General features: G+C 39.3%; 3 protein-coding genes and 1 non-coding gene across 4 annotated transcripts; 3 read left to right on the forward strand and 1 right to left on the reverse strand.

Annotated features, from left to right (window-relative positions):
• Positions 1–22,611: 22,611 nt before the first annotated feature.
• Positions 22,612–38,575, reverse strand: LOC146327431 (A disintegrin and metalloproteinase with thrombospondin motifs 15-like). Its single transcript, XM_084716835.1, has 8 exons — positions 37,441–38,575; positions 34,076–34,208; positions 30,253–30,420; positions 27,885–28,168; positions 27,621–27,798; positions 26,414–26,589; positions 25,178–25,353; positions 22,612–24,794 (listed from the first exon to the last, which is right to left on the reverse strand). Exons 1-8 carry the CDS (start codon positions 38,392–38,394, stop codon positions 24,017–24,019), a joined length of 2,847 nt encoding a protein of 948 aa, XP_084572961.1. The 5' UTR covers positions 38,395–38,575; the 3' UTR covers positions 22,612–24,016.
• Positions 38,576–39,544: 969 nt separating this feature from the next.
• Positions 39,545–65,866, forward strand: LOC146327432 (A disintegrin and metalloproteinase with thrombospondin motifs 8-like). The gene is made up of 9 exons (XM_084716836.1): positions 39,545–41,662; positions 44,531–44,770; positions 51,304–51,436; positions 52,389–52,556; positions 53,404–53,696; positions 56,655–56,841; positions 59,099–59,271; positions 61,183–61,358; positions 63,260–65,866. Exons 1-9 carry the CDS (start codon positions 40,943–40,945, stop codon positions 63,996–63,998), a joined length of 2,829 nt encoding a protein of 942 aa, XP_084572962.1. The 5' UTR covers positions 39,545–40,942; the 3' UTR covers positions 63,999–65,866.
• Positions 65,867–68,379: 2,513 nt separating this feature from the next.
• Positions 68,380–93,255, forward strand: zbtb44 (zinc finger and BTB domain containing 44). The gene is made up of 6 exons (XM_084716837.1): positions 68,380–68,689; positions 74,444–75,547; positions 76,380–76,464; positions 78,129–78,280; positions 83,033–83,333; positions 89,139–93,255. Exons 2-6 carry the CDS (start codon positions 74,482–74,484, stop codon positions 89,548–89,550), a joined length of 2,016 nt encoding a protein of 671 aa, XP_084572963.1. The 5' UTR covers positions 68,380–68,689; positions 74,444–74,481; the 3' UTR covers positions 89,551–93,255.
• A 45,947-nt stretch (positions 93,256–139,202) lies between these two features.
• On the forward strand, positions 139,203–139,294 carry trnar-ucu (transfer RNA arginine (anticodon UCU)). The gene is given in 2 exon segments: positions 139,203–139,239; positions 139,259–139,294. It is a non-coding gene; the product is annotated as a tRNA-Arg (tRNA).
• The last annotated feature ends 4,885 nt before the right edge of the window (positions 139,295–144,179 follow it).

A 144,179-nucleotide genomic window follows, 5' to 3' on the forward strand; every position in this document is an offset into this window, starting at 1 on the left:
ACCTTAACTCTTGACTACTGCAAGCATTAGCTAATCCTTTTTCTGGCAGCCATTCATCATCACTGTCACCAGCATCATCCTCACTTGAGTCAGATGGTATTTGCTCCACTATCATGTCTGTCACACATTACACTTGAGCTCTACAAAATATTAAGACACTAACTGTCACTCACATAAACATTACTGATTTTATTCTAATAGAATAAATCAATTGATTTACAGCCAGAAAAGTTAGTGCAGATGGAATATTTTCAAAAATAACAAAGTGGCAGTAATAGTATGAAATGTGGTTGAAATGTGTCCAGTGATGCATGATGTCAAATTTAGTTGACAAATGATCAATCGTAATTTCCTCCCAACAAAAAATCAATGCTTGGAAATTTTTACATCTATATGACTTATTAGTTGTTACTTCATGCCAAAACATTTTTTACCTGCAAGGGTCTCCTGATATTCCAAGATATTCCTGAGCTGCCTGACATTCCTGACACCACCAAAAAGATATTCTAGCTCAGGTTAAAGACTCTTGGCCATCTTGGATTTGAGAAAATTTTGTTGCACTTACAAGGACTGGCCAGTGGCTGGCAGTATTATGAGATGACACATTAGCTAATGTGCAACTATATAATCAAAACCCATGCATTCACTAGAAAATGGCTTTTTATTAGCTGTCCACTGTAGTGATCATTATGCATGAAAGGGTTAACAGACTTCAGAACGTACAGAGCTCAGCTGCCAGGCTTTAGGAAACATGATCGTATCTCTCCCATTTTTCTTTACATCGGCTCCCAGTATGTTTTAGAATAGTTTTTAAGATTTTACTGATGACTTTTAAGGCTCTTAATGGCCTCGTTCCCTCGTATATCACTGACCTGTTAGAACCTTACAGACCAGGACATACCTTGAGATCCTCGGGCAGAGGTCTTTTATCTGTTCCACAGACCAGGCTGACAGCTAAAGGGGACAGGGTGTTTTCAGTCAGGGCCCTGAGGCTCTGGAACGTAATGCTTGAGGAAATCAGGTCAGCCAAGTCAGTGATCTTTTATAAATCCCTTCTTAAAACATACTTTTATCAGAGAGCCTTTCCTGATTTTAGTTTTATCTGTTTTGAACTGTTTCTATTTCTTAAAATGTTTTTGTTCTCCTATTCTTGCCAATATGCACTGAACCATTTTATGTTTTATCTGACTTTCAAATGTGTTTAATTTTGCTGGCATTGTGAAGCACTTTGTAATGTGAATTTTGAAAAGTGCTCTATAAATAAAGATTATTATTATTATTGTTATTGATATTTCCTTTTTCTGCTGCCTTACACTCCACTACATTTCAGAGAGGAATTTACAGTGTAGCGTTCATTTAATAACTTTTGTTAGCGAAGGGTCAGTTTACCCCCCAGGGATCAATGAAGTATTTCTCATCAATTATCAGATCAGTTATCAGATGATAGCTGATTGGTTCCAAGTTTTCAGTGTGCTCCATCTCTTTTGTTCTCCAAATAGACTGTCTACCTGCATACAACCAAAACCTGCTCAAATATGATACTAGTCAGAATACAAATGGAAACCAGGACACTTTCAGTACAAAAATCTAGATCCTTGTTCACAGATTCTGCATTCATATGCAGATATCTGTTTATAGAGATGAGAAGATTCCTGATCATTCTGACGCGCTCCTGACTGCATCCTGTAATAGAACATAATTAAATCCACACACTGCTGAAATCGCACATGTGGCTGTGGTCTGACTGTATATTACAGTATCTCATCTCCAGTTGAAGGTCATCAATCCTTCACTTTAAAACAAGATTGGTACGGGGACACGACTCCGCCAATAAATTCTTGCGGATGAAGTCTTCACTCGTAACCCCACATTCACAACCCTTATCCTGCAGATTTATTGATTTAAACCGCAGCCTCTCTTCCTCCAGAGGAGCGACTCCTGTCTGACCTGAGCCAAGATTTAGATATGACGACACAGGCGCCAGTGAAATGGCGGTTTGTGTTGACTTTGAAGCCCCAGCTGCAGTCCCCTGCTGTATCACGTGAGGTTCTAATAAACAAAGAGATAAATCACAGCAAATATTCAGGTAGAACACCAAACTCATTGAATCTCCTGAAACGTATGGCTGTCCTAAAGCGAAGCGACCTGGTGTCAGTCACCATTAGCTGTGAGACCTCTGACCCCATTTACATTTACCTCTGTGCAGATACAAATAAACTTAACTGTGAACCTACGCATCAAAGGGTGTTATGGGTAACTGCTAGCTGCAGAGGAGCCACTGCACATATCCAGATGTCAACAACGTTATCGTGTGGCTGTCAGTCAAGCTCATTGGTTGATCCAAATATACTGAAATTAGCCTTTTCAGTGTAAAAATGGCTCCAGTGGGTGCTGTCACAGCTTACAAGTTAAGACACTGACTATGAACCATAACATTCCCAGTTTGAATCTAACTGGGGACCTTTAGTTGCGTTTCCACTGCAGGAACTTTCCCCAAGGACTAGGAACCGTTGGAGGATGTTAATGTGTTTCCACCACAGGGAACAGGGTCTGAATTAAGTTCCAGGGACATTATTTTATTCTCCTAAAAGTCCCTGCTCGCGACGTATTACTTACTAAAAGTACAGGACCTCTGGGGGTGGGGCTTGCACCACTTAACATATCTGATTGAGTACACACAGCATTTTATTTCAGCCACCATTTTTAGATATCTGCAGTCATAAACAAGTTTGTTTTTGTTAACCATACTTTGACAAATCAACATGGAGTTACAGAAGAATCCTTATGGCATATGGACCAACAATGACGTCCAGAAGTTACTGAGCTTTTATGCTAAGGACATGTGATGACACCTGTCTGTCATGTTATATGGCGCCATCGTCCGCTCAGGAGAGACATGTAAAAACAGCTTTTTCAGTTTTTCAACTCGGTAGACTAATTGGCCTAATCTTCATGGAAACACAGTCAACAACAGGTTGAAGAAACCTGTTAGTTCCATGAAAGGTAGTTGCTGGGTCTACATGTTTCAGGTACTTTGGGTGGAAACATCTTTTTAGTTGGTCACAGTGCATCGATGTGTTTATGTTAGTTTATCAGTCCCTCCAGGATTTTGTGTGCTGTGTGCAGAAAAGAACAACTAAGAATAACAAATAATGAAACATTGAGTCGATTCATTGAGACACACATGCATGACAATTGCATGGGGGAGTGCTATGATTGGTGGAACTTGCAGGAAGCTACGATGATGTAGTAAGATATATATGCATTAACATGTTAACATTTTTATTGTTATTGGCTACTCCCAGTCTTGTTTTTTTTTTTTAGCTGATACCAAATAGCTTTATGTGCACTTCCATCATCCTCTTGCCTGAAATGGATCTTGCACTGTTTTGCATGGAGCCTTGCAAAACCCAGATGGATACAATCAGATTTGTGCACTGACAAATTTCAGCTGTAGCGAAACTTAAGTCAGGAGGACTATACTTCTGCATGTTTGGGCCTTTTGCCTCTCACTCCTCTCAAACATGCTCACTCACAGTTTCCTTGATTTCATTGTCCGGGTCTATCAATTGTCTATCAGTTCCATCAGCTGTTGAATTCTATCCAATAACAGCCACACACTTTCATTGTTAACATATCGTCTTTTGAAACTTGTTTGTCTCTCTGCTTGCGGTCGTTCATGCTGCTGTAATGTGCAGACCTCCACTGTCCCAGTTTCATCACCTTCATCATTTCCTCATCTTCATGAGTTCAGCAATCCCAGCAGAGTCATCAGCACCAACCACCACCAGTGTCTGAGCTCCATGGTGGGATTTATCAGGCTGATGCTCAGGGAAGACGCCCCTCGATTACAAAATCTCCCAGTCTAAGTGCCAAAGGCTTTCTGTCAAGACTACTTATCACATATTTGTATGATAAGCATTTTTTTTACTTCATTCACTTGTTTCTCCTGATTGAAATTGAGTGTGTAAACAAACATACATTGAATTGCATCTGAATTTTAACTTGTATTTGCATTCCTCTACCAAAAAGATCATATAGATGGATTTCCTTCCTAACAGGCTGCTGTGCATCACTCAGTGTTTGTTCAAATGCTGCTTCTTTCCATTTTTGGGCATAATTTTTCCTCCTTTCACTGCAGGCTTTTCTGTCTCTCTCTTACCTTTTCTTCTCTCCTTAATGTGGTTCATTCCACAGCTAAACTTACATAGCATTTACGTTGACATTATTTACTTTGCCAAACACATCAAAAGCACATACAGTATGTTACTGGGACTGAACCTGATACTTAGCAGGTACAGTACAGGACAGTTTCTGCAAATTCACACGTACAACCCCCAGTGTACTTCAATTTATCAGAATAACACATCATAATGAGAGGACCGACCCTCTAAAAGCACCAAGAGTCAAACAATTCCCATTCCCAGCATGGAAAAATCAGTCTCCCACCGCCTGTAATGGAATAACTTCAAGGCAGGGGGAGTAATTTACAGGAGCTATAGGTCTCTGAAAAAACACAGAATCATTAGTCACTCTTGGGATCCTCTGAAGGACCTGAGAAGCAACTGGTTGGCCTAAAATGGTGTTTGTGGAAAGGTTGTGGTCAAGATCGACTTATCACTCTAAGAATACATTTGAAGATTACAGTTTGCACAATGTGAGAGAGCAAAAGACTAGACAGAGTGAACACCAAAGAGAAAATGTATCCCTGAAAGTTTTTAGGTGGAAAAAAAAGGGATGCACCAACTGGTCTTTCCTGAGTCTGCTCCAGTCTGCTAAGTCGGTCGTTGTTAAGACCAGTCTTTAGAATAGACTTTAATTCAGTTGCACCAGTGAGACTTTAGCCTAGGCTTAACTACACTCGGTCTCAGTGATCCATGTGAATGCCAACATGACAAGAGTACATTGTTAACAATCTTGCACTGTCTTGGCAATTTCAAAACAGTAACAGTTTTACAGCCAGCATAAGAAAATAATGACTGCTATACATAATAACAAGAAGAGGGAGTCAACTTGGAGAGAAATAACAGAGGCCATATATGATTGGTCAGATTTAGGCAGCCTTTGTTCAGAAAATTATGTCTGGAAAAACTGGTAAGACCTCATGAGCAGATTTTGACTTGGCCCCTGCTCCCGACAAGGTGTAAGATGTAGATCTAGTCTTAACAAGAAGAAGGCTACATGGTGTAACTATTAGGCTGGACTTACAACACCAAGTTATGACTGACTAAGACCAGGTGTAAGCAAATGACCCCAGAATGAAATGCAATCAGGCAGAAGAAGTCTAGGAAATCAGGAAAGACATTGGACTAGATTTGACATCAGTGCTGCAGCCATGCTTGGTCATAACACCCTCAGAAATTAGCACATTTGTTTTGTATTAACTCTGAAGTTGACACCTTCTGACATCAGGACGTCACTGTCTTGAGAAATCAAGAATCACCTTCAGAAAAATCTATACAAAGCCATGGTGGCACTCTGATTAGAACTTACACCTCACAACAAGAACCTCATGGATTCAAATTCTGGTTTGGACAGGGTGGAGTTTGCATTTCCTTCTACTACTTATCCCACCACCAAAAGTATTTTCTAGCTCAGTTTAAAGACTTAACTTGACTTTGACTCGGTTTTCAGGGCTTTTGACTTGACTTAGATTTGAGTCAGATGACTTGAAAGGACTTGACTTTTTAACCCTCCTATCATCCTCAAATATCACTAATACATTTTACCCTTGGGGTCAATCTGACCCCAGGGATATTTGCCTCCAGAAAATGATTTACAGAAAATTGTTGACCAAGTTTTTGTGTCAGGCACTTTGTTTATTTGTTGAATACATAAATAACCCCTTGATAATGAAACCTTGATCTGTCCTCTAGCGCCACCATCAGGCCAAACTTTTAAATTAGAATTAATTTATCTTGAAAAGTTTTCATCCAAATCTTCTCAAATTTACTGACAACATTAATGACCACAAGAATGTGAACCCTGTTGGTTTTCATGATGATGTGACCTTTCCTGCAGCGCCACCATCAGGTCAAACTTTCAGTTTTAGAGTTAGTGTATCATGAAAATCTTTCATCCAAATCTTTTCTAATTTGGGGTGCACATTCATGACTCTCACAGAATGAACCATATTGATTGATGTTGGTGACCCCCCTTTCCTCTCATAAACATATTTATTTACTTATTTTTATCTCCTTTTTTCGTAACATATTTGTGGTTAGTCACTATAAAGTCTCACTCACCCCTCCTCTTTTGTTGTCCTTTTTTTTGTTTATGATTTTGTTGTTTTTTGTTTTTTTGTTGTTTGTTTGTGTTTTTTGTTTTGTTTGGTGTGTGTGAGGGGATTTACATGTTTGAACATTCATCCATTTATGAAACAGAAAATCCTAATGAGAACATCAGTCAGATAGTCAGAACATGGAACAGTTCTTTATGCTCACAGTCAAGCTTCTAGTCTGCTCTACTTTACACAGGATGTACAGAGAGTGTGTTCATGCTCCTTGCAGACATATTTCTTACATAGTGAACAGGTCATGCTGGTCTTACAATCATTTCTGGTGGGACAAACCTGACACCTGCCAATATTGTTCCCCCTCTTCCATGTCATGTATCAACTCAAAAGTACCAACTCTACACCTGCAGGTGTGGGGATGTTAGGTCACACATGGGTCACACACAGACACACAACTTTTACACAGCTAAAACAGCTGTGAGGAACACCAATGTGTGTAATATGTGTTCAGCACATTGAAAAAATATCATCATGATAATTTTATGCTTAATCAATTGTACCCATCAAATTAGGAAAAGTCATGAAATATGAAGCAAAAAAAAGTAAACTATTATTTTTTGAATGATAAACATTGAATGGGGTCAAATTGACCCCAAGGATAATAGGAGGGTTAAAAAAATCAATATTTGCATTTTTCTCTGAGAAAGTTAACATTTCTTCTCATTAAAATCCAAAACTATGCAGGCATGTTACTAGCCAACATGGCGGCGTTTGATTTAAATGTGGAAACAGGGGTAAATTATCAGAATTTCTTATGACTTGACTTGCTTGATTCTCACCATGCTAACTTGGGACTTGCTTGAAACTTGAAGGTTATCAACATGCAGCATGGCGGTGATGTGCATGCAGCACATCTGACGTCAAGTTGCATGTCATTTAACACTGAGTCAGAAACCACAGAATCAACTCTGTACGTGTGCCCACCAACCGCCGTACAACAAGTAGAATAAAAGTCGGCTCTGTGGGTTCTTTAAGTTTCTCCACCTCGACAATCAGTTTGTCCTCATCCATTTCTAAACCAAATTAACTCAACTACATGACAATAACAATTGGGGTGTGCTGTGAGTAGGGCGCATTTCGGCTGCTGCAGAACAGTTTTCTAGTTGTTGTATGGATTTTGGGTACAAGTAGAATCTGAATCACAAGTAAACTGAACAGACTCTGTCATGTCCTGTTGTATTTTACACTGCATACTTTAGTGAATGGTAGTTATTTTCAGTTATAGCTTGTATTCAGTGTATTTCCACCACAAAGAGTCTCTGTTAAACAAACGGCGATCTTGATGTATTTCCCGGAGCCTTGGCTTAGCAAATGAACTTCACAGCCAGTTGTTTACAGCCCTCCACACGCATTTAATTCTGCAACGCTGGTCATCTTGACTTTGCGGTTCAGTCAATGTAAAGAAAGGCCAACTTAAAGCCTAAGCGGTTCCCATGGACTGGGAAACATTAACCCTTCATGCTCATTAGCCACGTGAGCCGGGTCTGAATGGGTGGACAGGCCTCTGGGTTGAAGAAGAGGAGGGGGAAAGTAAATCAAAATCCACTCAGCTCTTGGCAGAGGCCGGTGTCAACTGCTGTGTTGTTGTGTAAAGCAGATAATGTGATTTCCGGACAAGAGTTCTCTTCACACCTCTCTGCGGCAGCGGCCCACTGTGAGGTAAAACTCTTTAAGATGAACTCCAAGAGGGCGATTTTCTAAATACAGTGGACCAAAGCTCACGCTCAATAGAGCTCTGATCCATTCAGGATGCTGCAGGCAAAGTCTAGGTCCATTAAACTGGCTCAGGACTCAAAGAGTGAGAGTGACAGAGGAAGACACTGCAGGTCTATTAGTCTACTGGAAACTTGTTGGACCCGTGATGGTGTTTCCTATGAACTTTTATGACTTAAGTGTCATTTATAGGTGCCGTAGATGAAATTCAACTTGGTTGCTAAAAGTTACATGTTGGGCAACTTAAGTAATTACCAGGTAAAACTTCCAGGTATCCAGGTATTTTTTAGTAGTATGTTGGTACTATGACACTGTAAAGTTTAGAAAACTCATAATTTAAAGGCATCTGCCTCCACTATGTTTTTGAGTTCTGAGTCAAACTTGAAATAAACTAAATAGAGTTTTGCCGACCTATAATCTTTCATTGAGATAATTTACTTATCTTTTCAAAATAAACTAGAAACCTGCCAAAAATTTGTATTTAAAAAATAGTTCACCGTAAGTTGTGAACCCAGTTATTTGGCTGCTTGAAAATGAATTGGTTGTGAGTTGAAAGTATTAAATTATAAAGCATTATTCACTTTTACATCAATCATTTCATTCAACAATTTTTGAAATCCATTTTTTATTTTTAGTTTCTAGTTTATCAAAGAAACAAAAGCAAATTATCTCAACATAACATTTGTTTAAAAGAAAAACTCGACAAACTCAAAGATCTATTGGAGAAAGTTGCCTTTAATTTTCAACTTTTACATTTTTTTCTTTCTTTTTATTAGAGTATGTTACCATGGTAGCACCAATCCTAGCTGTTAAGCTAATAGCAAGAAACACAAGCTTGTTCTATTGAAAAATGTGGCATGTAGCTAACGTTAGCTAGCCTTCAGGCCCTCCTTAAAAAAAAAAACACTTTTCCCCTCAAGGCCCTTTTAGGTCACTGGATCATATTTAAAAATATTAAACATGAAAATCATGTATCATGTATCATCATGTGTAGCAAAATGTGAATTCATTTTCTTAAGTTTAACCCTCTAAATGCCAGTTTATTTATATAATTCCACTTTTTTTAAAAAAACACAAAAAAATAATTGTAATTTTTTTATATCAGTCTACACACTCTCTCTCTCACACACACACACTGATTTGTCAATACACATACACACCAGACTCTGACATCCATAGAACACACTCAAAATAGTTTGAGTTGAAATAATTTATTCCACTGGCCTGCAGTCACTGTTATATCCTATCAGTTCAAATAAGGTATTTATCTCCCACAATGCCACTCTGCAAACATGGGGAAATGGTGGATCTGGTGGTGATTTTTGTTGTGTGTATCTTTTTAGCCTCTGAATGACAGGGTTACAGAGGAACTAACAGGATCTCACATTTCCGCGTTGCAATGGCTTTAGAATGAAAATAAATGCTTTTAATAATAGTCAGTGGGGACAAAAAGGGTCCCAGGGGAGGACAGTGAGTTTTTTGTCTAGACAGTGGAAAATTTAGTTTTTTTCAGTGTTGATGCTGAAATTACAAAATTCATTAAAAAATGAACTTCTTTGTCAGATATCACCATTTCAGCATAATAAGAGCCAAAATGAGAGCGAAACATACAATTGAAAAGCCCTAAAAGATTCGCAGCAGGACGTTTCAGTTAACCAACATACAGTTTTATAACAGTTATGTATTTTTATTCTGCTCATACAATCTTCTTTACCACATGTTACGAAATGTTCAGGGCTTCAGGTTTTTTTGGTTGGTACAAGCATGTACTTTGACTCTTATCACCATTGTAAGTTAACTAGATTATAGCCATTTGTAGTTCTCTGCAATGAACTACCTCATTATGCTAATATCTCAAGTCCCCAACACACAACTCTTGACAAAAAAGCTTAATTTCATCAGATAAGCTGACATTTTAATCACAAAAGTTCATCGGAAACAACATTGCTGGGTTTTATATAGGGGTTTCCGGTAGACTTTACTTCTATAAAGATGGTGTGAGGAGATGAAAAGGGTGGAGGAGCTGTGTAGGCCAGTGGAACAGAGTAGTAATGGCTGACTTAAGCAAGTTGATTTAATTTCCAGACACATTTGAATCAAAGATTTTTATTGATGTAGTGTCATACCAGAAGTCATTCCTCATGCTCAAGTAGTCCAGATCACGCCGAAAGTCTCAGACTCTAATTGTTTTTATTATTAGGAGTATTTCAGCCTGCTTGGTCACTGTGTAAATCATTCCGCCACGCCACACCCATCATTATAAACACATGTTAAACTGCCAAGCTTTGTCAAAATTCTTGGAACGGCCTTCAAGTCTAGCAGTGATTGCAGAGTTTACAGAAATATCAATGTGTCAGGCCAAATTACAAGCAGAGTTGCTGAACAACGTGTACTGTTTTCCATTTATTGTAATAGTGCAACAGTTTAAATATATCATCTTGTGTTTGAATATTTTACTCACGCTATGTCACACATTGGAATAGGCTGATAAAGGCCAAGAATATCAGATTGTTGTTTCACAGGTTTAAAGGTGCTGTTGCAGTTCTGGAGAAAGATAGCTGATTGTTGAGTTTCATTCACTTTGAGTTGGTGGCTGGAACCGAGGAACCAACCTTAATCACTTACAGCTCCTTTAAAAAAATGTATTTTTGTGTCTTTGAAATAATGTAATGGCACATATAAGTAGAGTATTAGGGCTTAAAGGCTAATTCAATCAATTTAAAACTGACTGGGATTATTAAAACATTGTGTTGCACTGCAGCCTGAGGGCAACAAAGGATTAACTCAATTTTCTATATTTTTTTTTTACATTTTCAGTATACATCTCTACAACATAATAGACATCTTTGATATAACATTGAAACCCTAATTTCTTCACATTCTGTTGATAATTTCAGATATATTTGAATATTTAAACAAGATATTTTAGATATTATTCCTTTGACCTGGTAATTCATCTTTAAATTAAGGAAAATCCGTAATAAATTTACTGCAATTTATCAGAAAGGCCAAACTTTTGTCGGCTTCCTAAAGGGGGCACGCCAGAAAAAGTTTGGGAACCACTGCTTTAAAGGAACATGTTGAAACACGTTGAAGTTGAATTACTGTACTCACTTCTCTGACAACAATGCTGCATTAACTGTTTTAGTTTGGCCGTTTTACATTAATTAGAGTTCAAATTAATGCCGAATGCCCACTGAAGGACTAAGTGTCTGTTTATGAGACATTAGACATCATTAATAATCTTTGAGAAGGAGTAGATGTTTATAAAAGTTAAATTGGGCAATTTGTGAATGGAGTTTGGCACTAAACTCCAACTCCAGAGAGCATCTTTTTGTAGCAGTGAGCTTTTATTTTTAGGATAACAGGCTTAGCTTCACAGCTGATCAACTTACTGTGTAGAGCTCATCATCATTTGTTACTGCCAAATTATAAAGTTGAGCTCCTGCAGTGCTCCTGCAGCCTTCCTGCAGGGGGAAAACACCTTTCCTCAACCACAGATCTTAAATTAAATAGGAATATAACCTCTTTAATGTACAGTCTATTGTACCAACTAGCTATTTGGACTCATTTTTGGGCGCACAATTGTTAGATATTGCTCCTTTAAGTAACCTGAATTGAGTTGCCTAAATGTAAGATGGCAGATCAGAAAACGCTCATATGAGTTGTTCTTGTAACAGTAATATGGGTTGCTTTGGATGACACTGACAAGCACTGCATTTTGTCAGATATGAAGACATGTTAAGAGAGACTACACACCCATCAGAGTCCTCTCCAGCTTGGGTGACTGATCTCCATCCATCCCCTCCCTGCTGGGTCAAACAGTTCACCCAGCATGCCATAATGTAACTTCATCTCACCAATATCCACCGGAGATGCTCCAACAAATCACTGAAGCCATCACATGAGGTTCTTTTACTGGACAACCAGGAGTTACAAGATGTGATTTCATTAAATTGCACACAGCCGTGCTCATATTTACCAACCCAGCCTGTGTTCAGTGTCTTATACCAGGAGACACCAAACAAAACAAAAGATTGAAGATGGATGAGTCATTTCTGCTTGAGAGACAGTGTGTGTTTTGATTAAAACTTTCTGTGGTTGGAGCAGCAGACACACTGACACCATGATTTCATTTATGTAAATCTACAGAATCTCAATAGTATGGGTTGGTTTCTCTTTGTGACTCAGACTGACAAGTGTGTTTTGGATAATTATCCAGCCTTGTGCTGCTTTGAAAGAAGGCCTTTGGATGAGTAGGAAATAGTGTTTGTGTTTTTAACAAACTGCCGTCACAGGCTGCACTGACACACAGACTAAACTGTCTCCATCGTCTATAACAGCGCCAACATAAAGCACATCTGGTCCTTCAGGTGAGATGTGGTGGAATTCAGAGCATGTGGGTATTTGCTTTAGTTGAACAATTAAAGTGCCGGACACGTGGCTTCCATGAAGACACTCTTCACCAAGAAAACATTGGGTCCAGACCACTTCATGTCTACTTTAATCTTCTACAGACCTACATGCTGATAAATATTTACAAAGAGTTGGTGAACTTAAGTCAAGTGAGAGCATCCTAATTAAAGGATAAGGCTGGTGATGCTGTTTCACAACACTTTGTCTTACTCAGGCTTTGGTTGCACAAATTATACTTGTCAGTATTTGGCGTGTCATGACAGTTGTTATACATATTGTTGGCAATATGAAAACTACAGAATATCACCAGTCTTATCTTTAAAAGAACAATATTTAGCAATTGCATGTGCAAAATTCCTCCCAGGCTTGAGGAACCTCAGGCAGGCTGCAGGAACACTGCAGGAGGCCGAGACATGCACAACATCATAATTTGACAATAACAAACCAAAAACAGTCCCTGTGTAAGCTGATCAACTGTTTATAACTGTCAGTTCAATGCTGATGTAAAGTTAAGCCAGTTAAATACACAGTCACCCTGCCTGCCAAACTCCATTAACATATTGCTCAATTTAACCATTATAAACATCTACTCCTTCTACAAGATTATTAATGATTTCTTATGACTCATAAACAGACACTTAATCATTCGGTGAACATTCGGCATGAATTTGAACTCTAATTAATGTGAAATGGGCAAACAAGAACTTATTCTGGCCCAGAATATAAATTTAAAAGGGGGACACTTTAGCTGAAGTGTTGCTGCCAGAGTATTTCAATTTAACATATTGCTTTGATCTCTGATGACATATCATGGTCATGTTATGATTTATTACAGTAAATATATTACAGATTTCTCATTAAACTCTGCCTGCCAGAATAAAAATACATGGCATTAAAACTACAAGCAGCAAAATATTGTTCAAGGGACATGACATTTTTTTGTAAAGGCAGACAGTATTTTGCAAACTCAGAGTTTGCAAAGGTTCACATCTTGAAAATATCCACTGAGAAATGACACAAACTAGTAATTTTCCGATTTGTTTATTTTTCTGGCTATTGCATGTTGACCCACGCTCAGAACCCACACACATAAAAACCAGGTGTGTGTTATTCTGAGCACAGGGCTGTGACAAGCGCTTGCTCAATTCTACTATCATGCTAGCTACTGCTCAGTGCACATGCTCATCAACTTTGGAGACTTTGGAGGCAGGGATTCAATTTACCCAGAGGTAATCCTTTCACAACTGTGTTCAGGGATTATTCTGTCATTGCTGTAGATCTTTTAGGCGATTCTCATCTATTGCTCCCTCTTAGGGTTTCCACCTTTCACAAATGAAAATAAGGGACGCCCACCACAGCTCCTTGGGGTGGGGCGCCCGCAGCAGTGCTATGTTTTATTTTGTGCCAGTGTTTTTAGTAAAGGGGTGATCAAGAAAGCAATTAGTCATACTCTGTGGTGGACAAAGTACTCAACCACAGTAACTGAGTCAAAGTATAGATACTCCTGGTCAAATATTACTCAACTACAAGTGAAAGTTGCTCAGTCAAAATTTTACTTGAGTTAAAGTACTAGAGTTCTTGCTTTTAAAAATACTTAGGTATTCAGAAGTACATGTTTTTAAAAATACTTAAGTATTCAAAAGTACAAATTACAAAGTACTGATGATGCTCTGACCTGCTTGTAGAACCACTCTGATACACAAAGTCTATAGAAACACCTATAAAAACTTCAACATAGAAATACAATCAAAAACAAAAAGGACAGCTGTTGTCATTTTCTGATGTAACTGTATTAAAATCACATCATTAAATTAGATTGAAGTCGACTGTAAGAAGTTCTCAAAGTCTGTTAAATAACTGAGATTTCTTTCTGTCTTCAGAGGCAGTATATATACATGAATTATGTGGTATTTTTCATCCTGAAAAAACAATCCCACTTTAAAAGCTACCTGGAATAATGAATAATTATAATAACATCTTGAGATTTAAATGTGTCAATCAATTAACCTATTTAATGAGATACTGTATGATCTACCACATGGCAGTAGCAGTAGCACCTAAAGGAGATCTATTTGTGTGGAGTGTGCAACAATGAACTTTTAAAATATGAACTAAATAAACTGAGAACTTAATGTAACTTTTAAAGTGCATAACTGTTCTTGCTGTAGGGACTCTCTTTGTGAAGCCTGGAGACATTTTTACTTAAAGAGGAAAAACCAGAAAAAAAAAACAAAAAACAAAACTACTTGTAAACTTGTTTATCTGCGTTTTTGCTTTTGAGGACATGGTGGAGTATCGTTGTACAGTGGACATTTTTAAAAGGTGCGGGTGTTGTGAGCAGCCCCGGTGTGTGGTGTCTGTCTCTAGGCAACGGCGACAGCAACACACATAGGCAGCCAGGCACAGACACCGGAGCGGGGGGGTCTTGCGTAGATGTGTGTGTGACAGACGTGTATTGAACATTTATGAAAATATGGAACAAATCAACATTTAATTGTCAAATAAAGGATGATTCCGTATTTTATGGGATGGGTGGCAACCCTACTCCCTCTAAATAAGGAAGACACAGCAAACAGCATATATCTTGAGAGTCATATAGTGTTTTTCCTGAATTGCCCAGGACGAAAAAGCTCAATATGTTAGCCTAATGTAAGCCTTGCTATACAGTATGCCCATGCTTCATAAACACAAGCAGAATCAGCCGCTGCACAGATTGAAATAAACAGCAAAGTCTTGTACAAGTTAGACTATTACTGTTGCTCTGTTGCAAGTATGCTTTTCTTTTCATGGATATTGTTTCGTGTACTCAAATTATGCGCATGCAACTGTTTTTAAGTGCAGGTTTTGAGAATAATAAAGCGCCATAACAAGAAAAAGTGGCGCTATAGAGGCTCAAATCCTTGTTCACGTCAAAAGACAGTCTGCAAGTTATTTTTAAGCAGAAATGATATTTGTCTGCATATTTGTCAACATGTGGTGCCATTCTGAGCCACAGTCACCCAGCCGAGTGATGTGATGGAGTACCTGTGGTGAAAACTATTAATCTCATATGGTCAACACTTATTAATCACCAAGATTCATAATAGAATAAGATAAACCATGTCATGTTTCCTTGAGAGACAGATCTCTGTGTTGTGTTGAAATGAGCCAACCTGAGCTGTTGGCAGACCTTGCCTTTAAAAGCTCATCTGCACACATGAAATAATTTGTCGTGAAGCTTCAACTTTTTGAGAAGCAAATCAATGATAGTATCACTGCATGCTTCCCATCTGCACTAAATTATCTCCAGTTTCCCCAAACGTCAACATTTTTGTGAAAAGGGGGAAATACGTGACTGTGCTGTCTTCACTGATCTGGGAGTTTAGCCAGTACTTTTAAGGTTTCGCTGCCATTGCAAACTTGTTGTCAAAGCCTTTTTCTGCTGATGTGGAAGGGGTACAGGAGGACACGCAGTTGGGGCTTATTGAAATATACTGTGATGATACTCTACTAACCTGACCTGCCAGATGGTTTGTTACTCAGAGCTACTTGGGAAGTCATCCTTAGAAACAGTTTGGAAAAGGGCAGGCACTTTCAAAAAACACAGGTGATTGGATGAACCATCTGTCAAGTTGCTTCCATGGACGCTTCTTGCTGTTGTCACACCTAAAACCATGCCTGTAACTGCCAGTAGTCCCTCCTAGGTCACTAATTGGCTGCCCTACTTTTGGACCTCACACAGACGGATAACTTGAAACCTGGCAAGATGGATTCTTGTGAATCCAACTATCTTGCGAGGCAAATACTCCTGAAATACTACTGAAAGGATGCTCAGTTTTATTGACTCCTCATTTGCAGTATGTGAGTTAACATCTTCTGTGTTGAAACTGAACAAGAGCAGACTGTCATCCAAGATGGCTGACAGCCACCTCCTTGATTTATTTTGGATCTCCAGTACAAGACTTACACCTAATCTGACAGCAGTCCATCAGTCCAAGGTCAACATCACTGTTCCCATTAGCAGTGATATTTACTGCTGACTGATTAAATCATCTTACTGCAGATTCTAGTGTACAGCACAGAGATTCACAGATTAAAAGACTCATGGCCCAGGGCTATATACTTTTTTTCTCCAAGCGTGAATTGCCCCTGGACCCTCCAGAAGGGGGTTAACTGGTTATAGAACTGTCACTATTTTCATCCTGCTTGAGTTTCAGGCCTGATCTGTCCACCAGGCCATAACCAGCAAATTTCAAGGAGTGTTAAAACAATGCATTTTTGTAGTATCCAGTGACTAGGATTGTGTTGATACCCATAATAGTATGAGAAATACCTCTGACACAGCCGAAAACCAACCAACCAGCCAACCCACCAACCAATCAATCTATCCATCTCTGTACATGCTGCGGCCAGTAGCTCTTCAAACTAAGCAACTTTCCTCTTTTATTTTGTTATTTTTTCATTTTATGCCTTAATCATTTTTTGCCTATGATAGAAATACACTCGTAGGCTTTGGCAAAGGAAGCATGGGATGATTGAGATGATCAGCAATGGCATCTTCGACCACTGAGCCAGATCAGCCGAACGCACCGCAGTGGACCACTCCTGCAGGAGGAGATGAGAGCGGGGATAAGAGCCATGCAAACCCAGCCTGGATTTAAGGCTGGCCCTGGCTAATGCCCGATCAGGAAAATGAAAAAGATGAAATGGGACTCAGACTGATCTGCTCCACTACAGCATGCTGGATCAAGGTGTTGCTCTCGAAAAGCGGATCAGTTGGATGCAACACGCAAGACTCTGGCAGGACAGGAGAGGAGGATACACCTGTATACACCTGTATAGATATATACATAACTGTATATATTGTTTTATTTTTGTTTTTATTCTATCATATTCCAACTTTAAATATCTGTATTTTTGTGGGGCTATAACTTCATTTTTGTTGAGTAACCCTTCATTGGTATAATAATACCTTGAAAATCCTGGACCAGGTATCAGGTACCCATGTCTCTGCATTGATCCGATATCATGTAATTTATATGTCCCAAAACAGTACCTTGCTACTTCTCAGATGTAGGACAGATACTTCTTAAAATGAGACTGGAACATCTGTACTGGCAACATCTGGCACAGTTCTTAACCATTAGCGTAAAGTAAGATGCAAACGAGGTAGGAAGTAACAAAGTACAAATAGTTAAGTAGAGTTTTCAGGTTTCTGTGCTTTACTTGAGTGTCTGTTTCCTGAGTAACTTGAGTAACTTTTTCCTTTTACTCTCTACATTTTAACACAAATAGATGTACTTCCTGTTTCTTACATTTTAACACAGGTGTGTTACTTTAGCTTAAATGCATTTGAGGGGAATTATTAAAATAATTATTAGATATAAAATATTAATTATTTTATCCTTGTGCACCACCTTCCTAACAAGAGTGAAAAGACAAAACAAATACTCAACAAGACAAAAAAAAAGATGTCAAAGTAACAAGACTGAAAACAATGTAAAATACATAACAAGACAAAAAAGACCTAAAAGATGTCAAAATTTAACAAGACAAGAAAATCTAACAACTCAAAAACTCTGAAATGAGACCAAAAAATAACATAAAAGACATAACAAGGCAAAAAAGACGTAAAAGATGTAACAAGAAAAAAAGACAAAAGACGCAACTAGAGAAAAAAGATGCAAAAGATGTAACAGACAAAACAGTGTAACAAGACAAAAAGACAAAACAACATATAAGATGTAACAAGACAAAAAAGACGTAAAAGGCCTTTCAAGACAAAACTGAAACAGCAGGTAGAAATGTCCTTCAGAAGGCTGTTTACTTTTGTACTTTGAGTACATTTCAGAGAATGTACTTTTTTACTTTTACTAAAGATGTTGAATCAGTACTTCTACTTTTACCAGAGTCTCTTTTTACACAAGTATCTGTACTTCTACTTGATTACAGAAGGTGTGTACTTTGGCCAACTCTGCCATCCACATCTTCTGTCTAAAAATATTGATATTAGTACGGACCTTTAAACCCTCATCTAGGTCAAATCCTTGGAGCAAGGGTGTCCAAGTCTGAGAGACGTCTGTCTAACAATGGACAAGGCTTACTGGGCAGGCGCTGGCCAAGCTGGGTGTGTTATTACAGTACAGCCGGGACAACGGAGCTTGAATCAGCAGAATACCAAAGTGGATGAATGAATGTGTTTTCATCTGCGGTCATGCTTCAGTTGGAGAAGAGCTGAGGTATCAAGACTGTCTCATCTCATGTGATGGAAGACTGCGTGGCACAGCAGAAATCTGCGGTAACAGATACTGCTGGAGCAAAGGGAGACGTTCAAGAGACAATAGATGTCCATCCAGTCACTCATCTATTGGTGGGATAGACTTACCGTATATAAGTAGCCTAATATTTCTCCACTGTCTTAACATAAACCGATCATCACTCATGATTCAGCATATGCTGATATTCTTATATATATATATACTTTATTTTATACAGCTAGATGAATGTATACATAGTATACAATACAAAAGACAACAATAAAAAATAACATTATCTGTACATGATGTGGAAAAAAAAACCAAAAACAAAACTAACTGTACAATACCATCTTTTAGACGGTATAATTGGTCCCTCTGAACCAAAACAGACTGGAAAGAGTGAAATTAATTTTTCTGTTGAGGGACTTGTTGGCATTGTGTCCATCCAGCCTGTTCTCATTCCCAGGTCGTCAGATACCAACATTTTGTCACGCCCCTCGGCGTATCACAGAAACACACAAGGCAGGCTACCTGTGTGTCCCTTTAGTGTCTACATGAGACACACTGGACTTTCAAGTAAACCGATTAACGTAAGTTGATGTAGGAAAAAGTACAGGTGGGAGTAAAGAACTGCTTCTCTTAAGTATCGTGATTCTTTTTTGTGCAATTTCAGAATCGATTTTTTTTTTTTTTTTTTTTTTCTGTACTGGACAAGTAAATAACAAGCACTTGGTCTGTGAGCTTGATGCTAACATTTACTGAAAATTCCCATTGAAGCTAATGTAAATTCGCATTGCGATCGCAGTAATATCAGCTAAAGAAATGGATCCATTTTACTTCACGTGCTCAACATTAAACAACATGTGTCCATAATTTAAGCCCAGTTACAACAACCTCCAACTCAAACTCAAAATTCACAGTTTCAGATTTCAATTTTATATGTGAATTATGTTCATTTCAAGATTTTTTGTGCTGTCTGCAGTTTTCAGGGGCTTCATTCATTTTGGCCTAACATCTTGTTTTATTTATTATTTTCTCATGGCAGCAGCTTGATGAGCAGGGCAGCTAAACTTTACTTCAAAAATATTTTATTTGCCAGTTTTATATGCAGTATGGCAACGATGCTGCTGAAATAAAAATTAAAAGACTGACTGACATGTGATGTGGATTGTTTTTGGAAATAGAACTCATGATATACAATACATTGTAATATTGAAATGCAATGCTTGCAAAATCGCAATACTTAAGAAATGCAGTATATATATATGGAATTGGCAAGTATCGTGATAGTATCGAATCAGGAGATATGTGTATCATCCTAGCCCTAGTAAAAAGAGCAAGAAAGTCTGTGTATGGAGAGGAAGACCAGGGTTCATGTTTGTTACGTGTACATTATCTTAAGTTTTAAGTTACATAAAGTTAAAGGCATCATGTTTCATCACAAGACTTGTATATTGTGAGTTACTTCACTTAAGTCACGTGACTTGCATAACGTAACATAACGTAGTGTAACGTAACATAGTGTAACATACCATAATGTAACGTAACATAATGTAATGTAACATAACATAACAAAACGAAATGTAACGTAACAATGACACTTCATGTTGCATCATGTCACGTCATTTCACGTCATGTCACATCATGTAATGTAATTACTTGTAGTTTGTGGCTAAACCTGACCAAACTGTGACTGTTTCACAAGATTAACCATGTGTTACAAAGGGTTTCTGGTTCTTTAGTGTCCCACACAGACACTAAAGGGCACCTTGTGCATCAGTATGAGATGCCGAGGGCTGTGACAAAGCATTACACATATATCCAAATGCAGTAACAGCTATCCAATAAAAACAGTCCCTTCAAAACAAGAAAATGGAATGCCCGGATGGAAGGTCGAGCAGTAGATGTTTGGTCATTAATTGTGTTTTAAGGTGGATTTTCCCTTTTATTTCACCAGGCAGGCTTCACTCTGCAGTTTACTCGAATAAGAATGAGCACATAATCAAAGGATATACATTTTGAAAGATGGGACATGGAAAAATGTCACTCACAATAGAGAGGTGAAGAGATGCCACTTCTGGTGGACAACCATGGGACCTTCAGAAAAAATATGAACTATAGTCACTGTTGAGAGGCTTTTTTTTACCCTGTTTGAATTGTGCCATGAATAATGGATGTTTGCCAAATTAAAAGATAATTTTACAAGTCAAGATAGTCAGTGTTTGTACGTAATGAGAAAGACTATACGTGCAAGAGTGACATCAAGACTTTCTCCCTCGAAAAGCTAACGTTAGCCACTGTAGCTATGATGCCTGTGTGTTTTCATACCAGGATGTAGTCACACAAGAACGGATCTTACTCATTCTTCCTCTTCCCAGCTGATCAAAGGACCAGGAATCACTGCATTAAACACTTCAGGTTGAGATAACATTACAAAGGACAGTGAGACATGAGATGTAGTTCACTGAGCGACTGCACACTAAATTAAACTATGACAAATCTACCACAAATTGCAACTTTCTTGTATTGTAAAAGTATCATTTAGATTGACAAACATATGTGTAATTCATAGCACAGTTAAAATGGGATAAAAGTCTCTTATCATAGACTGCAGTTCATACGTTCCCATGAAAAAACTTCCTAGCGCCCAAGATGACGTCTTCAGATTGTTTTAAGGCAAACAATCCAAAACCTAAAATGATTAAATTTAAACAGCAGGATCCTCATATTAGAGAAGCCAGGACCCGAGATGTTTTTAAATGAAACAATATATTTTTACATTTACAACAGCAATGTCTCTTTCCAGAAATCATGACCCGGCTAGTCAAGATAATCTACAGACCTTGTTGTGAGCGGTTTCATGCAGGAACCACTTTCTCTCTGCAGTTGAAACCACAAGAACTACTTAATTTCTATTGGAAAGAATCCTAACCCCACATGAAACTACTCGCAACAAGGTCTGTGGATTATCTTGAGTAACCAGGCCATAATTTTTGGAAAGAGACACTGGTTTTGGATTTTTCAAATGTAATTTTGTGGTTCTTTGAGCACCACAAACCAAGTGCCATTTAGTCCCATTATATTGGAGAGAAGGCAGACATCTCTATGGCTGATATCTCCAAAAATCTGCAACTTGCACCAAAAACTCTAGATGGATAAACAGCACTACTGGCCAGGGGAAAAATATGTACTTTTGATTTTGTGGCCATGCTCCTGTCCAGTTCAAGCAGAGAGGCTCTCCAACAATACTAAGGCTTTTTTGAAGGTTATAACTCTTTGGCAACATTGAACAAACAGCTGAGCATTGGTCGGTTTGGTTCACACAGAACGGACACAGATGCATCATGGTTGCACCATACAAACAGCCTACATTCACTATATAGAATATGCTAACATCTTAGCTCTAGCTAAACTAATTTTCTTCTTATAAAAAAAAATATTTTTTTGGCCATTGGTACAATTCAGGAATTCTTTGATATTAATCGAATTCATAAAGGTTGTATCAAGTGCGTAGGATATATTGACTGTTTTCCATTTCAGAAGTTTATAAAGCTCTTTGTTAAGATGATCTGACTCTCACTGACAGTGTGGTTGGCTGCTACATCAGACAACATAGTGATAGAGAGGTGTCACGCCCCTTCTGTTGGACCACCATGGGACCTAACTTTAGAAAAAATATGAACTGTAGAACAGTGGCAAGAGACAATCATTTTATGATCGTGCTTGAATTGTGCCATGAATCACACATATAATATCTGTCAAATTAATAGATCATTTTACAAGTCAAGAAGTTTGTCATAAAACTTTTGAAGTATAGGACTGTGAAGGTATGTAATTAGAGAGACCCAGAAGTCGCATGAGTGACGTCATGGCTTTCTCCCACCAAACACTAACGTTAGCTGCAGAGGCTTCTGTGTTTTCATACACAACAAGGGGTCTTATCTTGGACTTTACCTTGCGAGGCAGCTGGTTTCGCGAGATCACAAGATCATGCGAGAATCCACCTACCCAGACCTCAAATTATCCATTTATATCCGCACCAAAAGTGGTGCAGCCATTCAGAGTCCTCAGGGGGACTACTGGCAGCTACGGGCATGGTTTTGTGACGACAGTGAGACGCGTCCACAGAAATGATTCATCTCAAGCAAACAACTGCTGCTCCCGAAGAGGTTAGTAGTTCATAGATGTTGCAATGGAACTGGTTATATCAGAACTGGTGAGTATTTCTTCATTCAAAGAAGAGCAAAAAACAACACTGAAGGCTTTTCTTCATGCTCTTCTCCTGACTGGCTAAAAAGCCTGCCCTTTTCCAAACAGTTTCTAAGGATGACTTCCCAGATGGTTCTGTGCAACCATCTGGTGTGTCAGGAAGGTGTTAGAAAGGACCAGGAGTAGCTGGGTAAAACTCCTCAGGTAAGGTACCGTCACAAGGGGCAGTGATATTTGTGTTGATGACATATATTGTGCGAGACGAGAAACGTAGTTCACTGAGCTGTTTCACATAAAACTTAAATAAACTACAACAAGCCTACCACAACCTGCGACTTTCTTGTCTTGGAAAATCATGTTTTAAATTGGCAAATATCATATGTATAATTCGTGGCACAATTCAATCAAAAAATTATTTGTTTCTCATCATGGACCCCGGTACATATTTTTTTTCCAAAATTAGGTCCCATAGGGCACAAAGGAAGGGGTGTGACTTCACCTCTTGATAATCCTGAATCGAGACAAATTAAAAAAAGAGAGAGATTTAAATTGCATGGACCTGCATGGATGATACAGTACTGTGTTTCACATTTTGATTAGTTCTTCAGTGAAAGGTGAAAAATGTCAATTCACAGGTGAGATATCTGCTACTGTGAGTGTTGAGGTTGTATCTCACAGTGCTTCATCTAATCCTTCTTGGGCTTTCACTTCACTCATCCTGTACACGTAACTATACCAAGAAACTGCAGATGTGTGCAGATGTGTGTGATCACTGTCTCTGCGTCTTTCCCCTCTGTTGCTCTCTGTGTATGTTCAGGCGTTGTGTCATCTTTCCTGGTAGAGGTAGACTAACCACAAGTCAAACCTGCCACAGATGGTTTGACAGTTTACAAGAAGACAGCTTTCCGTCTTTTCTCCTATCTAAACAGATTTCCGTCTTTTCAAGCAATAGAGGGAGACTTTTTTCCGTCTCCAATGGTTTTCTTCGGTGTAGCAGATGCCCTGTCAGACACAGTGAGGCAGCATTTGAGACTATTTCCACCCAATACAGCCGTGGAATCATTATCATGCTGATTTGGGCTAAGGTTCATGTCAAATCTTCACTTTGACTGCAGAAAATAAGTCCTCAGGCCTTGTCTGTTCTGCTTTAACATGGCTTCAGGTTGCAGAGATCCAGTTCCTGAGGCTTCCTCCTTCCAGAGCAGTGCTCTCTTGGTAGGTTCAGACCATTCTCAGTCATGCAGCGCACCAGCCGCCTTTTGAAACCCCTTCCACAGGACTTGGAGCATTGAGACCAGGTCCCTACATCCCACAGGGGACAAGGATCCCCGCAGGCTCTCACTGCTTCAGGCCTATCAGCACTGTCACAGTCCACTGCAGGACGCCCCTCCATGCTCTGGCACTGCACCAGCCTCTTCTGCAGACCATTCCCACAAGTCACCGCACACGACTCCCAGCTCCCAGTCACCCAATGACTGAGCGGCCTTTTACCCATCATCTGCTTCTTCGCTTCGACCCTGTTACTGTCTGCCAAGACGCTATTCTGCGCTGCGTGGCTTCTCTCCTCTTTCCGCAGAGTCTTCTCCTCCTTGCTCTCCTTGGTGATGTAGAAGGAGTAGCGCACCCTGGGTGGAGTCATCTTCCCCACAGAGAGCACCTCCACGGTCAGGGGCTCCTGCAGGGGTCTGGTGGCCTGAAGAATCTCCACAGATGTGGAGGTGCCACTGTAGCGCAGCAAGCTGCCCTTCACCAGCAGGTCACGCTCCACAGCTGACACCACGTAGTTGCCGTTCAGCAGGTACTTGCCGTCCTGATTCTTCACCGCCAAGTAGTTTTCATCGCTGACCATTCCACGGTAGCCACGCTGACGGATGTCAATATTGGAGGCTCCAGCAGGCAGCGTCACCACAAAGTTGTAGCCATGACTGAAAAGAAAGTGTGGAGATATAGAGCATTAATGATGCTGGATAGCCAAGAGTTATTCCAAAAGCAACAGCAATGTCTCTCATGTTTTTCAGAAGCAGGTGGTACAGTGGCTACAGAGATACAAAGCTGAGAGAACTGTGATTGGTCAGCATGGGCTGCTTGTGTTTTCTCCTCCCAGCTTCTGAGGCCAGTAGACATTTTTAGAGTGAAGACGATATAAAGCAGGGGGAAAAAGCTCAGTTATCTTTTCAGTAACACACATCCATCTAACGACATCTACACTGCAAAGCTTCTGCTGTTATCTAAAGTTGACCTTGACCTGTCCCGGCACTTTACATGTAACTCTAAAGGCTTGTGCAGTGTACACTGACATATTACTCACACAGGTTTGGTGAACATTCCTGAGACCTTCTTGCAGCCCTGGTTGTCCCCGCCACACACTCCACACTTGTCAAACTTCTTGTTAGAGTCCAGCTTGCCATCACAGCCTGCCTTGATGCACTTTCCTTGAACACACACAGCTGAGGTGTCAGGAGAGCAGGGAGTCCCATCCACAACCTGCAGGGTTTGAGACACCACAATATGCGGTTAATTAGCTGGATAACATCTATGCAAAAACAACAGAGCTAGGCAAATATTGTTGCATAAATGGTGTATCATCTTTACATATTTCATTCTTCTGACTTAACAAACACAATGAACCAAAGAGCTACATGAATAGAAAGTTAAACGTAGCACCAGGGGGAGTATACAGTGTCCTTTAGTGTAAACGAGATGTTGGCTTGCATTGCTGTTACACACTTGTTTCCTTGGTAGTTGCATAAATAGTTGCTGACAAGCCACAGCTGTGAGGTGATACAGTCCCTGCATGATTCGCTTTCTCCCCACTCCATCTATCCTGCAGCCACAGCCACTCTCTCTGCTGCCACTAACACATCACCTCTCACTACTTTGCTGTTGACGGAACTGGCCAGTGCATTGTGGATAAGGGTCATATCATACTGGGCGGTTACACACCAACCCCAAAAACCTTTGTGAACAGACAGCTGCCCAGCATTTCTACCTAAATGTTTCAGCTATACCTCCCATGAGGTTTTGACTCATGGTGAGGTGTTCAATGACAAGGCACTCAGATTGCATCAGCAAGTACAATAGTTGAGACCCATTTAGCACAAAATATAAACAGAATTCCCTAACATCATGTCATTTAGCTTTTTAGACAGACCTAAGTGTGTTTTTATTCACAGCAGCATAATGAAAGCTGACAGGATTGCTTTATGTACCGTCTACAGGCTCCAACCACATTTGCACTGCGGCTAGCAATTATAAGGCTCACATCAGCCTCCAGATGGTTGGGTAATTACATTTCACTGGTAATGTGAAAGCAGTCAATATGTCATTTGCCTCAAACTTTTCAGAACTCATTGGAGTTTCTCTACTTTATTAACACAGCATACCCACAGGGTTGTCTGATAAATATAATTTGGGTCGTTGAACTCCATTGTACTCCATTTTTTCAGTGATTAGAAAACGTGAACAGTCGATTCAAACAGGGACAATCAGATTGTGTGTATGCTGTGAGGAATGATTAAGTGAACATGGCAATTCAGCTGCATACCTTTGGAGCGAGGACATAGAAGTATCCAGTCCCGTTGGCGCGGCAGATAAGCTTGCATTTGTCCTTGGGAGAGATGCCCGAATATTTGGGAACCCAGACCACAGAGGAACCCAGTCTGTTGGTGTTCAGGTTTAATCCATTGAATGCCTCGCACTGCTCCTCACGGAAACTCTTACCTGGAGATGGAAAAGCAGTCAGAATAGATTGACAAATACTCAAACATGGCTGACCTTACAGAATGTGGTTGCAGTTGTGCAACCTGTCATCCTTAGTTACCGTTGCTATGCCAGTTTTAAGCTTACATTGTTGAAGCTCTGGCCGTCACCATCTTGGCAGTACCTGACTTGGCTAACTCCTGGCTTATGTGCCAGGCAAGCAACTCTCATGGACTGAATGTGTGCAATTTTTGCACATGCTATCTAGTTCATTATAATATACAATATCTATGGTTGCCATTTGGGGTTAGGTTACTCCTTTGGGTTGCAAGCTAGTTAGCCAGAACAAGGGCTTCGTTTAGGGCAGATAAGGTTCTTGGTTTTGAAAAGGCTGCAAAAGACACCACCATTCAAACTCTACAAATATCAAATATTGTTCTTACTGTAACCCCATGTACACTGCTTCAACAGTGGCAGCTAAAGCTTGTATTATGGTATACTGTCTCCCTGTCAGCTGTCCTGCATGGCTGTCAGGCTAGGAGGTGGGCTTACCTGGTCACACAGTGGGTGTTGGTTTGAAAGGGGCGTGCCAAAGTAATTTAGTGAGACGATGAGGAGCAGGCGTGGGACGCCGAAGTGAAGAGACATGTTTGAGTTTCCCCCTTGCCATGCAAAGTTTTGTTTTGAATTACCATCAACACTTAATGTCTACAAAATGAACTGTCAATGGAGCACAGGAACAAAGTGGTGTCACACTGAGGAGAATGAGCTGACCGAAAGATGAACTTTAGATTCAGAGCTGGAGCAGAGAAGAAACTGGTGGGCCCACACATTTTAACCTCAGCTCAGCTTTCTTGTTGTTTCATATGGACAACCAAGCCCTGGATGTCCCAGATGAGCATTAGTGACACTCAACAGGCCTGCTGTGCCTAGTTACAGAAGCTAATGTATAACTGGACAAATGTTGTTTGGGGCTGATATTTAGGGAATGATCAGTTACAGTGTGCTTACACGTCTTCCTGTGGAATGTACTCAAACAGAGATTAGTGTACCTGTGTCAGGACAAGGGTTGAGGTTGCAGGAACGATATTTGATGCGAAGGCCATAGCAGTATTTGCCTCCATTCTCTGGGACAGGGTTGTTACACTCTCTCTTGGCCAGCTGAACTCCTCCCCCACAACTTCTGGAACAATCTCCATACGCACCCCACTTTCCCCACCGGCCATCCACCTGGACAAAAGAAAAATACGCACAATGCAAAACAATCTGCAATGACAATGACCAAGCAGGACAGGACAGTCCTTTCTTTCTCTCACCTTGATGTGTATGGTGCTGTTCTTGTCAGTGCAAGCTCCTCTGTAGCAAACCTTGCCGTTGCCACAGCTCGTACCATCCGCCCAAGGGAAGTGCCGGGTTTGGCAGACCAGCTGGCCGCGGGCCTTCCCGGTGCACCACAGCTTGGAGCAGGGCTGCATGTATGGGCAGGGCTTGGAGCCGGGGCCGAAGGCGAGCTCACACTGACGGTGCAGGCTGTAGCTGGAACCAGGCAGGTTGTCTGAGAGAGACAGCTGCTTTTGAGGCTGGTCCAGAAGACAGTCTCCTACAGGAAGAAACCAACAACACCACAAACAGTCAGGCTGAAGCTGCAACTCTATGGAGAAAACGGGATTCCCATAGGATGGGAATTTCACTGCTGATCACAGGACTGTGATGGGGCAGGAAAAAAGCCCATAGGAGCAATCAGGAGTGGGAATCATAAGAACAATAGGTCAGTTTTTTTTAGGCACTTGACTGTGGACTGATGACAAGGGGATGGGATGGAAGCCAGTGTTCTGGGATTGGGACGGAGCATGATTTTATCTTACCCTGTCATGGGATTGGGACCAGACAGGAGTATTTTTATGGGAGTGAGATCTGGCAGGAGTGAAAATCCACCCCCATGTCATGCTCCATGGAAGAGGAGCCGTGCCCACTGGAAATATACAGGGCTCATTCTAAGGTGACGGAAACACAATTCTTACTTTCAGGTAATTATACACTAACAAAAACATTCAGTGTCTTTCATATTCTGCCAATAAAATACCCTAAATCTTACACAATGGACCATTGAAGAGATGTTCAAAAACACATATTGAGGCAGAAAAAACTGCACAATCTGATCAAAGACATATTATTTGGATAATACATGAGTTTATAACTGCCGGTACTCTTTAATCCATCACTTTGGCTTCAGCCTAAGCAGGCGTAGCTCTATATGACACAGTGCAGACACCAGATAATGTTTAGATCAAGCAAATGACTCATGTAGGAAAGACGGTAGTGTTGGCTTTGGAGTGTTAAACTTAGAAAATGCTCAGTTGCTTGTTACAGTAAATGGGCTGGTTGAGAGGAGGTAATAAATCGGTGTGTTTAATTCTGTCTGTTACACAGAATCCACTTAGACTCACTTGCTGGAGTTTACACACAGACAGAAAAAGACTTGGTATTAAGGAGCTAGCGAGGAGAAAAGGCCGAATGATATATTAATACACTTATGAATGTTATATTGAATGTGGATACTGGAAGCATATAAATCACATACTATGTATAAGGAAAAAACACTTAAGATATGTTATCTTTCCTCCATGCATAATAATTATTGCACTAAACTTTCAAGTACATTTTTCCCTTTTTGACATTTAATGTTTTAGATAACATCTCTTCCATCATTTGTGTTGCATATCCATATGTGATACAATAAAATCTACCCAGATATTACATCAACAACGCCCTTTTTGAGTTCTGACCAGCAGATAACATAAGCCACACTGTTAGTTTGTCATTCTCAAGCTCTTCTCAAAGCTTTGCTCGAAGCTATGATGACTCCAAGAAGCTGGGAGTTCCATCACTCTGAGTTTGTTATTAAAACCATGCATCTCCGCTTCCTCCCACTGTACAAAGATATAGCCAAAATATACCGGATACAAGCGCTGCCATCTTGCATGTAGAGTTGGGTACCAAACTAAAAGGGTACTGATCACATTACATTGGTTCTAATGTATGTAGTGAGGTTTTGGAGGAATTTAATAAAAGTTATTAAGTGTATTTTTTGGCAAAATAGAAGTTCACACTATAGATGTGTGATGTCACAGTGAAGTTGACCTTTGACCTTTTGGATATAAAGTCATCACCTCGTCACTTCATTGGTTCGTTGTTGAGATATCGTGTTGACGAGAACTGGATGGTCACAATGTCACAGTGACCTTGACCTTTGACCGTCAAAATCTGATCCCTTCATCCTTTAGTCCAAATGTATTTTTGAACCAAATCTGAAGAAATTCTATGAAGGTGTTCTTGAGATATTGGATGGAATAGGATGGATGGACGGATGGCCACAGCTGTTGGAGGCGTGGAGGCATTAAAATAATCTATTTAATCAAAATGTATATGTTTATAGGTATGTTGGGTTTATATCTGTCAGGGTAAAACATAAACTGAAATACTGCAGAATAATAATACTATAATATTTTATATGTATGAACATGTGATTATATCCAAGTTGAAGCTGAAATTAGACATTTATTCATGACAAAATAAAGCCATAGTGTGTTCTCTGTGGGTACAATTAGATTACTACCAGCTGAGAGCATGAAGCCTGGACTGAATTTGTGAGTCCAGGAACATATACAGGAAGTGTTTACTAACCATGACCTCTGTCCAGGAACTCAGTAATGATGGCTGCACTGCACACAGACCAGGGCCGGCTCCTGTCGATCTGAATCAGTGTGGGAGACATCATGTGGTTGTCCTTTAGTTTCCCAAATACCTCCTCACATGCTTTCACATTGTCGTGGGGCATGTTGAAGACGTGGCCTGGGGGAACACAAGAGGGTGGGGTGGGAAGAGAGACAGAAGGTCACGTCTTTGTTAGAGTCCATGAGTGCAGTCATACAACAAGAAGTTACAGTGAAGTTTTTGTGGTAAGTCAATGAATTATGAAAAGATTCCAGAGGTGGGAAGTAACAAAGCTAACACTATGGAAAGGAAGTAACATAACATAACATAAAAGACACAAGATTTAAACAATGTAAAAGATGTAACCAAAAACAACATAAGAGATGTAACAAGATGATAACACTTAAAGAAGTAACAAGACGAAAACAACGTAAAAGATGTAACAAGGCAAAAATTATGTAAAAGTCATAAGATATAACAAGATGAAAACAATGTAAAAGATGTAACAAGACAAAAACAAAACAAAACAAAAAAGATGTAAAAGATGTAACCAAAAACAATATAAAAAACATAACAAGATGAAAATAACGTAAAGAAGGAACAAAATGAAAACAAAGTAAAAGATGTAACACTAGGAAAACAATTTAAAAGACATTAAAAGAGAAAAATGATGGAAAATAAATCACAAGATGAAAATACATAAGATGAAAATTATGTAAAAGATGTAACAAGATGAAAATGATGAGTGATTCTATCGCAGAGAAATGGTGAGGTTCAGTTAGCTTTCCCCAGAAACAGCCAGTAGAAATACCCATCAGAAGGCAACTTTTTACTTTTATATTTTGAGTACATTTCAGAGCCTGTACTTTTTCACTTTTACTTGAGTAAATTAGTTGAATCAGTACTTCTATTTTTACCAGAGTCTTTTTTACACTTCTGCTTTTCAAGAATGTGTGCACCTCTGAAAGATCCATACAAAGAGAAAGCAGACATCACAGGCACATGTATGTATAAGGCAAAGCAAACTGAACTTGGACTGATTTGAAGCTGATGTCATAGCAGACAGGAATGCAGTTCTGCCTGGGAATATTCAGCGTGGCATACATCCATGTTCTAAAGCAGACCTAACGGGGGAATTTAGTTCCCAAGGAAATCATTTCATTCTCTAAATATGAATGTGTAGTACTTTCCAAAAGAAAAAAAAAAATCCTGTGTTTCACATATTCAATCTTGAGACCCAATTAGTTAACATACATGAGCACAGTGTAAACCAATGCCTCTCTTGGGGCCTCAGGAGTTACTTGTGCATCTGGACTCAGGCATGAGTCTTGTTGTATGTTAAAGCCTTCTCAACCACTGATTATTTAAAACGTGAAAAAAACTGTCACTTGTATTATTAATAGGATTAGTCTTAACTGGAGAGATTTGTGTCAAACTCCAGTTAATGCACTTTAATACCAATCAAGAAGGATTAGCAGTTTCATTTCCATTCTCACACTTGACAGATTAAAACAGGTCATCTAAAGCTGCGGTGAGGAGATTTTTTTTTTTCATCCATTTCATACTAGAGGAACAGAGAAAAAAAGTTGCTATAGCTGTAGATTCACCATATTTGTTCAAACCTGGCAACCTCATTGTGACGCCAAGTCTCTGAGAAGCTGCACACAGTTACGATGTGTAGCCGTTGTTTGCCAAGAAATACTTGAGTCATGTAACTTCCCTTGAAACCACAAATAGTTGTTTACATTTTTCTTTCTGTGCAAGTTAAGTAAAACAGATACAATGCTCAAATTAGTCAGCTGTAGAGGTGTTGGCAGGCTGTAAAGCAGACGAGCTGTTTTTCCCCCCTCCTCTTGTCTTTATGCTTAAATAGGCTCAGCATGTTCTTGAAGACTCATAGTTGGATTGTTGCCCTGAAATTTGATATAGACATGCATGATCCTCAGAGGATATGCTAATTACTTTTTGTCTAGTGCCACTATGAGGTTAATATTTTTGTTTTTTAGTGAAATGTGTAGGTTTATGACCAAATATCTGCAAAACTAATGTCATTCCAAGGAGTTTTATGGAATCAATCATAAGACCATATGTAATACCATCCTGTTTTCACTTACATGTGTGTCACATATGCATATAACTGTCCACTTTAAATATGCGTATGCATTTTAGAATTGAACACTTTAATAGAAATTTATGCCTAGGGCCTTTGATTATTGCTCTATTATTTGTGCACTTTATTTTGAGCTGGGTTGTTTGTTGGACCCATCCATGCGTGGCATTTGCAATTATTTCTTTTTCCTTTTATCCTGTGTTTTAGCTTGTGCTGTTTTGTATTGTCTTGCAATGTCTTGTCTCTTGTCTTATATGACATCAGTGTGATTTATGATCTTGTGTTTTACGTGCACTTGTTTGTGTTTGTTGCAAACTGGAGAATGTTAGCATGCTAACATGCTAAAATCAGATGGTATGTTAAATATCATACCTGCTTAACATCAGCAAACATGTCAGTTATCGTCATTCTGAACATGTTAGCATGCTGGGATTAGCATTTAGCTCAAAGTACCGTTGTGCCAAAGTACATGTGCAGCTTATAAACTGCTAGCTGCAGATTTTCAGTCCTGTTATTTAAAATTACAGGCTTTTTTTTTTAAACTTTGGATAAAACAGGTTAGCTGCTTTCACCCTCTTCCAGTCTTTATACTAAGCTAGGCTAACCATGTCTTGTACTTAATGCACACATGGTATCTATCTTCTCATCTCACTCTCTCAGAAAAAAAGCTGTTTATTGTCTGTTTATTAATGTGGCAGATCATACACGAGTGCACACTCAAATACAACAGAAATATTACTATAAGGCTGGATAACATGGGCAACATCAAATATCACTTTTTTTTTTTACCAAATATTTATATATCATTGTGACTATTGTAGGGATGACTACTGCTGCTTTCATAAAATGTTAATACAATGAGATTCTTGAATTGTCTGTAATGTGGATACAATGACTAAGTGGGTACAGGGCAAATAATAGAACAGCTTGAACAGTCTTGTAAGTTCAGAAGATTATGTTGCTTTACTGTAATGCAGCCATTAAAACCAGGAAAAGATTATATCTAGTCTCATATCACAATATCAATATGAGCCTGAAATACAAAGTGTATCCTAAAGAGCAGTGATCAGGGAGAAAACTGGACGTACCTGTGCCGTTTCCTTCACTTCATTCATCCTTTTTCTTTGCTCCTTTTTTCACAAAAGCATTACAGACTAGCTCGATTATTAAAGATAAGTGTGCATTTGTTAGTATAGTGTTGCCATAGGAAATAATTCATGGTGACTCAGCTACTGATCTTTCAATTTGTTGTCCCCTGCTTGCCATTTGCAGCAGCTAGCATGTAAAGTTATGTCGTGCAGCAGGACATGCACTGATCTCTCTCTCTCGACCCAGAGACCTGCTGGTTTTGATTGTGCCCGTCTAATGAGGCACTGATTTGCAAACAGAACATCAGGCGCAATTAAATAGCTGGTAGGATTGAACCCCAGCAGCGCTCTGGGAAACCATAGCCATACGGATCATCATGAAAGTTGCACAGCCCTCCGGCCACACTGATTATGCGCATATACGTCCGTCAAACCTGCCTGCACAATTCCTTTGACGTTTTAAGCTAAGGTTATATGCAGCACTTGCCCTGAACACATGTCACTCTGAGGCCAAATGTTCATTAGCATAAACCTAAAATGCATAATGTGGGTATCAAACCGTTCTTCGCATTTTGCAAAAAAAAAACTTTCTTACCAAGTTCGTGGGCGGTTGTGAAAGCTGAGGGCAAGCCATCGTCCTCAATGACAGAGCAGCTCCTCTTCGGGTCGCACATGGTCCCAACGTCAGCCATCCCCAGTGTATCACAGGTCGTGGCCCCGCAAAGATCCTGGTGACACAGAGACTTACGGGTTAATTGTAAAAATCCTGTCTCTTTATTCTTATAGGAAGCTTGAAAAATCAGCCAAGACTTCAGCCATGTTCCAAACATGTTTTGTGTGGCTGTGCCACGAGCTACGGGATGAACAGATCATGAAGAGCGCTAATACAAAGCACATGGGACAGTGGTTTGCTTATTGCTGCTCTGTTCTTAAAACATATTGAAGCAGAGGGTCAGGGGAGATAGCCCACCACAGATTTCCTCTTAGTGTTTAGTTAAAGATGTAAGAGGAAAGTTTGTGAGGACTAGATGAGTCCCACCTGCGGCACACAGTCCAGGATAAATGTCAACTCCACCACAGCCTAGTTGGCGGTGGGCCGACTGGATCAGATGAATAAAAAATAATAATGATTTTACTGATCCCTTGAATTTTTGTCACAGTTAGGTTTATATTGGATTTTAGTGAAATGTCTCAGCAGATGTTGGATGGATTACCATGAAGTTTGGTCCAAACATTGAAGTTCCCTACAGGATTCATTTGTAATAACTTTGGTGATCTCTTAGCTTTTTGTCTAGCGCCATCATCAGGTAAAGTTTTAAATCTGTCCAGTGCTTTAATTTATAACCATATACCTTAAAAAAAAATAAGATCAGTCCCATCACCCTCTACTGTAGCTAGATGGAAACCAAGAACAAAGAGAGACAAAATGACTACAAAGACATGCATAATGGCCGCAAACAAGCAGACAACAAAAATAAAAAGATGCAAAATTTTCACAAAGAGACAGAAAATAACTACAAAAAGATACCAAACAACTACAAAGACACACAAAATGGTTGCAAAGAGATGCAAAATTACTAAAAATAGACACAAAATTTCAACAGAGATTAAAAAACAGCAACAAAGAGAAACAAAAAGATTACAAAGAGATGGAAGACAACAAACAAAATAACTATGAAGATACACAAAATGACAACAAAGAATCCAAAAAACAAAAAGATGCAAAATGACTACAAAGAGACACAGAACTACGACAGAAAGGAAAGCAACTACAGAGAGACATAAATTACTACAAAGAGATTCAAAAAAGAACTACAAAGAGAGTTCATTCTGAACATGTTAGCATGCTGGCATTAGCATGTAGCTAAAAGCATCACCATGCCAAAGTATATGCAGCCTACAGCCTTACAATCTGCTAGCTTGGCTGTAGAATTTTATTCTTATTATTTAACGTAACATGGAAAGTTATGAGTCTTTTTCCAGTGGAACAATCAATTATTATTGGAAATAGCTGCAACTGATTCTCAGGAAGACAGTTACGTTGTTCTTGTACCAAGGCTTAGTGTTTCTGGAGAAATTCTTCTGTGTTTTCAATATTTCTGCGCAGGAATTGTGTTGATTCTAATATGAAAAAAAAAAATCAAAATGACTTCCCTGTGCTTTTAAAGTAAATATGACACATACTGGATGATGAACTTGCTAACCTAGTCTTCCAGAGGAGTCCAGTACTGCCAGGAGCACCCTCTGCCAGCCATGTGTATTCCACACTACTTGCTCTCTATGACCTATTACAAGATTTTTCCCATCGCAGCAGCTGCACTCATTGTGCCCTACAAGGACAGCACCACTGGACCTTCCTACATATAATTGCCCTCAGTGTAAATAAGCGATCTTTCCCAGCACTGGGGTGATTGTTCACTCGTTTTGACCTTGAAGTGTTTTTCTATGTTGCTATGCAGTGAAGGAGAGAGGCCGTGTATCAGATGGCCAGCCGGAGCCAAACTGGACCTAATGGAAAGCAGGCACCAACCACCACACATCAGAGAGGGCGAGACAGAGAGATCTTAGTGACTATGGAGAAAGATTTACTAGTCAGTGGTCACAGCTCTGGTGGCCACATGGGATTATGTGACAGCTGTGATCAGGCTGAATGCCTTAAATAGTGTCAACTTATATCAGTTTGAATGAATGAAGAAGGAACTTGGAAGGATTTTTGATCATTTTCTGATCATTATGAAGGTGCCTTATATAGGCAGATAGTGACCCAGTTCTTATTCCGTAGCAGCAGACAGAGGTGAGGTCTTTCATGGAAAGAACTGGCTCAGATGCTCTTTTCCAGTGACTCACTGAACTAAATGAAGGGGACTTGCAGAACTGTGCAGTTGACAGGCTACACCAACACACAAGTTCATATGAGATTACTGAGTGAGCAAACAAAGCACAGGCCTCCGTGTGAAGTGACAATTAATATTTCTTGTTGGAAAGTTAATCAAATGGCTACAAAGATATACAAAACGACATCAGACGTGCAAAGCAGCAACAAAAAGACACAATGTGACTACAAAGAGATACCAAACCAAAACAAAGAGACATAAAATGTGATGCAAAATGATTAAGAAGAGATGCAAAATGACTACAAAGGGAAGCAAAGTAACTACATGGAGATGGACAATGACTACAAAGAGACAATACAAAGCTACTACAGAGACACAAAGTGACTACAAAGAGGAACAAAATGACTACAAAGACATTCAGAGCAACTACAAAGAGACACAAAATGACCACAAAGAGATGCAAAGTGACTACAAAGAGATGCAAAGCGACTACAGACACAATATTACTACAAAGAGACACAAAATAACTACAAAGAGATGTAAAGTGACTACAAAGAGATGCAAAGCGACTACAGACACAATATTACTACAAAGAGACACAAAATAAATACAAAGAGATGCAAAGTGACTACAGAGAGGCAAAGCGACTACAAACAGATGCAAAACAAAAACAAAGACACAAAATTATTATAGAGATGCAAAGCAACTACAAAGACACATAATGACTACAAAGAGACAACAAATTACTACGAGGAGATGCAAAGTGACTACATAGAAACAAAACAAAAGTTAAGAGACAGAAAATAACTACAAAGAGACACAAAGCTACCATAGAGATGCAAAATGACTACAAGGAGACACATATTGACTACAAAGAGATGCAGAATGACTATTTAGAGATGCAAAACAAAAATAAATGACAATTTAGAGAGAGTTAGTGAGCTCTGGTCAATCTGCAGATATTTTTGACAGTAGTCATTCGTATGTCTTGCAGTGTCGTCATCTTTCTATTACTGTATGTAGAAGGGCCTTTTACATGTCTTTGCAGTATTTCTATTCTATTCTTTGCACAAGCAGTGTGATGCATTACAGTTGATTTTATCCAGCTCAGTCCTCCCGTGCTTACCTGTTTGGTGAACAGTATGGCAGTGTCCCAGTATTCTGCGTGCTTGTCGCTGTGTTTATTCAACTTCTTCTGCCAGGAGCAGAAGTTGCGCAGAGTCAGGGCTGCGTTACTGGAAATCTTTGGTCCCTTGTCAGCTTCATTTATCACCATGAAGCCCACCACCACTATGTTTATGGAGTTGAGGATACTGGGGTGCTTGTAAAGCCTGGCTGCTACTGACATCAGGGTCAGGAGGTAGTGCTTCAGGTCATCCCCGTGAAATTTAGCCATAGATTCATCTGCCACCACCAGCACCTCTACAAACCTGGGAATGGAGGCAAACCTCTTGGACCTCCCCAAGGTTTTCAACACAGTTTCAGTTAAGCCATCAATCTCCATTTCGCTCATGTGCTTGTATTTCTCCAGGGAAAAGCTGAAGTTGGTGTCAGGTGTAACTCCACACCTGCTGGTGAAGTTGCTGCCTGAGTGCGCAGCGCGTCTCCGGCGTCGGATGACATGCGTCCTGTCGAAAGGGTTTCCAAATCCAGAAGCGGCTGCTGCGTCTTCAGTCCTGCTCTGGCTGATGAAATACTCCATGCCGTTATAGGAGAATCCCCCGTGGAGACCTTTGCACAGGCTGAGCGCAGCGAATGAGTCCGTGTCTGCGTTGACATCACCGGAGTAGAAGCACTCTCTGAGGTCAGCGGCTGCAGAGCTGTTGGATGCTCTGGAGCTGTCCGGTGCAAGGAAACTAGAATCCGGCGTGAGGTGGAGGTAAAAATCCTGTTTGAACGCACTCAGTCTAAAAACAATCTGTCTGTCATTTGCGTGCTCCGCGCGCCGGTGCAGATGCTTTTCATGCTTTTGATGATCCACGCGAACAGGGATGCAGAAATCTACCTCCATGCAATATGTTAGTTTGGAGTAAAGTATGAATTTAGTAAAAATAATCAAAGAACTAATGAGTATAGCCATCTCTGCTCCTGCTCAGGAATGTCCACTCAGAAATTCGGCTGCGATGCCTTTTCGGGCAGTGAAGAAGTTGCGCGCAATGGCACGAAGCGCCGCTCGTGCGTCCTCAGAAAACTAAGCACCCGCGCTGCCTTGCAGCTTCATTTCCATCTTGCACCGCTTCCACTCTGGACACCAACTTCTCTGAGCTGCTCAGCTTTAAAGTCGCGCGCATCAAACACCGATCATCACTGTCAAGTGAAATCTGGGTACGTGCGCAAGAGAGAGCTCATTGGTCATGCGTCTCGGTTTGTGCTGCAGACCGCAGCCACTTGTAACTCTCCAAATATTATTGTTGCTGTACAGCATGTGTGACAGGAGCTGGAGCATCCTCCCCCTCCCACCCACCGCCCAGACTCACTCCGAGGCAGATAGACAAGGGGCAGACATACAAGGAACAAAAAGGAGATACAGACTGGTTTATCTGGAAGTTTTTGACATTTATTTTACACAAATGCACATAAAACCCAACATGTAACACATCTCCACAATTTCCAAAATTATAATGTCATTTCCTTTTTCTGTGTATTTCAGAAACATGAAGCAGCAACAGAGATGCACAATGATCAGAAACAGGCAAAAACAAAAACAAAGAGATGCAAAATGACCACAAAGACATGCTAAACAAAAGCAGACACAAATATCACCATAAATAGGCAAAAAAAAAACAACAACAACCCAAAAACATAGATGTCAAATGACTACAAAGAAACACAAAAGAAATGCAGAATGACTACAGAAGCAAAAACAAAGACAAAAAACTACCACAAAGAGGCAAAAAACAAAAACAAAGAGATGTCAAATGACTATAAGAAACAGAAAAGACTACAAAGACATGCAAACTAACAACAGAAAGACGCTAAATATAAACAAAGACACAGAAATTGACTACAAAGACACAACACAACAACAAAGAGATGCAAAACAGCTACAAAGAGATAAACAAAAACAAAGAAACACAACATGTCTACAAAGAAATGTAAAACAAAAACAAAGAGATGCAAAATGACTACAAAGTTTTTTGTGTCACAGAATCTGAGAGCTGTGGTTCACCTGCAAAGATTAGTCATTGTGAGTGTCTCACAGTGCTGGGGAGTTGTGCAAATGTTTCTTTTCTTTTCTTCTTTCTTCCATAAAATGTTTATTTAAAAAAACACAAAGGACGAGTTAAATGAACAAAGAAAACACCACTGACAACTGACACGTTCTCATCTGTATGTATCTTCATGGTTGAGACCAAGTATTGACTAGTAACACTGACAAAGTGAAATGCGGGCAAAGAGTGACACCTGTTTGTAGCTCAAGTCCACCGGAGTTTTAGTGCATCCGAGACCCTCAACAAGTTTGTTGTACTCTGGCGTCATCTAGCGGCACAAGTGTTGAATTGCACTTCCAAGATCATTTCTTTTATGGATTTGAGCGCTGGCATTCTCCTGGCAAACTCCTGGTGCCTGGCAGAACATGTGTTTAGTCTTCCAACACAGCAGACACCTTCCAGAAATGCCATATTTATTTATGAATAAAATACTTGTATAACCTTCCTTCATTATGCTGGAAAGAAATATTACAGATAATATTTTAAATTTGGACATTCTGGGTTCTTTATTTGAACATCTTGAATAAGATGTATAGGTATGTATGAGTTATTGCTCCTTTGCATCAAAGCACGGCTTCATTAAATGCATTTTAAATGATTAAAATTGCTCTTTGGTTAAAGAAAACCTGGTGGAAATATATTTTTCCTGATAAAGACGGGTTACTTTGATCTTACAAGTCAAAAAGTTTCTCTGCAGAGCGTTTAAGGTGCAAAAACACTTTTAAATGATAGTGATGTGATGAAACATTTCTCAGTGTTCAAGGTGGCGGTTTGTTCCAAACACACACAGTCCCTTTCTCTCTGTCCAGCGGTGTTCTTTTGTGCTGGGATAAAGAAGAAGGGCCTGAGTGGGGGGCTCCGGACTCTGTGGGGGCCTGCCACTCACACACGGCTCCGAAATAACTCGAGTAGCGGACTTCCAGCTATGCATAGTATAGATGTCCTATAGCACGCTGGGTTAATAATAGGAGCGCGGTTGTCAAGCTATTTCAGAAGGGGGGAGTGTCGGCCTATTCTCATTGGGTCCGTTTTATCCGCGAGTATCTCATGAAGTGCGAGTGGGAGGAGAATTTCCAGCAACGGAGGATATCAAAAATAAACCCCCTCGTGTCCAGGGAAGAGCAGAAAGTATAAATACCCCCGATGTGTCCAGACTGCAGCGGTGCTGGTGAGTGGTACAACAAGACTTAGCTTGGTTAGGGAATTAGAAACGACAACTCAAAGACTGAAATTAAATACCAGACATACTTTGACCAAGACTGGCTTTACAGCACTGGAAAATCACTTTTATTTTGAAAAGATCTAGAAGATCCCCTCTCGATTGGAGAAGACGCGCCACTTACCAGAGATAAAGGACATATATTGTAATAAATACTTTATTTTTATCACTCTTGAGTGCAATTTCCATTGCAGAAGATGTGTCCCCCAGTGTGTTTCATCTTTTTATTCCTGTGCGTAATGAACGCGGCACTCTCCACTCCATTTGAATCAGAGGATGTTGTACCTGTGCGGATAAATGGAAGAATCCGCGGTCGTTTTTGGAAAAGAAGCGAGGAGCAGCCGAGATTTATCATCAGCGCGTTTGGCAAGGACATGACTCTGAATCTCATCCCAGATACCAGCTTCCTCTCGCCTTCCTTCACCATACAGCGCGTCAGAGCCAGAGATGTTGGCGCCTTGCGCAGCGCTTCAGGTGCCCAACCTGTCATGAACCAGACAGAAGAGAGTGAAGGGGAGCTGAGGAGCTGCTTCTACTCGGGGATGGTGGATAACGACCAGCACTCGGTTGTGTCCGTCAGTTTGTGCTCTGGTATCTTTGGCTCCTTCATCACGGAGGGGAACGAGTATCTAATTGAGCCCAAACTCCGTGGTGGCCAGGGGCCGGACTCTGCGGAGCAGCTGCATGTCATCAAGAGGAGGACATTCACCCAGAGCCGCGGTGTTCCCCTCCTGTTTGATCACGCGGCGGCGGAGAGCCGAGTGGAGGAGAAACACAATGGGGAAAGTTTTACGCACGGCCACAGTGACGCACAGAGGGAACCTCGCCGGAGACGCTTTGTTTCCGCGCCACGCTTCATAGAGACCCTGGTGGTGGCAGACTCAACCATGACCCACTTCTATGGAGATGAAATAAAGGTCAGACACGATGAACTCATTCTTTCCTCCACACACTGTTGATAGGAAGCTAAACAAACCATAGCTGAATTTAGCAAAGTAGATAAACAAACTGCTGAAGACGTCATCTTTTTTTCCTTTTATTCCCCCCTATCCTGTTTGCACAAATTCAGAGCCCAGAAATATAGCGGTAGGTAGGCAGGCAGGGATTTGTTTTTCTGTGCTGCTTCATAAAACATGTTTTGGCAGCGTAGGGAGCTTGGGAGGAAACCGGTGGGCTCCCTGTTTTCCACAGGCTGAGAAAGAGGTCAGGCTACAGAAACGCAAGCAATGCTGGAGCACATTCCTCAGGACTTGGTCACGATTTGGCAGCAGAGCCTCAGCATCATCCAGGGAAGATTCACAAGGCTGACAATATCTGTTCTTCTTTCCTGAGTCTTTACTTGGTATTATAAATTCATTAAATTGACCTTTCCTTGCTGTACATCATTTAAAGCATCCAATATTTCAATTATAAAAGAAAAAAAATGTTGGATGGTGATATGATATGAAAAAAAAAATCATACACATACTTAAAATCAGTCCAGTTTCAGTCTGGAGCTTAACAGAAGATCTTTCTAAACAAAAGTAGGACAATTCGTGATCGTGGACCAGCCAAATTCTGGTCTGGTAGTACTTAACAAGCTCCTCAGCTGCCAAGCCCTCTGCCTTATCCCACAGTAAGTAAGTTAAGTAAAGGCAACCAGGCCCCGGGGTCAGATTAGACCGATAAACTGGATTTATATAGGCTTTTCATTACAAATAACATTTCACCTATATGACAGTAGTGTTCTATGAGCAGGGGCGGTGTTAGTTATTTGGAGTCCCACGCTAAAATCAAACATGTGGTTGTGTGGGTGTGTGTACAGCACATGTGGAAAAACTTTTCTTTTTTTTTTAATGCAGTAATATCATCCCACCCTAGAAAAAGTGAACTGATGGAAGACTTTACAATGACCATCATGGCACAATCCCCCCACGGCCATATCGATTTACCAGCTTTCCACTAAAACACAACACCATGACAGCACTGTGGAAAACCGTGCCCATCCCACCCCTGCCTCCCATGACACAATCATGGACAGTGAAGGAAAAGTATTTTTAAGTTATGCTTCTGAATACTTCGCTTAGAAGAATCATAAACATTTGAAATTGGTCGTGAGCTTAAGTTGCAAATCTATGTTTTTTTTTCGATTTTAAAGCCCAGTGGCAAACCTGGACCAAGACCGTACATTATTAGCGGGAGAAACACAGGCGGGTGTCAGACCCCCGTAATGACCAATCACATCTGCTGCTCTCATCCCCTTTAAAGGCAGCAGACGGTTTATTGGGCCAGGAGGCCAACTTCTTGGAGGAGAGAGCTGCTCCTCTCCAGCAGTGAGGCACAAATACTGTAGATAAGAGCACGGGTATGAATACACACGTCCAAATATTATTATACAGCATTCAAAGGTCCAAAGATGTCACATTTTGAGTTAGATTTCCATTTTAGGAGGCAGAAATTTCTCAGAGTGAGTGACGACGGACACAAAGTTATTTTGGGAGTCAATTTCATCTGGTTATACAGTAGAATTTATACCAAACTTAATCATTACTGAACAATTATTAAATTAATCACTGACTATTCTGCTAATCAGTTTATCAGTTTGAGTCATTCTTTAAAGAAAAAAGTCAAAATTCTCTGATTTCAGCTTCTTAAACGTGAATATTTTCTGGTTTCTTTACTTGTCTGTGACAGTAAACTGAATATCTTTGGGTTGTGGACAAAACAAGACATTTGAAGACGTCATCTGGGGCTTTAGGAAACACTGATCAACATTTTCACCATTTTCTAACATTTTAAACTGTTAATCGATTGATTGATAAATTAATCAACCAGTTAATCAGCTATGAAAATAATCATTAGTTGCAGACGTAGTCTGTATTTGCTTCAGTGTATTAAAATCAAACAAAACTGGCTCTATGCATTTGCATTTATAATAAGAGCTGTTGTGAGCTAGAGCCCGGCTGATAAATTAAGCATATCAGCTGATCTTAGCTTATAGAAGATACATTGCTTCAGCCAGTAAGTAACAAGACATATAGATATGTTCGCAATACTTGAGCAACATTGTACGTGTTGTCATTACATAGTTTGTCCAGCAGAGAACAAGTTTATTTTGTACCATAGAATACCCAACTTGGTACATGTCTTGGTCACAATTCTTTGATATTGATTTTTATAGCCAGAATATCACTATTGGCCACAAAAATACAATGCTGACTACAGGCAGAAACACGAGCATGAAGTCATGCATGATACTCACTCATTTGACTTCACTCCTGCCCTCTTTTATCAATCACTGTGTTTTTGCACTGTCCAAGTCTTTTAAAGTCAGTTATGGATGTACCTTCAGCGACTCTCTCAGTCCAAATCAGCCCAGCAGTTCACTTCAGCTCACTTCAGTTCCACACAGAAGAAAAAAATATACCATCCTGTCACTGTCCCCTGGTGGCTCAAACTTGTTTGGTCCAATAAAGCTACTAGACGAAGTGTCCATGTTTCAGGTTGTTTTTAGGTCATAGTGGTGTTAGACATTGAGACAGTGGAGCTCCAGTGTTGCTCTCAAGAGAAAAAGCAGAGAAAAATGCAATTTTTTCATGATTTTGAGACCTACTTTTACACACTTAAATACGTAAATTTTTTAATCATTCAAATTTGTGTGGTGGTCAATAAAATGTCTGTTGTGTGACAAACTCAGAGCACACATTTATTGTTGCTTTATAACACCTTTTAAAAGCTTGAGAAAGGGAATTTCTGTTCATGTTAGCTTCTAAATGTTGTATCCTGTCTCTCCTTCTCCATCACAGCACTATATTCTGACCCTGATGTCGATGGCCTCCCAGCTTTTCAAGCACCCGAGCATAAAGAACTCAGTGAACATGGTGTTGGTGAAGATGTTGGTGGTGGACGACGAGGAGGTCGGCCCAGAGATCTCTAGCAATGGTGACTTGTCTCTGAGGAACTTCTGCTCCTGGCAGCAGCTCTTCAACCCACCAAGCCAGAGGCATCCAGAGCACTATGATACTGCTATGCTCTTCACCAGAGAGGTGGGTGTCAAGTGCAGCACATACCCGGTTTAGCTTCTTTAGACTGCTGTTGAGATAGATAAATCACACCATCATCTACATACAGTGCATTGAACATTTGATGAAAGACGTTTGCCAGAATGTGAGCATGAAAGATAGCCACTGACCTTGGAAACAGTAGTTTTATAAAAAGAATTCATAATTCATGGTCCAATTTCTAGCTTTTATTGAAGAATTTTCATCTATGAAATGCAGATTATGTCAATGAAATGACAAGAGATTGAATGAACAGTGGAAATAGACATCAGCTATGTGTGAACAACAGACCAAAACTGCTCATTGCAATGACTGAGAAGGGGTCAAAGGTCATTGATGACAACTGAGATATAGTGACAGCTGAGCAGCCTACATGACAACTTTGAGAATGATATATAAATTTCAAACAGCAGGGGCCCAACAGTTGATCCTTGGGGAACACCAAATTTCTTATTAAAAGCAACATTAGTTTCATAGGTTTTAGTGTAAAGTTTTAGCTACACAAAATGCTAAATGTTTACAATATTTGGTCATGAAACTATACTTTAAAGCTGCACTAGTGAATATTTATTGTTTATTAGCTACTGACTGGTGAACACGGTGAAGAATTTGGAACTAGAAAGTCAGATTTTTGTCCTTGGAGTTGGTGGAGACTTAAACAAAACCAAACGGAGAGTGAATACTGAATTTGTATTTCTCAGATGGCCTGAAACATGACTTTAAATTAATGTCAATGTTTCTCCAGGTCTGTGTAATGGGTAAACAGTCAATTTAGTTTGGATAACACATTAGCCTTAACAACTTTGTAAGGCCCACTGTATATCTAACCATGAGGGATTTTCTGCTTGTTGTGGAGCTCTGCCCCCAAGTGGCCAAAAACACCCAAAGAAGATCCATGCAGCTTTAAAATGCTTCAGTATTGGCTAAGCTTGTGTATCATTTTGATTTCAAAGATTCTGATTGTGATTCCGATCCTACTTATTGATTTCAGGTCTCAACAGTCCTCCATTACGATTCTTTGAGTGTCCTCCTGCTTACTTTACAGCAGAATTTTGTGAAACGCTAATTATCACAAATAAATTTTACCGTTTTTCCACATTGAAAACAGTTGTTGTTAGCATGTTGCTAGCTGCCATAGGCAGTCCCAATTTGCCAATTTGCCAATTTTGACCAATCAGAGGCTGTGCTCCTGACTTGAGAACCACTCAGAGATTTTGCTCCTGCTTGTGAACCAATCAGAGGCTGTGTTTTTGACTTGTGAACCTATCAAAAGTTTTGTTGTTGACTTGTGAACCAAGCAGAAGTTTTGTTGCTGACTTGTGAACCACTCAAAGGCTGTGTTCCTGACTTGTGAACCAATCAGAGGGTTTGTTTCTGACTTTGTGAACCAATCAGAGATTGTGTTCCTGACTTGTGAACCAATCAGAGGCCGTGTTCCTGACTTTTGTGTGACAGTGCTGATCCATAAATGTATTAATAGATTGAGACACTGATCTCATCATGAGATAACCCTTCAAAATAAAATTTGTGATTATGATGGTAATGAGCTTAACCCAGCAGTAGGCATAACGTGACCGCGGAATTGCGGTAATGTGGTCATCATCACAGCCCTAATATTGTGTTTCACGGCTCACAGTGGTTTAAAAGACACACAGATCGGGATGGATTATGACAGTCAAGCCTTTCCTCAGAGCATGGACTGTGTAGGTCATGACACCACTCGAACACAGTTACGAGTGCTTCATGGTGTTCAGAAGACAATAACCCAGCAAGGATGAGTCATGAATTAAACCTTGGTGGAATTCAGTCCAGCTGTGGTACATCATGCGGTCTCAGAGGCAACAGACTCAACCACACAGTTACTTGACACCAGAATGCCACACAACAACACAGATGCACTTTAGGACCAGTTGTCTTTAAAGTGGAGGTAACGACTAAAAAAGCTCGCTTTGGGACGCTTATTATCACATTTTGCTCAACTAAGACGTGAGATAAGAGAAAAGATGAAACAAGGTGAGGTTAAAGAAAGCCGTTCTCACCCTTTGGGTAAATTAAGGATGCTGAAAAGGGATGGAATAATCTTTTCCAAGCAGGGGGGATGTCAACAGAGAGCAAACAAACTGTGCTTTATGGATGCTTCAACAGGAAATAAGTTCACAGGTCCTCAGGGTTTGACTTGTGATTGGTTTGTTCTGCTGTATTTGGCTGCCTTCTTCCATCTGGTATGTGCCTGCTGACAAGGTGTTAGCAGACAACACATTAGGAGAATAACTTCCCTGTTATTACATTTTTAAAGCTAAGTGCCCAGCTTGATTTGATGACAGCCTTGGCATTTATCCGCCTACTGCATGATGTTGTGACGTAAATCTAACCCCAGATCAGGGGGATGATGAATAGAACATATGGGCTTTTGACGCAGCTTTCAATCGGGGAAACCATCATTCACGCAAACCTGGTTTTTGTTTGTTTTTCCATTTCTGCGGAGATATGCTTTGAAATGTAGAAGACAGAAGGTTCCTCGTGGATGAGCTAACTTTAGTGCCACCACAAATCAGCCCTGACACCATTAAGGCTCTTTAAATGGTCAGGGCTGGAGTGTGCGGCCGGGTCGGGGTTGAAAATGTATGCCATGCATCCTGCGGTCATGAGAGAAGGCTGCTGCTACTACTGGCTGTTGTGAAACCCAAAACTTACACCCCGTCGCATGTAGTGGAAACATTTTCCTCGTCTTCTCCGTGCTGCCTGCGCTATCTGCAAATGCAATACCACAGCTCGTGGTCTGCAACCCCGTACGTCCCACTTTGTGTCTCTGTGTGTGTATGTGTGTGTATGTGTGTGTGTGCCTGTGTGAGTGATGGATGCTGCTGCGGAACAAGGTGTACAAACACACACGCTGAGCTGCGTTCAAACGGCAGCTCCAAGTCCAGATGTGTTTCGAATCACAGAGGGTTCTGCCTTGTGGTTTTACGGGGGCTGAGGCGAGGCCGTGGACGCGTCCGTCTCCGTCCTACACAGCCAGGCGTCTGTCTTCTCAGGCAGGGAAAGATTTTCTGATAGACCACACTGTTCATTCTCCCACATCACAGCTCTGGACAGCTGCATGCTGGCGATATTTATTTGCTTTGTTTTATGACGGAAACACTGAGCAACATGTTTTTGATTTGTTTCATAAAAACAACTGGACATAAATAGATGGTGAAGGTTCACCATCCTACATGATTAATATAACAGTCAGTCAGGGCTGCCCATACACTTTCTATATTTACTATTTGACAGACTAATGTCTTTAACACTGTCATAGTCCACCCTACTGGCTGGTTCTAAGCAAATTGTCCCTACTTTTCAAAGGAAATAGACCTAATCTCAATCAGTCTTATAACAATGCATCAAGCCAATATTATCCATGTATTAATCATAGGATATTAAAGGGAAAGTTCCCCCTAAAAAGGGACTACGATTGGACTAAATGGCACTCAGCTTGTGGTGCCTAAAATGCCAAAAAAAAGATAATCCACAAACCTTGTCATGAGCTGTTACATATAGGAACTACTTTCGTCACGGTAGATTAAAAAGAAAGTAGTTCCAAAGACAGTAAGAAGAAAGTAGTTCTGGCAGATTCTATCTAGAAAGGAAGTAGTTCCTACATGAAACTGTTTACAACAAGGTCTGTGAATTATCTTGAGTAACCAAGTCATGATCTCTGGACAGATTCGTTGCTGTTGAGTTTTCAAATGTATTTTTTGGCATTTTGAGCACAACCACAGTGCCTTTTAGTCCCATTATATTTGAGAGAAGGCAGGCATCTCTGTGAAAACTCAGCAAGTCATTACCAAAACAAACTAGATGGATAAATAACACTGCAGGGAACAGGAAAAGCATATATTTTAGATTGTTGGGGTGAACTGTCCCTTTAAAAACCCTTTACTCTAGGATTGCACAATTAATCGCAAAATAATCAAAGTCGCAATATGTCCAAGTGTAAAATCCAAACTGCAGAACCCAGCAATTTTTTAATAAAGGAAAAATGTGAGAAGAAACAGAGCTACAATGAAGTACTGCAGTGACGCCAAGATGTCCTGGCCTGAAAGTCTTGTTTTCCAGATGTAAGAAAACATGTTTGTTTGGTGCAGACCACAACAAATGTCACATCATCCCCATTTTAATGGTTTCTTTTAGTTGTTTTCAGTGAAACTGAAAATTGTGATGATCATTACCACTACATTCGCACATCGCCATTTCAGTCAAAACAATTTCAGTGTGAGTGTTTTATCATATCGTGCAGGTCTGATTGAGGCTCACTGCACTGATTGTCCATGCCAAGACCTCAACCGGAAATGATTTGAATGAAATATTTGAATCCATGACAAGTATGCATTTTAGTTTGAGTGGAAAGTTTGAGTGCTCCATGACACCGAGGCTGTTTGGCAGCAGCGATGAGATAATAAAGTGGCTCATGGTATGCAGCTTTTGTTCTACTGGTGTATGTGTGTTGCTGTGGTTCTGCTGGCTTATAGCACTTATGAATGATGTCATTCATGTTCCACTGGCAGATGCCCCATTGGAACATACTGAATCTTATTGACATAGTGTATGATGATGATGTGCCGCTGCGTGTTTTATTAGTAGTAGTACGCACTGTATGCCACTTTGACTTGTGGTATGTTGCTGCTGATCAAATGACACAGTCCACACCCCACTGGCAGTGTATGTATTTTATAACTGTACTTTACCAAACTACTACATCTTTGCTACCTCAAAAAAGTCTCATACTGTTTCATGGAGGTACAACTGAACAGACACTGAGTAAAGTGTAGGTGTGTTTGATTTATGGACTAAGGCAGGTCAATCCTCACTCAGGCAGTAACTAGTGTGTACTGGGGCCCGTCATTAATACTTGAACTGGGGCCCATCCTGGCTACCTTACACCACTGCAGAGGCTGTGTTTTAGATTTAGTCCAAATTTCAAGTTAATTCATAGTATTTGATTTCAGACATGTTGGTCACAAACCACAGTTGACTTTAATCAAACTGCAGGTGACTGGTGGCAAATAAGATGTAGCATTATGTAGCATAGCAGAATACTATGAATATGGTGTAATATTAATTAACAACCTAAATGACATGACCCAAAGTAGTCAACTAATGAAAAAAAACCTACTGAGATTTGGATGTAGTTTAAGTACCGCCCAGCTGCTGCAAATTGTTGTTAAAGGGAAAGTTCACCACAAAATCAAAAATACATATTTTTCCCCTGGTTGCAGAGTTTTGGAGACATCAGCCTTAGAGATGTCAGCCTTCTCTACAATATAATGTGACTAAATGGCACTGCTTGTGGTGCTCAAAGCGCCAAGACATACATTTGAAAAATTCAAAGCCACCGTCTCCAATCCACAGACCTTATGGTGAGTATGTATGTATGTGGGGAAGAAAATACGTTTACTGTTTGCTTCATAACCAGTTAAAAGTCCTTTTAATATCTTAAAATATACAAGAACAGCACAAAATGATGTTCCACCTGTGCTAGCTGTACAGGGGTGATATACAGCTACAGGTAGTCCTGGTAGCTTAGCTGCTATAAAGGTATAGCATTCATTACATCATAGCAGCTGCCAGTGTATAACAGTGTATAATTATGGCATTAGTTACCTGTTTTACACAGTAGCTGCAGATGAAAATTGGCACCTGTCAGTCTCATGATGTTTTTATGTGACACACAGCAGCAACATACTGACAGTCAGCAGTGACACGTCTCTGTTATAATAATCAAGCTGGTGGGGGAGTAGTACTTATACAGTACCAGTCAAAAGTTTGAACACACTTCTCATTCAGTGTTTTTTCTTTATTTTTTCTAAGAAATGTTCAGATTATACCAACAGTGTGCAAAGCGATCTTCAAAGCAAAAGATGGCCACTTCAAAAAATCTAAAATATCAAAGAGCAAAGAACTTTTGCACACTTGTTGGTTGACACAAGTAGGAAAAGACCGCAGATTGACAATAAAAAGCAAAAAGACTCTCACACACTGTTTTCTGCATTTATAATCAAAGATTTGAAATGTTATTAAATCTTTGATTGCAAAACCAAAAGACAGTGTGTGAGTCTTCCTGCATAAATCCATGTAAATGTTAGGGCTGGGCAAAATATCAGTATTATATTAATATTGTGATATGATGCCAGATATAATCTTGGATAATTATATTGAAGTGACACACATGCTTTTCAAATTGTTTGAAGTTGTGAATTCTTGTGACAAGGTGTTTTCTGGCACTGAGCAAGTCTAAAGATTTAATAAATTACATATATTTAAAACATAAATCCTTAAAGAATACATTTTCAGCAAAAATACAAGTTTGGATGCAATAACCAACACAAATGCTTGTGATTTTAGGAATTTTCTTGCATGAAAATGGAATCATCACATTTAAGTTTTTGAACATCTGCATTTGCAGGCTTAAAAACCACAGAAATCTCATATTTTCTCTCCGGTTTCAGTGTTTTCTGTGCTTGTTTGCGTTGCAGGACATCTGCGGACTGAGGGACTGTGACACGGTGGGTGTGGCTGATGTCGGGACGATGTGCGATCCAAAGAGAAGCTGCTCGGTTATTGAGGACAACGGGCTGCAAGCTGCCTTCACAGCTGCACACGAGCTTGGTTAGCTCCCATTTACTGTCACGTGCATGGGCTGGTCTGTGGGCGTAGGAAAAACTTTTCAAATGTAGTGTAATGGGCAAATTATGTGTAGGTTTAAAGGGAGAGTTTGGACTTTTTGAAGTGGGGTTATATGAGGTACTTATCTATAGTCAGTGAAGGTGGTGATTGGCACATTTCAGTGTAGGAAACTGAGCAATGTAGTGTTATAGTCAGGATCAGCAGCAAAATTTCTTTTAGACACTTAAAAAATCAATATCAGTTAAAGTATACACTATATTTAGAATATTTTCACTGCTTTATCTTGCTGTCAGACAGCCTTTTCTGATGGGATACTTCCATTATAAAGCCAAATATCACACTCTCCAAAGCCACACAGGAAAAACAGCAATTTTATTTAGCAGAACATGGGAATTGTTGGTCCACTGCTGCCATGATCTGTTATTTTGTTAGGGTTTTTGTGTGACTTTGGTGAAAAAAAACAGAAGTCACACGACAACACAAACAAACTAAACAATCAAGGCAGCGGTCAAACAGTAACTCCCGTGTCCTGTGAGGTAAAAATCACATATTTTTACAATGGAGTTTGGTTGAACAAGTGAGAGCAATATTTAGCTTGTCAGAAAAAGCTGCAAGGGAAAGCGGTGAAAATATTGTAAATATAGCATACACTAATTGTGATTTTTAATTAGGCGGCTAAGAAAATGCTTCGCTGCTGACTCTGTCCACAGCACTACATTGCTTAGATTTTGAGCTGGTGCTCCTGCTGCTTCTCCAAATCGGAGGCCGACCATCATCTACTGTAAACAATACATTGACTAAGAATAAATACCTCATGCAACCACACTTAAGAATATCTGAACAGTTCCTTTAATGCCTTTTTCAGTCATTCATAAATACACTTTTGTGCATGAGCGTGTGAGATTGGTGTCATTGCATCCTTTTCCCGCTGCAGGTCATGTGTTGAGCATGCCTCACGACGACTCCAAGACCTGCGAGAGGCTGTTCGGAGATCTGGGAGAAAATTACCTGATGGCTCCTGTGTTTGTCAACCTCAACAAGACCGCGCCTTGGTCTCCCTGCAGCGCTCTCTACATCACCGAGTTCTTCGACAACGGACACGGTAGGAAATATTTCAGGCCGTCGCCCCGGCGTGTTAAAAATTACACAGTGAGTAAATCAGGAGCTGAGCGGCCCTGCAGAGACCTTCTGCCAACGTGGACGTCTGCCACCGCGCTGTGGCTCTGTTATTAGGGCTGATTCAGAGATGAATAAAACATACTGTTATTCCTCTCGCACTCTAACTATGGCTTTCCTGCTTAAACATGTCGCTCCCATTAAATTAGGGGTTGTAAGGATAGTTTATCTTGCCCCAGATTTCCACATCCTCTTCTCCTCGCCCTCTCTGTTTCTTTCCCTACGCCTCCACTGCTCCCTCTCCCCGTCTCGTGTTGTGCATCTTGTATTGTTTGTATCCTTGCAAGACCTATCAGTGAACCTTCTTTTCCACTGAGTCATTCAATGGACTTCTTCCTGTTCCTCACCTCCTCAGCCAAAAGCAACAGCTGGTGTCAGCAAAATATGTTCTTTATCAGTTGGAAAATGCCTCCAACAAAAACTCATGTGGCTGAGAATGTTCATTCCGAACTGCGGACGTCATTGACGACTCTAGACAAAAAGCTTATTGAATTTAATAAAGTATCATTAGAGGGACAATGAATAAATTCAGATTTAGAATAGCTGTCAAATGTCCAGATTCAGAGCACAAGGCTGCCTGTAAAACTGCACTGCATTAGCTGCATCTAAATTATTCATTTTTATAGGCAGGACACAACTTGCCCTGAATATTTTTCCACTCTAGTCATGCCACACACAAAGAGCAACACATGTACAGTTGTCACAGTGCTGCAAAGTCCATAATCTACATAAACCACAGTTTAATACAGTGCTGCTTTGTATCGAAACCACAGGGGACTGCCTGCTGGACGTCCCGGAGAGCACGATGCCGTTACCGAGCGAGCTGCCAGGCACCAAGTACGGCCTGGACCAGCAGTGCCAGCAGATATTTGGAGAGGAGTTCGTCCACTGCCCCAACACGTCCGACAGTGATGTCTGCAGCCAGCTATGGTGTCAGGAGGACGGGACGACGCAGTGCTCCACCAAGAACGGCAGCCTGCCCTGGGCCGATGGCACCCCCTGCGGCGCCAACGGGACCTGCCTCCACGGAGCGTGCATGTCGACCCAGGAAGTGATGCAGCCGCTGGTAAGATCGCGCTTTTATTTGGAAAAGCAGTGGTTTAGGCTGATTCTTGAGAATTGGGACAAATCACATCCTACAAAAAAAAAGTATTAAAAATTCTAATGTTTTGGAAATTAATTCTTTAAGATTTATATATATATGAACTATATCTAACTTGAAAATGTTGGCCCTTTAAAGTTGTGTCCCAGATTTCCATCAACTCTATCAGGTTTTTACAAATACATGATTTAATCACGCATAAAAAAGGTTAGCTATACCCTAAGGACCCCTGTCTCACTTCCTGGTTTAAAAAAGGAGGGAATACTGCTCAGGTGCCGGTAAACTTTCTATTTTGACAAATTCATGAAATAATAATGCTCTCAGATGTGTCTCAACCATAATATGTTAACTTTGTAGCTCTTCTAAATCAAAGTTAAATAAAAATTACTGTTTAAAAATGTGTATTTTGATCAGCATTAAGAGAACTTTGAGCAACTTTACAAAATAAAATGGCTGCTCACTACGACTATGCTGTAAAATGAAAAAATGTAACATTTTGTCAGCTCCATCTGACGTAATATAATCACCTGAAAATAAGAATCGTTGTGTTTTTGTTACATGAGAATGAGCCCTTTACATCTACAGAAGAAGCAGGTCCTCTTCCACAGAGGGGCCGCCATGTTGCACCGCCATGTTTCTACAGTAGCCCAGAACAGACAAACCAAACACTGGCGGCCTTTCTCTTACTTCGCGACTTTTGCGGCAACAAAAGGTTCTCCCACACACTTGGAAGGGGATGATGAGACGAGGTGTTTGCAATAGGCAAGTTCAGCGCTAGATGCCACTAAATCCTTCACACTGCTTCCTTTAAAGGTCCACTCGGACATTCGTTGTCGATAATTTTTTACAAACTTCTGATCTCATTAACCTTGAAAAGATGACATCAGTTTACCTCTGTGCCACTTTACTCCTTGTTACTTGCTGCTTGCTGACAGTGTTTTATTTGCTTGCACTTGCTTGCTGCTGAGAACTGCCTGAAGGTTTCAGTGAGTCACTTCCTTCAAAGAGTGCTGCTCATTTACTCAGAAATAGGGTGATCAAGTTTGTAGTCATACAACTCATAAGTCAGCAACTTTGAGTCTCCCACTGCAGACTGATGACAGACAGATGGTGTTTGTTTTCACACTGGGTTTTTGGTATGTAAAGAAAATGTGTCTATGACTAATGTACGCCTGACAGTTTAATGGTCTGTTAAATTCTTAAATTAACTTTACACCTATTCTGACTTGCCTTGAATGAAACATTTTTGTTTCACATTTTTTTCTTTGACCAAAAAGATTCAAAGTTCATTCTTGACCTCAGAAACAGCAGTTAAAGAACATTAAGGCTGCAACTAACAATTATTTTCTTTTGTCAATTCATCTGTCAATTATTTTCTTGATTAATCAATTGGTTGTTTGGTTTATAAAGTGTCAGGAAGTGGTGAAAAATGTCAATCAGTGTTTCTCAAAGCTCAAGATAACACCCTGAAATCTATTGCTTTGCCCACAACCCAAAGATATTCAGTTGACTGTCACAAAGGAGCAAAGAACCAGAAAATGTGTGAGAATTTCTTTAAATTCACCTTATTTTTTTTTTTTTTTTTTTTACAAAAACATGATTTAATTGGGAATAATCAGGCTGGTCTCACTTCCTGGTTAAAAAAAGGAAAAATCCTCAAACACTGGTCAACTTTCTATTTTTCCAACAAATTCGTTAAATAATATTACTCTCAGATGTGTCTCAACTATAACATGCCAACTCCGTAGCCCTTCTAAATAAAATAAACTAAAGCCCTTCAAAACTAAATAAGAATTATGGTTTAACTTTGAGCAAAAAATAAAATGGCCACCCAGTACGACTATGCAGTGAAATGAAAATATTTAACATTATGTCAACTCTGTAAGACGTCAGCTCTGTCAGATTTTCCATCTGACAGAGTTAGCATCATTTAATAAAAAATTTAATCACTAGGAGATTGGCAACGTTAAATAGCCAAGAGTTTGATCATTTAAAATATATTTTCCAGAATAATTGACAAGTAAAAATCAAAACCCCCTCAAAATACATTTTTGTCCCAATTCTCAAGAATGAGTGATATTAAGATAAAAAGGTTTGATAAAAAAAAAAAAAATCTCTTGCATTCCATGACAACAGGCCAAGCCAAGTTGAAGATTGTGTAATTCAATTGAAGCGTCCAGAGCAACAACCCAGTACAAAATTTCCATTCTAAATGTGCTGATTTAGGAAAAAAATCAAGGTTAACCTGCAAACAGAAGTCATCAGTACAACACTAAAGTAAAAACTGTCTCAGTAAGTGCAGATGTGACACTTTTTCATTATTGCAGCTGTGTGCAGTTTGCAGTAGGAATGTATGAATGAAATGTACTAAAAGTACAGATTACAGCATCGTTGGACTTCAGTGAGTTTAAATCCAGCTGCTGCATGATGCCTTTTTATATTTCCTTAAAGAACATTTATACATCTCAGTGTTTCATTTGAGCTCTGTTGCCTTGATATCTTCTCCTTGTGTTATGATCACACATCTGTTTATGAACCCAGACGTGCTGGCAGTTGGGATGTTAGCCGATCCAAACTCATAAAACTTCTGGAAAGGACACCCACGTTAGCAAACACACACACACACACACACACACACACACTTTCAATTTTGCCTTACAAAGCTGCAGCATGGCAGGTTCCACTAGTGGTGAGTGACACATGTGGCAGGAATGTGGGTAGAGGCAGACAGCAGGCGCGTGCCGAACTTCAACACAGATTTAGCCTGAAGTCGCCGCACGCCAACACACTGTGCGGCCTCAAACCCAGAAGCCCAGACTGTGGTTTAGGCTACACAGCTGAGATTGCCTTTGGCACCGAGCTCCGACCGACTACTCTCACTGCTCTTTTTTTCCCCTCTCCTCTCGCTGTGTGTTACCGCAGGTGGTTGTGGACGGCGGCTGGAGCTCGTGGGGGCCGTGGCAGCGGTGCTCCAGGACATGCGGAGGCGGGGTGGAGTACTCCTACAGGGAGTGCACCGACCCCGTGCCTCAGAACGGAGGGAAGTACTGCGAGGGACAGAGGGTCCAGTACCAGTCCTGCAACACGCAGCCTTGTGACAATAACAGCGGTGAGAATCAGCACTGAGCAGCTTTCTAAAAGCAACATCTGAATCTGCTGACAGGTGGTGTTTTGATATTAAAGGGACAGTTCACCCCAATTGAAAAAAAATTCATCTGGCCTTTGGTGGTGTTTATCCACCACACTTTATGTATCTTATGTATTTTTTTGGTGTGAGTTACAAAGTTTTGGAGATATCAGCCCTAGAGATGTCTGCATTCTCTCCAGTATAATGGGGACAAATGGCCCTCGACTTGTGGTGCTCAAAGCACCAAAAAACTACATTTGAAAAATTCAAAACCAGAGTCTCTTTCCAGAAATCGTGACTCAGTTACTCAAGATAATCCACACACTGTGTTGTGAGTGGCTTCATGTAGGAACTACTTTCTTTCTGTGGTAAAATCTACTGGAACTACTTTAAAATCTACTGGTACTACTTTCTTTCTACTAGAAGAAAGTAGTTCCTACATGAAACTGCAAACAACAAGGTCTGTGGATTATCTTGAGTAACCAGGTCATTATTTTTGCATGGAGACACTGGATTTTGTTTTTTGGTGCTTTGAGCACCACCAGCTTAGTGGCATTTAGTCCCATTATACTAGAGAGAAGGCAGAAATCTCTACAGCTGATAGCTACACAATTCTGCAACTCACACCAAAAAAATCTAGATGGATAAATATCAATAGCTCTAGCACTACAGGTCAGGGTAAAAATATGTATTTTTGATATTGGGGCTATTTGGGGGAGAACTGTCTCTCACATACAGTACATTCAACATTATACCTGAATATTCACATGCCTTTTTGGAAAGAAAAAAAAGATAACTATCCAATGGTGTTGCAAACACAATAACTCAATGGAAATCTGAAATAAGACAACAATTGTTTAATTATACTATTAGTTGTCAGTTATCATCATGCATTCATGTCTAGAATTTCACCAAAATATCTTTTTACAATAAATTTACATCAGTTCTGTATGCAATCAGTGTAGTATTTATCTATCATTTGATTACTTTTTTGCATTTTAGAGGTATAGCTGGGATTTTTTGAAGTGGGATTTCATGAGGTATTTATCCATAGTCAGTGTATTACCTACAGTACATAGTGGTTGGCACACTCTCGGTTTGAAGAGTCATCACGGAAGCTAAGCAATGTACTGCTGGACAGGGTCGGCACTAAAACGGATTTTAGCCACCCAAAAAAAATATTGGTTAAAGTATACGCTATATTTAGAATATTTTCATTGTTTTACCTTGCTGTCAGACAGCCTTTTCTGATGGGAAATCGATGTTATATAAGCCAAATATTGCTTTCTTTTGTTCAACCAGACTCCATTATAAAAATCATTAATTTTTCCTTGGAACACAGGAGTTGCTGGTCTACCACTGCCTTGATCTGTTACTGTTAGTTTTTGTTATTGTATGACTTTAGTGTGTTTAAAAGGTTAGTTCGGATTCACCATAGTCACACAGTAACTCAAACAAACTAACAGATCAAAAGAGCAGTAGACCAATAACTTCTGTGTTCTGTGAGGTAAAATGACTGGTTTTGCTAATGGAGTCTGGTGGGTTTGGAGAGAGTGATATTTGGCTTTCTATAATGGCAGTGTCCCGTCTGATTGCGAGGTAAAGCGGTTAAAATAGTCATTACTGCTGCTGCTTCTCCAACCAGGTAATACACTGACTATGGATAAGTACCTCATGCAACCACACTTCAAAAAGTCTGAACTAGCCCTTTAGTATTTATATTGCATATATTTATTAGATGGTATTTTTTATCCCTTCTATTTATTCTTCTGTCTTATTTTACTGTTATTCTAATTTTTCTCTTTATTACACACTATCTTTTTTAGCATGTATCAAATAATCTGTCTGAACTAAAATTTAATTTAATTGCATCCTAAACGTATAATCAAGCTGCTCATTATTTCTATAAAAGCCTAAGTGCTGTCTGTCCTTGGGCAACAGTTAATTTTACAGTTACAGAAAACATCTGATTGTTTTCCTGATTCATTATTCAGTCTAAAAAAGTCTGAAAATGGCGACGTGCCCACTACTGTTCGGCACAAGGTGACTTCTCTAGATTGCTCATTTGTCTGATAATCAATCCAAAACTCAGAAAACGAAATTCCTAATTTCTACTCATGTAAAAATATAAATATTGACATATTCAACATTTTGGCTGTAGAGTTTAGTTAGAGCTTCCTGTCAGCATGTTGACCTCAGGGTATTGTACACTAAGTTTCTCTCACTCTTTTTCCTTTAGGGAAGAGTTTCAGAGAGGAGCAGTGTGAGAAGTACAACAGCCCAAGCTACGTGGACAAGAACGGGAACATGATGCAGTGGATACCAAAGTACGCTGGTGTTTCTCCCAGAGACAGGTGTAAGCTGTTCTGCAGGGGCAGGGGCGGCAACGAGTTCAAGGTGTTTGAATCCAAGGTACAGTTTGTACACTCAGAATCACACTACAGCTGACATGTCACAATAGAGCTCAACAGTGACCGCCCACTTTTTCAGGGGCTACAGTTCACAAACTGAATTTCATGTTCATTTACTCCATTGATGGTTCAAAAATCCTTCTATAAAGTGTTTCAAGGCTGTAACCATAGCAACAAACTATGAGATGAATCATAACCATAGAAACATTTGATTCAGAGCAAAAGAAACGTTGGAAAATGTAAAGAAGGCAAACATACTAGACTGTGTACGTTATTACTTTAATAATGAAGGAACTACTCATCCCATAAACCACTGCAAATAATACTTAATCTTCTTAAATTTAACATAATTCTATATGTATATATGTGTTGATGTAACATGTTAATAACTGTTGTAATATTTTGTTGTTTGTGTTGTGCGTGTATATAAATTATAATCACTGCAGCATAACAACCCTATTAATACAATTCACGTTAGCTAACAAACTGGCCAGCCTGCTGGTGGAAACTGTTTGCAAGGGGGCGTCACTGTTGCCCTTTAGGATTGTGGGTAGTGGAGTACTTCTCCGTGACAAGACAAAATAAAAAGTTGAAATTAGAGAATTTGGCTTTTTTTTTTTTTTTTTTTTTTTAAAAAGGCTCAAAACAACTGATTCTAAAAATAGTTGGTGATTAATTTAATAGTATTTTTAACCCTTTATTTACACCACCTGTGCCTAACAAGCATATTTACAAAATTAACAATAAATACGTTTCAGTAACATAATTTATTTTTCCATTTAGCATATAACATCTTTTCACAATCTCATAGCTCGTGGTCAGTCTACCGTGGATGGTTACGACATTATGATAAATAATCTAAATCCTCTGTTTTGAATATAAAAGGGATTTTCACTTCCAGAACCTCACTGTTGAGCTTTATATGGATCTGATACTGTCCAGTCAAACGTGAATCATATTCCTTCAAATTCAGTCTGAAATTGAACGTTGTGCTGTTATTTTTAGATCAATGATATAATGCATATAATCTTTGGGTATGAGAGTTTATCATGGCAAGTAATCTTACATGACACATTGGAAATCTATCAGCCTGCTGAGTTAATGCTGCATGGAGAATAATAGGTCACTACACTGGAGGGAGAGCTGAATATGTAGCATTTTGTAAAGATGCCTCAAGTCAGTGAAAAACACTTGTTACACTTTGAAATGTCATGCGAGTGTGACATTTCTTCGTGACCTTGGAAATAAACTCAAGGTCCACTTTAGAGCTGCAAAGATTTAGTGAATATTTGATTTGATTGGGTCTTGACTGAGCAGGAGGATTCTAACTCTTGACCATTATCCCCTGAAGAACCTATGTGATTGGTTAAAACCTCCAGAAAAGGCTAATATGCAGACCCTCAGTAAAGATTCTTTGTCAAAGGTCATTGTCTCTGGATCTTAATATAGAATATGAGCTGCATATAAAGCCTCAACTATTGATTATTTTCATTATTAAGTGATCTACCTATTATTTTCTAGATTAATTGATTAATCATTTGGTCCAACAAATATCAGGAAATAGTGAAAAATGTCCATCCCAGTTTCAAAGTCAAAGGTTATATCTTTAAAAGTCTTCTTTTGTCAGTCCAAAAGCCACAGACATTCAGTTTAATGTGATATAAAACAGAGAAAATCAGAAAATCTCCATATATTGGAGGCTGAAAACAACATTAATTTCTGCCATTTCTGCAAGAAAAAGTACACAAATCATAATTTTCCTGTCCATCAACTCATCAGTTAGTTGAGTAATCATTGCAGCTCTAGGTACATCTCGAGAAGAACCGAGTAATGATTAAAAACATCAGCAAGGTGCAAGGGAATCTGACTTTAATAGAATGATCAACAACAGCAACTTATTGTGTCCTTACAGGTGATTGATGGGATGACGTGTGGCCCCGACACCACATCGGTGTGTGTCCAGGGCCAGTGTGTGAAGGCCGGCTGCGACCAGGTGATAGGATCCAACAAGAGACTGGATAAGTGTGGAGAGTGTGGAGGGAATGGGCTCGGCTGTAGGAAGATCACAGGCTCCTACAACAGAGCAACGTAAGCGATCGAAAAAGCTTCACTGATATATGAAAACCATTACTGTTTTGTGGCACCAACTCTTCACAGGCGAAAAATATCCCACTTCTGACACCAATTGTTGCACGGTGAGGTGCAGGGAAGCATGATGAGACAGGAGGAGGACAAAAACATGACGCTGGCAGGGAGTTTTGCTGCAAAAATTCGTCAGTCTCCAAAAAAAAAAAAAAAAAAATTACTTAACAATACACTTTTCTTTTCAGTACTCAGCTTAGAACAAATCTGGTGCTGCTCTTCTTAAACCAGTCCACTCTCTCTCTCAGTGCTCTCTCATATATAGCATGAGAGCCCGCCTTGCCAGTTCAAACTGGCCTATCAGGTCAGCTCTGCAGGAAGGAGGTTGACAAGATTAATCACAAATATATATTGTTCTTCTTAGCTTGCTCAAACCAACAAAGCCTCATTTCATTCTTCAGTAGATTTTCATAAATACCATACACTCAAAATAATCAAATCATTTGAGTATCACAGTATTTATCTTAATTACCTGTCATTTCATCACTCACCCTTTGGCCAATCAAGTCAGAGAATCTGCCTACTCCTGCAGCACATAAAAGGACTATTTTTCAGGCGTGCTTTCCTCTTTTGCCGTTTCCTGTCATGCTTGTGTTTACTTTCTTCGCTTTCTAACTAGGTAGCTAATCTACATCAGTCATTAGTTAGCCAGGTAGCTAGTATTTCATTCACACTTTAGATAGCTTAAAGCTACTACAAGGTGTTTTTGACCGTTTATGAAACAGTCTCAATTTAATACTGATGCCTCTATATGACCTACATAAGCAAACAAGACCATCAGCGAAAAGATCAGCTATTTCTGTATAGTTAATTATAATGTCTGCCAGCGGGTCAGATTCTCTGTATCACCAGCATATTTTTACAGTTTCCCAGACAGAGTTAGAGTGAGTAGTATGTTGGTCACTTAAAAAGAGCAAGGGGAGATTTTTATATGGATGATTTTCTTTTTTTTTATTTGTGAGAGTTACAAGAGGAGATCAGTAACAGTCTCATGTCTGTGTGCTAGCACATAGCCGGAGTCGAGAGGCAATTAGCCAAGCATAGCATACACAGTAGCTAGCCTCAGTAAAATCAATAACTAACCCATTTTATATAGTTTTTTTTAGCCATACACCAATGAAACCAACACAGCTGCATATGATGACATATAGATTGAACAGGAGGCTCTCTGTCTCTGTTTCTGAACAGAGCAGGGGGAAGAGCGCAGCACAGCTAGTGGAGATTGTCTACTAGGCCTAGTTATCGCTCGCGGATGCTGTGGTTCTTTTGAATGAACATAAAAATAAAAATGCTAAATGGGTCAACAAATCTACTTGGGTGACTATTAACTTACTCGCCCAAGTCTATGTGTGGGTAACACTGCACTGCACCCACCTGTCCCCATCTTTTTTACATGAAATGGCTTGAAATGTTGGGAAATATGCTTATTTGCAATGTTGCCCTGAGTTAGATGAGAAGATTAATGCCACTTGCATAGCTGTCTGTTAAATCTAAATAAATCTACAGCCAGTAGCTGTTTGGCTTTCACAGCACAAAGACTGAAAACGGGGGAACGCAAGCCGTCATTACCATTTTATTAACCAAAATGTTAAACCATTGATCTGTAAAGGTAGGCGGATTTTTGAACTTTTGAGAGAGAGCCAGACTTGCTGCTTTCCCTGCTTCCAGATTGTTTAGTAAGCTTAGCTAATCGCCTCTTAACTCTGGTTCTGTACTTAACACTTACTTAACTTCTCATCTAATTCTAGAGAAGAAAACAAACAAGCACACGACCCAAATGGCTTCTTAAAAGTAACAAATCAAAGTGTGCACATTATCTAAATCCAGTTCTTTGTTTTCTCTACCAGCTATGGATACAGTGACATTGTCACAATCCCTGTTGGAGCCACTAACATTGACATCAAACAGCGGAGCCACAGAGGAATAAGACATGACGGGAACTACCTGGCTATAAAGAGAGAAAATGGCGGTTACATCCTCAACGGTAACTTCTCCGTATCCACGGTGGAGCAGGACATCCCCGTGTTGGGAGCTGTGCTAAAGTACAGCGGCTCCTCCACCACGTTGGAGAGGATCCAGAGCTTCAGGAAGCTGAAGGAGGCCATCACCATCCAACTCCTGGCCACACTGGGGGAAGCCAGCCCTCCCAAGGTCAAATATACCTTTTACATCCCCAAAGATGTGACCTTTAACAAATCCAAAGAGAAGAAGGGCTCGTCGGTGCATATGATCTATCCATTTGGCGTGCCTGACTGGGTGATGGGGGAGTGGTCCGAGTGCTCCAAGAGCTGCGGCTCAGGATGGTCCAGGAGGAACGTTGAATGCAGAGACAATGCGGGCTTCCTCTCCAGCCAGTGTGACAAAGACCTGAAGCCCACAGACATCAGGCCTTGTGGGGATCTGCCGTGCCCCATATGGCAGATGGGACCTTGGTCCGCCTGCTCACGAACTTGTGGCCAGGGGGAGCGCCGTCGCAGCGTCTTCTGCATAGACTACACTGGGAAGACTGTTGACCCAGAGAAGTGTGATCCGAACAAAATGCCACAGCCAGTCTCCGGAGAATGTATTGACCAAGAGTGCTTATGAGGAACATGAGTAAAGTAGAACTTTCAGTCTGACTGCACTTACCAACCATGGATGGATTACTGAACGGGCACACTGGGCACAGGCCCAAGGTGTCAGGTGTCAGGAGACGCAAAACAACCACAAAGAGACACAAAACGATCCCAAAGAGACACAAATTGACCACAGAGACATAAATGACCATAAAGTGATGACTTCAAAGACACAAACGACTACAAAGAAACACAAAATGAATAGAAAGAGGCACAAAATGATCTCAAATAGACACAAATTGACCACAAAAAGACATAAAATAATCTTACAGAGACACAAAATAACCATTAAAAGACACAAAATGACTTCAAAGACACAAATGACCACAAAGAAACACATAACTACTACAGACAACCATAAAGACACACAAAATGTCTAAAAAAAAAAAAAGCTACAAAACAATTCCGAACATTTTTAGGTCGTTTTGCGTCTCTGAGATTCTGAGAGTTCTGGTTCACTTGCAAAGTGCAGTTCAGCTGCATCTCACTGTATTGTGTTTCTTTCAGTCTGGGGGTCAGTCCTCTGGGTAGGAGGGGTGGGGGGCCTTTTACTTGTCTGTGCCCAGGGGCCCATTGCCTCATAATCCTTCCATGTTACCAACTGGTCGCACCGTGTCACATCAAGGGCTTTTTGCCTGAATATTGTTTTGTCATCTTTTGTTGACATTCGACAACCACTATTGAGAATTGAAACAATGGAAATCTACCTCAGGAAGTACATGTGATGCCATGTATAGATGCTAGATGAAGGTGCTGTGTGTGAGTTTTCTCCAGAAAGAAGAGAAGTTTTCTAGTCCCACATTAAACAGAAACTAACTTCTTGGATGAAGTCTGATATAATCTGCGGTATGTCTTCTTAAGTTAGCTGTCACAACGTGGGGCTAGACCAATGGCATGAAACCTGCTGTCAAACACCAGCACAGTGTAAATATACCTCCAGTTGTCCACCACAGAACTCAAACCCCTATAAAGCTTTGATCGAGCCATTTACTTATTTTTGAGGTAGGTACATAACGATTGATGCATTGGGATTTTAAGCCTCTGGGAAATGCGCTCCTGTTTGATTGCTTCTCTTTTGTACACACACACCAAAATGTGATTCGTGTTAAATGATTGTGATGAAGTTGTCATGTTTTTTTTTACCTGAAAAGTAGCATTGTTGAGCAATGGGGAAAACCATTCAGTGACACTGAATCAGACAATATTTTGGACTAGTAGTAGTTAGGGCTTCAGAACAGATTGTTTCAATGCCAAACTAGATATGTAGAATTTATAGAAATTGTTAGAATTTGAGTTTACACGGTGTGTAAAAGGAATCAGCCTAGATCATAATCAGAAAAGGCCATGACAGAGAAGTTCCCTCTGCCCTGTAGTTTAGTTTGATTCTTGTCCTGGGTGCATTATAAGGCAGTTGGGAGGTACAAACAGTGGTACAAACAATCTGCAATGCAACAACTTTTGGAGGTGTTATTACTAAGTTAAGTGATAAGCATACTATCTATCGTGTATATGAAAAATAACATTAATTTTATTCATTTCCAGACTTGTATTTGTTAATGCGTCATATGCAGACACTCACAGTTGTTTTCAGACTCTTGTATGTATATTTGATTTCTTCATTCCTGTTGTTAATTTACAGTATGTTATAAAAGAAAAGAGATGGAGCATTAGGCCTATATCCCTTCAGTGAAGGACCATACTATTTTATTATTACAGCTTCCTTTTTAAGCTATTTATTTTTGTAAAGTTTTTACCTTGGATGTGTAATTAACATGGCAGATGCTGCTGTTTTTGAGATTTTTGTCTATAAAAATGGTCAAATAAACACATTTATGTCAATACACGGCTCTCTTTTATTGCAACTTATCCTCCGTGACAACCAGATGGAAACTTTTCTGCAAATGTCTATTGTGCAAGCTTCACCTCTCGAGGATTCTTGTGTCCAGACCAGACTGGTGGGTAAAAATCAACAATCGTGCCAATATCAGGAGGAGCCATACTTCATAATGACCCATAAATTCCAAGCAAATGTTCAAGTTTTCCATGTTTTCCAGAGCAACACTTTTAGACTATTGTGGGCCACTGAAACCCACCGATGAAAGCCAGAGTAATGGAATTCTTTTAGGTGGGCCGGCCGCTGTTAAAAGCACACTGAGGCAGATTTCATTGCTGGTTTTACAAACTGAAACCCCTTAAGATGTTCAGTAAAATCCTCCCACAATGGAATAGCTTCTCTGCTCAGACGTCTGAAATAAAGACAGCCGTATAAAAACATACTCAGTAGCTGTGGTTAGGGAGGAACCTGCGTTTACCAGGCAACAACAATGACTTAACAATATGTCTTTTTCTATTCACAGCTGGCTAAGTTTGGTTAATGTGAAAACCACTGTGGGTTACAAATACCAGCAGGCCCATAATATGATCTACAGAATTTGGTTTGGGTTATTGACAACATTCTAATATATTTATAAAATACAACATATCGGCAGAGTCAGCAAAAGTACGGACCACATATTCTTTACTCAAGTAGAACTGCAGATACTTGTGTTAAAAACACTGGTAAGTAAGAAAGTAAAAGTGAGAAAGTACAGGCTCTGAAATGTACTTGAAGAATAAAAGTAAAAAGTCACCCACTGAAGTACATTTCTACCAGCTGTTTCTATGCAAAGCTAACTGAACTCTCCCTCTTTGTCTGTTTTGTCTTATGTTTTTACGTTAATTTTGTCTTGTTATGTCCTGTCACGTCTTATATCTTGTTACATCTTTGACATCATTTTTGTCTCACTGCATCGTTTTCATCTTGTTACGTCTTTTACGTTGTTTGCATCTTGTTAGGTCGTTTTACTCTTGTTACATTGTTGTCATTTTGTTATGTCTTTTACACAGTTTGTGTCTTGTTACATTTTCTAACGTCATTTTTGTATTGTGATGTCTTGTTATGTCATTTTTGTCTTGATACACCTTTCATGTTGTTTTTGCCTCGCTGTGTTTTGTTACATAGTTTTTGTCTTGTTACGTCAATTTCATCTTGTTACAACTTTTATGTAATTTTTATTGCGTTAACGTCTTTTATGTCATTTTCATCTTGTTACTTCTTGTTACATCATATTCATCTTGTTACACATTTAAGATTGTTTTTGTCTTGTTACGTCTTTAATTCCTTTTTCGTGTGAGGCTGTTTTCATCTTATTACATCTATTACACTGTTTTCGTCTTGATACATAATTTCAGTCATTACATCTTTTATGTCATTTTTGTCTATTTAAGTCTTTTTAAGTTGTTTTCTTTTTGCACTAATACTAAAGTAACAAGCCTGTTTTTTGTTTTTTTAAATGAAGGAGTAGAAAGTGCAGCTATTTCTGTTAAGATGTAGGGAGTAAAAGTAAAATGTTGCCAGACTAAGAAATACTCAAGTAAAGTACAGATACCTGGAAAAGTACAGTTACAAAGTAAGTACTGCATATCTGCATATCAGACTAGAAACCCATTTCCATTGCTGGTCCTGGTGTTTTCACTGTCTATCCAGCTTCACCAAGTTTGAGAAAGTCTGTCCACATCTGACACTGGGAAAGATAAAATTGGAACTTACAATCAGAAAGAAAATCATGTGACAAAACAATCACTTTTCAGTGTGAGAGTCAACCAAAAGTTAAAACATTAAAAACATCAAGATTCCACATTCCATTAGGGATTACTATCTAGCAGCCATTTTATAGTGTTTGCCTTTAAGGAAGGAAATAATTTATTAAACATTTAAATGAACAGACCCTTTTCACAGCAGCCATTTTGACATGAAATAGTGGGGCAAACACAGGTCTTACCAGTGATACTAGTTAAGGTTCTGTTCCATCCAGGTCAAACAGAGTGCCACTATTGTGCATGTTCAGGGAAATTAATTAGTATCATTAGTAACACCTGTGTATACTATACTAATTCATATCAGTATGGCTGCTGTTAACAAGGTATATAATAAGAAATGAAAGACAAAAAGAAAAGAAAAAATGTCTACTACTATAGTTGTCAATGACACAACAGAATATACAGTAAATCAGAACATATAAAAAGGTTGTGAGGTAATATGAACACATGTTCTAATGTGCCAAAGAATTGAGGTAGGAGGACATAATATTTTCCAAAAATTAGAACACATTAAAAACATAAGTACATGGTAGTATGAATGTAATGAATGTATTTGGAACACATATAAGATGTGTACATGTTATGATGAGATTAGCTGGTCAACATGAGGCCACATGCGCGGCATCTGAATTAATATAAACAGTGGGGATTCCTGAGCAGTGTTGTACATGTTGCTAAATGTGAGACTTCCTGATTCTTACAGTACAGTACCGTTAGAGATGCGCGTTGCATTGTGGGGATACAAATACAGCGCAGAAAGGACAGCGGGGAGCACAAAGGAATGAAAACAGCACCTCGAAAACTTTTAACTGCAGCCTGTTGTGATGTGAATTCATGTGAGCGTTAATTAAACTGTGAGTTTTGGCGGCTGGCAGGCTGACAACCGCCTGAGGAGCGCAGGGAATGTGAGTGAACGGAGAGAAGCGGCAGGGCGCACCGCTGTCTCCGACTATCGCTGCTTTTTGTCAGCTGAGCTGTTCGCATCCCGAGGCCCAGCCGTTATCACGGGCCTCTGCACAGAAGGTAAACTCCCTTCGCACCATCTGCCTGATGGCGGTAACCCCGCCGTGGACACTTTAACTCGGCTACAATGTTGTGTGCGCTTTGATACGGGCAAAGGAGCCAGCTAATAGCACTGTGTTGTGATGGCTAGCGCTAGCTTGGTAGCTAACGACAATTAGCAGCAGCTGCGTCGACGTATCCTGGGTTATCCACGGTCAAACCGGAAATGTGATTAACTCGGCTTCAAAATAAAAGGGGTTAAACCAAATAAATTATTTTTGCTACTTGCTGAAAAACCTTAATTTGTACTGTAATGGTTGAAAGTATGTATCAATAAATTGTAAAGGAGAATATAATTAAAATGAACGATTATAACTTGTTTTAAATAGAGTAATATGGGTCAGACGATAGATGTCGACAAGTGATGGGTAAAATTTTCAGTTCTAAAATTTGTATACCACACATATTGTTGTTAATACTTATATTTAATTATGTACAATTAAGTAAAATAAACATTGTGGTTGCGTGGATAACGACTGTTTTTGTTTCAAGTGAAACGCTGAGCTGTAAAGCATGTCAGAATAGGCACCTGTCTTTTATTTTGATACTAGATCGGATGTACTCGTCATCTCCTCGTTGACTTGACGTATGAGCTTGACACTGTTAGCTAGTTTTTGCTAAACAGTGATTTTTGTAGCAAACACGTTTGTTCAACATGTCGTTCAATGGCCGTCATACCTTCCCTACATCCGAACAGCCTTTCTGTGTTTTGTGTGCACTTGAACTGTCAGTCCTCTGCAGTCTTTTCAGCTCACTACGTGATGTAAACAGAGTAAAAAGTACCAGGCTGAAGGCTACGCCTCCTCTGCCCATCGTCAATATTTTTGTGCTGAATATGAGTTCTTTCTAACGCTTAGTTGCATTATTCCATTAATGCAAGTGATCTATAAGTACATAAAATGTTTATAACTACTAACAAATAGACAAGTGATGTCTTCAAATTGCGTATTTTGCCTGATCTAAGGAAGAAAACAAGGTCTTGGGTGTCCAAGAACAAAAAATCAACAAATCCTCCCATATTGTTATTTTTCTTGAGGAGCATATTATCAACATAGTAAGTGTATGATTTTCTCGCTGTCAAACCTACTGTTGCAGCTTTACAATGAGGCAAGTAGGAGAGAAATTTAATAAACTGAACATAAGCATTAAACCAGGGATTCTCAAAGTTTTGACGGCTGGGTGTCAATTTAGGTCGACAGCATAGATTGAAGTCTGCACAGTAGGGCTGGGCAATATATCCATATTATCATATTATATCCATATTGTGATATGAGGCAAGACATCATCTTCATTTTTTTTTAAATATAATTATATGGAGATCTGGCATAAGTATTGTCCTGGTTTTAAAGGCTGCATAACAGTTAAGTGATACAGTTTTCTGAACCTGCCAAACTGTTCTAACTTTAAGCCTTAACCACTTTGTCATTATATTGACATTGCTGAATATTATTTATCAAAAATCTGGTTGTGTTCATATTTTGTGAAAACATCAAATTGTCATCCTGTCAATATTGTCACAATCTTGATTAAGGTATTTGGTCAAAAAAAATGTGATGTTTTTATTTTGTTCATATCACCCAGTCATCATATCCTTTAAGGTCATCATATGTTAACACTGTTTAACCCTCTATGGTACAGCATTGCCTCTAGCCAGCATTGACAATTTTGGTCATTTACACTCACACAGTACAACCTCAATTAATTTAAAAAATAGGCATGGTACAAAGGTAACTAATAGGAATGTTTTAATTTGTCGCATGACTCTCTGGAGGTCATGTTGAACCCCTTTTTTGCAGCCTTCATTACATGGTTCTGCTCCATCATCTTTTGCCACTAAAGTGGCCTAAAAACTTGTTATTCTCTCAGTTTAAAATCCAGAGAAAAATTGAGTCACTTGAATCGATGAGTAAAGTTTGATTTTTAATTGTTTAATATACTTTATTTGATAATTAATTATTGAAAAACTGTTATAATATCAATGTTGCCTTGAAGTAACACTGAACCATTATGGATTATGACATTTTTAATGTTGTGTATTTAGGTTTATACACTGTTCAACTGATATTAAATAGGATGTGAAATGCAGTGATAGTTATTTTATTGTATTTTACAGAGTGCATGTCAGGAAGACACACAGCAAGAAACTGAAAACAGGTATTTAATGTGATTCACAGCCGTGTTTTGAGGAGGTTTATGATAGTATAATCTGATAGATGGTTGATGTAAAGTTTGCTGAGATATGCTGACACTCTTTAACACATTCATTCCTGCAGGCTGCACCACAGTGGAACAATATTGCCTGAGGGCAGCGTCCAGACAAACAAACTTATGAAAAAAGTTAATTTTGAATGTTTTTCAGTTTCAAATGGCATGCATTTTAAAGTGGTGAGGCAAATGAATATTTTCCGTTTTCAAAGGTTAAACATTAAACATATTTTTAATTCCTTAACATTATAGTACGAGGTTGCTTTAAGGTAACACATCCGAAAGTTTACCCTACATAATTTTTTTTTTTGAAGATTTTTCAAATTATGTGCACTGTGGTTTATTTTATGACACAAAACATTATATTTTTTACCAACTGGCATCATATTGCCTACCATAGAGGGTTAAGGTGTGTTATTTAAGAGTAAATGTGTATATCAAAATCTATATCATATTGTGGAATAGCTGCACTTTGAGCAGCCCTGTTGTAGTAAGTCATTAGACACTCATCAGGAGGAAAGCATTATGCAGAATGTATTTGTTTTTACTTTTTTGCAGCTAAATTTGACCTATCTGTAAAATAATAGTAATATAGATAACAATTATTTAGGTAATTTCATGTATCTTTTCTTATATCACAGGGTCTTTTCTGGAGACTCAGAATACATCAGGGCTGCAACAAGAAATTCATGTCACTGTCAGTCAATCTGTCAGTTCTAATCTCAAGTTATTTGGTCTATAAAATATCAGAAAATGGTGAAAAATGTTGATTAGTGTTCCAAAAGCCCAAGATGATGTCCTCAAATGCCTTAATTTTGCACAGAACCCAAAGATATTCAGTTTACTGTTATAAAGGTGTAAAGAAACCACCAAATATTAACATTTAAGAAGGAGGAATCAAAGAATTTTGACTTAAAAGAAAAGACTAAAACTGATCAATCAATTATCAAAAGACTTGTAGATAAGTTTAGTAATTGGTTCATAATTGATTAATCGTTGGAACTCTAGACTATTTGTATTCATCATTGCTGTTTGAAGTTCATATACTCTTCATGAACATTTTTGTCAGGAATAACTTTAATAAAGATCATGTAACTAAATAATTCTCCTACAGGAGACATTTTAGCTTTGAGAAAACCTATTGGTGGAATTAAAGCTCTTTTCTTGTAGCCCTGTTAGCTGGTGCAGGCTAGGCACTCTCCTGTTGCACCTCCACAGCCCAGGTCTATAACTCACTGTGCCTTTACTGGGCCAACATAGCCCAAGAGTATTTTCCTTTGGTCTGTGTGTGTGTGTGTGTGTGTGTGTGTGTGTGTAAAGGGGAGCGCGCTCTCCCTGCGAGAGCCCCTTTACTTGAGCTTTTGTTTGATGGAAAATCTCATGCCTCAGAGAATCCACATGTCTCGCAGACAGCTGCTGAGCATCCTGTAGTGCACTGGCCTCCACATGGGTCTGGCTCGCATCGCTGCGCATCTGCTTTGATTGTCGTTACATAACTTGGCATTTTGTCCTCTGTGCTCCTTACCCTGCTTTCAACCCCCCTTACCTTGCTTTCCCTTCACAGAACACCTTAGTATTTCTCTCTACCTACACTCACCGTCTTCTACAGTGTGTTCATTTCCTTTCATTTCATTTCACTTTTCCATCCTGTTTCTTCGGATAATCTGAATTTTCGGACTTAAAATGTCTTAAATATAATATTGACAAGCTTAAAAATTGATTGTATTATGAAGTTAATGTTACTTTTATAAAGTTACATTATCTTCAGTCTTGCCTTTAAATGTGTTTTTGGGGAAAAAATAGTATCGATCATGCTGTAACAACTACAAAACAAAACCAACAGCGAACTAATAACTAATTACTACTTATGAAAACTGTGCAGCACGGTCAGGATTTTTTGGAGCGCTCCTGCGACCATGGTCATGGTTGTGACATGATGTGTGAGCTAACTTGGTGTTTCCCCTCATCAAAAAAAAGCTACTTCTGGAAGTAATAAAATAAAAATTGGTTTTATTAATGTTACTTTTATCTAATATTGATAAGTGCAAGTTCAGTGAGATCTGGCTGAAGAGTACACATTTAATGTCTGCACCAGTGCTGATATCAGCATCAAGTATCGGTCCAATACTGTCCCCATGAACTTATATACATACTCATAAAACAACAGCACCCCAGATATACCAACCTTGATACCCCTTCACAAAAAGTAGCTGCTTAATACAAACAGTTTTAACCAACACAGTGTGAAGTTCTATGAGTTTGCCAATACTTACCTTCTTTTCTTGGTCAAGCCATCATTATTAGTGAGAGACATCCACTATCCACTATCCACACTGACTTTGGCAACTGTCTGTAATAATGTTTAATAGTCTATGTAAAACTGAAACAGACTACAGAGTGTGTAACCCTCTTTTCTTGGTTGCTTCTTCAGACTACAGGTAATAAACAGGCTACAACTTCTCTTTGTATACTCTTCTTTATTCTTCTGTCAGTCTTCACCAAAACGGCTATCAATCCTTAAAAATGGCAGGTAGGAACTAATTAACACATATACAAGGGGGACATGAAGAAGCAACTGAAACTGCACATGTAAATGTATGATTAAAATGAAATAATTATAGTATGTAACAACATGTGTAACAGTAAACGTAATAAGGAATAACAAGCTTAATAGGGAAGACAAAATTTTGTATTTAATACATATAACCTCAAAATGTTGCTATGTGCACAGTAACCACAGTTAATCTACCGGTTGAAAGCAGCAACAACAATTTATTACATCTAGAAAATGAGGAGCAACTGATGAAAATAAAACATGTTTTTAAAATCATTGTAAAACTGTAATGGCATTATTCAGTACTCGTATCGGTACTCAACCTGAAAAAAGGTGGGATCAGTGCTTCTGAAACCTGTTGAAAGAAAATACTCAAATTAGGAACTTTGGTTATCATGCAGTAGAGACACATGGGAAGTTACTTTGCAAGCATTTCTGGGACCCCAATTGACGTCCGTATCTGTACTTTTTTTTTTTTTTTTTGCCAGGATGGATGGTAAATAGGTCTTAAGTTGCATTCATAGTGGTCTTTAGAAGTCTTAAATTTAACTTGGTGAAGCCTGCAGAAGCCCTGCATGAGACTGGTGTTTTGCAGAGTACTATTTGACATCTCATTTTGTTTTTGTACTTATTGATGTCTAGTTGAGTGGTTCAGGAAGAGTCCACTGTGACATCTTGTTATTTCACACCTGATTGTTTAAATGCCAGGGCTGGATTTAGTTTAGTTAGGTCTTCATTCAAAACATTGCCATTGCTATATACAAACAATAATGGTGTAAAGTACTTGACACAGAAGTATAACAAACCGTAGCAGAAATATTTTTCTTAACAGTTATCTGATTTCTTTCTTTTCCCTACTTTAAATGGACTCCTGAGATACATCTTATCTGGTTGAGCTTTTACAAACTAAACTGAAGTGTTTTGTTTTTGTTTCTCTTTTTTTGTTCCATCTGCAGGACGCATTTCCTGCACACAGTCCGAAACTGACTCTAATATGGGGGTCAAAACCTTCACACACAGCTCAACCTCCCACAGCCAGGAGATGCTGGAGAAGCTCAACGCTTTGCGCAATGAGGGTCATTTATGCGATGTCACCATCCGGGTCCAAGACAAGCTCTTCCTGGCCCACAAAGTGGTCCTGGCCTGCTGCAGTGAATTCTTCCGCTCCAAACTGGTGGGCCGGCCAGAAGAGGAGGACAAGTTTGTGTTGGATCTCCATCATGTCACCGTCAGTGGCTTCGCTCCTCTGTTGGAATACGCCTACACGTCCACCCTCTCCATCAGCACAGAAAACATCATCGACGTTCTGGCAGCTGCAAGTTACATGCAGATGTTTGCTGTGGCTAGCACATGCTCAGAGTTCATGAAGTCCAGTATCCTGTGGAGCCCGGGCAACAACAACAACAACAACAACATGGCGGCAGATAAACCACATGAATCAGCACCAGAGAGCGCTTCATCAAACTGTGCCCTGACGCCACTGGACGGCAGCGTGTCGCCCGTTTCATCTGACTGCAGCGTGATGGAGAGAAATGTCCCTATATGCCGCGAATCGCGACGGAAACGCAAAAGCTTTGTAACAATGGCATCGCCTGAGAGCCCGCTCAAATGCACTACACAGATGGTCACCACCTCCCCTCAGATCCCCAACCCATCCCCTTCTTTCTCAGACAACACAGCTCAGCCTGTCGAGTCCTCCCTGGCCTTCCCATGGACTTTCCCGTTCGGCATTGACCGCAGGTTCCACTCAGACAAATCAAAGCTCCCAGAGAGCCCTCGATGTTTAGAGCAGGGCGCCCCAGGGACCTCAGAGGTGGTGGTTGGCCGGCGGCTCAGTGACTTCCTAACGTGCGAGAGCTCCAAGGTGGTGTCGTCGCCGGTGGCGGCAGAGGAGGAAGATGTGAGGGTCAAGGTGGAGCGTCTCAGTGATGAGGAGGTCCAAGAGGCGTCCTCGCAGCCGGTCAGTGCCTCGCAGAGCTCGCTGAGCGACCAGCAGACGGTGCCAGGCAGTGAACAAGTCCAGGAGGAGCTCCTCATCAGTCCACAGTCCTCCTCTATAGGTGGTGCTATTCTCCTTAACTAACTGATCTACAGCCTTTTGCTACATCGAACACACATTGTCCAATCATAGCTTAGCAACAGCAACAAAACACAACAAGCTTTAGTAAAAACATTACTTCTACTATGAAGAGTTTGTAGGGTTGGTCTTTCCAAAGTCAAGAACAAGTTAAATTTGAAAAATACATATAGTGGCTTCCATCCTTTATGTGGAAGCCACTATATCAGAGTTTCGAATAATGATAGCTTTGTCCTGCTCTTTACTTGGAAGTTTATACTCGATCAGCTCCATCTTGATTGCACTGGATAGAGTATTATTTTTAGGGATACATTATATGGATTTTTTTAGCCAATACAGATAACTGATAATTACCGGCTTCTAATGGTTGATACCAATAAGATAACCAATAATTTCACATATTTGTATTTAAGATGTTATGTAGAGGCTGTGTCCTGCCCCAGTTAACAATGTCACTTTGTAAAATGTGCAGTCCAATCTGCCTCATCCAACCATCAGAGCTGCCTGTCTGCCCACCAGAAGATTTATATTTGTATTGGTCTCAGTGGAAAATTTGATTGTTCAATGGCCCAAATGCTTTTTGAATGGCTTTTCTTCCATAAATAAAGAGAAAATGGAAACACTCGTCATTTTTTCCTAAACTGCTGAAAAGCACACTGAACTGGAATCCAGCAGCATCGGTCCTTAACTATGGGATTAGCCCTCAAAGACCTACAGCATCCTAGTCTAACCTCATCCAAGATGACATGCTCTAGATTTTATTACAGCATGTAGACAGCTACCATCTGAGTAATCCTTTTTCTTCCCCTCTCCAGGGTCGATGGATGAGGGAGTGTCTGAAGGTCTGCCATCAATGCAGAGCACCTCGAACACTGGAGGACATGCAGAAGATGATGAAAGGTATCACGATTTGTACCAACTTGCAGCGAGGCAAGTCTTTGGCAATAAAGAATATATGGACATACCCTCACGACTGGGTGTCTGAGCCACACCTGTTTAGATAATAAATTTAGACGTTGTGTTAAAATGTCAAAGATATGATGCACTATAATATAAAGAATTGTGAAAGCCTCAAGCTACAGACATGCCTGATAAATCTGAAGTGCAGGCTCACGTAGCATCTTACTGGAAATCTATGAACGTCAAACAACAAACAATCTGACGTATGTCACCATCCTCAGTAACAACTGAGTGTGAGGCACATGTTCTGAAACAGCTTCCATCTATTTCTTTAAGATAACAGTTGTTTGACATAATTCTTTCCTCTTGAAATTTACAAGCAATTTTCATATGCAAGGAGAGAAACGTATCACTCTGAAAGAGTTACTTTATTGTATTACTTACAGTGTACAGTGAGGGTGGTCATTATTGTGAAGTAAACCTTGACAGGGTGATGCAGGAGGGATCTTGAATCATCCTGAAGAGATTTATTTAAGCAAATATAGTGATTATGCAACAGGTTACCAACAAAATCAAATCATCAAAACATATTTGTATTGCACTCTCAAAATATCTCTCAAACTTTTTACTAGTGTTATCTCTGTTTCCCTGGAAACACGTGGGGTCTGACTACTAACTGGAAAACAGTCAATCACGTCATTTGAATTCCTATGTAATGAAACCCAGTTTACTACTCCAGCAAGTAGGTCAGCCCTTAATAAAAAAAAACCTAGCAACAGGGATGATTTCTAGCCCCTGCTGAGTCAGCAGCAAGCTTGAGCTAACCTTACTGCCTTCTAGAGATGATGGGATTTCACAAACTGAATAAATACTACACATACAAACACAAAACTGCTTTGTTAGCTCAAACTTGCTGCAATGAAGATATATCTGCTGGAAACAAAACATTTTGTTCCATGTACAAATTTAGTTACTATGCCCACAAACTTCACATGTATTTTTAAGCTCGTAGTGTCATGTCAGTGACTCACCGGCACAGCTGATGGAGTTTCTGTGTGATCCACACATTTCCAATAACCTCAGAGTGTCCAGAAGTCAAAATTTATTGAAAAAAAACAAGAAAATGAGATTGCATAGGTGTAACCTAACAGGAGGTGATAGTTTATATACATACACTGTTGTTTATGATTTATTTTCATGAATAATAATATGCCTTTTCTAGGTTGAGTAATGTTTTAGTGATGAGCAGTGTGCTGTCATACTGACTGAGACAAATGCTAAATCTTTAACTGACCAATCAGATTGTTTGACTGGTACTTAATTAAATGACCTGCTCACTGCACATTATGCCGCTTATTACATGGTTACTTACCAAAAAAATTAATAGTATGACACGATATTAATTTAAGAATGATTTTGATTATTTTATTGCTCCTCCAGAGACTATAATCAGAGCTGCATCCATAGCAACAGTCTGTTGTTCATATTAACCATCAGCTATACAGAACTAACAGACCTTAGAATGCTGTGACCAATCAGAATCAAGTATTGAACAAAGCCCTGTAGTAAATCAAATTAGACAGGGATAGAGTCATTTTTCAATGTATCAAAGAACCAATACAAGCCTGAATATGACTTTGATGTTTTCTCTGTTTGTGTTTCAGGTTAGAAGGTATTCAGTATCCATACCACCTGTATATCAGCCCCTCAGCCAGGCCCGGCACCAACGGCCCTGACAGGCCCTTCCAATGCCCCACCTGTGGAGTCAGATTCACGCGCATTCAAAACCTGAAGCAGCATATGCTCATACACTCCGGTATGTGAAACAGTGTAAATGAGAACTTCAGATGGAATTAATCTTTGAGTGTTGGTCTTGGGGAAGTTTGGACTGTAACATCCTGTTAACTTAGTTTAAGTTAGAGACACCACAGCTCATAAGCAGTGCCTTCACAGAGATTCACTCACCCTACATCTTTTGCATATTTTATTGTATTACAGCATTCATTTAAAGTTGATTTAATTTAGCTTTTTTCATACTGATCAATAGAAACATAGACTCAAATGTCAAAGTGTTGATCCATTTGGTGTATCAGACAGGTACAATGCAAGTAATAAAAACAGCTGGCTAATATAGGGATGTTTAGAAGAGTATTCTTAGTATTCCACTCCTGTAACATTGTTGGACTTTGATTCCATGCATTCTTTTTTCCTTGTCAAAACGTGATGCCCACATTACCCAACATCAAACTTGACCGCTGACAGTTGGGTTGGAGCTTTGGTTGTGCTAGTAGTAGAGCTCAGGATGTAACAACACCAAAAACTCAAGGCATGATAATGCCACGATAAAGTCCATGATGCGATATTTAGCATAATATACACAATATTTAATGGAGCAATATGTAGCAATTGCATGCGCAGAAATAAACATAGCAGTCCAAATAGTGAGTTGGAGCTATAGACTGTATATTAAATATTTTTAAATCCTATTTAATATACTATCTATGGTTGAAGCGAGTTGTTTCCCCTTGCACCCTCCTCCTCAGACCCGGGGAAGCTCAGGCAGGCTGCAGGAGCTCTGCAGGAGCTCTGCAGGAGCTCAGGATGCATGCAACATTGTAAACTGACAATAACAAGCAACAGCAAGTCCAACACTGTATGTTAATCAGCTGTTTATAACTGTCAGTTGTCTGTCAATGTAAAGTTAAGCCTGTTCTCCTGAAAACAAAAGCCCACTGCTCTGAAAATACACACTGTAGAGTTTGAGTTCAATGACTGTCTGACAGAGCCCATTAAGAATTTTGCTCATTCTAACTGAAAACATCTACTCCGTCTAAAAGATGATTAATGATTTCTTACAACTCATAAACAGGCACTTACTCATTCAGTGAACATTCAACATTAATTTAACTCTAATTAACATGAAAAGAATAAACAAAAACAGTTGTTCCAGCCAGGAAAATTAATTTTGAAGGGGGACACCACAGCTGGAGCGTTGATGTCAGAGTAGAGCGTATTTCAACTTAATATATTTCCTTAATCTATAATGACCTATCATGGTCATTTTATGATTTATTTCAGTAAATGTATTACAGATTTCTCTTCTAAAAAAAAGAGAAAAATTACTTGAAATTTTTCGATATAGTTACATCCCTAAGTTGGGCTGGCCCAAAAAATGCTACAAAGTCTCTACCATGTGTCCAAAGTCAAGTCAGCATTTGAATGCTGCATCTGATGCGGCCCCGTGATGATGGGGCTGTGACAAGTGCAAGCTTGACCCTCCCTCCACGTTCGCTCATTAGGTTGACTTTTGAGACTTTGGAAGTGGGGATGGAACAGACGGTGGCTGATGTCTCCCCTCCTGTCCTCGTCTCAGTAGAATCATAATTACAGTAATAGCAAAGTCTGTAAGTCAAGTCAAGTTTGAGGAAAATGTGACAGACTGTTGCAAGCGACATCACTTGAGGACATTCATCAGACTTATTGCACCTCCTTTTAGAAAAAAAAAGGCTTTACAAAGAACTGTTTTTTTTTTTAACAGTTGTACAAAACGCCTTTATACACTTTAATGAGTAAAATCAGTGAAGCTTCCTTTTGTGGTGCGTCACACTGAAAGTGTTTTATATGTATTTATTTAGACCAATTTGTGGGGAAGAAGCCAAAGTACATCCACTGTGATTCACTGTTGTGAAATAGTAAGGAGAAAAAAAATCTTCAAGGAGGTGAAAACCATTTATAGGCTGTGTATCTTACATATTAGGAAAGTTTTGAACGCATGCCTGTTATTAAGATGTTTTGGATGTTCTGTACTCACCTATTTTTAGATCATGTGGAAATTGTACAATTACCATGTTGGCGTTCTTCACTCATATTACGACACCGTTGGATTTAATCTTGCATTTGAAATGTTAAGTGACATCAGAAGTTAAATGAGGTTGTAAAACAATGCCATGAATAGGTTGCAGTCTAGCAAATAATGTGGCCTAGAAAGGGTAGAAAAACCAAACCTTTTTAGACCTACATACTTCAAGTCAGTTCCAAATGAGTCTGAGAATATAAATATAAATTATATAAATTATACTAATAATATAAATTTCAGTCATCTACCATTGCCTACCGTAAATGTTTGACGTTATTCCTTAATCAAAGGACAAAGGCTTCATTCTGGACTCAGTGTTTTACATCTGTACTCAACAGTCCATTGTAGAAGAGTCAGAGATTTTTCTATCAAATAGTATCAATTAACTGTAAGACATGCCGGCCTTCAGTCATCAAGCTGTGATTGGAAAAAGTCCAAAATTTGCAGAGAAAATGATGCTGAGACACCTCCATGTCTAACTGAAGACACATGAGAAATATGGTGAATTACAGTAAATGCACAAAGCAGAAGCAGCCCTGTGTTTGGAATATGTGGGGATCCTTCCTTTACATTATCACAGCAATATACCAGTTTAATGACTGTAAGCTTAGAGAGAGGGAGGCACAGAGCAGCCGAATCTACAGACGAAACCTGCTGACTGGAGTCTGTCTGTGGAAAATTAAATTGATTGCTCTGATTTAGTTGGATGCAAACTAGAGAAGCAAGAATTAGAGTATAAATCAACTGAAAAAAAATGGTTGCCAAACATTTTAATAATTCATTAATCATTTCAATCATTTTTCAAGCAAAAATATCAAACATATGCTGGTGTGAGCATTTGCTGCTTTTCTTTGTCATTTATGACAATAAATGAAGAGTCTTTATGTTTTGGACTGTTGGTTAGACACTAGAGGCAATTTCAAGAAGTCACTTTGGGATCTGGAAATTGTGCTGAGCATTTTTTTTTTTACAATTTTTTGACATGTCTATAGCCTGTGCCAGGCAGTTTAAAGTTCACAAATCTACATGACTTTCTCAAAGTAGTGTAGGAGCGTAGTCCTATGGTTACATTGGTTATGGTTATGGCTAATACAGTATTGCTCTAAGGGTTTAATTAGGATGGAGTGTGGAATCATTTTTCTTGGGATGTTTGCCCAAACTCAGTAACCACACAAGAAAGGTCAGAGATAAAGGCAAGATGCTTACACAATCAACTAAGCATACACAACATAATGTGGGCAAAGTGTACGTTTTTGTGGGTAGTGTTTTAATGTGTGTTTCCCTTAAGTGGTAGTGAAATTACTACTAGTGGAATGGCATTTATCTCAATAAAATGAGTCACTGAGCAGTTAGTTTTACCAAAGAGAAAACAACATTTTTAGCATCTTTATCCTGCTGTGTAAAAATGACAGGAGAGTTTAGAGTCTGGTCTTTGAACTTGGAATAAACTCACCAGGTTTAACTGTATAAACACATGAGTCAGTTTGAGTCACACAACATGACTGTGATGAACTGATGCAACACTAGAGAAAGTAGGGGTGCAACACTACACAAATTCACAGTGTAGTATCTCGGTTTCAGGATCATGGTTCAGTATATTTTATGTACAGCAGGAAAAACAAAAACAGTGTTTTTCAGACGTTTTACACCGCTTACCACGTCAGAAAATATTAGGCTCTCCAAGTACCACCATTATGGCTGATGCTAAAATCCAGTAACAGGCTTTCTCTATTCAGCTACAGACACTTCACACAGAAGACTGAACTGTCAGTTCACACACAGAAATCATTTCAAATAAGATTTCAGCGATCTAGTAATTTTTATTAGTATTTTTATTATAAAATTGTAGTGGTAGTGTGTGATTATACGTTTTTAATTGTTTTATTTTATTTTTAAAATTTTATCGGATTTCTCAGTGCACCACTAGAGGGCGCTTGAGTACCACCAGCGGTACTGGTACCATAGTTTGAGAAAACATTTTCGTTATTTATGTCAGAAAATGTAAACACTCAGCAGCAGCTCATCGGCCTTAAATGACCTCCACCAAGGAGGTTATGATTTCAGTGTCACTTGTTTGTCTGTTTGTCAGCAGTTTTATGGAAAAAATACAGAATTACAGAATTTTTGTTCCGCGTGTGCTACTTGTAGACATAAATAAACCTTTCTGACACGAATTGTTTGGGTCACAGGATGCACTGAGCCAAGGAAGTTGCAAACTGAATGGAAAGTCTTGTACCAAACAGTTAGGGACAAATACATGCACTGTTGAACTGTTAAGGAAAGGCCTCAAAATATGTGTTTTGTGTTTCAAAATGTAGTGTGAAAATGCTCAGGTGAATCCTGGTATGTAGTTTGTAGGGGAAACAATTTCTAGGTTGAAATTCAAAGAACTAAAGTACTACCACACAGATTGAACAAATATCTGTATATTTACATTTTGGAACTGCATTTAAAAGTGAACCAGAATCCACCAAACGTTAACATAGAGAGTTGTGCAGCTGTGTGTGTACAACTTAGTGATGAATGGGTGAGGCCTTTTGTTCTGGGGATTCTTGGAAACTGTGATATGCATAACGGTTGAAACAAACTGTGTGTAGTCAGTAACCCCCTTCCTTACCTCACCTCACCCAGACACTCTAACTAACTAACTCTAACTCTTGTGTAGTTCTAATGTACAGATGAGCTGAGTTCTGTCTTTTTCTTCCTCTGCAGGCATTAAGCCTTTCCAGTGTGACCGCTGTGGGAAAAAGTTCACACGGGCCTACTCCCTAAAGATGCATCGGCTGAAGCACGAAGGTAAACGCTGTTTCCGGTGCCAGATTTGTAGCGCCACATTCACGTCCTTCGGTGAATATAAGCACCACATGAGGGTCTCCCGACACATAATCCGCAAGCCGCGGATTTACGAGTGCAAAACGTGCGGGGCCATGTTCACCAACTCTGGCAATTTAATTGTACACCTGAGGAGTCTGAACCATGAGGCATCCGAACTAGCAAACTACTTCCAGAGCAGGTGAGGAGTCCGGGGGCGCCGACCCCCATCATTTACTCAGATCTCACCTGGATCAGAAAATAACTTCAGTTTAGATTCTAATACCTGAGGTTCATTTGATCGTTTTTCCTTTTCTGACTTTGGTTGTGTAGTGTTATTTTTGAGATGATTGCAGTTGATTTGAATGTCCAGATCAAGTGTACCTGAAGTATTTGACTGTATTTATTGGTGAGTTTTAATTTCACTTGTTTAAAACAGTAGTTTGACATTTTGGGAAATGTGCTTATTCATTTTCTTCACAGGAGTTAGATGAGAAGATTTTTCTGTATGTAGTTTAACCCAGCAGCTGGTTTTCTTAGCTCAGCATAAAGAGTGGAAATGGGAAAACAGCTGAACTGACTCTGTCCAGAGGTAACAAAATCTGGCTACCTGCACCTGGGGATGAGTATTGTTAGGATTTTATCAATACTGGTTTGGATACTGATATTTAAACACCCCCTCCAGTGAATCCTAATTTTAACCTTGTTAGCATGTCCTTGTGTTTTCCATGTGTTATAAGACATGTCAGGAGTGAAATAAGCAGTAAACTCAATGTCTGAGCATTTCTTGCTTTGAACCTGCAGTGAGCAAAGGGCAGTCTCAAAAGAAACAGTCAGGCTGGGAATATGACATCACAAACCTAAGGAACCAATCTCATTCATTTAGGGGTTGGTGATAAACATATCAGTAGCGACGATGACCAGTTAGCTCGTTACTGTGATTAGTTAGCAAAAAAGGAGAAATGAGGTGCAGCTGCTTAGGGGTGGGTGTGTGTGGAGGAGCAGGGATTATTTGCATATTCATGATCCTTAAATATTAAATGAAAGCGAGGTTTTGTGTTGTTTTATATTATGTAAAACAGACAGGCGGTGGACTTAAACAATGCTGTTACTGATTTTACTTTCCAATTTGTGATGCATAATTTGAAAAGATGTGAAACGATTTAACAGCATTTTATCTGTGGTAAGTGGGGTTAAGGACTGCGGTCGTCTCTCTAAACTTGAAAATAACAACCATAAGTAATACAAAATTAGTTATGTCTGGTAGGCAGGACAGCTCACACCAAGTTCAAACTTAGGCCCAGCTACTGGCTACCGAGTAAGGTTGTCAGTAGCCACGATCAGCCTGGAGATTGGCCATGTATTCATACACGTGTGTGTGCACACCTTCTCCTGACCTTCTGAGTCTCAGCTGGGAGACTTATCGTCTCTGGGCGATGATAAATAGTATTCACAATACACCTCACCTTCATCTCGCAAACGCAATTATTTAGACACTAAATTAAACTATGATTGTGACCACTGCCTCCCTGTTAGCTGCTGATAACTTTAGTGTGCACACGCTGTAGTCAGTCCAGGTGCTGAGTTCCACCTTTTACGCTGCGCCAACATCATGTTAATTAACATTCAGAAACTAGATTTTTGACTTTTATGAATCGATTCAGAATCTTCCACGATGCATCTAAGACTCAGATATTTCCCTCATCCCTACCACCAACTCTGGTTTGGTGGTAGGGATGCACACAATATAAACATGCAGTTATGAGATACCCATGCCTAGCTGCAATTGTTAAGCTCCCTAATTAACACGTTATGTGTTTGTTTAATCACTATAAAAATGGGAGTGTAATAACACCAATTCACCGTTTTACACTGGGACCAATTATGCTAAGCTATGCTAACCAGCTGCTGGCTATAGATTTATATTTACCTGAGAGTGGGTGCAATCTTCTCATCTAACTCTTGTGAAGAAAGTGAGTATTTAGTAAACATATTTCCCAAAATGTTGAACTATTTCTTTAACATTCTTCATAAAGAAGAGATACCTCAAGTTCATGTAAGCTGTTTACTGACAGAATTTCATGGGATTTTATCAAGTTTAGTTTTCTGAATACATCTGCCAACATTAGAACACGAGAGGAGCAGTAACACGTTGAAACATTTTGGTCAAAGAATACCTACAAAACACAACTTAAACCATTTTGTCATCACTATTTGTTTCTATATGAATAGATTTTCTTTAACCAAACAGAGTGGGTTGTTTGTTTTTATCAGCAGCTCAGCCCACAAAGCCTCGTGAAAGTCAGAACACAGTGTCTTTATAAAGTCGAGGAGTGTTTTTATTTCCCAGACTTTTCCACTTCTTAATCAACTCAAGCCCTCACAGGTCGGCAGGACTCAAACGGGCCATTGACTCCTCAAAGGTTTTATAGTAGAAGGTCTACGCCTGAGATCATAACAGTGTGGAAAATTCTCTGGCAATCCAGTCAGCCTCTTAACTCCCATCCTCAGTCTTCACATAAAAAGATATGTTAACTACTCTGCATTTCTTTCTAAATTGCTGATTTAGCAGAGCAGTTTGTCAGATTCAGCTGTCATCTGTGCCACAGAGGACAGTTACACTCCGCGTTAACTATTTATTCTGGACCCTGAGCTCTAATCCACACTGTTTGATAGTGTGTACATGTTAAGCTGCAGGAGTGGGAACTCTAAATCTAGTTTACAATCAAGGTCACACTGTGCACTCACACATTTTAAAGGGCCTGTGTCACAGGAATTGTGGAGGGAATTATCACATCAAGGTCAACTTACACAGGGAATATATTAGTTTAAAGATAAAATTTTTCAAGACGTTTAGGCAACATTGTGTGGACTTGTGCAAATGTTTGTACAGCCATATATATTTTTCTAATTCGGCATTATTTGAAGAAGTTTTATTTACACTAGAGTTGTCAAAATACTAGAATTTTAAACTTTGATCCTAAAAAACAATACTCAATACCACTTTCGATACCACAGCGAAAAGAAAGTCAGTCCTCGGCACACAAAATAAGATGTTGTTTTTCTTTTGTTTAATTTACAACCTGCACACAGAGCTGGTCTGGAAAAGTTACTGAACACTGTTTAGTTTTGCTGCAAGCCAAATTCCAGGCAGGACAAAAAGACTAAACTGAACTGAGTTCTTGAATAAGCACTTACATTATTTATTTACTTTCTTCTTCTTACAATCAGATGTCACTCACTTAAGCTGGAAAATATACTTAAAAAGATCAAACTCTGGGCTGTTAAACCTCGTAATGGGCCAACCTCCTAGTGATTACATTTTTTATTAAATGTAGACATCAACTCTGTGAGATGGAAAAAAAATCTTAAATTTTTAACTTTCACAGCATAGTTGTGGTGAGCAGCCATTTTATTTTTTAAAGTATCTCAGAGTTCTCTTAATTCTGATCAAAATACACATTTTTAAACCATAATTCTTGTTTAGCTTTGATTTAGAAGGACTACAGAGTCGACATGTTACGGTTGAAACACATCTGAGAGCCATATTATTTCATGAATTTGTTGAAAAATAGAAAGTTTACCAGTGCTTGAGCAGTATTCCCACCTTTTTTAAACCAGGAAGTGAGACAGGGGTCCTTAGGGTATAGCTAACCCTTTTTATGCCTGATGAAATCATGTTTTTGTAAAAATCTGACAGAGTTGATGGAAATCCTATATGCTATATTGACCAAGAAAGCTGAGTTCTCCTGCTGCAAAATCATTGTTTGTTTGTTGTTCCTCTGGCAACAGTGATGTCACAGTGATATAGTTGGTGTTAATGAACAATGACAGGTTATTTCAGTTTAGCCACAAAATCATACCTACAGGCTAGGGTAGTAATACAAGGCAACCCAGGCATGCGCACAGAAGCTTACGCACAGTGCATCCTGGTACTTGTAGGCAGTAATGGAACAACTCTGTAGGGAGCTGAACACAGCTTTCTCTGTCAGCATAGCAGCACTGAGGAATTTATTGCAGTAAGTGACTACATTTACAGTCAGCATTGATTGGACATGAACAGTACTGAATTTACCCAAATATTTTAAGATTAATTTTCTGTTGATTGACCAACTGATAAATTAGTTGGTTGAACTGTTGTCTGATAGGATGTTAGAGTCAATCGTACTGGTAACAGTTTATTGAAAATCATTGTTTTGGTTTTCCTTTATACTATATTTCATTTGTAATAAAGTCTCCTGTCAGTTCAGTTTTAGTGTGGTTTGTGTAAAATAGATAAGTGTCCACACCCACTTGTTCTTGGTCTAAGGTCTGTCTGTCTACCAAATGCCATGGCCTTCAGTTCATAGATTTTTGAGGTGCTAAAATAACTTCCTTGGTGGAGGGAATTTCTCCTGGAAGACACAGAACGTCACAATTTGATAGAATTGTGAATCTGATTTCTCTTACCAATACTGATTCAGCCTGTGCTCACTCCCAACTCATCACATACAGCAGTTTGGTCAGTGCCCCTGTGATTCAAACTATAGCCCCTTTTACACTGGACAAAAACCCCTCTGATCTAGTGTTTTTCTTCGGTGGGAAAGATAACAATCAGCATTTACTCCTGGGTCAAATGACTCTGCAGAAGTGAAGAATGGAAACATGACACACTAATTTTCATCCCTTTTCGGCTGTGGAAATAAAGGTTGACTTGGTTTGTCTGGGTGCATCAGCCCAGCACAGCAGAATTTGCAGCTGCTTTAAGGTGTGTATTCAACTGATGACTGCTCGTTGTTAGTGGAGTGTCTGAGCGATTTTTTACTATAAATTCTTCATAATAAAAGTCCTACATTAGTTGGTTATCTAAAAGCCTTTATTGTGAAGCAACAAATAAGGAACTGTTATGGTTTCATCACCAGTAACTTAATATGATGCTATTCAGCTAAAGCGAGTATGAAACAGTAAAATAAAGCAGATACCTGAAAGGACAAACAGCGACACAGGAGAGAAATTAAACCACATATGTTTTGTTAGACACTACAGGGGTACTGCGAAAACCTCTTTCTCAATTCTTCTTCTGGGATTGGGAAAATGGCCAATCACCTATTTTTGTTGGATTTAACCACTTTAAAAACCTCATTTATGTACTAATTTTGGTGCAAAAATGGGATATGATAGCATCATTTCTACAAGTGCCCCTCTTGTGTTAGCTTTGGATGTGGTGTCAGAGTCAGTTAACATAGTAAAAAGAGTGAGTTCACATATGGAAGAGGTGGGGTGGATGGATGGGTCAAACAAAAACAGTACTTTAAACGAGGAGACCAAGGATTGTTTTCCATGTGAAACCGAAAGTCAACAGTGATTTCTTTTTAAGTTATGTTTGCTAGTTAGGTTACATACATGAGCCAACGTGACTAACATAGAATAGTCTTTTCCTAAACCTAACCAAGTAGTTTTGTAGCCTAAACCAAACTAAATGTTTTTGTTGCCCAAACCTAACCAAGAGGTTTTGTAGCCTAAACTTAACCTGATATTTTTGTTGCCTAAACCTAACCAAATACCTTCGTTGCCTAAACCTAGCCAAGTAGTTTTCTATCCTAAACCAAACCAAGTAGTTATGTTGCCCAAACCAAACCAAATACATTTGTTGCCTAAACCTAACCAAGTAGTTTTTATAAATCTAAACAAATACCTTTGTTGACTGAGCCACACCAAGTAGTTTTGCATAATTTTTACTGTATTTGATGAGTTGGGAGTGAGAACGTGTTGAATGATTTGTTCTCCATATGTATTAAAGCAAAATCATTTAGGATGCAACATATAAATCTGTCTCTTTTTTGTCTCAAGACATCACTAAGCTCAGTAAACTGAAATATGTACATTTGTAAAAATTGTGAAGTAGTGAAAAATGGCTGGTATAACCTCCTTTAAATTGTCAGTTTGTTGTCATGTATAGTTTAAACACTTGTGACAGCGTAGCAGGTGAAAGGACTTTGAACTCCTCTCATTCTCTTGGTCTTTGCAGTGATTTCCTCGTGCCCGACTACCTGAGCCAGGTACAGGAGGAGGAGGAGGCGCTGGGAGTCCAGTATGAGCTAGAGGAGTCCCAACATCACCCTGTGTACCCGGGCAGCACCTCCACCTCCACCACCGTTGCGGCCTCATCCTCCTCCTCAGTCCAGATGCCCGTCATCTCCCAGGTCTCCTCCTCCACCCAGAATTGCGAGAATTCCTCCGGCTTCCTTTCACCCGAGCCCCTGGACCCCCTGGAAGCCCCAGCCTCCCTCAAGATGGACGCCGACGAGACGGCAGTCATGACAGAGGAGACCAAGATGGACAACAGTGAAGGAGGCAGTTCCCCAGAGGTGCTTGAAGAAGAGCAGCAGCCGCAGCAGCATGCCCAGGCCAAGGAGCTGGCTTCCATTACCATTGAGTGATTCAAGCCCTCTACTTGTCCACCATGTCTTATTTTGCAATCATGTCATATGGGAACACCTGTTGGCGGCTAAAAGGGACAACCTGGATACAGGCACATGTTGAAACCTCATCATGTGATGCCATCAAGACGCCGTGATTGAAGTTTTCTGAAGACTTCGGTTGCCTTGATGATGTTTTTCCACACAGATGCACTTATTTGAGTTGATGTTCTACACCAAACCAAATCCAGCAAAGTAAAAGATCACTCTCTTTGTTTTCTTTGTAACGATACTAAAATTTTCCTGAAGCAATTCCCTTGTCTGCAACATATGATTTCCACCACCACACCTGAATTTCAAAGTAATATTTACCAAGTGAAAGTATTTTTTAAGAACAATTTTTCGGAAGGTTGTTTCTTCCCATATGACGTGAATGCAGCACGAGCTAAAGTCATTTCTGTCTTAGCCAATTTGAGGTTTGTTAAGTACAAGCCTTGCCCTACTTTTGGAAAGTGCCTGAGAGTTCCCATTTTATCAAAGCAACGAGTTGAGGGTGAAGAGGTCTTGACTTTGCCAACAGTGACAAATCAAGTCTTTGCAAACTGAGCTAAATAAAAAAAAAACTTGTATTTCATTTGTAGTGATACTGCTAGTTTGTATGGGCTGAGACTGTGTTATTCCTTCAGTGCCGTCGCTATAGGCAAACTGTTCAATGTCAATATTATCTATATTGCAATAGCTTGTACTGTAGTTTTACTATTTGAATGCTGTGTATGTTGGGTGTTGTGAAATATGATATGTCAGGTGTGTGTATGTGCATTTATTTTTATCTATATGAACACAGTACATTTCATTTTTTTTTAAATGTTTAAAACTTGAAATTATATTGACAGAGTATTCCCATCAGACATTTGTGCAGTATATCAGATTTCTGACCTATTTCAAGTTATTTTTTATTATTTTCTATGAACACTGTTGTTAAATCAAACCTCGCATCTCCAAAAACCTGAGCTCTAGGAGTTCAGGAAAGCTTGGATCAGCACTGATGCATCTTTTTGTTCTAAAAATCCAACCAAATAAATGACAAAACAAGACAAAAAAAAAAAAAAAAAAAAAAAAAATCAAATTTGGAGCTACAAGGTTTTCTCACAACTGCAGTGTTATATTCCCAAAAGAGCTCTGAGACATGATAATGTAGCATTTATCCCAGTTGAAGTTGTTTTTTTTGTTTTGTTTCTGTTTTCAAGTCGGTTTGTGTCACAAATCTTGATATCTGACGTGGGGTTTTTTCTAATTCTTGGTTGTCATGATTTACCAACAGGTACACTGCTGATGTTCTCGGATATTGCATGACTGTTGAAGTCACGTTTCACTTCGGTACAACATGATTGTCTTTTCTAAAAGTTTTATCTTCGTGTGACTTTGTGGGTGATAAACCAAGATCACGTTATCCCGAAAAGTGTGGTTTAAAGCACCGTTTTCTGTTTTGATTTTTCTTTACCTGAGGTGTCACAAAGGGAAAAAAAAAATACTACGTGATGAAAGTTTCCCTGACTAAAAATTAAAGAAGATACTGTACGACCAGGAAGTAATGCAAAGATAATGCTGGCTATCTGTGATGGCCAGTTGTCAGTCAGAACAGTACAAGGCTGATGGGTGTTATGTGATGACATTGCTTTAGAAGCAATAGGAAGATGCTAATGTGTGAATGCAAATACTGTGAGTTAAATCATTATAAATGATAACTTAAATATATTGTGTTAGGCTTCACCTTAAAGTGATAACACAGTTTTGGCAGTTGATGTTACTAATTTCTTTTTCTTTTTAATGCTGATTTTGGGTCAAACCTCCAGCTGTTACCTGTGTTGTGCCAACATGGTTGTAATTGTGTCCTTGGACATTGTTGTGCCTGTATTTTGAGAAGATAATGATACCCGTGGTGATAACCCACGAGTTGAATGCTACTGACTGTGACTGGGTATCTCATTCAAGTGAAATCTTTTTGTTTTCTGTCGCCCCCCCCCCCCCCTTACTGAAAGTAGTATAAACGGCCGATGTTTAGGACTCTCCCAGCGGGATGTAAGACCTCATACACAGGGTTTGATTGTAAATGTAAAGATGAATATTGCTGTGATGAGGGCGTCAATACAACCCCTGTCGTCCTGATCATCGAAATTCACTGAGAGCTGTCTTAATAAGAGCTCGTGTCGGCCCGTGCCATCCTATCAGTCACTTTCTGAAAGTCGTGCCATTTTGCCCTTTTTATCTGGGTACAAATCATGCTTTTTCCTACAGGACCAAATGTTCTCTATCTCATTGGGGATTTGCCATGGCAATCAGTAATTGCACATAATAAAAGAAAGAGATAATCATTGGAAGTGGTCCATGCTATTTAGCAAAGGGGTCCTGCTGTATCGCCCCTTAAAACACTGTATGATGTTGTGCATTTAAGAGGCTAGCCTTAGTAAATGGACCTATTAACTCTAGTTGCACAATATCGAAATTTAAAAAAAAAGTTTTCTATTCTCCATTTGTATGTCATGCTTTTCATCTGTTTTCTTCGGTGTCTGTATTCAAACGACTTTTTTATAATGAAATGCTGCTGTTTGTTGAAACGCAAAGTGCCCAAAATATTTTTGTGAACCAATGGTGTGCAATAAATGGACAGGTGTTGTTTTCAAAGTTTTAATTTTGTCTTTGGAATGGTGAATTCTATATTAAAAGAAAAAAAAAGATAAAGAATGTATAATTTTGTTTTATTCAAAATGTGACTGAAGGTGAATCAAATAGGCAAGGACCCCATTTGATCTGTGAAACAAAGAACAAAAGCTTTGATATCAAACGGCCGGTTCTATTCAGCTCCTTTTTTCTGTTTGTTCCTGGAGTTGCATGTTCATATCGTTCTGTGAAGTGGAGAGCATGTCTTCAGTTGGCGATGCATTCTGTCAAGGCCTTATTTGTCGATGATTCTTCATCCAGCGTAGCTTTGATCTGTTGTTCAGCATGCCCTCTTCTTTTCTGTACGTTTTCCCTTTTTATGTGCAATGTTTTAAAATATCTTGATTATATACAGGACATGCCTTTTCAATGTACACTTGATGTTGTATACGTTTTCCAGTCCTTTATTTAAAAGTAGGAAAATATAAGAAAAAAACATTGTAGCTCTTCATAATGGCATATATATTTTTGGTGACTTTTGTATTATGGTTGCTGTTTCATGGCATCTTTGGATATTCTTGTTAAATGTGAATAGAACAGCTTAGTTTGGGAGTATGGGGGGCCTTGGTAGTCTTCACTTTGTGACTGTCTGCAGTGTGTGTATATATATAAATATACAGTATATACACTCATACTATGTTGCATATTCTTTATACTGTAGGCTACTTGATTACAACCTGCTTTGAGACAGATGTTGTATTTTGTGTCTTTGATACTGTATTTAAACTGTAGTTTGGAGAAACTGTACAAAAACATCCCAGATAGTAATGCAACCTGCACATTGTATAGGGAGAACTGACGTTTGTGGTGTTGAGTGTTTTAACTGGATCATATTCCACAGTTGGCTGTTAAAAACTGACAAGACCACTCTGTATTTTAGAGTTTATGGTTGTTCTGAATCTTTGCTAGTGTTCTGGCTTTGCAGTCCTGTTATTAAAAAAAAAGAGTTGTTTTTGTAAAAGTATGACATGTAAATAAAAAAAAACCTAAGTCAGAATAAGTCTAAAACTTGTCTGAAGTTGTTTTTTTTTGTCTCTGTAATATACCTGAGTTTACTTAAAGTTAATTTGAGCACTTTCTTTTCTGGTAATGCGTGACTTTACTAATATACACCTGTTAATCAGAGTCAGAGTCAATTCATTTGACATTGCAATAGGTGCTATATTGGAAATGACGTGCAAAAACCACACAGACAGCATATAAGAGGGAAAAAAGTAATAAATGCAAATGCCATACATGAATAGGTCCAACAAACAAACCAGCTCAACAAAGTGCACAAATAACTGCACTAATCCAAAGTGCCTATGCTCACATTACTTTGAAAGTGTCCAGTTATGAAGTGCATGTTCACATTTGACACACAAAGAACAGTTTATGTAAGTAAGAGCAGGCAGGATCAGGGCTTAAAAACTGAAGTACATGACATTTTAAGTGCACAAGTTTTAAAGTGCATATGCAAATGTGTCTCCCTATCTTGCTACGGTGTCATGGATCTGCACCATCTCACTTCCCAAGATGGGAGTTTGTCAGATAAATGAAGACTTAACACGTACTTTAACTTATAATAAATAAACAAATAAACAGAGATATTTTATGGTAATTTCAAACTAACAAAACTGAAACTTTAAAAAAAAAGTTTGGGAATGACTGCTCTCTATCATCACAAAGGAAAAGCTCTGTTTTTAATCCTGTAAAATTAGCATAAAATGCTGATTTACCCAAAGTAAAGTAAAAGCTGCAGCCGCAGCATTTAACCAAGTACAAATGTGATAACAATACCACAGAAAATGAATATTCACACATGTTTTCTTAATGGTGTGTCAAGTTGTTCTCTTAAAAAAAAAAAGTCTCCCTGCCTTGTTAAAACCTGACTTTGTGCATGTAAAGGCATCACAAAAGATCATAAAAACAACTCACAGCAAACTATTTTTGTTTTTACATAATTTTTCTGTCCGTGCCTCGTGTTACAAATAAAAATTGAGTACTGTCATTTTCAGGATTTTTATTGGCTACACAAAGCACAGTCTGTTCCAAGCAGTTCTGTCTTTACTGGAGAGAAAAGAGGCAGACTCTTCTTTTCAGCTCAGGCTCTCGCTGGCTATTGTCGGTAATATTTAGGACATGGAAGTTCCATGGAAGTTTGTGGGTATTTCAATAAAAATAGTGTGTTTTGGACCAAATATTGGATTACATCCACTTGACCCTTGCTAATTAAACAGGCAGGGGCATTTCTGGAGAGGGGTCTGGGGGTAGGAAGTGGGGGTCATTGTGATTACATGGTCACTATCTTAGACCCATAAACCATCAGGCCACTATACAATCCTTAAATCTGACCGTATTGTCAGAACAGATGCGTTCTGGTTCCTAGATTGACTTAAAACAGTGGTTCCCAAACTGGCATGCTCCCCTTCAGAAGCTGAAAAGTGTCCCTGCAGTTTTGTGTAGGAACTACTTTCCTTCTAGTATACAGGAAAGTAGTTCCAGCAGATTCTACTGCAGAAAGATAGTGCCACCTCGTGCCATTATATGAAGAGAAGTCAGACATCTCTATGGTTATCTTGAAAAACTCTGCAACTCACACCAAAAAATCTGAATGGATGAACAGCACTGTATTTTTGATTTTGGTGCGAACTGTCCCTTTAAAGTGGTCAAAACATCGCAGTTATGCTTATAAGTATCCAGTGCTGTAGGTGCTGCACTCCTTTCAGGCAGAGAGCCAACATAATAAAGTCACTCAGAGTGCAGACAGTTTAGAGAGGAGTCACATCTGCATCGCTCCTCATCAGTATTTCTCATCTTGGAGTGTTTGTTATCTTGGAAGGCAACACTGCATGTTCACTCTAGTTTTGGCTCACAGATGGTTGTCATCCTCTTTAAGCCCCCAACACATGATGAGCCGTCTGAAGCGCACTGACGCTCGGGGGAAAGCGGAGTCGTGGCAAAAGCTCAGGTCAACACTGATACGTCTTAATCTGACTCTTCAGTTGTGTGTATGAACTCACGCTGAAGACGTGATTAATAGAAAACTGGCACTTTAACAAAAGGCTTGCGGTCGATACTCAAGTCTTGCAGTTTATGGAAGCTGTTGACGCAGGATACTGCTGTCACTACCACAGTCCTGACTTTTCCATCAGGTGCAGGAACAGTGAGTGATCAGTCCTTTGTTTTTCACGAGTTGAGTCAGAATACCACTCAGTCAGACCACTACCTCTGTCTGATTCTACCTGCCTGACCACATCAGTGGCACCTAAGACCAGGGACATTTCCAGACAGGGTGCATGGGGGGCAGAGTCCTGCACGGGAGGAACCAGAACCAACCTGTCACCTACAATTATCTCATGTCAAATCCGCACCGTGAATATAAGCCATAAATCACTCACTTGTCACTCTCCTGTGCTCCAGCAGCTGTCAATGTGTTTCCATAGAGACGGTGAGCCTAGCTCGCAGCTATCAAAAGCTAATACTTTTTGAAACTTTTTACAAACAGCAAAGCATCTGACAGTGTTGTTCTCACAGTTTTTGAACTCCCCCAAATCCACTATTTGGTCTCCTCCACTGAACTGTGACGTCCCTCTGTTTGGCAGGACATCAGGTCAAAGGTTGTGTCGTAGATTTTCACAATAAGATCCTGGCAGCTGATTAGACTTGATATTGCTGTATTGGGAAATATAAATGTTAAAAATACTGCACAGTCATTTTAATTTCCGATCTCTCAGGGGGAAAAAAGCATGTTGCAATGGTTCCCAAACTAGGGGATGGGCAGAGGCATTGCAGAGGGGGGGGGGCGTAGATGACCAGACTGATCACATGATCTCCACCAAGCTTATGGACATACATTGGTGTGATAAAAACTACACTGTAAAACTGCATACTCAACTTAATTATTTGTAGTAAGGAGTGAAAACTTGTGTGTATTGAGTGGCAGTAGAATTTTCTTTCTCATAATTTTTGATTAATGTCCCTAAAACACAAACATTTTAACAGATTAAAAAAAGATTTTATTTATTTTGTTCTTGAGTCTACTGAATATAAAATATATATTTTATACTTAAAACTGGTTGAGTTTTGTTAACTTGTTCCAGTGAGAGGGGTGAAGGGAAATTCTGAGTTGCATTTACTGAACTTATTCCAGTTGGCTTAATCAATAATTTAAATTTAATTGTAATCAAAGAGCACATGTAACACTAACTCCGATGACTTCCAACTTTTGAGTTTATGAACTTATTTGGGGTTACAGTGTGCCTAAAATGACAGAAACCATGTTAAAGAAAATTGTATTTGACATGTACTTTTAGTTTGGCCCATTATGACCTATACTGCAGCCAGCCACCAGGAGGCAATCGAGATGTTGGCTTCATTTTTGGGGAGATGTCATGTCGTCCATCTCTGTATATCATTGGTTAGGAACTGGACCTAATTTTCAGAAGTCAGGAGTTTGTAATTTTCCACGTTCATGCACTGTCCTCCACTGGACACTTAAATGTCTATAAACATGGAATTACCTGCAAAATGCACAAATCAACTTTAGAACTTTGCACAATAAGGCATAAAAATGTCAGCAGTCCACACGACCCAAGGATGCCATTATGTTAGATGGCACTGCTGCCTCTTTAGAAAAACAAAGGCTCAGACAGGACAAAATATTTTTACCGCTAATCATGTGCTGTCACAGTGAGCAGCCTCCAAGCAAGTCATCTGTTTCTTCTTCATCGGCATTTTTGTTGATGAAATTTGAGTCCTGCCTTTGTCTGACTTGATGACGACTGCCGCCAGAGTTAACTACTGTGTTTTTCTTTTCATTTATAACAAAAAACCACAGTTATTGTCTCAGTAAACAGAGAAGGCATCACTTGCTGTGTGGCTGAGACATACCATCAGAGTTTGGAACATAAAAGTCTGTCAGGACCTGGCTGCATGAGTATTTATGATTTGTTAGTGAAGAGTTGTTATATTGTTTCATATTAAAACATATTTAAGTAGATTTTTACTTAAGGTTGTCAGTACATGGCTCTTACACTTGAAGGTAATATTTGGCCAATAAGGCTGAAACTAAAAAATTTTAGGGGAAATATATAAGATCGTGTCAGCTTTAAAATGTAATGTACATCACTCAGTCTTGAGAAAAAATATATTTTGATTGATTCTTACTTTTCAGTTATTCAGCTAGAAAAAATACTTTAAAAGATCAAACTCGTGGCTGTTAAATCTTGTAACGCGCCAGCCTTCTAGTGATGACTTTTCTTTAATTAAATGTAGACGTAGACATAGATTATCCATCTGATGACTGCTACAAATGACCAAGAGAAACAACTGACTACAAAAAGACACAATAAAACAACAAAAAAACAAATGAAAAATATGACCGTGGAGATAAAAACATACTCTAAAGAGACACTAATTAATAGACAGACATGCAAAAATACCCGCTGAGACAGAATCGACAAAGAGACACAAAACTACTACAAAGAGATGCAAAATGACCAGAGAGAGAGACAAATGACTACAAAGAGACACAAACAATGATGAATAAACACAAAAACGACCATAAAAGAGAAACAAGCAAATTCAAAGAGACAAAAATACTACAAAGAGATTCAAAATGAAAACAAAGAGAAACAAAATGACCACAAAGAGACATAGAAAGACCTCAAAGAACTGCAAACCACTGATCAGAGACACAAAATAACTACAAAGAGACATAGAAGGTCACAAATAAACACATAAACAACCATAAAGAGAAATAAGCAACTACAAAAAGACACAAGTAACATCAAAAAGATACATGTAACTTAGCTATTAGCTATTACAGAGACACAATTGACCAGAAAGAGACAAAAAATGACAAAGAGACACAAAATTACCAGAAACCAACCACAGAGATGCAGTTGGCTCTAAAGAGACACAGGACAACTACCAAGAGACACAAAATGACAACGAACTGCAACAGCAAACCACCAACCAGAGATACCAAATAACTACAGAGACACAAACGATTACGAAGAACTGCAAATAAAGAGAAACAAGTAACATCAAAGAGACAAAAAGCTATTACAATGAGACAGTAATGACCACAAAGACAAAAAATAGCTATAAACAGACAGTAGTTAAGACAAAGGAATGCAAAAACATCCACAAAGAGACTTCAAAGAGACACAAAACTACTACAAAGAACACAAAAAACTACAAAGAGACACAAGATGAAAACAAACAGAAACAAAACAACCACAAAGAGATATGAAAAGACCACAAAGAAATGCAAAAACAACCACAAAGAGACAGAAGCAACTTCAAAGAGACACAAAATGACTACAGCATGTGTCTCTGAGATTCTGAGGGTTTCTGGTTCAGCTGCGAAATGCCGTTCAATTGCATCACATCGTGTTGTGTCTCCTTCAGTCCGCTGTGTTGTGTCTCCCTCAGTCTGGAGGTCTGGCTTCTATGAAGGAAGGGTGTGTGTGTGTGGGGGGGGGGGTTACATGTCTGTGCCCTGAGGTCCATTGCCTCATAATCCATCCATGCCTGCAATTAATTAATAAAATGTTTTTATTCCGTTTACCACGATCTTTCCCTGACCTTAACCAAGTGTTGTCAGTTTAACCTTCACCATATTTTATTTGCCATAACCACAATATTTCAATATATGTCTAATATGATTGTTCTTATCTGGGGATGTTGAGTCGTAGTGAGGGGGGACCCATAAAGCAGTCATCCTGCACTTTTGGGTTTTGGTTCGGAAAAAGTACAAAAATTGGACAGTCCACATCGTCCCCTGTCTGAGCATCGGAGAGGAGCTTCTTATCACTTTTGGACGGTTTGAACAAAATTCTTAAAGGGTATTAATTGGTCCTAAATTAAACATTGTCACAGATTAAAATTCAGCAGTCCTCCTCCAGTGGAACCTTGGAAACAAAAGAAAATTTATTGGCTTTGCACAAACAGTCTCTTGCAATAACTTACAGATCACTAATCCAAATATTATGAGAAATACTGCAACATTTATCGCACAAAGAATTATGAGGTATCATAAGTTGAAAGAGCACGATCAACATGTCAGGCTCTCGTATAAATCTGTTACATAATCTTAAAACTTTTTTTCTTTTTTTGTATATTCTTGGAAATATTTGGTGAAGATTTCATAGAAATTTGTAGAAAGCGCAAGTTGTGGTTTTATGATGGTTGAAATGAAGCAAATCTGTTCCGTTTTACAGAGCCAGATTTTTGTTGATTGTAGCAGCGGGTTGATTGAGAGCCCTCTGCCCCGACTTGTGTTTGAAAAGATGAAGCCGAAATGCAGAGAACAAAGGTTGTTCCTTTTTTTTATAAAAGGCTAAAAAAACAAAGGTACATCTTATCTGTTGGGAAAGGGCAGGTGGATGAACATGAATTACCTGGAGATTGATGGAACCCATCATTCAACCCCCCCTTTCACCCAGCATGCATTGCCTCTATTACAACCCCATTGTGGAACGCTGGGCTCTTACTTTGTTCCTTGTAAACTTTTACTGCGGAGCCAAAAATGTGTTTGCAGATGCATTTATGACTTGTTTACATTTCGGGCTTATCTGTTGGACGTTCACGGCCGGAGGGGGATTTTAGACAAACTGGATACAGCAGTTTGCGAGGAGAGTGATAATGCCGGGGTAAGCCTTTGCTGCCAGGAAAAATAAAACACACTGCATGACTAATACACATGTCATACATTCCCAATCAATGGAGGGGTTGGAGTCAATGGAATATTCCACAAATCACATCCGTGCCAGGTTCATTAGGCTTTTGTATCCACAGAAAATAATAGTTAGACATTCAAGCTCTGCAGAGAAGAAGTGACCCCAGGACCTGGGTAATGTTACTGGACATTCTTGCGGCTGACGTCTTGCAGTTATGCAAAAGTTGAATACATTTGTTCCCTTATTTTCCAGGATTCAGGGACAGCGATGACAGGCGTCTGAGAAGTATAGAGCACGCTGATTTCTTCCTTTTCCACAGCCCAGCTCGTGTCTGTCCACCAGTAGCTCCACTGTACCGAATACCTGCTAATATAAAGAAACAGACAGTTCATCCACCTTCACTATTATGCCGATTTCCATTCATTTCTAAATGAGCTGCTCTGACTTTTATTTGCTGTTTGATTCTTTCCACTACAGCTCAGAATTTAATCTGCTCTCTAGTGTTGGAAAAACCTCAGTTTAGCCAGACATGGAACATCCAGCCTTCATTCCAGTGTAAATTCCTCAGAGTCACGTGACGTCCCACAGTGCCGTGGATGGAGGAAGGAAAAGGGGGTAAACATCTGAGAGGGCCGTCTAGAGGGCCTGTAGTAATTAACGAATGGCTGATATCTTCCCTTCCTGCTCCACCTTGTCTTTACAGGAGAAATCTGTCATGTATTTACTGTAATAAATCATAAAACGATGACAATATGTCATTAGAGATCACGGAAACATGTTATGGTAAAAGCAGCCTCAGTGCCTTTTTTTGAAATGTCCATTTCAGGCTGGAATAACTGTTATTGTTTGCCCATTTCACGTTAATTAGAATTCATGCAGAATGTTTGCCAAATGCGTAAGTGTCTGTTTATGAGTTGTAAAAAATCATTAGGAATTTTTTTAGAAGGAGCAGATGTTTATAATTGTTAAATTGAGCAAAATGTTAATAGAGTTTGGCAGGCAGTGAGACGGGCAGTCATTAAACTCCAACTCCAGAGTGTGTGTTTTCAGAGCAGTGGGCTTATGTTTTTGGGATAACAGGCTTAGCTTTACATTAACAGACAACTGACAAATATAATCAACTTACAATGAAGGACTCGTCCTCACATTTTATTGTCAATTTATAATGTTGCACTCATCCTGTGTTCCTGCAGAGCTCCTGCAGCGTTCCTGCAGCCTGCAGAGCTTCCGTGAGGCAGAGAAAGAGGGGGCAGGGGGGAAACAACTCACTTCAACCATGGATTGTATATTAAACCAGATTTAAATCTATTTAATATGGATGAGAGCAACCTATCCAGGTACTTTGCTCCTGCGTTATGTCCCAACCCCTTTTTGGGGTTAATAATTTGACTGGTGGTTGATACAAATTCTGAGATCTTTGGCAGTTTAAATGCATAAAATAAGAAAACATATATAAATATGGGTGTGTAGCTATTGTGAGTCTAAGTCATCTGGCCAGTGAGGTAAACTAAAAATGCATCTTTACCAATCAACGTTGTTATACTGAAAAAACATTAAGATATAGGGGTCCTTTAAGTCTGCTTTCATCAAGTGGACAAACAACTACTACAACTACCTCGCTGAATCTTTGGGTGATGTATTTCACACATCTGTCAGTCTTATATAACATTAAGACACCTTATTTTGCTGTTTTGGTACTGTTCAACCAAACTTCATTCAAAAAGAAGGTGTTTTATGACACAGTTGGCACACATATCATTTACTCAGTAAGATCATTCAGTAACCTGTGCGTTTAGTGTCTGTCACTGACACACACATTGACTGGCTGCTTTTACAGTGCTTGTTTTCACCAAAACGGGGGTGTGGTTGTTGCACATGGACCGTTTATGGCTCCGACTCGCTGTTTGGACTGCTGTGCTCATTTTTGCTTGCTACATATTGCTCCTGTAAGGTTTTTAGGGACTGATAACCACACGCTTAGCTGTGATTCTGCTGCCAGTGGAGGCTGTGATCACTGTTGGGAAAGCTATCTGATTGTCCAAATTGTCCCCGAGCCCACATTAACATGAAACCAGCCAAACCAAAGCTTGTGTTATATCATGTTCATTAGACAGGACCTCGCATCAAAGTCAACCACTTTGTCTTTTGAATTTCTAGACCCTCAAACGTCAGAGTGACAGAAACGCCAAACAATATACGCTCTGAAGATCATGTGCCTAATTAAAACTAAGGTCATGGTTTCCCCTGCAGAACACCTCTTATTGCACACCGTCTGTGCAATGTGTCTGATCACGATGTTCCAGACACTTGTCTTTGCCATATGAAATAATTTCTCCAATTTTTTGACCAATGTGTCTGCAATTAGGTCATTACTGTGATGTTTTTGCACCGCACATCCCATCAATCAAGCAGCAATTCAGTTCTGTCATGAGGTTTTGCAGGATCTACGTTCACTGCCAATGCAGGAAGCAGTGTGCCATTCCTGTAGCAAGGCAGGAAAGACCTTCATGCTGAAGACTTCATGTTAGCTTCAGCTTTAGCCATGCTATATGATTGGCAATGCTGGTTTGCCAGTTGGTCTGCTGATGCACTGATTTGGTCCAGACTGAAGTGACTAATATTTAATGGATTGCCATAGAATGATCATCAGACTTTTCCTCTAGTGCCACCAGGATCAGTCCCTCCAGGTCTTTGGAGGCTTTTATTTGGATTGTTGCACCCTAAAATGTCTAATTTCATTGCAGCTTTTCTACAAAATTCTGAATCATGTTGCAATGTTTTTAGGCATTTTTGGACTATCCTCAGTCTTTACTGAGCAAAGCATTCAGAGACTAACTTGTGAGCCTGGTGATTAACTTGTCTTTCCCCCTAATTTTTCCTCTACCACCATCATCAGTAAAAACCTGAACTGTGGTTTATCAATAAATACCTGCAAAACTAATGACTTTCTAACCAGCTCCAATTCTACTTTGTGTTGAGTGTTAATTAGCAAATGCCAGGTGGTGAACATAGTAAACATGATACCTGTTAAACCTCAACATCAGCATGTCAGCACTCAATGTGAGCATGTTAGCATACGTTAGCAGGTGTTAGCATACAGCCTCACTGGGCCTCTAGCATGGTAGACTCTTGTCTTGTTTGACTGTAATCTACGTAACCTCAACCAAGTGCTTTAGCGGCCTAATCCTTACCTCTTCATCATAGTTTATTTTCTGTAGGCTAACTACAATCTTTTGCTAACCTTAAAGGACCAGTGTGTGGGATTTAGTGACATCTAGTGGTGAGCTTTCAACTCCACTCACCCTCCGCTTCCATGTGTGGAGGAGAACCAATACGGTGGCTGTGATACTCATGCAAAGTGTGAAAGGCAGTATCTAGAGCCAGTGTTTCTTGTATCCTTTCCAGGCTGCTGTAGAAACATGACGGTGCAACATGGTGGTGTCCATGGAAGTAGACCTGTGCCCTCTGTAGATATAAACAGCTCATTCTAAGGTAACAAAAAACACAACAATTCTCATTTTCAGGTGATTATACAGTGATGCTTATGAATATTATATTTAGAGCTGGGCCAATATATTGGTCAACCAATATGTGGGGCCAATATTTGCCTATCACAGCGATATCGATCTATATCTGTCCCAGCATATGTGTTGTCTGAGAAGCACTGATATGATAATATTCTTTTTTTTAAAGAACATTATGCAGATTGTGTTTATTTGTTAGCTTTATAGGCAGCACTTTATGTGTATTTGATTCTTTTTCACAATTCAGGTTTAATAATTTGCTCTATTTGTGTTTTCTTTAATTTATAATTAACAAAAATATTGGTGAAAGTTTAGTTTAGTTTCAGTGCCCTGATATCATTTGGACAAATTTTATTGTTAAGCTGAAAAATATCCTGCCTCAATTACATATCTGTCAAAAGTGTTGGTATATAATATTCTGTATGAAAAATATCGGCTGATATATCAATATCAGGATTCACTAATATTGGTATCGGCATCAGCCCCAGAAATCTAATATCGGTCGGGCCCTAATTCTATTCCATTTCTGTCATGTTCTGCTGATAAACCCCTGTAAATCGTCACACACTGGACCTTTAATTTGTAGTTGTCTTGCACATGTATTGTAGAAAGAAGTCATTTTAAAAACATTATTAGTGAATGTAATTTGTTTTTGTTGGTAACAGAGTTGCTTTTTGGACCCATTTCTCCTGCATGTAATTTGCGTTTTCTGTAGGCAGTGTTCTGTCTCTGTGAGCTGTCACTACTGCTCACGCAAACTAGCCTGTTTCTCCTCCGTTTGTCCCAAACAGAAGCATACGCTACTCCAAAACCATTTCTTTATGCAATGAAAGACAAGATGGCTCGCATGTGCAGCAGTCAATGTATAAGCTTTCAATTACTGTTGAGTGATAGTAAGTAGTAAAACATATTTATTTATCTGAAAATGTTCCAGACTTTGTCTTGAAAAGTTTTGTCTCCAAACTTGATCCGCCCACCTGTCTATCCTTGGGCCAGGAGTACATTTTCCAACAATATCAGGGAGCCATCCAGTCAGTTATGTAACACAATCAACCTTTAATGCATGTCTTGGTCACTGTACAGCATGGCTGCAACCTTGACTTCCTCCTTAAGTCCTGGAAGGTGGCCTCCCGCCCCGAGACTCATATGATTTCTATGAAAGGAGAAAGGTCTCGAATACGGGAGCGAGGGCCTTCGAAGCAGCCGTCCTGCTGCGTGATTCAGTGGCTGCTGCCTGCAGGCACGCCGCATATTTCTGCTTTAACTTATGTGACACAGATTTATTGTTTTAAAAGAATCAATCTGAAGCTGCTCTGCGTGGACCCTTTGTTGTAATTGACCCATACGATCAGGCTGTAAGTCTTTGTGTGGCTCTCAGGGTTTGACTGTTTTTTTTTTTTCTTTTTTTTTTTTTTTTTAGGAAAATAGTTCCATGTGTTTCACTGTTTTTACATAAGTCTTCACTGGCAGGAGCAGTTAGTCTCCAGCACTAAACCTGCAGAAGATTTATGTGTTAGGATGATTGCAGGTCCCCTGTGATTAAACAACAGTCTGTGCTAGACACCACATAGGTTTCATACCGGCCATTATTTTCACATTTTATTTTTTTAAATTTTGAATTTGCTCTTCCTGTAGTTTTCACTCATCAAAAATCTATAAATATTGACACTGTACTCTGTTTCAGTTGACTTTCTGTAAAATGAGTGCAAACACCAACCTAAGTTATACAGAAGCTTGAGATCAGTGATAGTTTTACACTGTGCATGATGACTGACAGAGGCAGAACAATCATATATGCAGGTAATGCAGATGCATTAGGGACTGCAGGGACCAGGGCCCGTGTGCACAAGCCTCCAGCAATTTATTATATACATGCAGGCCCTAATATTCACATGATTCTATAATAGCACACTGTCGCTTCTACTTATTAACACATAATTCTTTGCAAAAGCATGGAAAACATTTACAGTGCTTATTCAGTCAAGACACTTTTATGATGCCACATACTTGATGTCATTCACCAAATAAATAACACTACAATAACACAAAATAAGTTTGACAAGCTTATAGTTTATTGACTCATACATCTATGTCACATTTCTAAATTAAGTTTAAAAAAAGAATTAACTGGCGATTTTGTGTTAAAAAAGTGTACAAAGTGTGTCCGCGTGGAATTCTGGGTTATTGCAGTTGTGGACATGGGCATCACAACTGTGAGAGAAAATCAACAGGAAGTTAGCTAGTAAAATGTCAAGACAGCAAGTAAGTGAGAAACAAGCGATGTACAATGTACAAACAGGTCTCAAACTCATGAAAAAAAAAGAGCAGTTCTCTCTGCTCTGTAATGCTGGGGGTGTGTCTGCTCTGCTGTCTCAGTGAAAATGACAAGAAACATGGTTGATCCGTCTAGCAGCTTTACTGGACATGTCCAGACATGTCTGAGCCACGAGAGGCAGAGGACGGTGACAGGTGGTATTTTTTTTCTCCTGTGTCTGGTTGTTGGAACTAAAGTGAGCTGAAGTGAACTGCTGGGCTGATTTGGACTGAGAGAGTCGCTGAAGGGATGTTCATAAATGACTGTTAGGGAGGTTTAGGGGAGGGGGAGGCAGTGTCATTCGTTGGGCTTTTATAGTGTTGGGGGACCAAAGCTCCAGCATGTCGCTGAGCCATGTTTTAGGTCTGTCCAAAAATATCCAGAACACAAAAATTGTGATAAATGCCTCTAAAGCAGCCCAATGTCCAAGACAATGTGATAAAGTGGACTTTAGGATGCCGTTACAGTGGACAAAATGTGGTAAAGTGCCCTCTAGAGGACCTTTCGAGTAGACAAAATGTGGCAAATTGCCTGCTACAGGTGCCTTTGAATAGACAAAATATTATGAAGTGCCCTCTAGAGGGGCCTTCAATTAGACAAAATGTGATAAAATGTGCTTTAAAGAGGCCCGGTTTCTGTGACTAATTATAAAGTGCCCTGTATGGTGCCCTTCCAACAGCAAAATGTGATGAATCACAACCTTTTCATATTTTTTTTTTGTTTTTGCCCCTGCCCCTCAGACAGCCTGAGTCTGCCCCTGCTTACGCCACATACTTGTGATCCGGTACGCCTCTATAATGGTCATATATGTCCTTTTGGAAGTCATTGGCAATTGATCTCTTCTGTCACAAGTATGAGAACCTGCCAGTTTGAAATCTAATCATGAAAAGGCTTGTGTGTGATATCAGAAAAATAGTCACGCACGGCTGTGTACTGTTTATATCACGTCATCCAGAGTCATCTTTTCTTTGGACAGACAGAGCACAGATGTTGGTTGAGATGATAACCCTCCTCCTCCTCCTCTCTACCTGCTACATTTTGTCTGGACAAACAAGGGAAATCTGACGTCTCAGTTAGATTGGATAGGGTGTTCTTTTCCATTTCTCCATTTTGTCTCGTGTCATACCTGACTTTATGCCAAGAAACTTGAAAACAGACATTAATGGCGTTATAAATGCCAAACCAGGTGACTCTGAAAGTACAGTGACAGCACGGCTGCGTTGTTTGGGCTGCTTTCAGCTTCAGATGATACGCCGAACGTCACTGCTGCTGCATCCTGTCTTTGTTCTGCAGCTGTTTGGCAATTTAGGCGTCTTAAATGTCAGATACCTTTGGAACATTATGGTGATGTTCTTGCATCGTAGAGTGAGACATGCTTTATGAGGCTGTCTAATAGCACTCCTAGGTGCTTACGTAAGCTTGATTTATTAAGGAGGCATCTGGCGCTCAAGGACTACTGGTTGGTGTACGCTCTGCTGTCATGCTGTACAGTGTGGTTAGCTCTTTAAAACAAAAACTCTTCTTGTGTGTAGTGGTATCCAACTTTATATGAAAAGTGTGTGTAGAGTGTTTGGGTGACTTGCAGGGCCCCCTTCATCTCCCTGCAGAGCATTCCTCCAGACTGCTGCCTTATATGGTCTCTCATCACCAGGTTACGGGCTCATTGTCTGCCTGCCTGCTTATTCGATTCACACTCGACACAGGCGAGGTTCACACAGCGAAAAAAGCATCAACATCAGCGCAAAAAGCAGTGCAAAACTTGGACCGGCTGCACGCTGGAGCATAACGTCACTATCTGTCAGTTATTGTTCCAGAAGCCTGCACACAGTCAGGTCGGTGACGCCGAACTGGAAGTGACGCTCTGTTTTGACGAGTACGGGTGTTCATTTGCAAAAGTGTCACCAGGCATACACCAGATCTTCTCATAAGGATGGGCAAAATCATTCTGCAGGCATGAGTAAACTTTGGCAAAAGCTTCACGAGCGTTTGTGTGTATATTTGCATGCGTGCCTACTCCAGTCCGTCTTAGCAGTTCAGATCACTTCATATTCGTTTCTCTGAAAGAGTCTGAGACATGTCTGTCTCTTCTAATTGAGGTCTATACATAGAAGTTCACCACAGAAACGCTGGAGAATGTCAGCGCTATTTGTTACAGTTACAGTACAAATACATAATATCAAGCTGAAAAGAAACGATTCACTGAGCTGTAGCTGTAAAGTTTGAGACATTTCCTCCCTCACTCGTTCAGAATGCTTCATCAGTTCATCTTCATAGAAGTGGTGGTGTGAAGATGTTGGATTTTTTTAGGCCGACACTGATATTATTTGTTGTCTTAAAAATGATATTGTGACTTTTGATAAGGATTCCTCCACTCTGGTTATTAAAGAATTGGGACATAGATATGTACGAGCAGGCCATTTGATATTTATCAAGAATGGAGGCCGGATTCATAGACAAGACTTAAAGGGATAGTTCACCCAAAAATGACAATTCAGTCTTTATCTACTCTCCCTCATGCCATTTAAAGTCAGGTTTAGTTTTTTTAGTCCAGAAAACACTGCTGGAGTTTCACAGGAAAACAGTGTTGCAGAATCTCCCAAACAATGGAAGTGGATGGTGACCAGTTTTCAAATGTCAAAAAACAAAATAATTAAATCATAAAATGCCTCCATACTAATCATCTGGTGTAATCTAAGTCGCCTAAAGAACCAGCATGCCAAGTTGACTTGAAAGACGTCCTTTACACCATGTTTTCAGTGTAGACTCACGTTCATGTGACAGTGCACACTGTCTGAAATGAGTGTGTGTGGTGCGACAGTGTGTGCGCACAAGTGAACAGAATGGTGGAACTTTAGGAGACTTGGATTACACCAGCATGTAATTGTGGTTTCATGATTTATTTCCGATTTCTCCTTTAAGCACATTAACTCTTTTTCAAAAAAGCAAAAGGAACCTCAAATCAAGTTTTTTTTATGAAACTTAAGAAGTGTTTTTTTTTCAGATTCTGTCATTTCAATCAACTTTTTATCATAATAATACTCAAAAAATTCATACAAACCAATTCAAAGTGTCACACTTGAAGGCAATTCAGCCATTATTCAGGTCACAAATAAAACCTGTTCTGTATGACAATCAATGCAAATTCAAATTTGTTTCTGCAAATTTCATCATAGCTTCCTGTGAGTTCCACCAATCATAGCAGTCCTCCATGCAAACGACATACATGTAAGTCTTGATGAAGCATCTCTGTATGTTTTTTTTTTTTTTTTTTTTTGTCATGGGTACTGAAAAGAACAAAAGTTTTTTTCTTCATTGTCATTGGCATTTATTAATGCTCAGTGCATGTTTGTATTTTACAGTTCTGTGCTGTTTTGACAGAGTTTGAGCTCGCTTGAGATTTTTTTTTCTTGTCAAATACCCACAGGTGCACTTCATTTGCAAATACAAAGATACAGGATTAGAGAGATATTTTGGTAAAATGTTTTCTAATCCTGAGCCTTTCTGGCACAGTTACACTCAGAACAGAGTGCAATTTTATTCTCCATGGAGCACATTACCATTGGTTTGAGTTTACCATGGTTTCATTGCAAAAAAGGCCCAAAAACACCACAACATGTATTACAATTTTTTAGAAAAGCTGCCATGAAATCAGGCATATTAGGGCGCATCAATCCCAAACAAAGCCTGCAAAAATCTTGGAGCGTGTGGTCTATTTACATCATTCCTTTGTCTTGGTTCAGTGGTATATGCTTATATCTACAATATACTTTGTGTGACTGATAGTCAGACTGTGGAGGGGCTTCACTGAACAAAGCACTCCTGCCACGAGCGCAGTCATTTACACTGAAGTATTTGTGCAAACCCCATTTTCCCAGCGTGGTGCCTGTTATCTACTGAGCCTTTTCCAGTTAAACCCCCCCGTCAACCCGCTCTGGAGTATCACTTACATTAAAGAACAGAGTTGACATTTATAAAGAGTCATTTTATGGCCCAGCTCTCTGTATCCCAGCAGTGTATTCCATTAGTGCTAATGCTCCTTGCACAGAACGGTCCACCTATAAGCTGGATCTGTGGGAGTCAGGGGTGAGGGGAGCAGATGCCCCCGGGCCGCAGAGCAGAGTAGAATAGCACTTGTTGGATGCAGATGGCCTTTAGTGACCCACATAGGCAGATGATAGTTGACCTAACTGGAGATGGATTTTAATTTAAAGTCATTTGCGCCCGCAGAGTCGCCAGGAAGCTAAATGACATGGCGATATAAGACAGGCCTGTGCTGCATGAAGTCACTGCACACTCTGAGTGGTCACGTTTCCATTAATGCTCTTTATAGTTTGTGTAATGCAGTGTAAAGCTGCCTATTTTCCACACGCTTGGTAGAGGTATTGAGTATTCTGAAGAGAGGTAACTGATCTTGATCCTCCATTTATCCTGGTTCCCCAAATGAAATGTGAAGTTCTTCAGCAGTACAGACTTTGGCCAAAACCTTTACTGTTCACTGACTTTTCAAACAGAGCAGCCAGTCTGTTTAAATTGGGGCTGTAGACACTGAGCAGGAGCCAGAGGCTGAATTTAGCCTGGCGTGAGGCATATGAGCAATGTGTGGCCATTATATATTACACAGTAAGCATTAGCCTAATTGATTTATTTTGGCCACCCAGGGGCCATGGGTGGATTATGAGGCAATGGGTCCCTGGGCACAGGCATGTACTGTAAAAGGCCCCCCACCCCTCCTATATACAGCCAGACCCCCAGACTGAAAGAGACACAAAACAATGTCGTGCAGCCGAACTGAATTTGTCAACTGAACCAGAACCAGAACTCTCAGAGTCTCAGAGACACAAAAATGACTGAATGACAGAGAAGCTGTTTTTAGTAGTTTTAAGACCTTTTCTATCCATATTTGTGTCTCTATGTGTATGTGTGTATCTTTTGTTCCTCTTTGTGGTCATTTTGTGTCTTTCGGGAGTCATTTTGTGTGTCTTTGTGGTCATTTTGGGACATTTTGTTGTCACCGTGTGTCTCTTTGGGGTGGTTTTACATAATTTTGTTGTCACTATATATATCTTTGTGGTCATTTTGTTTCTTTGTGGTGGTTTTGTTTATCTTCATTGTCCATTTATGTCTCTTTGTTATCATTTTGTGTTTCTTTGTAGTTGTTTTGTGTCCATTTGTGGTCATTGTGTGAGTCTTTGTGTTCATTTCATGTCATTTTCTTATCACTTTATTGTCACTTTATGTCTTTTGAAGGTCACTTTGTGTCTTTTTGTTGTCATTTTGTGTCAATTTGTTGTCATTTTGTGTCTCTTTGTAGTCATTTTGTTTTTTGTAGTTGTTTTGTGTCAATTTGTTGTCATGTTGTATCTCTTTGTAGTCATTTTGTTTCTTTGTGGTCATTTTTTGTCTCTTTGTTGTCATGTTGTATCTCCTTGTGTTCATTTTATCTCTTTGTGGTCACTATGTGTCTTTGTGTTCATTTTGTATAATTTTCTTATCACTTTATGTCTTTTGAAGGTCTGTTTGTGGTCATTGTGTGTCCCTTTGAAGTTGTTTTGTGTCTCTTTATGGGCATTGTGAGTTTCTTTGTTGTTGTTTTGTGTGTGTTGTCATTTTATATCTCGTCGTGGTCATTTTGTGTCTCTGTGGTTGTTTTGTGTCTCTGTCTCTTTGTTGTCATTCTGTGTCTCACTGTGTGAGTATTTGTGTTCATTTTCTTATCACTTTGTTGTCACTTTATGTCTTTTGAAGGTCACTTTGTGTCTCTTTGAGATCAATTTGACTCTCTTTGTGGTCATTTTGTGTGTCTTTGTGGTCGTTTTGTGTGTCTTTGTGGTTGTTTTGTGGTACTGCTGCCTGATCCCGTGGACCCCTGGGCCTGTGTGTCCATTCAGTAATCTAACCATGCCAGGGACACATTCTTTGCATGTTAGCAAACAAATGCTAATTTACATTCATTGTGCACAGATGAATATAAGCAACTCTGTTGAGCTGTGTGTTTTTATAAACTGATGAACAAATCCTGATGTGAAAAATATTCAGGTTTCATGCTCCCAACTTTTTTGGCTTGTGTGCCCTCAAAATGAAGCAACGTCTAGGATACTTGTTACTCCTCTCTCCTTCGCATGCAGACATGAGATGTGAGCAGTTGTGCCAAAACTCTGACTTTTTCCTTCTCACATTGTTTCTTGTAAAGCAATTTAAGGGGCGCAGAAAAGGTGAAAATATCCACCATTTCAAAAGAAAAAAAGGTTTGGAGAAAAATCTGAAAAAACAACACAATTTTGAGTAGATTTATGTAACACAAATGATTGATGAAATTTATTTCTGAAGAAAATCAACACATTATTAAAGTTTATTCTGGTGGCTTTAAATAATTACGTTTCTATGAAGGACTGAGTGACACATACATAATAGGACAGAACCTTCTTGGTTTAGCTGATACATCACCAACTACAAGACTGCACTCAGTAGACTGCAGATATTCTCCAGGCAGCAGAGGGTGAAGCACCTACTGCAATTCCACCACAACTGCCAGATGCAACCAGCAGAGATTTGCAAAGTTTTTAATAAAGTGCCTTTGTCAGTATAGACCAGTTTTCTTTAAGATTTTTTCTTATTTTTATTTTTAGGCAGCCTTACAACAATGTAATAGACATAGAAATCCACATTTTTGGATAAACTCACAGCAAACCAAATTTTATGAAAATCAGTTCAAAACAAGTTACAGTCGATTTTGCAGTGAAGTCTCATTTGTTTACTGGCAGTGACATACAGCTGTGGCCAATGAAGTCTGATGGAATTTTCTCATCTGGTATCGTGTCTAACTTCTATCAGGTATGGAATTAATCTGCAGATGTTCAGTGTTTGAAATTTAGTGAAACTTCTATGGATCTCCATTGGGGAGTCAGAAAAAAGGCCAAAATGTGGCCTGCAAACAGGCCTGTAGCTACAACCGAAAACACTGAGGTCATGTCCTCACCGACCTGACTGTGTGTTTTCATTTTTTTTAAATATACATGTTAAATTAAAGAATCGCTAAATTCCATTGCTAATGTCCAAAGTAAATTTGCTGCACGTATGAGTCACCCTTGCTCTAATGCTGTGCCCTGTGACATCAAGCTTATCTATTTTTTCAACAATTTTTTGCAACTTCTGTGGAATATCTGAGTTCCATCTGTGGAAGTCTCTGTCAGGCTCCCCTACACAGAAGAACAAAAAACAAACAAACAAACAAATAAAACTGGACAGTTCAGTAACAGTTTTCATCTGTTTTGGCACTAACATAATTCCCTGAATGAATTTTGCCCCAGCTGTAAGTATTGTGCAGTCCTCATTGACTGATTTGATTTGCATGAACTGTTTTCGATGGAGAGTGAGAGCTCTCTTTCTGCTTGAGGATCTTTGTCACTTGACAGGTGCCCTTCTTCAGTGCTGATTGGCTGACCTCCAGTCTCCGCTGCAGACTGGAAGGGTTGCTGGTTGACAGCAGTGCTGCTCATCATCCCGACTTCGAGTAGCAACTGCTGCTTGTGTCTGACTGTTTGGTCTAGTTCACTTGCTGACGTTAATCCGGCCTGCTTGCGTTAACTTGTTAGCATTAGCCTTCCTGCTAAACTGAACTCTGTTTGTGCTGTTCAGACAGCTGTTGTGTGTGTTTATCTGCTACATTATTAATCTTGTAAATAGTCACAACCACTGTATATATGTGCATGACGTTTATTACATTTTCCTCCTGTTTTTGTTCAGTTTAGGGAGTCTGGTTTACTTTGTGTCTTTTGTTTGTTCTTTAGTTTGCTTTACTTAAGTTTTAGTTAGCATTTTTAAAGTGGAGAGTAGGGTGTTTTGTTTGTTATTTTGGCCTGAGTTCACCCTGAAGACTTTTTCTTCATTTGTGTGACAATGTAAATAATTTTGTCTGTAGCAATAAGTTCCTCCCGTCTGCTTTCATCCCGTCTCTCTCTGCCTCATCCTTATGTTGTGACACCCCTGAACCAGGCGCAAGAGTTACTCTCCAAATGAAACACACCAGATGGTTTGTTACACAGAACCATTTCTTCTGAAAAGGGCAGGCACTTTCAAAAAGCACTTGGCAGGTAACTGGATGTACCATCTGTCTATCACGTCTAACACGGGCTAAATTCAACCAATCAGATCAAACTCTTGCCAAAGCCCATCGGGAGAAGAGTGAAAACATCTTTTCCATGGAGAAAATCTTTCAGTGCCATTCTTTGCTCTTCTTTCAATAAAGAAATACTCTCCAGTTCTGATATAACTACACTGTAAAAATGTAAAAGTTGAAAAACCTCAAAATTTCAAGGCAATGGTCTGCAATAAATGTTTGAGTTTTGAGCCCAACTCAAATGATTAAGTTTTGAAAAAGGTTTACCAACTCCTGATCTTTAGTTGAGATAATTTACTTTTCTTCTTTAGATCAAACTTTAAGCTTTGAATTTCAGAGAAGTCAAAACAAGTACAAAAGTTACAAAAGTGTTACATTTTTTTATATTTTCTATTAAAACTATTTAATTTTTCAGGCACTGAAAAAAAGACTAAAAGCTCTCAATTTAAGATTATTGGTCAGCAAAACATTTTAAAGTTTATTTCAAAACTTGGAGTCTGAGTTGGGCTCAGAACTCAAAAATCCATTGCAGTGTTACCTTGACATTAAAAGTTGTCTCAACTATTTTTTTTTAACAGTGTGATGCTACTGCAGTATCTACTCTAACCTCTAACAAGACGCTTCCATGGATGCTTCTTGCTGTCATCACACCTAAAACCACGCCCACAGCTGCAAGCAGTTCCTCCGAGGACTTTTCGTGCAGACAAACAGATGACTTAAAGCATGGCAAGATTGATTTTTGCGTGATCTTGCAAATCCTGCTAATAGATTTATGCTATACCCTTCATATTTGAAAGGGGGGAGGGCACACCCCTGAACCCAGACTAGGATTCGTGACCACTGTATTTCTAAAATCCTGGCTACGGGATTAACTAAAACAAACTAGATAAGCCTTGCTTTTTGCCTAGCAGTTGATGACTTACAGCCTGTACTGGCTGGTTGAGACAGAGCAGCCAATCAAATAGTTTTTTCTTCAAGGTGAATCACTGCAGGTTGTTGAGCATACAGTCATAAATGTGCACAAAAAAAAATACGAGGCTGAAGTCGTTCATGAGATGAGCTATGAACAGTAGCTCCAGCCCCGTTGACCACACACACACACACAACTATCACAAGATCTCGGCTGAGATGATAAATAGCTAAAAGCAGAGCACTGACAAAACATTATTTCAGTTTCGAGAATCCATGCTGTATTAATAGATCCAGTGGCATGTGGAAATGGACCGGCATGCACAAGCAGTACTTTTGTTTGACTTTGACAAGTAAAAAACATTCATGGTACGTTAAAAAGCAGCTAACATAACAGTGTGTTTTGGAGAGTATGAATCACATGTTTTCAGTACAAGAGATAGCTGGCATGTGTCTACACATGTGAGCATAAATCTCATGTATCATGCAAAAGAAAAAGGCAGTGACATTTATTTTCTCTTTCTGGCAACTTCCTCTTAAAAACATCATAGTTTTGGAGATGCTCAGCATTTGAATAACTAACTCAGTAACCAGAGGAAGGCGTTGATAATTTTTGTTAGATTTCCAGGAGCCGTGTCTCCAGATACAAAATTAAATCAAGGACCTAAAATAAAAAGTTGAATAAAGAGGAAATGAAAACTTCCATCTGATCCTGGATCCTGTTATAACCGGTGAGGAGCTTCCAAGGGTGTGAGGTAGGTAGCAAATAACATAAAGTTACATAAGCTAAAGAGGAAAGGCTGTAGGCTATAGAGGAGTATAAAAGTTTCACTGTTTTACTTCATGCCCTTTCAAGCCATCTGCTCATGTGGAAACACCATTAAATTCCTGCCTCATCTCAGCGATCGCCACTTGCTGTGAATAGAGAGCCTGTTTCAGCAGCCTCCCTGACACACAAACAATGTACATAAACACACCTGAATATGCATTAGACATTGCCCTGAAGGGACACTCTTTCAGTGGTAATGAGTCATATGTTCCCAACATGAAGACTGTGTTGTGTCTTATGAGGGTTACTGATCAATAACAACAACGCAGCGATTGCTTGTCCGGACCTGTTAGAGTCTGTGTAAAGGATAAAGGGAGTTTTTCTTCGAAACATGTGTTAGAAAACACGTGAAAAGTGTGAGAACTATGTAGTAATGAAGTTTTTTGGGGAGGCCTGAAATGTAGTGCAGTGATGTGCCAGAGCCGTGGTCCCCCAACACTGAGTCCAAATCAGCCCAGTGGTTCACTTCACCTCACTTCAGTTCCAACAACCTGACACAGAAGGAAAAAAAAAAAAAAACATCCTGTTACCGTCCTCTGGCTCTGGTGGCTCAAACATGTCTGGACATGTCCAATAAAGCTGCTGGAAGGAGTGTCCATGTTTCAGGTGGTTTTCAGGTCTTATGAGTGTTTGACACTGAGACAGCAGAGCAGAGAAAACTGCTCATTTTTTCATGATTTTGAGACCTAATTTTATTATAATTAATTCTTAGTGAAACTCAGAACACACATTTATTCTTGCCTTACACAAACTTTGAGATTTCCATGTCTCCAAATAAATCAGCAAACACATAAATGACGACACATACAGTAGCTTTTCTTTCACTCATAATACTCTTACTACTTTAACCAGTAGTTTGGCAGAACACTAGTCTCTATCTGCACATTTATTTACCTTCAACACTTAAGTTTTTCTGAGGTTACGTTTGTCCTAAGTTGTTCAGATTTTGATTTCTTTTGACCTACCAGTGCTGAGGGTGAACTGCTGCAATTATCAATTATGAATCGATGATTAAATTAATCGCCAACTGTTTTGATAATCAATTCATTGGTTTGAGTCTTTTTTTATTTTAAGAAGAAAAAGTCAACATTCTCTGATTACAGCGTCTTAAAAATATTTCCTGGGTTCTGTACTCATGTGTGACAGTTAACTGAATATCTGTGGACAAAACAAGACATTTGAGGACTTTCAGAAACATTTTATAGACAAAACAAGTAATCATATAATTGAGGAAAATAATCAGCAGATTAATTAAGTGTGAAAATAACCGTTTGTTGCAGTTCTTTATTAAAATCGTTCTGGTAGTGTTAGTTAGTGTTTGTCTTTGCGTGAGCCCTTTGTTTCCTCTGATCAGCCATTAAGTCCCTTTTGTTTTTCCATTGGTCTGGTAAGTCTATGTTGTGTTGTTGTATCCTGAGTTTAGTTTTGTTTAGTTGGCCCATTTTACAGGCCCAGAACTTGTGTTGCATATTTTGTAAATTGTTTACTTCATTTTTGTTTACCTTCCTGTTGAAAATCCATCAGTGACTCCTCAAGCCTGCCAGTTCAGTCCCTCACAGAGTGTTGCTGTGAGAGAAAACGTTCATATGGGTCATTTTTAGGAGGGAAGGGAATGAAAAATGACCTGCTTTGTCATTACGGTATGAGGTTTTATTAGCTAAACTAAGGCAAATGGTAAAATTATGGTATGTCCACTTTCCTTTAATTTAATTTAATTAATTTAATAAGCAATTTAAAGTTTCCCAGCACACATCAGCAAATTGTAGTTTCTTGCTCAAGGACACTTTGACAGTGAAAAACCAACTCTACAGCAATTTCGTGGCCAACACACTCCTCCATCTGAGCTACTGGTGCTCTGTTTGAACAGGTTCACCATATTTCCAGATGTCAGGAATTACTTTGGTGAGTGCAATAATTATAACTGATAGAAATTATGTCTAAACCTATAAACATTAGATCCAAGTTGCAATTAGCCAGAATCAATTTTTAAAGGGACAGTTCACCCCGAAATCAAAAATAGAGATTTTTCCTCTTACCAAGTACTGACTGTACACTGTTTCAATTTCAAAAATTTCAATTGAAATTGATTTTTGAGTTCCGAGCCCAACTAAAACTCTGAAGTTGAAAAAGTTTTTCCTTTTGTTGGGATAATTTACTCAAACTCTTAAATTTTGAAATAAACTAAAAACATTTATTGGTAACTTATAATTTTGAGTTGAGATCATTTACTTTTCTTTTTTAGATAAACTTGAATCTTTAAGTTTGAGAAACCAAAAAAGTGACATGAGAGTTAATAATAAGGGTTAATATTTTAATATGTCCAATGAAAACCATTTAATTTTCAGGCACACAAATAATGACAAATAGGGTTCACAGCTCTGTGACCAAGTTTTGAAATTCACTTTTTTTAGTTTCTAGAACTCAAAGATTCAAGTTTATCTAAAGAGGAAACATAAATTATCTAAACTGTAGTAGTTTCAACTGCAGAAAGACAGTAGTTCGTACATGAAACTGCTCACAACACGGTCTGTGGATTATCTTGAGTAACTGGATTATAATTTCTTAAAGGAGCCACCAGATTTGAATTTTTAAAATGTATTGTGTGTGTCTCCACATTAAACTCAACAGCAAGTTCTGAAATAAACAAAAAAAAGTTTTTCCAACCTCTAATCTTTAGTTGAGATCATTTATGTTTCTCCTCTAGACAAACTTGAATCTTGATTCTCTCTGATATAAAAGGCACTCAGCTTGTGATACTCAAAGGGCCAAAAACATACATTTGAAAAATTCAACACCACTGTCTCTTTTCAGAAACCATGAGCCAGTTACTCAAGATAATCCACAGACCTTGTTGTGAACAGTTTCACGTAGGAACTACTTTCCTACCCACTAGAAAAAAAGTAGTTCCTACATGAAACTGCTTACAATAAGGTCTGTGGATTACCACGAGCAACCGGGTCATGATTTCTATCAAGAGACACTGGTTTTGAATTTTTAAAATCTTTTTTGTTTCGTTCCATTGTACCGAAGAGAAGGCAGACACTTCTACAGCTGATATCTCAAAAACTCTGTAACTCACAGCAAAAAATAAAATATGTAGTTTTCATTTTTGTGTGAACTGTCCCTTTAACCGGTAACATTATGAACAAAAAAAGAATATGGAAAGAAAAAATAATTCTATGTATTCTCACTATTTTATATGTATCAGTCATGTTTAACCTCTTTTGCTGGTGAGTTTCTGGAAGAGAGCAGGTTGACCATAACTTTTATTATAGTTACTGTAAATGGCATCACAACAAGCTTCCAAAGAAAGACAATAAAATCCATAATAGCATATTTCACTAGAGTGGAACCTGTTAGCATTTTTCTGTGATCAGCACAGCTTTCCAGAGCTTCGGGGGAAGAGGGCCGAAATTAATGACTCACTACTGAGCTATTCAAAGTAATTTCCAAGAATGTGTTATTCTTGTAACAATACTGGGATGAGGCTCTTGGCTGCGCTGCTTTCAGAATCATCTTTGTGATCCATTGTTTTCCGCTGTTGCTAAGGACACTATCTCTGCTCCACACATGAATCTGACGTCAAACAATGGTCTCATCTTCCCAAATAATCTTCCCAGAGATCTCAAAAGGTGCTGCCTGGACGGTTTGTCCGACACGGACGGAGCGCGGGCCTGGTTTTTCACTCCGCAGCATCATCGTCTTCATTCACATTCTGTGACGTGCTTACGTGCACAAGCTGTGAGTGATTCAACCTGCTCGCATATGTGCTGAAAGGAGGCTCTTAAGATGACAGATTTGTGACACCAGGCACGTGCTGTGAGATATTAAAAGCATGCTTTCACTTTTTCCCTCATTAGCGCGCAGCCATTGTCTGCGTTTCATTTTGAGACAAGGTTGAAATTTATATCAGACAAATAGGACCAATATCTGGAGCACATGAGGGATTTCTTTAAGCGATGCGGTGATTTCCAACCCACCAACCAACCATCAGAAAAGGGTCTGGAGCAGTTTTTTCCATTCTTTCATGGCAAAGTCTTTCCATTGCATTTCTGGGAAGTCATGGAAAAGCCGACCTGACAGCAGTGACAGTAAAACGCCTATGACACCTGTGACATTTTCCAGTAGTCCTGGTGTCAGCCAGCACATGTGGCCAATTTGCGGAGGCCAGAACCTGCATATGAGTTTCAGGGAACATGGAGGGATATTTTTCACCATGATATCCTATGAAGAATGTATACAGAGTTACCATGCATACTCATCACATGAGTGTAACAAAACCTAAAGTAAATGTGGTTTTAATTTGCTTTAAAGATCAAGGAGAACAAATACAGAAGAGGTTAACTCATATTCTCATTTTATTTTTATTATTATTATTAACGCATTTTGTCTGTCAACTACTTCAAGCTTTGTTCAGCTCATTTAGGACATCTGTGCATGCATTCAGATGAATGGACGGGAACATTTTCTTCCCATTTGGACATTTCAGCTCATTTAAATTAATTAAATCATAACTTCAAAACATTATTCAAACTTACAACCAGTCTCCCCCTTTTTTTTTACTTTGTCAGGTTAGCTCACACTTTTCATATTTTTCAGCAAATGCAGTTTAAAGGAGAAATCTGTAACATATTTACTGTAATAAATCATCCCCTCCTGACAACAATGCTACAGCCTCCTCTGAAATTTCTAATCCAGTCCAACTTGTGTTATTGTTTGCCCGTTTCACGTTAAAATTAATGCCGAATGACGAAGCGTCTGTTTATAAGCTGTAAGAAATCATTAATCATCTTTTAGAAGGAGCAGATGTTTGTAATGGTTAAATTGAGCAATTTGTTAATGGAGTTTGGCAGACAGTGAGACAGGCAGGTATTAAAATCAAAGTCTAGAGTCTGTATTTTCAGAGCAGTGTGCTTTTGTTTTCAGGATATCACGTTTAGCTTTACATCGACACTACTGATCAATTTACAGAGTAGCACTCATCGTCACTTGATATTGTCAGATTAGAATGTTGCGCTCATCCTGCGCTCCTGCAGTGTTCCTGCAGCCTGACTGAGCTTCCTTGAGTCTGAGACTTTACATAAATGCTGCACTCATTTTCAGTTTCATTCTCTTATGAGACTTTATTTTTTTACTTTGGTGTGTAGTGCATGGAATGTTGAGACCTAGAGTCTACGTAATCATACGCTTACCCTCTCCGACTCTTCAACTTACTGATATTCACAGATGAAGATATTGGGGGGTATGCAAGGGACACATACCCCTCAATATTTATGGCAATGCATTTACCACTCCACACCCCCAATAACTACAGTAAAGTAGCATAGGACTTTATTATTTTGATGAACCGCTACAATTCAACTCATAGTTGCAACAATGCCGGTAAAGCATGTGGTGGCAGCAGGACACATGAAGTCCCTGTAAAGGAATAAGGGAGTTTTTCCTTTGAAACACGTGATACATGTTAGAACATAGTTGCTGAGAACATGTGAAGAGATCTACTGTATGTACTACTGAATTCTGGAGTTGTTTTTCACAATGTTTGTGTTCAGGATTTTTTGGGTGGACCTAAAATACTGTACGGCTTGGTGATGTTCCAGAGCCACGGCACATGAACAACAACACTGCCCCTCCCCTCACCTTCAGCGACTCTCTCAGTCTAAATCAGTCCAGCAGTTCACTTCAGCTCACTTCAGTTCCAACAACCCGACACAGAAGAAAAAAAAATACCATCCTGTCCCCGTCCTCTGGCTCTGGTGGCCGAGCGTCCATGTTTCAGGTTGTTTTCGGACAGAGCGGACATGCCCCCACTGTTTCAGAGCAGAGAAAACTTCTTATTTTTTCATGATTTTGTGACCCAATTTTATATACTTAGCAACTTTTTTAATCATTCTAATTTGGTTTTGTGGTTCATAACACATTTTTGTGGTGTGACATACTCAGAAAACATTTATTGTTGCTTTACTAGATCTTTAAACCATTTACTTAGCACACGCTTGAAATATGTACTTTGGCTTTCAAAGAAAATTTCAGCTTCTTTAGCCTCTGCACATAAACTGAGACTTCAGCTAATTCTACATTTCATCTGACAGCTCAAATACTTCAACTGGCATTTCAGTGGCTGTCACTTCTTACTCCCTCCTTCAGCTATGTACAGCACACTTCTCCCGTCTCTGCTGCTTCAACTTCAGCTAAAATTTCACTTTCTTTAATTGTTTACAGTTCAGCTGGCATTTCAGCTGCTTCCATGTTTCATGTGTTGACTTATATTTCAGCTTTCTCCACTGTCCACATACAAACTGAAAAAACAACTGCCTGCAGGCCTTACTACTTCACATTAAAATACACTTTAACATATCTAGCTGCTTGTGGGCTCTCACATTTCAAAAGACACTTCAAACTTAGTGCTTCAGCTTTAGCAGACACCTAAACTGTAACCTCACCCTCATGCCTGTGCCTAATTTGAAAATTGCATAATTTTAAAAAATGATGCTGTCAGACTCACCATGTCTGCGCACGGAGAGTACGCTGCAGCTTTGCAAATAGCGGCTCAGAGAGGCTTAGAGGCTCCCTGGTGTGTGTGCTTGCATGGGGAGTGTCAATATGTAGCAGTAGTCATGCTGTTTATCATGGGATCATCAGAGAGTTCAGTCTGGTGGAGCTTCTACAGCTGTCAAAAGCACCAAAATGTTCATTTTTGGGTGAACTATCCTTTTAAATTTCCATTCAACAGATGCAAAAAAAGAGATGATACTAATGATGATGATACTAATTGAGGTTCTGTAAGGGACCTTAATTAGTATCATTAGTAACACCTGTGTTTACTCCTCTATTTCATATCTTTATGGCTGCCATGAGAAAGGTTAATTAATATTCTAAGTAGTTTAGTTTTAGTTTTTCTCTAATCTTTGAGCAAAATATGCATGAGATGAGATGATCCCAGTTGTAATGTTAAAAATATAATATAATGTACACAGCTTATCAGATCATTTCAGCCAGAGAACAGCATTTCAAACGTGTTTCCCAGGTCACATAGATAGTGGAGGCATGTCGATGGGGCTTTCTGAAAGTATTTACTAGCAGATTTACAGGTCCTGTAATGAGCACAATTAAAGTTTATGTTCCTAAAAGCAGCTTGGAACATGTTCAAGAGGGATACAGTCGCGTAGCGGCGGGGAGGTATTTTAATGTAAGCTATTTTGTGTTTTTGAGCAAAAAAAGTGCTGCGGTTTCCCTCGCTGTAAACGCGGCACCTCCCGATGATTTGTGGGAGAGAGGTGGAGGAAGACACAGAGAACAGTAAAAAATGGCCGAGCAGCAGCCGCGATATATCAAGAATAAAAACTGTTAGAGAAGAATGAGAGGACGATTTTTCTGGAGAAGAAGGGGCCTGTCCTTGCCAAGGCAGCTGTCTTATAAGTACGCACCATGCAAATGTTTTACATAATATATGCCATTTTGAAAATTTTCCCTATGGCAGATAATTCACTCGTCTGACACTTTAGCATGTTTGTACCTGGGTTTGTCGGTCAGCAGATGTACCTCGTAAATAATAAACTTTTTTATTCCTCACGTGTCTGCGCTGGCTGGCTGATAATAAACTTACATAGCTGTGTTGCAGAAAACGGACAACTATGTCATTATTTGGCAGTCTGGAGTTTTTTAAAAAAAAGACTCGTAAGTTTGCTCAAATTGATCTATCAATCAGCCTGTCTGCAGAGATCTCTGCTTGTTTTCCTGGCTGATAAGTGCAGGGGGGAGGAGGAGGAGGAGGAGGAGGAGGAGGGGGAACAAGTCTGGGTCTGGATCCCTCCTCATCTCAGGAATGCGTGCAGGTTCCTCTCCAAAAGTGCTGACGTCAGGAGTGGCCTTGGATTAAAAACAGCCAGTTTATAATAAAAGTGACGAGCAGATACGCTGTGTTATATAGCTGATCTACTTAAAAGCTTGGTTTACGTATGTCTGCTGCAGCAAAGTAAAGTGTGACCTGTGTTTTACTGATATGATGAGTTCATTTATTTGCAGGCCTGAATGATGGCTGTAAATGTCACTGTGTTTTATAGCAGCATTAGATGGACGTAAGAGATGAGAAAGGAGACATTTACTGTTGTTACTATAAGTGACAGGCTTATATTTACTGAGTTTAGAAAGTGACCGTTACATGTGTTTACAGTCAAAAAAGTTAAAATCAGTAATTCAGTGATATCCACTGCATTTCAGGAGTTAAGTGTCTTCGTTTCTTTCGTCTGCGCTCCCACCCTCCGAAAATGCGTCATTTCCTTCAGCTTGTATTTTCCGTCTAGTCGCCTTTCCCAGAATTCCTTTAAAACCCCAGAGAACAACTGGGCTGAGTTAACAGTTTTCATTGAGAACAATTTTCTACTGAGAGGATAAGGCTGATGATCATAGATGGATTACTGAATGGGTACACCAGGCACAGGTCCAGGGGTTCAGGTGGCAGACACACAAAATGACTAGAAAAAGAAACAGAGTGACCACAAAGAGACAAAATATGATTACAAAGAGACACAAAATGGCCACAAAGAGACACAAAAAGACAGCAAAGAAAACGAAACAGACACAAATAGACACAAAATTGCTAATCAGATAAACAAAACAACCACAAAGAGACACAACATGACTACAAAGAGACACAAAATTACTACTAGAGACACAAAAAGACAGCAAAGAAAAACAAAACAACCACAAAGACACACAACATGAATACAAAGAGACACAAAAAGACAACAGAGAGATCCAAAAGGACAACAAAGAAAAATTAAATGACCACAAAGAAACACAAAATGACTACAAAGAGACACAAAATTACTAGAAAAAGAAACAAAATGACTACCAAGAGACACAACATGGCCACAAAGAGACACAAAGCACAGCAAAAAAACCAAAACAACCACAAAGATGAAGTAAAATGACCACAAACATAAGCAAAATAACTCCAAAGATAAACAAAAAACACAAAAAGACACAATATGACCACAAAGAGACACAAAATGACTACAGGGAGATAAAAGGACAACAAAGAAAAGCAAAATGACCCAAATGAGACAGAAAACAAACACAGACACAAAAGAACAAAGATGCAGAAATGACTTAAAATAGATGCAAAAGTCACTACAAAGACATGCAAAACAACCAAAATCACATCAAATCAAATAACTAAAAAAACAAGTTGCAAAATGACAACAAACAACATTTCTATGATGTTTTTGTGTCTCTGATTCTCAGAGTTGTGGTTCAACTACATTTTGTGTCTGGAGGTCTGTCTTCTATGTCTGTGACGATGCAATTATATTCTCTCTGTTCTTTTCATTGTAATTAAATTCCATGAAAAGACTAAAAATTAACAAGTAAATGATCTTAACAAGTGTTTTCTGAAATATCTATCTCCCCTGTGCCACAGAGCATTTAATTAGATTTGTTCAAAATAAGGAAAATACTGAAAAACTCCATCTTTATCCTTTGTGTTTTATCGCCAGTTGCCTACCAGAATGATTGCTTCAGACAGTCAGTTATGTGAGTAATCTTACATAACCAGGAAATATCCAGGACCTTTGAAAAAAAAAGACAAATTACATTTAGTGTCATTGTAATGTGTTGGCAGGTCTCAGAGGCAAACATCTGAAAAGCCACAACAGATGAAACCAAAACTATCTGTATGACTAGATACTATTACGGCTAAGTGACATAATGCATTCTTATAACTCTGCCTCAACACACCAAACTTGATTTAATGCTCAGTTGCTCAACGTCTTCCACTGAAATTATACATTTTCAATAGTTGCAGGCCATAGCAGCGACGTCACACAGTGTGAGTGGGAAGGATATTGCCATGGTGATACTGTCATGTCCTTGAATGATCCAAACAAACACAAAAGGATGAACGGACGGATGGTAGACGAAGTAAAAGTCTCACGACATGACTCAAGCATGAGTGTATGTGTGATCACTCTTTACTGTCACTACTCCTTCCATTTAAACTGCTGGAGTCATTTCATACCAGTAACGGGCCAAAAAACTGTGTAATGTGAAAGGTGTCACTGGAAGTAGTGAACCGCACTACTACGATTTCATTTTAAAACGTAGAAGTGTCCACACTACTCAGGCGTTTTACAACATCTAGTGCGTGATATAGTGCGTGATATATTTGATATTAAGAGAGGATTCCCTTTTGCGGGCCTGTGAGGTGTGGACAGCAAATGAACTGTGTCACAATACGAGACTGGAATTGTTTGTGTGATCGCTGCTGATAGAAGGTTGCGACAGACCCAAGTCATCACTGTTGCGCTGTTGCGTTTTTCCAGCTGCCAAATGTCTTAGTGTCACTTTAATTTCACTTTCATTTCTGGCGTTGTATCTCTAATGAGATCGACCGCAAACATTATCCCAGCATGATCTAATCTGTAGCATTTCATTAACTCACTGTCACTCCACTCAGAGTTTGGAGACTATTTCTCCCACCACTTTGTCTTTCCACCATTTTGCTCTCTGTTTAAGAAACTCTTAAGCCTCTTAAAGGAATAGTTCACCCAAAAATGAAAATCCAGTCATTATCTACTCACTTTCGTGCTGATTGAAGGTCGGGTTTAGTTTTTCAATCCACAAAACACTACTGGAGTTTGACAGGAAAACTGTTGCAGAATCTCCCAAAGAATAGTGACTGGTGACCAGTTTTCAAAACATAAAATGCCTCCATACTGCTCATCTGGTGTAATCCAAGTCTCCTAAAGCCCCAACATGCCAAGTTGACTAAAAAAATGTTATTTACACCATGTTTTTAGCCTAAATCTTCACTGTAGATCCTTAGCCTGGAGCCATGTTCATGTGCACACCATCTGAACTGTGTGTGTGTGGTGTGACGGTGTGCAAACAGCATGTCAGGACTTTAAACCCAACTTTCAATCAGCATGAGGGTGAGTAGATAATGACTGAATTTTCATTTTTGGGTGAACTATCACTTTAAAATTGGTGGAGACCAAAAGTAGAGCTAATAGGAAAGTGAGTATTGGACTTACATTCATCAGGTGGCCAAAAACCAACACGTTCTCATACAGTAGCTTGGTCAGTGGTCCTTTGCTTCAAACTGTGACGCTGTAGCTAGCATCAGTTTGCAAGTGTAGTGCTCCATGGTCAAGTTAGCAACAGCAACGTTTGGATACACCATCAAATTAAAAGATACAAAAACTGTGTGGTTAGGTTTAGGGAAAGATCATAATTTGAAATAAGTAAGCAAGTTACGTAAGTTCTTAATGTGACTTATGTAAGTTGACGTGATGTAGTTATGTAATATTACTTGCATACGTTACATAAGTTAAAAAGAAGTGAACTGCAAGCTGCCAGATTTGACCCATTGGGAGCGAAACATGACTCTTAATGAATACTTAAGTATCTTTGTAACTGCTGGATGTGTACATAAACAACTGTTTACCAACAGGGTTAATAAGAGTGTTGCTTCCACCACCCTCAAGTGGCCAAAAAGTATGTTCTTGTAGATTTAAGTAATTAAAAATCTAATTGTTTAGCATTATGCTTATTTTTCACACATTAGTCAAAGTTTGCATTAGATCCGTAAATATACCAGTTGATTATTTGCTCAAAAATCACTAACTGGTCCTTTAAGGTGGAAGAATGGAGCCTGTGTGCTGTCTGCTTGTGGAAAATCTAACAAGGAACAATGTCATTTTTAATGAAGTAGCTTATTATCATTTACTTAATCGTCATTTTAAACTTTTCTGAGTTGGCGGAATCGCTGGTTTGCTTCTAGTCCAGCTAAATTGAAGCAAAGAGCAGCTCTTTCAGTCTGAGCAGCATGTTGGTAACTTTTCAATCAATGCACCGATGATATCATCCCCGAGAGCTGAGCAGCCAAGCAGCCCCACCCGCTTAACACACACACACACATACTGCTGTTATTTAAGTAAACAGCTTCATACACTGTACCAACCACAACCCCGGACCACAAAAGCACCTGTTGAGGAGCACTTGCAGGTCCACACAGGTGAGTAAACCAAGCACACACATCTGGGCCCTGAGGGATGGCACTGCACATACAGGAGTGATTCAAGCGAACTCTGGGTTCTGTTTTCTTTTAATCCTTCGTGTCAGCTCATGTGAGGAGAAAAGTCGATTGACGGGCCCACCTTTCTGTGCTTCTGCGCAACAAATGAATTGAAGTTGTCAGGCCTGCTCCTGTCGGCCAAAAAGTTATGAAATACAGTCATTATGGGCCTTTATGTTTTCATTCATGAGGTCAGTTTGGAAAGCAAACAGACGATGTGCAGCGCAGTGAAAAGTCGCAGCTTTGCGAACAAGAGGAATGAATAAGGAGAGGGTTAATGATGCCTGCTACGTGAAAAGAGAAATACTTAGTGTACTGAAACTGAATCAACATTTGAACTTCTTCAATCAAGAGAGCAGACAGCCAACGCCTGCCCCCACTGTGCAGGCTTCTTACCTTACATAAGTCAGGGTCTGAAGACACATCTGGAAATCAACTCCTCCAACATCAGACCTCAGAGTGCCCATGGCAAAAGGCTGCACAAATGGACCACACGTTGTACATCAATTCGGTTTGGACATATTCTTTTTCAATCTCGCAGGCCTCACTTCATATGTCATTGCTTTCCGCATTTGATTTCTCTCCTGGCCAGCTGCTCTGCATAGAATCAAATGAACAAAACCTCATCTACAGATGCGGAGCTGCTGACGACAGACTGTTAGCTTTAATGCTGCCCTGCAGGTGTTCCAGCGACTAAACATTTTAAAAATTACACACAGAGAGTGAAATAAAGACCTAAACATCTTCCCATGCGAGTTCCAGCAGTTACGTAATATCAGCAGTAGTAAAGATATCCTGGAAACGGTGAAGAAAAGTAAATACACAGCTCTGAACAAATGTTTAAAGCAATACAGCACCAAATAAAAAGATTAGGCCAGAGATTCTCAATCTTTTCAAGTCACGACCCCCCCTAAAAATGAGGTTGGTGAATGCAACTCCCCGGACCCCCACCGCCATCTGCCTGAGAATCTCAAACACGAAGACCATTGCTTTGACTCTCACGCACTCTATAAAATCGATTCTAAGGCAAATTATGGCAGGTGATGTAATGTAAGAACCATTCCCCAGTCTTAAATACAGCCTCATTTCCCATCATGTAGAACAGTGGATTGAGAATTATGTTGCAATTTTATGTTACAAAATGCAGAATATGGTTGTTTTTGTGGCCATCAGTATTTTGCATATATTTTAGTGCTTGAATTTTATATTAAATGTCTTTAAGGTCCTGAGAGCTGCTTCCTGGATCTCATTCAATGCTGCTTGCCACAGTATGGTATGATATGATATATACAACTTCCAGAAATTCCAAAAATCTTGTGACTACCTCGGGGGTCTCGACCCCCAAGTTGAGAACCACTGGATTAAATCATATGTATAGTTGTATGCATAACTGCATAAGTACCTATAATAAATTTCTGTAAGTAATATTCAAACAAACACAGAGAAGTAAAAGTAAAAAGTGAAAACAAGTTCAGTGTTAATTCATCTTAAAGCTGCTGTAATCAATGTTTTTGGCCACCAGGGGGCAGCGTAACAAGTTAATGAAACAGTGGCGTATTAGCAGCTAATTAAGTAGTTATGACAGACATGTTGGCAAAAACTGCTTCCTTACAAATCCAACAGACACAGAGTCAAGGATGGATAATGAGACAATGGTTTCGTGAGCACAGACATGTACAAGGCCCCCCACCCCTCCTACATAGAAGCCAGACCCTGAGAATCTGAAGAGACACAAAAATGATATGCTGTTTGTATTTGTTTTGTGACTTTGAAGTTGCTTGCATCTCTTTGTGGTTGTTTTTGTATTTATATGTAGTTGTTGGTGTCTTTTTTTTGTAATTTTGCAAGTCTTTGTTGTTGTTTTGCAGTTCTTTGCAGTCTTCATGTGTCTCTTTCATGTCATTTTGTTTCTCTTGTCATTTTGTGTCTCTTTCTTGTCATTTTGTGCCTTTTGTTGTCACTTCTTTTTGTAGTAATTCTGTGTCTCCCCTTGAGAGCCCGGGCCTGTGCCTGGTGTGCCCATTCAGCAATCCATTCATGTATATCAGAAATCTCAGCATTTATCTAAAGTTGCGTTTGTGTTCACCTGATGAATTTAAGTCCAGTAGTCACTCTAATATATTGACCAGGTATTAGCTAACATCTTATGTGCTGAGCAGATAGCTTACAGCTTTTCCCCTAAAAACAGATGTCTGGTTTCAGGTTGATTATAGATTATTAAAACATTTCAGTTGCAAACTGTAAAACCAAAATTAATACACTGAAAGATGATAAAACACTTTATAGAACTGCGGAAAACTCAGATCTGAGTGGTAATTACCTCTGTGTTTGTCACAATGAGCAACAGCGTTCACATCAAGCATATTCAGTTCATCCATTGTTAATATAAAATATTGATCAGTGTAGCATTAAAGGTACACTATGTAGCAATTGTCCATGCAAAAGTTTGACATATGATCTAAGGTTGAAGCAAGTTGTTAGGGGAAGCTCTGCAGGCTTCAGGAACACTGCAGGAACACTGCAGGAACGCAGGATGCGCACAACATCGTAAACTGACAATAAAAAGCAGTGTCCTCCACTGTAAGGTGATTAGATGTTTATGACTGTCAATTGTCTGTCGATGTTAAGTTAAGCCTGTTATCCCTAAAACAAAAGCACACTGCTCTAAAAATGCAGGCTCTGAGGTTTAAGTGAAGTGGCTGCTTGTCTCACTGCCTGCCAAACTCCATTACCATATTGCTCAATTTAACCGTGATAAACATCTGCTCCATCCACAACATTATTAATGATTTCTTAGTACTCATAAACACACACTTACTCATTCTGTGAACATTCTGCATTAATTTGAACTCTAATTAATATGAAACAGGCAGACAAAAAAAGTTATTCTGGCCTGGAATGGAAATAGTGTTGATAGTGTCGATGTCAGAGAAGCGAGTACTTTAACTTGTTTCCTTGATCTCTGATGACATATTGTGATCATTTTATGATTTATTACAGTAAATATATTACAGATTTCTCCTTTAAAGTCAGTATGTAGAACTTGAAAATGATTTTGAAACCCTCTGGACACTGTTCACCAGAACCTTTTATTACTTATTCTACTAACAAAGCCTAAAGCCATCAGAATAATTTGAATTATGTTATAATATATAATCAGGCAAAATTCTTCATATAGAGGCTTTGAATAGTTAAAAATACATAAAGATACCATGCTGAGGACTCCAGTCTGACAAAGACCTTGTGATGGGCTCATTAGTAAGGCTTCGTCAGCGCTGCTTCACTTTTTTTCTGTCTGAGTGGAAATCAGCCCTGGTTTTCAGATCAGGCTTGGCTTTGTTTTCAGGCTCTCCTAAAACACTGGACACTGGGTGGCCTGACGGATTCATGCACCCTCTATTCATGCTACTGTCCGACCTCACTGCGCTCTGTGCATGCGCGTATCAGAACTTCAAAGCCCTTTGCCAAGGGTGTGTAATTCCATTCAAGGAGACTGAAGCTGTCAGAGCTGCTTTGCTGCAGAAACTGGGTGAAAGGAGGCGCACATTCACACGTCAAGTGAAAAGGCAATATTTACGGTGTGTGAGCTCACTGCACCATCCAGCCCCCCCCCCCCCCGCCCTTGTCCTCTTTCTCACACACACCCAACACAATACACAACCTCTCGCCCTTCAACACATTCCTACAGTTCTTATATTAATTCCTGTTGTGTCTTTTTGCTGAACCTGCAGCGTCTGCTGACGTCTGGCCGCGCCACATGCCGACCTCCGAGCCCGGCAGCGCATTGGCCTGTCTGTGAACCAAGGGCAGCTTCTGTCTGTGAGCTGGGCCCGGCTGGTACTGTACACTGTGATCCAGACTGCAGGAGTCACGGGGTGAATGTAAACGTTTGCTTCTGCTCTTAATCCCCTAATTAGACCAAATTGGGTGTTGGAGAAGCTGATGATCTCGACTGGCCGCAGGAATTTTCATGAGACGAGCGAAGTGCTGCAACACACGTGGAAAATGTATTGAGGGTGGGCAAAGTAACTCAGATAGTAGAGGCTATTTTTCTTGATTGGGTGCAAATTTTTTAATCCTGGCTTTAAGGTTTGCCTTTAGATCTAAAAGCTCCATTACACAATTTTCTGTCACTAGGGGGCAGAAAAACAAGCTGACACACAGCTCTGTCATATTTTAACCATTTCATGTTGTTAGCAAGCAATGACCATGCAGGAGAAATAGTAGCATGATTATCTCCAGGCTTAGGTAGTAACAGATTACATATAAAAGGAACAAGTAATTAAGATACCAAAATAAGGTAACTGTATTCCATTAGTTACAGAAAAAAGTTAACGTATAATAAAAATGGGGATTTTTTTTAGCATTAGTACATCATCAAAATACAGTTTAATATAAGATATATATACTACCATCCACAGTGTCTTCACATTACATCTCCACTCTGGTCTGAGTAAAACCAGCTAATCTAGAGAGTTCAACATTATTTTGTCTTTAAATCAGGAGTTCAACATCTAATTTAAAGAAACATTTACATGTAAGACCAACTGCTAATGTTAGCCACACAGACTGACTGCTCATAGCTTAGCTTAACAGAACAACCATTAATATTAGCTACACAGACAAACTGCTAACATTAGAGTCACTAACCAACCGCTAACATTAGATACACTAACCAACTGCTAATATTAGCTAGACAGACCACCCGCTAATGTTAGTGATAAATAAGCAGAGACGTCTCTGAAAAAGACGTCATCTGGATGCCAGCACTCCAAAACTTGCACGTACCTTTCAGCATTAATGGGCCTTCACATATGTGACAGTTACCCATGATGCCATGGGCACTAAGACACCCCCATACTATCACTAATGTTGGCATTTGAAGTCAGCACTGGGGACAATCGTAATGGTCCTTTTCCTCTTTAGCCCGTCCATGACTTCCGTAAACAATCCGAAATGTGGACTCTTTAGATCACAGCACATTTCCATTTTGCATCAGTCCATCTCAAGATGAGCTCAGGCTCAGAGAAGCCTGCAACTTATCTGGATGTTGCTGATATATGTCTTTCTCTTTGGTAGAGTCTTAACTTGCAGTGACGAACTGTGTTTTAAGTGTTCCCACGCCCACATAGTTTTTTAAATGCAGTTTCTAATGCAGTGCTGCCTGAAGGGTCAGAGGTCACAGGAAATCAGCGTTGATCAATGATTTCTCTGGATTCTCTGAATCTTTTAATGATATCATGGATTCTAGATGGTCAAATCTCTCGATTTTGTGTTGAGAAATGTTCTTGAACTGTGGGACTACTTGCCCATGCAGTTTCTGTGTTGGTTCAAAGTGTTGAACCTCACCCCATTCATGCTTGTGAACAACTGATTCACCTGTTTATTTTTTGAATGTTTTTGAATGTTTGAAAGTGTTTTTTGAGCATTCCACAACTTGTTTTGAACATTTAATATCTTGTCTCTGTGCTGTATTCAAAGTCAAAAATGACTTGCAAATCATTGCATTCTGTTTTTAAAAATCCCAGCTTTTTTGGAATTAGGGTTGTCATACCAAGTTTTGGTTTTACAAGAGAAAAGGCCTTGAGAATGAAAAATAACTGGTTAGTTTGGCAGATGCACATCTGATTAACCTTCCCAAGCATCACACAGTGACCCTGAGCCACCTTAACCCATGCCTAGGAAAACACTGCTGCAAAGGTGGATCTTATTAGATTGAATGACATGCAGTTTGTCTGTGTTATGTTCCAGACTTTTCCTCTTGACGTATGAAAGCATTGTGCAAAGTTTTATTATTTCTTGTTTGACTGATGCACCTGCACTCAGACTGCAGAAGGTTTGGCCACACTGTCGTTGTGTTCACTGCCTCGGGTCGCTGCTTCACTGCTGTGATTAAATTGCTTTGGAGTTCAAATCCGCTTCCACGAAATGTTGACATTACTTTTATGTCTGCGCATGTCGTCACCACGAAGGCTTCCGTGGAGGAAACAAACTAATCCTCACATTATTTATGTCTGCGTGGCGTAATCTCACCAAATTTAATGGTAGGATGGAGCGTTATCAGCGCCGTCTGCGTTGCCTCGACAGGCTGATAAGGAGTGCTCTCTCCAGCGGTCTGCTTTACCTCATATTTCCATCTCTTGCTTCATCCACTGAGGTCGCTGCTTAAATAATGTGTCCTGCTCACTCTCACTCCTGCACATTTAAAAAGAGAAATTGTTTATAAAGTGCTGAAGAAAAGGATTAGATTCCCTTCAACTTAATATGTTTCCATGCGCTTGTCCAAGAGCTGGGTACTGTAATATATCACTACATTTATGTAAGCGTACGCGGCCTGTCTTTGGTTGCTTCAGCTCATTGGTTTTTTTCTCACTGGTACGTTTCCATCTTACTGTAATGTGACAGAATTGATTGAGACGTGTGACTTCAGCTCACCACGCTGAGTCATGTCTGCGGAGTTGGATCGGCCGCTCGACACATCTGTATCTTTGATAAGACCGGCTGCTGGATCCCTACTCTTAGCCATATTTGGTTAAACTAGCCAAATGAGTTTGAATAAATAATGCAGAGATGGATCATGACGTACATCTTCACAGTCTCCCCCAAAATGATCGAGCGTGGAAACAACTACGTGCGCTGAGATTGAGTATTTCTCAAAGACATTCATGTGAATTGTCCTCCTTGTGCCAAAGTGATGTGAAGATCTGTGCAAGCAGGGCTTGAATAAACATTTATATTACCCCACTCAGCAAAACACATCTTCCAGACTCTCTGAAGAATTTAAAGTATTTCTCTCGAGTGTGACGAAGCACTATAATTTCCAAGAAAGAGCAAGTGGCCGGGGCTCAGAGACATACCAAAACTTTACAAGCTGGAATTTAGTTTTATGAGAATAATCCCTATATGTGCATGATACACACAGGAACCCAGGAAGAATCCTCTCCAATTCAGCTTCCTCCTTCCTCCTTCTGTCCGAGACAGAAGACTCCGTCTGGAAAATTCCACTCAGTGCTCCAAGACCATGTCCTGCGATAAGAAACATGTTATTCCTGATGGTGACAGAGAAAATAACAGTTTCTCCGGTTTTTTTTGTTTTGTTTTTTTTTTACATAGAGGCTGAAAAATCCCAAATGAGTTATAACGTTTACAAGCTTCTGTTGGCTTTTATGATAAAATGTGTAAATGACAGATATTTCTTCGCCTGGCTTGACTTCTCAGGTCCAGAGAGACGCACATTAAACTGACTGTCTTCATTGCTGCCTTCATAGGTGGTCAAAGAAACAATATTTTTTTAGATTGCAAAATAGGAAATTAAAGTGTTTTATTGTCAAAAAGTAACAAAGAAATCAGACTTTTGAAGACAGAAGGCAAGTCTGTTGTTCCTCAGCTTCAGCTCATTCTTATGTAACAGGTAGCAGTGGCAAAGTGAGGACACTGTGAGGAACATCTCTTTCTAACAAGGGGCTAAAGAATGTAGACAGTCTAAGATTCGAATGATACGGGTTTGTTAAGGTTATCAGTCTTTAAATTCCAGTGGAGGAAGAAGTAAATGAAGTAATTTAACTAAAGCAAAATGCAAAATACAATTCCAAAAAAGTTTTGTAAAGTGTAAATAAAAACAGAATGCAATGATTTGCAAAATCAAAGACAGGATATTTAATGTTCAAACTGACTTACCTCATTATTTTTTGTAAATATAGACTCACTGTGCAAAATTGTGACAGAAGCATGTTTACCACTGTGACACATCAGCTTTTCTTTTAACAACAAATTCTTTCTCATTCTTGATTGATATACGACTTCAGGTGCTCAACAGTCTCTGTTGTTGTATTTTGTGCTTCATAAAGCACCACACATTTTCAATGGGAGACAGGTCTGGACTGCAGGCAGGTCAGTCTGTAACCTGAACTCCTTTACTACAGAGACACGCTGCTAGAACACATGCACAATGTGTCTTGGCAGTGTCTCGCTGAAGTAAGCAGGGATGTCTCTGAAAAACACGAACAGGGAGTTTAAGTGAAACTTTTGTATATTTTAGTGTAGTTATATTGAAGCTATAAATTATTTTAGTGATAACTGTTTTCTTTTATCGATCATTGTGGCCATTATCACTGACAGGACTTATTAATATTTGTGACCACCAGAGGGCAGGGTTGAGTAGAAGTAGAGCCACAGGATGCTGGATATGTTAACCAGATGTTATTAAATAATGATATGCTGAAACGTTTATATCGCACTATTATGAAAAGAAAGCTAACATCGCCTGAACTGTCCTGTCCCACACAAGTTCAGGTGAGGTTAGATCAAAGCTCGAGAAGGGAAGTGTCATTTAAATGTAATGTAAAGTGTAAATGTAAATAAGTGTTATTATATTGTGTGTGCAAAAAAGTAATAAGTTAAATGTCTAGTTACCAAAGTAACACCAGAGTAGTGTTTTACTCTCAACAATGATGGTATGTCAGTGTTGTTTTGACAACTTGATTCTGCTGCCCCCAAGTGGCAAAAAAGCTGTTATTGCAGGCTTAGAGCACAATACAAACACCTCAAAATTAGACTTAAGTACAGCACTTGAGTAAATGGACTTTGTTAGCCGGGTTGGGCATGTTCATTTAAAAATAAATTCCTATACAGTTACCAATTACCTGTTAAAATAATGTAGTCAGCAACATAAATCAGGTAATTAGGTATTGAAGTAATGTAACTTAATTACATTAATTTAATATCGGATTACATCAGTATAAAATATAGTGAATTTGTTTAGCCTGTTGTTTTTAGGGCTGCAACTAGCAATTATTTTCGTCAATGATTAATAGGTTGATTATTTTCTAAATTTTTCGATTCGTTTTTTTGGTCCATGAAAATGGTGAAAAACATAGATCAAAGTCCAAGATGACGTCAACTCAAAACTATTGAGTTTACTGTCAGAGAGAAGTAAAGAAACCAGAAAATATTCACATTTAAGAAGCTGAAATCAGAATATCTGGATCTATATTTACAAAAAAATGACTCAAAACATTTAATCGATTATCTGAAAAGACGTCAATTATTGATAGATTGTTGTGTGCAGTTTTTTTGTTTGGTTGTTTGGCTGATTGATTTAAAGACAAAAAACTGCAATATTTCCACCTAGTGAACATTGTTTTCACTAGAGGCCATGATAATGAATTGAGAACTATGTGAGCACTGTGCATGGTAGTATATCGTTATTTATTATTAAATTGTAATCCTACTAATAATCCCCATTTTTACTAAATGTATCTTTAATCTGATCTGTCTTTTCCTGTAACTGTAATAAAATACACCTTTACCTTTTTTTGTATCTATATTACATAATCCTGCTACAGGTAATCCATTACTCCTCAAGCCCGTTTGTGACTTTCCACCACTGTTGTATTCAGTGGTGGCTGTTGCTTTATCATCTTAAAGCATCTTAAAAAGACTGACCTGTGGACCAACGTTACACATGATGATGACACTGGTCTTATTATTATTATTAGCAGCAGAGGCAGCAGTACTGTCAGAATGATAACAGTAGTAGAAGCAGCCGTAGTTGTATCAGTAGACAGTGACTGGCTGGTTTCCAGTTTCCAATAAAAAGCTCTCTGAGCCTGACGTATCGGGCTGACCTGAGCACAGTCTGTTCTTTGTTGACAGTGGAGACTGAGAGCAGCAGAGGAGCTGTGAGATCAGACCCAGCCTGTGATAAATCATGACTCAGCAGTGTAGCATGATAAGCAAAAGCTGTTCGAACAAGCCCAGATGACAGAGAGATGAGAGAAACTGCGCGTCTGCTCCTCCTCTCTGTCTCATTCTGCTGACTGTCCCATCTCACGTCTGTTTTCTGTATACATCCGTGGACGTCCCCCAGTGCATTAACCTGACAGCTGTGTTATTGATGTTGTCTTACTGTCCTGTGTTTACTTGCATTTTCAGTCCACCTTACTGTCTGCTGTGTTAGATTCAGACTGTTTTCTGTGTTGACTTGTCTCTTACTGCCCTCTAGTGGATAAACCAGTGTTTCAGCTGCTATGACTGAAGGATTCCACTGGAGGTCCACTTTAACACACACACGTTTCTTAATGGATACACAATTATTCTGGTGTGGTTTTCTAAAAAAAATTAACATTCATTCATGTCAAACAGTTACTGTATATGCAGTGGTCCATTTCTAAAACTTCAATAATATTCTACCAAATTCTACTTAGTGCTTATAAATAGAGTTAACTCCACTTCAGAGTTGATTTAATGTGTTTTTTTAACAGTGATCAACAAAAACAATCCTATAATAAAAAATCAGAGAACACTGCGTGGGTCCTCAATCAAGACTAATAAGATACAGATGCTCTTAGAAGAAGCAATAAAAACAATATGTTTGTCTCTGTTGTGAAAAAAAAAACATCTGTAGAGTGTTGGTGGACAAACAAAAAGAGATTCCAAGACACTTTGTTCTGTTCCAAAAATTTAAAAAAGCCTATATTGGTACACGGCCAGACGAAGTTTTTTAAAAGAAATCGCAGTCTGAAAAAGCATGACAGTAACAAAATACAGTATTGCCAAATACAAAATACACAAAGAGGCAATAAGCAATAAAACATAATGTTACAGTAACATTAAAGGGCAAGCAGGAACAGGAAACTGAACTGATGGATATCAGCAACAATAAAGTCACAACAGTAATAACATTGACAATAAATGACATGCGTGTGTGTGTGTGTGTGTGTGTGTGTGTGTGTGTGTAGGGGTGGTGGCGTTGTCACTCAGCTCACACTCTAAAAGTGTGTCAGTTAAGGACATATTCTGCTGCTGGATTGCAGCTCTCTTCATGTTCTCCCAACAGGATTGCTAATTTATTTATACAGTTTTATGTGGTCAAATTCAGAGTGTTTTTGTTTAAATGTGGGGAAACATTTGGTTCAGCTCCTTTTCTACTTTTTCTTCTATGCTTCTGGCAGGAACGCTCCTCTTTGGGGAGCCATGATTTTTATTATTTTTTTTAAATCTCCCCGTCCCAATGGCCAGACTGAGCTCACTGATTCTCAATGAGTTATGATTTGATTTATTAGGATTTGTGTGTCCAGCAACCTTAAAGTTATTACAATAATTTAATTAATGACTGGCCCTGGGGAAGTGCATATCTGTGGTCAGCAAGTCTGTCTTGGAGTCTCTGTTTAGTGCGCCTGATGTAAAAGCATCCGCATTCACGTTTGAGTCTGTAAACCACATAACGTGTTACTAGCCATGAATGTACGCCTCAGCCAGCCAGTCATGTTGTAGTTTACATCCATGTCTATCAAGACTCGTAAAATGTATGGAGTGAATTGTTAATAAAATATATTTATAAAGTGTTCCTGCGATATCGCGAGAATGTGGCTGGAAGTGAGGTCACAGTGACCCTGACCTTTGACCTCTAAAATCTAAATAAAATCATCCTCAAGTCAAAAGTAACATCACACTCACAAGAAATGGGACAGACAAACATAATGCCTCTGCTCACAACTCACAGCTCTCATACTGACAGCTGGCTCTGTGGCGCAATGGATAGCGCATTGGACTTCTAGTCAAGCACTTGAGAAGTGATTCAAAGGTTGTGGGTTCGAGTCCCACCAGAGTCGGACTTTAGCGGGTTGTTCACATGTCCTCACAAGTGTGTATTTCTAAACTGCGAATATGAATAATCTATGTTACAATAACCTAAACTCAATAACTCTGATGGAAAAGATAAAATGAGATTAGCCATACTGCTGCATTTTACAGCTACAGATTTTTAAGGTTGAGCTAATTTGAGCTACTTTATATACTGTTGGCTAGTTAGCTGGTATGTTAGCAGCTGGTATGTTATCATTGGTCTATGCAAAATATTCTGAATATGTGCAACTGTAGGTCTTGAAAAACTGTAAAATTTGGGAGCACTTGCCCACCAAGGGGCGCCGCTTCGAGCATTCAGCGTTTGGTTCAATGGAATGTCTTTCTGTCATGTGACATGGATATGTCATGATAGTCAAGATTAATCTGCTCATGCTAAACTGCTGGTTCACCCCAAAATAAAAATAAAAATATTTCCTCCTGACCTGTAGTGCTGTTTATCCGTCAATACTGTTTTGGTGTGAGTTGCAGAGATTTGGAGAGGTTGGCATCCACAGACCTTTGCTGCGAGCAGTTTCTGCTCACAACAAACGTCTGTGGATTATCCTGAGTAACCGGGTCCTGATTTTTGGAAAGACATGCTGGTTTTGAATTTTTTACATTTATTTTGTTAGTGCTTGGAGCACCGCAGGACTCGTGCCATGTAGTCCCATTATACTGGAGAGACATGTCTATGGTAGATATCTCCAAAACTCTGCAACTCATTAAGAAAACATTTAAATAGATAAATAGCACTATGGGTCAGGAGTGTCCCTTTATATGTCCCTTTAAACAAATTTAGCATCACACCAACAGTCACTGCATTCCCTTTAGGAAATGCTATTTGACTTTGGATGCATTGTTAGAAACAAAGAAACAAAAGTGCAGTTTTGAGAATAGGTGATACAAATGTGTTAATGTGTTATATCCATAGGCCACTATGATTTGTATCATGATTCAGGGGTTAAGATTCAATATATTGCCACATGTCGTGATATATTGTTAGTTTTTAAATCTAAGTTCGGGAAAAGTGTCATAGTTTAAAGAATACACCACAACATGGAATCTGAATTAAAAATGTACTTTTTATGCAATCAGAACAGTGACGATAGAGAACAACACTGTCTAGTAATGACATGACATGAATCCTTGCATGTATCACAATATCACAATAGAACAGAACTGAAAATAAAACAAAAATATTTGAAAGGAGAAATCTGAAATATATTTACTGTAATAAATACCATTATACAATGGTATGTCATCAGAGATTAAGGAAACATGTTAAGATTAAATACTGCCATCTCTGACAACAATGCTACAGCCTTAGAAATTTCTCTTCCAAGCCGATTCATAAAAAGTTCAAACAAATGCCGAATGTTGGCCAAATGCGTAAGTGTCCTTTTATTCATTGTAAGAAATAATTAATAATCTTTTAGAAGGAGTAGATGTTTATAATGGTTAAATCAAGCAAAATGTCAATGGAGTCTGGCAGGGAGCGAGACAGGAAGTCACTGAATTCAAACTCCAAAGTGTGTATTTTCAAAGTAGTGGGCTTTTGTTTTCAGGATAATAGACTTAACTTTACATGATCAACTTACAGTGGAGGTTTTGGACATGTTTATGACAATTAACAATGTTGTGCTAATCTTGTGCTCCTGCAGTGTTCCTGCAGGCAACCTGCTGGAATCAACTTGCTTCAACTAGGTTGTATATTAAATAGTGATTCAATCCATTTAGTATACAGTCTATGGCTCCAACCTGGTATTTGGACTGCAGTGCTCAGTACTTTTGCACGCACAATAGCTACATATTGCTCCTTTAAGCTGTATGTTTACTGTTTCATATCTTTCTTGTGATAATACTTAAGGGCATTGACTTTAATCGAGGTCAGACACCTTTGATAAAATTTGTGACAGTCATTCCATCCAAAGTAGAGATGACACAGTATGGACAGTATTCACTGAGAGTTTTTAAAAAATGTGGTAATCAAACACAATAATTAAAATTTGAAACAGTAATACTAATCAGCAATTTCACTGTTGTTTATTATGAAACTGATTAATCTCTAATCCAAGGTATATAAGGTCAGTGTGTGTGAACTGGACATGAGAGTTTTAGTTTGAAAATGTTCTAAATGCAAAACAAAATTCCCACAATCCATTCACATTCACACAGATGCCTGTCCTGCTCTTCATCTCTCTACATGTGACTCCATACTGATTATAGATATATACTATAAATACAGGATATGATTCATGACGGTATTTGCATTGACAAATTCTGTGCACAGACAAATCCCATGGATTTGGTTGTTGTAAAGGTATCTTTGAGGTTGGGTCAGTGGTGGAGTATTGTAAGGGTGAGGTGTAACAACAGAGATATGAACACCTGCCAAAATACTGGAAACCACCTCTGTAGTAGTTCCCACAGTAGCTGTCTACAGGGTCACAGACACACTCACAGATGAATTTGTACCTACTCTAACATGACTAAAACTGGGATACAGTACTGTAAGCATAAAGTGAGGGGCACAATTGCCCCTTCCCGTACTTCCAGCCCTCCATGCTTTGACAACACCCATCTTTGAATCCACCTTTCATTTTGATTTCAACCGCACACCTATAAAGTTTCTGTGTGTGCATCTTGTACGGTAGTGACGCTCTCACATTAAAGACTCTGTCCACAAGCATTTATTTTATTTATTCATTTTTTAGCACACAAATAAAACACAAAAAACACAAAAAAATATGAAGAAATGTGTCAGGAGATATCAGGAAGTATTAGTATAACAATACTAATATAAACTAATCTAGCATAATTCCAGGAAAAGAGACAACAAGAAACACAATGAGCACAACAACTAACCAATCAGTAAACAATGAACCAGGAAAAACAAGGAAATACATGAACAACCGTCAGTCTGCATTCAGCTCCTCTGCTCCTCAGTAGTTTTCCACTCACACACTTCTGCCTCCCTCCACCTGTGAGCCCCGCCCACCTGATCATCCCCCTCCACTCACCTGGTCTCATCTGCAGCACGTCAGCCAATCAGCTCAGTATATAAGCCTCTGCAGTTCATTAGCTCATCGGCAGATTCTTCTTTGTCCCTGTGAAAGGCTTTCCAGCATTCATCTCTGGACTGATCTCTTGTTGCTGACTCTGACCTGCCTGTTTTGTCCATCTCTCAGTAAATGCACCAGCCCTCTGTCCCCGACCACGCATTTTGCCTCAGCATCTCTGGTTCTTGGTTGCATGTGGCTGTGGAGCGTTTATACTCGACGATGCCACAGTGTGAGTGTCCTCCTGCTTTCCTGTGGTTGGCTGTGGCTCAGAGTCTATCTGTGAGATGTCACACCTCTTCCTGTGTGAGCGTCCATTGTTTACCTACCTGTTGACTCATCGGTCCCTCGCCTGGCCCTGACTTACCTCCTGTTTGTCTGCCTCATCTGGTTCCTTCCTGGTAACATCGCCTGAAGCTGAACAGAACTGTTTGGGACTGTGGGGTCAACGCTCACGGCTCTGCTTCCGGGTTCAGATTGGTTGGTCTTTCAAGCCTGAACTCCAGAAACTGTGTTTCTACTTATTGTCTGAGCTTACATAAAATTTCCTAATGTGACAATGATTTTCTTTTAAAAATCTCTAAAGTTGAGGAGCTCTTGACACCACGATATCTGAGAAAGAGCTGGCCGCGTTTCACTTTATGGTGATGATGATCAACTGGTTTAGTATTATATGAATGAACTTGAGAATTAAATCTGCAGAAGTTGTGAAATGAGGATGGTGAAGACAAATGCAAAACCAAATGTTTATAAACGCATATATCTCATGAATATTTGTCATATAGTGAAAAAAATATGGCCACAACAGAGTGGTTTGTATTGGAGCGGTATGTATTTGCCCAGACAGTATTTCCATAAACTTGATAAATAAAGTTTATAGGCAAGAGGCATTTATAAAACATTGTAGTTTGCTGATGGTCTCCAGTGACTTCACAATTTCATTTTGAATAAAAAGTAATTTCTTTTCCTAATTTATTTCTCATCAATGCAGATGCCTAAAAAATGAGTGTAAGAGACTTTTCCCTCTCGCCCAATCCTTTTCAAACTAATGAACAGTCATTTATAGAAATATATAAACATAAGGGTCCCAAAATGGATCCTTGTCGTACACCACATGTTGTATGAACTGTATCTCTGTCTACATATTGACTTGAAAGATGTCATTTACACCATATTTTTAGCCTAAATCTTCACTGTAGATCTTTAGGTTGGAGCCATGTGCCTGTGTGCACACACACTGTCTGAACTGTGTGTGTGTGGTGCGACAGTGTGTGAGAACAGTGAACGGCATTTTGGGGCTTTAGATGACTTGGATTACACCAGACAAGCAGTATGGAGGCATTTTATGTTTTATTTTTTGGTTGATTTGGTTGAAAACTCGTCACCATTCATTTATTTTGTTCTGGAGATTCTACAACGCTTCCTGTGAAACTCCAGCAGTGTTTTGTGGACTAACAAACTAAACCTGACCTTCAGTCAGCATGAGGGTGAATAGATAGTGACTGAATTTTCATTTTTGGGCGAACTATCCCTTTAAAATCTTAAGGCAGTCTGGATGCTAACTTTTTAAATTTAAAACAAATAGTTATTTTTACAGTGTAGCCTTTTTTGTCAAGTGTGTGGGAAAACCTTCAGTGGCCGTAAACCTCACAAAAAACTCAAAAGTGTTTGGTTTGCAGGTTTTGGGGAACCATAAAATAAAACGACTGCTGATAAAAGGTGAGGAAAACACAACCATTTTTATTTTCAAGTGATTATACAGAAATGAAAACATATTTTCTTTGCTCTTTGTACCACATTATTTTGACATGTC

Source organism: Lutjanus erythropterus, chromosome 4 (genome assembly GCF_056507025.1).
Source record: "Lutjanus erythropterus isolate fLutEry1 chromosome 4, fLutEry1.hap2, whole genome shotgun sequence".
Taxonomy (NCBI): domain Eukaryota; kingdom Metazoa; phylum Chordata; class Actinopteri; order Lutjaniformes; family Lutjanidae; genus Lutjanus; species Lutjanus erythropterus.

What these genes read in the sequence shown, in the direction of transcription:
- LOC146327431 (XM_084716835.1), bottom strand. Translation starts at nt 38,394, where the DNA reads ATGGCTATACTCATTAGTTCTTTGATTATTTTTACTAAATTCATACTT. An exon ending in ACAGCACCATACACATCAAG is followed by an intron (nt 27,799 to 27,884) that starts GTGAGAGAAAGA and finishes TCTTTTGTCCAG; the next exon opens with GTGGATGGCCGGTGGGGAAA. An exon ending in GGAATGTTCACCAAACCTGT is followed by an intron (nt 24,795 to 25,177) that starts GTGAGTAATATG and finishes CTTTCTTTTCAG; the next exon opens with TCATGGCTACAACTTTGTGG.
- LOC146327432 (XM_084716836.1), top strand. Translation starts at nt 40,943, where the DNA reads ATGTGTCCCCCAGTGTGTTTCATCTTTTTATTCCTGTGCGTAATGAAC. An exon ending in GTTCTTCGACAACGGACACG is followed by an intron (nt 52,557 to 53,403) that starts GTAGGAAATATT and finishes TCGAAACCACAG; the next exon opens with GGGACTGCCTGCTGGACGTC. An exon ending in GGCTCCTACAACAGAGCAAC is followed by an intron (nt 61,359 to 63,259) that starts GTAAGCGATCGA and finishes TTTCTCTACCAG; the next exon opens with CTATGGATACAGTGACATTG.
- zbtb44 (XM_084716837.1), top strand. Translation starts at nt 74,482, where the DNA reads ATGGGGGTCAAAACCTTCACACACAGCTCAACCTCCCACAGCCAGGAG. An exon ending in TCCACAGTCCTCCTCTATAG is followed by an intron (nt 75,548 to 76,379) that starts GTGGTGCTATTC and finishes TCCCCTCTCCAG; the next exon opens with GGTCGATGGATGAGGGAGTG. An exon ending in GCATATGCTCATACACTCCG is followed by an intron (nt 78,281 to 83,032) that starts GTATGTGAAACA and finishes CTTCCTCTGCAG; the next exon opens with GCATTAAGCCTTTCCAGTGT.